Consider the following 115,329-nt stretch of genomic DNA (forward strand, 5'->3'; position numbering starts at 1 on the left):
TTTTAACCAAGTACCAAAATAATTCATTGGAAAAAGAATAGTCTACTCAACAAATGGTGTTGGGACAACTGAATATCTACATGCAAAAGAATGGAGTTGGGTCCCTACTTCATAGCATATACAAATATTTGCTCTATCAAATCCCAACACTTGGGGAGGTCCAGGGGGTTGGATCACTTGAGGTCAGGAGTTTGAGGCCAGACTGGGCAACATGGTGAAACTCCTTCTCTACTAAAAATACCAAAGAAAAAAAACTAGCTAGGCACAGTGGCCCAGGCCTGTAGTCCTAGTTACTTGGGAGGCTGAGGCAGGAGAATTGCTTGAATCCAGGAGGTAGAGACTACAGTGAGCTGAAATCACACCACTGCACTCCAGCCTGGGTGATGGAGTAAGACTCCATCTCAAAAAACAAACAAACAAACAAACAAATGCATGGATTAAACAAAGTGTGGATATCATACAATGGAATAATATTTAGCCTTAAAAGAGGAAGGAAGCACTGGTATACCCTATAGCATGGAGAAACCTTGAAAACATCACACTTAGTGAAAGAAGCCAGACACAAAATACCGCATATTGTACAATTCTATTTATATAATCCATCCAGAATGGGCAAATCTATAGAGACGGAAAGTGTACTAATAGTTGCTAGGTGTAGGGGGAAAGAGGGAAGGGAAGTAATGCTCATGGATATGGGTTTTGAAGGGAAGGTCATGATAACGTTCTGGAATTAGATAATGAAATGGTTTCATACCTTGCGAATATACTTTAAAAAAAATCACTGAATTGTCACGAGTGAATTTTATCATATGTGAATTATATCGCAATTTTTATAAAAGTAGCTTCTGGCTTTTCACGGGTGCTACACTAAGGAAAACGAATCACTAATTCAGGGTACCTAAGCTCATTATCAGAGACCCGAGTAAGGAAAGAACAATGCTCAGCAAATCATCAGGAACACCAGATTGGTTCTTGAAACTCCAGAAGCATTTTAATAGCATCCATGCCAATATCTGGGGCGTATGTTTCATACTTCACACAATGACTAGCCCCAAAGTGACACTGTAGCTGAAATCTAGCTTCAGGGCCAAGCTGCTCTCTTCCTCAGTTATCTTCCTACTTTAGTCTTTTTTTTTTTTTTTTTTTTTTTTTTGAGACGGAGTCTCTGTCGCCCAGGCTGGAGTGCAGTGGCGCAATCTCGGCTCACTGCAACCTCTGCTTCCCAGGTTCAAGCGACTCTCCTGCCTTAGACTCCTGAGTAGCTGGGACTACAGGCGCACGCCACCACACCCAGCTAATTTTTTGTATTTTTAGTAGAGACGGAGTTTCACTGTGTTAGCCAGATGGTCTCAATCTCCTGACCTCGTGATCCGCCTGCCTCAGCCTCCCAAAATGCTGGGATTACAGGCATGAACCACCACACCTGACCCTACTTCAGTCTTTCAGGCCTTTCCTCTGCAGCATCTAAAAGAAGGAAGGTCAAGTTTATGACTCATTCACAGATAAGTGAACTTAATTCTGCACATTTTACTGAGCACTTGGGAAGTGCTGGACATTTGCTAGACACTAGGGAATCACCTGTAATCAGGATGGCCATGCCTTTGCCTTCAAGGAGCTTATATTCTTATATGAAATACAGACAAAAACTATAGTACATTGGGCACAGTGGTCCAACGTACTACATGTACATTGTAATCCCAGCATTTTGGGAGGCTGAGGCAGGTGGATCATTCAAGTCCAGGAATTCAAGACCAGCCTAGTCAACATGGCAAAACCCAGTCTCTACAAAAAATATAAAAAATTAGCCAGGCATGTTGGCTTTGTGCCTGTAGTCTCAGTTAGTCAGGAGGCTGAGGTAGGAGGATCACCTGAACCTGGGAGGTGAAGGTTGCAGAAGGCCCAGACAGGTATTTGTTTTTCTAAGTCATTAAGTTTTAGGGTGGTCTCTTTCACAGCAATAGATAACTGAAACACGAGGTAATGGCATCACAAGTACCTCCACGTCCTTGATAATACCGTCAACCCTGTCCTTGCCTCCATAAATGGTTCCTTTCCTTCATTCTGTTCAATGAAACCCTTTTGAGTTCTGTTTTCTGCTGTGGCCCTGCCTAATGCAAGCAAATTAATAAATTAGTTAAATAATCACAGATATTTGTTGGTACCAGGATGAAAATGCGTAGGCTACTGTGACAGGGAATGACAGAGAAAACCAACCTCAGGTAGAGTAGCTAGGGAAGACCTTTCTGACTCACTCTTTCTGAGCCAGTTTATATCTATAGAAAAGAGGCAGATGGGGCTGGGCATGGTGGCTCAAGCCTGTAATCCCAACACTTTGGGAAGTTGAGGTGAGCAGATCACCTGAGGTCAGGAGTTCGAGACCAGCCTGGCCAACATGGAGAAACCCTGTCTCTATTGAAAAAAAAAAAAAATTAGCCAGGTGTTGTGATAGTCGCCTGTAATCCCATCTACTCAGGAAACTGAGGCAAGAGAATGGCTTAAACCCAGGAGTCAGAGGTTGCAGTGAGCTGAGATCATACCATTGTACTCCAGCCTGGGCAACAGAGCGGGACTTCGTCTCAAAAAAAAAAAATAGGCAGATGGAAACACAGTGTTAGAGTGAGCAAGGTGATGGCAATCTCACTGGAGGAACCCACTTCTGATGTAAGTCACTCTTTTTTTTTTTTTTTTTTTTTTTTGGTGTCTCTGCCATGGGCCACTGAGCTAGGGTCTGTGACTGCTTTTGGATCTCTGGGTACACCATTCATTTCATTCTTTTTATTAGGCAAAGTATCTGAAGCAGAAGAAAAACAAACAATGGCAATGACTCCTTCCCTGGATGCCTGACTTCCATTTCCCAATATGCCTATTTTCAGTTTCGACAGGGCTGAGCCATATTGACCAAGAAGAAATAGAACTGAAAAACAGCAGAGATGTTAAAAGGGATTTTTACAGAAGGTATGAAAACACAGGCTTGCCTCAACTATAAGCCCTTCGAAATGAAAGCAAATTATTTTTATCAATCCAATTGGCAAGAATTCCAAAGAGCAGTGGCATCCGGTGCTGGTGGGAATGTGAGAAGACAGGCTTGGTGCGAGTGGGAACGGCCCTGTAACTTCTTTGCTATGCAGTTTGCCAATATCCAATTAAATAAACACAAATCTTCCCCTGCACCCACTTTTGAGAATCTATTCTAAATACTATATGTAAAGATAAATATAGAAAGATCTGTTTTCTTTTTTCTTTTTTTTTTTTTGAGATGGAGTCTCATTCTAGTCGCCCAGGCTGGAGTATAGTGTTTCTATCTCAGTTCACTGCAACTTCTGCCTCCCGGGTTCAAGAGGTTCTCCTGCCTCAGCCTCCTGAGTAGCTGGGATAAGAGGCGTGCACCACCATGCCTGGGTAAGTTTTGTATATTTAGTAGAGATAGAGTTTCACCATGTTGCCCGAACTTCTCAAACTTCTGACCTCAGGTGATCCACCTGTCTTGGCATCCCAAAGTGCTGGGATGAGCCACTGCAACCAGCCAAGAAATATCTATTTTAGTGCAACATTGTTTATCATAGCAAAACCAAAAAATAGACATAATCTGCCTTGGCCAGACAAAGGGGCTCATACCTATAATCCCAGCACTTTGGGAGGCCCAGCACACCCTGGGCAGATGACTTGAGCCCAGGAATTCTAGATGAACATGGCAAGATTCCATCTTTTTTATTTATTTATTTATTTATTGAGACGGGGTTTTCACTCTTGTTTCCCCAGACTGGAGTGCAATGATGCGATGTTGGCTCACCGCAACCTCCACCTCCCAGGTTCAAGCGATTCTCCTGTCTCAGCCTCCCGAGTAGCTAGGACTACAGGTGCATGCCACCACGCCCAGCTAATTTTTTGTATTTTTAGTAGAGACAGGGTTTCGCCATGTTGGCCAGGCTGGTCTCAAACTCCTGACCTCAGGCGATCCGCCCGCCTCAGCCTCCAAAAGTGCTGGGATTACAGGCGTGAGCTACTGTGCCCAGCCTACTTTTAATTCTCTTGTTCTTACTGTTCCATCTACCTCAGCAAACATGGTTTTGTTCTAGAATCGTACATATTGAAACCATAACTTTTTGTGTCCAGCTTCTTTTGCTCACTTTTTTTTTTTTTTTTTTTTTTTTTTTTTGAGATGAAGTCTTGCTCTGTCAACCAGGCTGGAGTACAGTGGTGCAATCTTGGCTCAATGCAACCTCCGCCTCCCAGGTTCAAGCAATTCCTATGCCTCGGCCTCAGTAGGTGGGGTTACAGGTACTCGAGCCACCACACCCAGTTAATTTTTGTATTTTTGTAGAGATGGGGGTCTCACCATGTTGGCCAGGCTGGTCTTGAACTCCTGACCTCAAGTGATCCACCCACCTCAGCCACCCAAAGTGCTGGGATTACAGAGCCACCATGCCTGGCTTCTTTTGCTCACTTTTAACTGTGAGATTCATCCAAGTTGTTGCATATACCAGTCATTCATTCCTTTTTGTTGCTGAGTCATAGTCCATACTAATAATATTCCACAATTTATTTATCCATACCCTGTTCATGAACATGTGTGTCATTTCTGGTTTTTGGCTATTGTGAATAAAGCTCTTATGGAACATTCTGACATGGGAATTTTGACATAGTTTTTTATTTCTCTTGGATAAAAACCTAAGAGTTAACTTGCTGCATCAAAGGGTAGATAGAAGAGGACGATATTTTATTTTTGTAATTTAAGAAACTAATAAAAACATTACAAAGAAAAAAATTGAAGAAATTGAATAAACCTTTATTAAAAATGATTCTACTAGGCCGGGCGCGGTGGCTCAAGCCTGTAATCCCAGCACTTTGGGAGGCCAAGGTGGGTGGATCACGAGGTCAAGAGATCGAGACCATCCTGGTCAACATGGTGAAACCCCGTCTCTACTAAAAATACAAAAAATTAGCTGGGCGTAGTGGCACGTGCCTGTAATCCCAGCTACTCAGGAGGCTGAGGCAGGAGAATTGCCTGAACCCAGGAGGCGGAGGTTGCAGTGAGCCGAGATCGCGCCATTGCACTCCAGCCTGGGTAACAAGAGCAAAACTCCATCTCAAAAAAAAAAAAAAAATGATTCTACTACTACTTACTATCTTACTTTCCACTCCCTCTCCTCCCCATAGGTGTTTGATTCTGTTAGTTGTTAGATTTCTCAGGTTCAATCAGTGACCCACCACTTTTCAGGATGAATCATCAAAAATGGAGAAATTCTAATAAACCTTCCCAAGAGGAACTAGGTTTGAATACCACCCACCAGAGGCCACAAGATGCAAGTGATAATCCAGGAGAACTGCCATCACACAGGAAATTCAGTTTCCATAGGCGGACACCGCTTGCAAACAAAGCAAAACAAAATCCGTGACACTTGTATTCTTTATTAATAGGTGTTAGCAGAGTAGATATGCAGCATTAAAAGGAAGAAAAGAGTATGTTCTGAAATTAGTCAAATCAACACAGCACAGAATGAGAAAATCAAGAATTAACCTCACTGCAGGGAGGGTTTGTAAACAAATTGTGAACCAAACCTTGGTGACTTCCAAATCTAAACAGAAAGTCTAACGTGCTACAAAAATTCAATCAATACCATAAAGGCCGATTCTAAGGAAGGACTGGCTGGAATAGAAACATGATGTAAAAGAAGAAGGTGCAGTCTCCTCTTATCCACAGTTTTGTTTTTCACACTTTGAATACCCATGCTCAAACGCAGTCTGAAAATATGAAATAGGAAATTCGAGAAAGAAGCAATGCATAAGTTTTAAATTGCTCAGTGTTCTGAGCAGCTGTTCTGAGTGGCGTGATCAAATCTCATGCCACCCAGCTCTATCCCACCCGGAATGTGAATCGTTCCTTTGGCCACTGGATCCATGCTGTCTACCACTGCCCATTAGTCATGGACAGTGTCTGCTCCTGACATCCAACCATGGATATTGTCACGGTTGGATAATCCAGGATCATCTGAAACAGATGCTCCTCTTTCTGATGAATCATCAGAAGGTTGATACTACAGCACGAAACCTATGACATTCACCTCACTTCATTTCATCATGTAGGCATTGTATTATCTCACATCATCACAAGGAGGGTGAGTGTGGTACAACAGGTTCTTTTTCTTAATTTCTTTCTTTCTTTTTTTTTTTTTTTTTGAGACAGAGTTTCACTCTTGTTACCCAGGCTGGAGTGCAATGGCGCGATCTTGGCTCACCGCAACCTCCGCCTCCTGGGTTCAGGCAATTCTCGTGCCTCAGCCTCCTGAGTAGCTGGGATTACAGGCACGCGCCACCAGGCCCAGCTAATGCTTTGTATTTTTAGTAGAGACAGGGTTTCACCATGTTGACCAGGATGGTCTCGATCTCTTGACCTCGTGATCCACCCGCCTCAGCCTCCCAAAGTGCTGGAATTACAGGCTTGAGCCACCGTGTGCAGCACAATTTCTTTTTTTTTTTTTTTTTTTAGACACAAGGTGTCTCCATGTGTTGCCTGGGCTGGTCTCAACCTCCTGGTCTCAAGCAATCCTTGGGCCTTGTCCTCCCAAAGTGCTGGGATTATAGGCATGAGCCACCATACCCAGCCAACAATAGGATATTTTGAAAGAGAGAGAGAGAATAAGAGAGACTACATTTACTTTTATTACAGTATATTGTTATAATTGTTCTCTTTTATTATTTAAATTTTTGGGAACAAGGTCTCACTCTGTCACCCAGACTGAAGTGCAGTGGCACAGTCTTGGCTCACTGCAACCTCTGCCTCCCAGTCTCAATCTATCCTCCCACCTTAGCCTCCCAAATAGCTGGGACTACAGAAATGTGCCACGATGCTGGGATAATTTCTTGTGTTTTTTTGTAGAGATGGGGTTTCACCACACTGCCCAGGCTGGTCTCAAACTCCTGGGCTTAAGCCATCCTCCTGCCTCGACCTCCCAAAGTCCTGAGTTTACGGGCATGAGCTACCACACCCAGCCAATTGTTCTATTTATTATTATTGTTGTTGTTAATTTCTTTCTGTGTGTATTAGTCCATTTTTATACTATGAAGAAGTACTCGAGACTGAGTAATTTATAAAGGAAAAAAATGTGTTTTTTTGTTTTTGTTTTGAGACAGAGTCTTGCTCTGTCACCTAGGTTGGAGTAGAGTGGTGAGATTTTGGCTCGAGGCAACCTCCGTCTCCCAAGTTCAGGTGATTCTCATGCCTCAGCCTCCCAAGCAGCTGGGCTTACAGGTTCCCGCCATGACACCTGGCTATTTTTTGTATTTTTAGTATAGATGGGGGTTTTACCATGTTGGTCAGGCTGGTCCTGAACTCCCGACCTCAAATGATCTGCCCTCCTCGGCCTCCCAAAGTGTTGGGATCACAGGCGTGAGCCACTGTGCTGGACCTGAAAAAGAGGTTTAAGACCTCACAGTTACGGTGGAAGGCGAAGGAGGAGCAAAACCATGTCTTACACGGCAGCAGGTAAGGGAGTGTGTGCAGGGTAACTGCCTTTTATAAAACCATCAGACCTCGTGAGATGTATCCACTTTCACAAGAACAGCACGGGAAAAACCTGCCCCCTATGATTCAATTACCTCTTACGGAGTCCCTCCCACAACACGTGGGGATTATGGGACCTACAATTCAAGATGAGATTTGGGTAGGGACACAGCCAACCCATAACACTGTGTCTAATTTAGGAATTCAACTTTATCATAGGTATGCATGTATAGGAAAAAACACAGTATATAGAGGGTTTGGTACTATCTGCAGTTTCAGGCATCCCTTGGAATATATCCTCTCAGGACAAGTGGGAACTACTATACTGCCACATTGTCAATGACCAATTTTAGTGGTAAATTCTGAGCCTACAGCCACCACCACTCCCTTTTCTGGGAACTGGCCTTGAGTCCTAATTCAAAGGGGTCACAGTATTAGGTATAGACACCTTGTAGATCAAGTTTGGATTCCAAGTGCCATGGGAAGTAATGGAATTGTTTTGTATAGATAGTAACGTGATTGAATTCATGAATCAAAAGGCTTTTGGAGGCCAGATGCAGTGGCTCATGCTTGTAATCCCAGCACTTTGAGAGGCCGGTGCAGGCAGATCACTGGAGGTCAGGAGTTTGAGACTGGCTTGGCCAACATGGCAAAACCCTGTCTCTACTAAAAATATAAAAATTATCCAGGCATGGTGTTGGGTGGCTATAATCCCAACTACTCGGGAGGCTGAGGCAGTAGAATCGCTTGAACCCGGGAGGTGGAGGTTGCAGTGAGCCAATTTCACAGGTGCACTCCAGCCTGGCAAGAGTGAGACTCTGTCTAAAAAAAAAAAATAGTAACAATAAGGTTTTTGGAGGGACAAATAGAGGCATTTGCAATAGTTCAGATATCTGGAGAGATGACTGTGGTTGACATTGGCAGGAAAGAAGGAGAAAATGAAGCCATAGAGACCCCACCCTGCCAATATCTAGAAGCTGGGAGAGAAAAAAACGAAAGTTTTCCAAGGAGCCTGAAATACAAGAAGAACCAGAAGATTCTGGGGCTATGAAAGCTAAGACAGGGGTTTTGAGAAGAAAGAAGTGGTCAACTGTAGCTTAGGAAGTAATGAGGAGGAGGCTGTTTGTGAAGAGGGCAGCATTCTCTGACAGGGAGCAGAGAAATGTAGCTATAGTTGGGAGAAGATAAAGGGACACGGAAGTGACTATAGAACGGTTCTTGCTTCCTGTTGCACCTAAAATAATCCAAGAAGGCTGTGTTCTTAACCTGACATACAATTTCCTTCATTTTGTGACCCCTTATGTTAGTCAGCATCCTGGCAGGAAACACTGGCGTATGGAGTGTAGCCCAACACCCCGTGGTGAGGAGGCAGTTTACTGCAGTGCAGGCAGAGTGAGGAAACCAACAGCATCTGGGGAAGCATTCTGGGGTTAGCCTTAGGGCAAAGGCATTGCCACCCGAAGCCTGAAGTGGCAAGGGAAGGAACTTAGAAGGAGAGCTGCCCGACACCAGCAGTGGCCACAGAGGACCCAATGCCAAAAGTACGTGACAGAGCAGGCGTGCGGAGGAAGAAGTACCATGACCTCTCTTTCTTCCATCTCTGCCCAGCACCCCACCACAGACACACACTGCACTGTCGCCTTAAATATCTTACTATGGTTTGGGTTTGCTTATATGTCTATTTTCCATATTAGACTATGTGGGGACCCACTCAGCCCCCCATACTTGGTACAAAGATTATTTTAAGCCGAAGACATTTGAGATTCAACAGATGCAGAAAGAAGGCTTCTTGGAGCTTGCCTTGTCTGACTCAAGGCAGAAACTGCTTCTATGCACGTTGCACATATAAATGAATTCTTCCCTGCTAATTGGTTGTCTCTCTGAGTAATGAAGACTGCCGTAAATTCCTTTTCTGGGGCAGCTTCTACCTCCAGAAGAGAGACCAAGAGTAAACCCACAGAAAGCCCTTCTCTGAGGCCGGGTGCGGTGGCTCAAGCCTGCAATCCCAGCATTTTGGGAGGCCGAAGCGGGCGGATCACAAGGTCAAGAGATCGAGACCATCCTGGTCAACATGCTTAAACCCCGTCTCTACTAAAAATACAAAATATTAGCTGGGCATGGTGGCGCGTGCCTGTAATCCCAGCTACTCGGAGAGGCTGAGGTAGGAGAATTGCCTGAACCCAGGAGGCGGAGGTTGCAGTGAGCCGAGATCGCGCCATTGCACTCCAGCCTGGGTAACAAGAGCGAAACTCAGTCTCAAAAAAAAAAAAAAAGAAAGAAAAGAGAAAGCCCTTCTCTGGGAAGTTTTATGGCACTAAAGAGGACAGAAAGATTATTCCTATCTCTATAGAAAAGCATGACTGGATGTGGTGGCTCACATTTGTAATCCCAGCACTTTGAGAGACTGAGGCAGCCCAGGAGTTCAAGACCAGCCTGGGCAACATAGTGAGAGCTGAACATAGTGAGAACTCATCTCTACAAATGTATATATATATATTTTTTTTTCTTCTACATATATATTTTATCTATATATTTGTCTCTACTATATGTATATATATATATATATATATATACACACATATATTTAAAGGAAAACATGATCACGAACTTTCTTATCTCGCATTTGTTCTCCAAAAAAACCTACATGTCTTTCCTAGGGAAACCTACTTGTTCTTCCCATAGGAATCTTTTCTCCCTGCTCCTCTTCCCCTCCTAAATTAGGTATCTAAGCTTCAATTCTAACCACCTTTGAGTTACTCGAGTTACTCATCACTGAGCACTCCCTCTTGCATGCACATTGTACACATACATGGATCCTTTCCTGCTAATCTGTTGTTTGTCAGTTAAATTCACAGGCCCCAGATAGGATATAAACGTCAGAGGGCAGAGGAAAAGTTTTTCCTTTCCTACAACGATAAGTTCCTTGGGTAACAAATGTTAGTTATCTATTTAACCCCAAAACACACTGCAAGTGCCCAATTAATGTGAAGTATTGACTCTCCCACCAACAGAGTGTGGCTATGCCGACTGACCTGCTCACCCCACCCAAGTCTTTAGCCTCACACATTCTGCTTACTAAAGAGCAGTGGTCTGTGCCTCAGGCTCTTTTGAGCTCCAGTTTAGTAAACCCTTCCTCTAGAGCACAGTTCTTTCATTATTTATTTATTTATTTATTTATTTATTTTTAAATATTGTTTTTTAAAGAAATTGTTTTGTTTTTGTTTTTGTTTTTGAGACAGGATCTTACTCTGTTGCCCAGACTGGAGTGCAGTGGTGGGATCACAGCTCACTGCAGGCTCTATCTTCCCAGGCTCAAGCAATTCTCCCACCTCAGCCCGCTGTGTAGCTGGGCCTACAGGCATGAGCCCCCAGGCCCAGCTAATTTTTTCTTTTTTTTTTTTTTTTTTTTTTTTGGTAGAGATGGGGTTTCGCCATGTTGCACAGGCTAGTCTTGAACTCTTGGGCTCAAGTGATCCACCCACTCAACCTTCCAAAGTACTGGGATTACTGGTGTGATCCCTGCATCCAGCCTAGAGCACAATTCTTTTGATGAACTGATGGAGTGCAGGCTCTGTTGGAGCTTCAGTGTGAACTCTGGCCATGTAGGGGCTTTCTGACCTTGTCCAGAAAGACCCTGCCTCAAAAACCAGCTAGCCTATCCTTTCTGACGTCCACCCCGCCCAGCCCTGAATCTGACTTGACCATGCAAGATAGGTTCCCACAGCCGCAAACAGCCTAGTTGCTGCTTCACTGATGGCACTTTCCTGTGAGTGGCATTTTCAGAGCCTAGACTCTAGGAACAGCACATCCACTCTGCAAATTCTGTCTGCTGTTTCAGGAGACAGAAGACAGAGCATCCCAGGAGGCAGGGAAATGATTCTTAAGAGCATTTCGGCCTCTCTCTCTCCTCCAGCTGGAGCTTGCCCATTCTCACAGAAGAAATGCAAATGTTAAGCCCTTTAGAGCACCTACCAAGCTTTCCGAATAGGCCCACCTGAGCCCCGCTGACAGCCCCGAAAGGGGACTGAATGTCAGCCAGGAAGAACCCAACTAGGGGCAGAACAGGAAGGCAGGCATGCCCTGCTATCAGTTTACCTGCTGCAGAATGCCAGCAGCGCCACAGCAGCCTCAGAGCACTTAGCTCCTTCCTTTTTCGTTGCTTCCTTTTCTTTTTTTGCTGTTCCCTATGATAGTCTTTTTTCTTTTGTTCTTTCTTTCTTTTTTTTTTTTTTTTTAAGACAGAGTCTTGCTCTGTCACTTAGTCTGGAGTGCAGTGGCTCAATCTTGCCTCACTACCACCTCCACCTCCCAGGTTCAAGCTATTATCGCGCCTCAGTCTCCCGAATAGCCGGGAACTACAGGCGTGTACCACCAGCCCAGCTAATTTTTATAATTTTAGCAGAGATGGGGTTTCACCATGTTGACCAGGCTGGTCTTGAACTCCTGACCTCAAGTGATCCACCCACTTTGGCTTCCCAAGGTGTTAGATTATAGGTGCAAGCCACCACGCCCAGCCTCCCCTATGATCATCTTTTCTGTTTTGCTTTTCCCAACCCAGCCACTTTTGTGGAATTCCAAGAGCTAGGAAGGACCTGTGTCATCTAGCCCAGGGCATCACAAACCCTGGCAAAATCACTTAGGAGGTTTTTTCAAAATACAATTCCTAGACCCCACCTTACATTTAACAGTTGTAAACAGCTCTTGTTTTTGTCTGCCAGGGTATGACTCTCTTCAGCGTTCCTACAGAAGTCTTCTTTCCCCACTCCACGTAGTTCACTAGGGTTACCAACTCTGTAAGGCAGGAGTCTTTAGAGGTGATGGGCACCAAGATAGGCATATGGTCCAAACTGGGCCTATCAGAATTATCCTCTGAGATGTTAGAGTCAGTGGAGGAAAGACCAAAATGCTTCTTCTTTCTTGGATGCCTAATAGAAAATGTGGCTGTGGTCGGGTGCTGTGAATCATGCCTGTAATCCCAGCACTTTGGAAGGTTGAGTTGGGTGGATCATCTGAGGTCAGGAGTTCAAAACCAGCCTGGCCAACATGATAAAACCCCCATCTCTACTAAAAATACAAAAAAATTAGCCCTGTGTGGTGGCGTGTGCCTGTAGTTTCAGCTACTTGGGAGACTGAGGTAGGAGAATCGCTTGAACCCAGGAGGCGGAGGTTGCAGTGAGTCAAGATCACGTGACCGCACTCCAGCATAGGCAACAGAGTGAGACTTGGTATTGAAATGTGGTTTCTAGCCGGGCGCAGTGGCTCAAGCCTGTAATCCCAGCACTTTGGGAGGCCGAGGTGGGTGGATCACGAGGTCAAAAGATCGAGACCATCCTGGTCAACATGGTGAAACCCCATCTCTACTAAAAATACAAAAAAAATTAGCTGGGCATGGTGGCGCGTGCCTGTAATCCCAGCTACTCAGGAGGCTGAGGCAGGAGAATTGCCTGAACCCAGGAGGTGGAGGTTGCGGTGAGCCGAGATCGCGCCATTGCACTCCAGCCTGGGTAACAAGAGTGAAACTCCGTCTCAAAAAAAAAAAAAAAAAAAAATGTGGTTTCTATTCCCCACAAGGTGGTAGGCCTATTTCTTGCCAACTAGGAGAAACCTGTCTGTAATAGGGAAAAATGAGAAACAGAGAGAGTTCTGATAAATTTGCTAAGTTCCTGAGGCAAACTCTCCAGTCTCCTGTGTTCATAAATTCCCTTGCCTTCTTAAGCTAGTTTTTTGTTGTTGTTGTTGTTTCTTCTGTTTTTGAGACAGAATCTTGCTCTGTCGTTTAGGCTGGAGTGCAGGGGTTCGATCTTGGCTCACTACAACCTCTGCCTCCCAGGCCCAAGCAATTCTCACCCCTCGACCTCCCCGAGTTAGCTGGGACTACAAACATGTGCCACCACACCTGGCTAATTTTTTTGTATTTTCAGTAGAGACAGGGTTGTTGTCCAGGCTCATCTTGAACTCCTGACCTCAGGCGATCCACTCGTCACAGTGGATTACAGCCAGGAGCCACCATGCCCAGCTTCTTAAGCTAGTTTTAATCAAGTTTCTGTCACTTGCAACCAACAGTGTGAAGAATCAATGGATCAGGAATTCAAGGGGTAGGATAGGAGAATCTGAAAATTTTAAAGATGTCCATGAATTTTTGATGGATGGCTAGGTTTAGGATACCCTGATAAATTAACCTTTCAGTTTATTAAGAAAAAGCTGAGTTCTGCCGGACATGGTGGTTCATGCCTGCAATCTCAGTACCTTGGAGGCCATGGCAGGCAGATCACCTGAGGTCCAGAGTTGAAGATAAACCTGAGCAATATGGTGAAACCCTATCTCTTCTAAAAACACAAAATTAGCTGGGTGTGGTGGTGTGCACCTATAATCCCAGCTACTCTGTAGGCTGAGGCATGAAAATCAGTTGAATCTGGGAGGGGGAGGTTGCAGTGAGCTGAGATCCTGCCAGTACACTCCAGCCTGGGTGGCAAGAGTCAGACTCCGTCAAAAAAAAAAGAAAGAAAGAAAGAAAGAGAGAAAGGAAGGAAAGAAAGGAAAAAGAGAGAAAGAATTGAGTTCCACATAAGGGATTTTATATTAATGAGGTTGAATTTAGTGAGCAACTGCTACATATAGGACCCAATGTAAAGAGAGTTACATATATGATCCTCAGCATATCATCTGCATTTACTGTGCTTACTACATCTTTTTTCTTTCTTTCTTTCTTTCTTTCTTTCTTTCTTTCTTTTTTTAATTTTTTGAGATAGGGTCTCACTCTGTCACCCAGGCTCTGGAGAACAGTGGCATGATCTTAGCTCAGTACAGCCTCAACTTCCTGGGCTCCCACCTCAGCCTTCTGAGTGGCTAGGACTACAGATGTGTGCCACCATGCTTAGCTAATTTGTTTTGTAGTTTTTGTAGAGATGAGGTTTTGTGTGTTACCCAGGCTGGTCTCTAACTCTTGGACTCAAGAAATCCACTCACCTCAGTCTCCTAAAGTGCTGGGATTATAGGTGTGCGCCACCACGCCCAACCCACTGCATCTATTTACTCGTTCATTGTGTCTGTTTATCTACACTTGTATATGTACTACCTATCACAATGCCTGGAACATAGTAGAAACTAACTATATACTTGTTAAATATTGAATAAAATTTTCAGATTAATATAATTATCATTAGCAGTAGTAATAGAACAGTAGTGGTAACAGTATCACTAACGTTTATTGAGTGTTTATTTTGTGCTGGGTACTGTTGAAGTTCTTTTCAAATATTACCTCGTATGGCCGTGCATGGTGGCTCACTCCCGTAATCCCCAGCACACTGGGAGGCTGGGGTGGCAGATCCCCTGAGGTCAGGTGTTGAGACCAGCCTGGCCAACATGGCGAAACCCTGTCTCTACTAAAAATACAAAAAAATTAGCTGGGTGTGGTGGCACATGCCTGTAATCCCAGCTACTCAGGAGGCTGAGGCAGGAGAATTGCTTAAACCCAGGAGACAGAGGTTGCAGGTCACTGCACTGCAGCCTAGGCAACAGAGTGAGACTTTGTCTTAAAAAAATTATAACAATAAATAAATATTACCTCATTTATTGATTTAAAGATTCCTGAAAGGTAGGTTTCTATTATTTCTCATTATGATGAGAAAACTGGAACACAGAGATGTCCAATAATTTTCCCAAGGTCACACCACTAGTAAGTAGCAAAACAAAGATCCAAACTGAGGCAATCTGGCTCCAGAGTTCCAGTTACAAACGTTATTCTACACTGGTTTAATTAACTTTTTCAGAATGACCAAGCTGCTTAATAACAGATGCAGAATTTGAGCCTAGGTCTGTCTAACTTCAGAGCCTTTGCTCTTTAACCCCATACTTACTCTTTGTGGCTAATTGTCTGGTCATTCACAGTAGTCCACATAAATGATGCTCCTATGGTTGCACAATAATCTGCAGGGCTCTTTGTGGCAACCTTCATAATATAATTAGGAACCAAGTATTCTGACCTCTGGAGATGAGCAGTCACATGTGATCAAAAACAAGACTCATGGGTCCAAATACTGAAACCGGGCTGCAAATTGTTCACCTGCTGTGTCACTTTGGGTACTACAGGAAACAGAAGCCAAGATGGAATTAGAAGCGTAAGATTTATTAGAAGAAATGCCCATGAAAGAAAAAGGGAAGCAAGAGCAAGAGCAGGTGGGGAGGGTCTGAGACCACAAAGAAGTTCTGACACTTGTCAAGGAAGAGAAGGAAGGAAGGAGATTGGGTAGAAAGAGTAACCAGTTGCAGCAAGGCTCTGAGGAAATCTGGGCCAAGTCAATGGTTGCCCAGTGAAGGAGTTCAGCACTGGGCAGAAATGGCCTGGCTCTGGGATGCCTTTCTCAGTCATTGTTGGGAATAGCCCCACGGAGAGTGTGCCCTTGGCATAAATGATCACAGAGCTGTCAGCCAACCATACTCATTGCAACTGCTTCTCTTGAAAGGAGGTCTTGGCCGGGCACGGTGGCCTACACCTGTAATCCCAGCACTTTGGGAGGCCGAGGCCGGTGAATCACGAGGTCAGGAGATTAAGACCATCCTGGCTAACATGGTGAAACCCCATCTCTACTAAAAATACAAGAAATTAGCCGGTCGTGGTAGAACGCGCCTGTAGTCCCAGCTGCTTGGGAGGCTGAGGCAAGAGAATCACTTGAACCCAGGAGGCAGAGGCTGCAATGAGCCAAGATTGCGCCACTGTACTCCAGCCTGGGCAACAGAGGAAGACTCTATCTCAAAAAATAAAAAAAAATAAAAATAATAAAAAAGGAAATTTGGATGGTGCTTTTCCATGGCTGCCATACCCATGTACCATGAATTAAACTCCCCCAAGGAAACACTAGAGAGCTAACCACATGAGATAAGCAGTCAGTGTCCATTGTCTACACTGCTTCTCACAACACACATAGTTAACACAGCTGAGTATGTTTTTTTTCCTTCAAAACATGTTGGTTTGGCCTTACGAAAAGTGTCAGCTCATTTAAAGAAAAATGTATGTTTTCCTGAAGAGGAGTAGGTGGAGCATTTTCTCATTTATTTTTCTACCATGAACATATTTGAATTGCCACAAAGAAGTTACTATGGAAACTGCTCTCAAACTTGCAAGATAAAAGGTAAAAATGGAACACTTTGTTGACATGCAAATAGTTAGTCTCTGGAGACCGCTTTTTAACAAACTCTCCTGGTCTGATTTTTCTGAGTCCTTTAAAGGTTCCCTTGAATTAAAAGTGGACAGGCAGATTTTTTGGTGTTACATTCCAGATGGCTCTGGCTGACGGTGCAAATGTCACAGGTGACAACTCTAGGATGAGTCTAGATATATGCAAACTGGGTTTTGGTATGAGCAAAAAGGCTGATGGTGCCCTGCTGTGAACACCCAAACAGGCCCAGGGAAGGGAGTGTGGTTGTTTTTGGGCCAGGCTCATTCTGCAGGTGTACTCTGGACTGACTTGTTTGAAAGTTAACTTGCTGAGCAAAACAGTTTCTTTTTCTTTTTCTTTTTTCTTTTTTTTTTTTGAAACAGAGTTTCGCTCTTGTTACCCAGGCTGGAGTGCAATGGCGCGATCTCGGCTCACTGCAACCTACGCCTCCTGGGTTCAGGCAATTCTCCTGCCTCAGCCTCCTGAGTAGCTGGGATTACAGGCACGTGCCACCATGCCCAGCTAAGTTTTTGTATTTTTAGTAGAGACAGGGTTTCACCGTGTTGCCCAGGATGGTCTCGACCTCCTGACCTCGTGCTCCACCCCAAAGCGCTGGGATTACAGGCTTGAGCCACGGCACCCGGCGGCAGTTTCTCTTTCTTATCTCCCCTGGCCACATTCCTTCTTTGGGATCTTGAGCTGGATAGTCTTTCCAACACAAAACACAAACTTCTTATTTGAAAGCCTTGTTCCTCTTCCCATCTCTGCTCATCTTTACCTGCCCCTCCCCATTCACCACTCCAACTCACTTTGTGTCAGCCCAAGTACTCCTATCGTTACAAAGCTCTGTGATAACTTTGGATTTCTGCTTATTGTACTTTTCTGCCTGTCAGTTCCTTCAACCTTGCTTCTTTCTCTTGGGGCTTCAATCCCAAAGCCATGCTGAAACCTTTTTCAAAGCTGCTTTTGGTAATTAAGTGAATCCAACTTTAAGAAGGTTGCCTGTAGTTTCAGTTACTTGAGAGACTGAAGTGGGAGAATTGCTGGATCCCAGGACCAGCTGGGGCAACAGAGTGAAATGTCCAACTCAAAAAAAAAAAAAAAAAAGAGGTCATTTGACTTGAGGTACACAGATCAGAGGTTGTTTATTTGGGATTATTGTTACCTAGCTTCATGACTAGCAACCGTCAATTTCACTTCTTTGTGAATCAGAGTCTATCTGATCCTTTTGAAGGATCCTTCCACTTCAGCCTCCCAAGTAGCTGGCATCACGGGTGTGTGCTCCAACACCTGGCTAATTTTTTTTGGTGGGGGGATGGAATCTCCCACTGTTGCCCAGGCTGGAGTGCAATGGCGAGATCTTGGCTCACTGCAACCTCTGACTCCTGGGTTCATGCAGTCCTCCTGCCTCAGCCTCTCGAGTAGCTGGTATTACATGAGTACCACACCCATCTAATTTTTTTTTTTTTTTTTTTTTTTTTGAGACGGAGTTTCACTCGTTACCCAGGCTGGAGTGCAATGGCGCGATCTCGGCTCACCGCAACCTCCGCCTCCTGGGTTCAAGCAATTCTCCTGCCTCAGCCTCCTGAGTAGCTGGGATTACAGGCACGTGCCACCATGCCCAGCTAATTTTTTGTATTTTTAGTAGAGACGGGGTTTCACCATGTTGACCAGGATGGTCTCGATCTCTCGACCTCGTGATCCACCCGCCTCAGCCTCCCAAAGTGCTGGGATTGCAGGCTTGAGCCACCGCGCCCGGCTAATTTTTTGTATTTTTAGTAGGGATTGGGTTTCACCATGTTGGCCAGACTAGTCTTGAACTCCTGACCTTGTGATCTGCTCACCTCGGCCTCCCAAAGTGTTGGGATTACAGGCATGAACCACTGTACCTGGCCTTTTTTTTTTTTTTTTTTTTTTTTGTAAAGACATGAGGGTGGGTGTTGGGTGTCTCACTTTGTTGGCAGGCTGGTCTCAAACTCCTGGGCTCAAGTGATCCTCCTGCCTCGGCCTCTCAGCCTCCCAGTCTCCCAAAGTGCTGTCATAACAGGCGTGAGCCACTGTGCCTGGCCTGTAATGAACTATTGTAGAACCTAAGACTGGCCTTTTAAGATGACTTTTCAGGCTTTTGTATTTCTGGCAAATGGGTAGCCCTACCCAGACCAGCCACTTCTCTGCTGTCCCTCCACCCAGAAGCCAACTCAGCAAAGGAGGACCATTTTCCACACTCCTCTGATTGTATCCCCAACCAATCAGCAACACCAATACCCTAGCCCCCTGCCCACCAAACCATCTTTGAAAAATTCTATCTTCCAAATTTTCAGGAATATTGATTTGAGTAATAACTGTCTCTCAAGTGGCATGGCCAGCCTTGTGTCAAACTCTTTACTGCAATGATGCAGTCTCAGTGAATTGATTTATCTGTAAAGTGGGCAGAAAGAAGCTGCTGAGCAATTACACTATCTGCAATTATCTTGAATGTTTCCTTGTTATTATATGTTTCTTCCAACGATCTTTAAATTCCAAGAGAGCTGAACCCCTAACTGTATTTCCCACTTCTGGCACATACAAAATGCTCAATAAATATTTGTAAAATGAAAAGAACTGTTCAGTTTCAGCAGACGGATCAAATGAAACTTGAGGTTGCTTGAAGCTTTAATTTGAGCATTGATAAAAAAAATAAGTGGAAAAGGAAGTGATGACAACCATTGCAACAAAGCAATGGAAGCAGTGTGCATATTTATGTTTAAAAAACACAAACCTGTCGAGCCCTTGAATGTCTGATTTATGAAATACATATATGTGTATGTGTGAGTGTATACATAATGTTGGCTTTTTAGTTTCACATGGAGTGTGAACTCAGTTTCGGAGGATACTAATAAAGTATTTAACAAGGATTTCAGGTGTTGTCTAAATATAAAACATTGTATCATAGGTGGAAAAGGATTTAGAATACAAGTTCTTCAGTTTACAGGGGTGGAAACTAAGGCCTAGAGATCTAAGTATATTTTGGCATTGGGAAATAAACAGGGTGATGTGTCTGCTGATGAGAAATACATATGCCAATCATACTTCTGCATAATCATTACTAACAACATAGCAATACCGCCTTACATTTGAAAAGAGTATTTGAGTGTGACTAGATCCTGCACCAGTGGTTCTGAAACTTCAGCGTGATCAGAATCACCTGGAGGATTTGCTAAAGCGCAGATCGCTGGGCCCCACCTCCAATATTTCTGGCTCGGTAGGTCTGGAGCAAGGGACGGGGAGAGCTTAAGAGAAACCATCCCGACTCCGTTCAGCTCTCGCAGCTGAAGCGTCTCCGCTCGGTGCGCCGGGAAACTACAAGTCCCGGCAAGTCCCGCGCGCAGCTGCGGAAAGTCGGGTACTTCCGCTCCACGCAGCGCCTCTGCTGCCGCGTCGCGACGTGTCACCGGCGGCGCCGCTGCTGTGGCAAAGGAAGGTGCTGACTGGGGGAGTTAGAGGCGGCGGGCGGCGGTGACCCCGGCCTGGAACTGCCCCGGCACGGAAGTGTTCCGGGATCCGTGGGGAGCAGGAGAGGGAGGCGGCGGCCAGTCCCACGCGGGGCACGATGTTGAACATGTGGAAGGTGCGCGAGCTGGTGGACAAAGCGTGAGTATCGGGGGGCAGTTGGGCCGAGGCCCACTCAGGGGAGGGGTTACTGGGAGAGAGAGCTGGCCTTGGGCGAGGGGTTGCCCGCGTCACGCCCCCCGGCTCTGCCAGCCCCATCATGGCGGCGACCCGTTCCCTCCCGGCCCCGGGCCTCATCCCCGCTTGCAAGTCTGGGGAGGGTCCGTCCCTCAGTTTAAAAAACGTCCTCTTAGCCACCCTTCTCTCCTTTCCAGGCCTTCCTGTCCCTTCCCCTTTTCCAACTCCTGGGTGCCGACGCTTTGGTCAGAGGGGACGGGTTGTCTGCAGCTGGGTCACTGCCCTGGCTGGAGGACTGTCTTAGCCTCAGGCTGTGTGGGCTTTGCCTACTGGGCAGCAGGGAAGGCTTGGGAGTAGGGGGTACAATGCACTCTGTGTCTCTCGGGGTGTAGTACGGAGAGACCTTAGACCTGGTTGGGGTGTGTCTTTTACCTTCCTGGCCTCCTAATTCCTAATGAACCTCAAGTGTTGGAGTGGGTGGTAAGTGTAACAAGTGGCTATTGTGGTAAGGCTGAAGTTATTCAAGAAGAGACTCATCCTTTGCTTTTCTAACACTAGTGAAAGTAGATCACTATGTAACTTCTTGTCATTTTGTTCTGTTTTCTTTTTCCACTACACATCATTTTTGGTGTGCTACCCGTTCCATTCGATTAAATTAAGAGGTCTTTAAGAAATTTCCCCTTAAGAGGAAAACAACCCAGGTTTATATCCTGTTGATCTGCTTTTAAAAGCAGATAAAAAGACCAGTACGTAGTTGATTTCCTTTAAGACTGAAATAACTTAGTCTCTTACTTGCACAAGGAAAACCTTAACATTTAAAATGAGTATATCAGATATAGAGTGGTTAGGTAAGGTCTTCTAGGCCAGCAGGAAATAAAGTTTAAGAATTTAACCAGTCCTCTTCCTTTTAGGTTTTAGTGATTATGCAATAAGTGTGGTGAGAAAAACAGTTCATTTGTGCCACCTACCTAACCTAAAATCAGGAAGTATAGATAGCAAACTGTTTTGTTAACGCCAGAAAACAAAATAATTTCCAGTGCCTTGTCTGATGCATCAGTTAGAACTTAGAACGTGACCATATTTTTATATTTTCTATGCTACCAAGAAGGCAATAGTGCCTAAGGAGCATGGGTTTCAGAACCTGCAGAGCTTGGGGAAGTTGCTCAACCTCACAGTGCCCTAGTTTTCTCTGGTGCAAAATGAAAATGCAGTGTTACCTACCTTAGAATGTTGTAGGGAGGCTTAAGGGTTAAGGGATTATATTGCACATAAAGCCCCTAACATAATATGTTAAGATCCATGTACTTTTGGAACTAGCAGATGTTTTGGATTTAGAGTGAGATAAGATAAACCTCTTTGAGAAGCTCCAAGTTCGAGAAGTTATTTGCTTTAATGATTTTTCTTTACAACTACTCATTTGGCTATTGAGACCTCTGCTATTTATTTCTTACTATTTAGCTGTTTATATATTCTTTGCTTTTGCTTACCAAAGATGAAATAAACGAATGGTTCTTTTCCAGATCCAGGATCATTGGCATCTTTTTAGTATATTGTGTAAAGATTAGGATAACAACTTAAATAGTTTTTTAAAGGAGTTTTCAAAAGAAGACTTCAAAGCTACTTTTTTTTTTTTTTTTGATGGAGTCTCAGTTTTTTGTGTGATGATAACTCACTGCATCCTCCAACTCCTGGGCTCAAGTGATCATCCCGCCTGCAGTACTACAGGCAGGCACCACTGTGCCTGGCACTGCCTCCTTATTTCTGAGTCAGAGGTCAGCAGAATAAAACCACTAAGAAACACCTTGTTCTCTTTCTTAGAGGACTAAATCTGTGGTACTCAAAAATTTGAAGAGGCTTTACATTGTTCATAAGACAGAAATGAAGGCAGTATTCCTGCTATTGTTGTACCTTTCATACTTGCTTATCACACTTGTTATGTGCTTTAGGTTAAATTTGCCATGCAAGTAGTTACCATTCTAATGGAAAAACTATTGTTGAAAAACAGTATCTGTTTTTTTACTACCCAATTTAGGATATAGACTTGAACCAAATTATTCGAGAACATAGAAGAATGTTGCTACCAAGGACTTTTTAAGGCTTTTGTGGGTGTCTGACACATATTAAGGTTAGAACATGAGGTTAATTTACTGATGAGTACTCGGGATTTTAATTTTCATCTTTCACTGACAAGAAGAGAAAACGTTCTTCCCCCCAAATGAAAGCATCTTACAGAACTGTGGATCTGTTAGACTGTGCACCTAATACCGTAATAGAGGTGCAGCAGATCCATAGAATGACTGCTCTGATTATCAGAGGGATAAAATGATGAAGGAACTTGCAAATGAAGAAACAATGAAGTGATTAAGGACTGTTCAGATAGCTGGATCAATAAAATGAGGGCTTATATGAGAGAAAGGTTAGGGGTTTGGCTGTCTGGTGCATATTCTGGCATTGCCTTTTTAGTTAGCTGTGTGTATGATTTGAGGCAGAATCATACGAATTTCCAGACTTTGGGTTCCTTATCTGTAAAATGAGGGGACCTGACTAGAGTAAGACTTTTTCCACCTTTGATGGCTATTGAAGAAATGCATTTCCATCAAGGAAAAATAGTTGGAACTAATTTTTACAATAGCAGACAAATTTTGGAGTCATTATCCTCTGTAGACAATTTAGGCTAAAAAGGGAAATTTTCTTAAAAAGTGGTAATCAGTAAATGTTATATTTAAATATTTTATGCAATAAATACAGACCATGATTCAGGAAGACTAGGACTTTTAGTGTATGTTGATACCCAGTGAGGTTCTTCAGAAAAAAAATGTACTCTTGAAAAATGTGTTTCCTGGAGCCACTCTTAGATTCAGTATGGTAGCAGTTCTTGAGTTTATTTATTTATTTATTTTTATTTTTATTTTTTTTTAAGATAGAGTTTCACCCTTGTCACCCAGGCTGGAGTGCAGTAGCGCAATCGGCTCACTGCAATCTCTACGTCCAGGGTTAAAGTGATTCTTCTGCCTCAGCCTCCCTAGTAGCTGGAATTACAGGCACCTACCACCACACCCAGCTAATTTGTATATTTCTGGTAGAGACGAGGCTTTGCCCTGTTGGCCAAGCTGGTCTCAAACTCCTGACCTCAGGTGATCCACCCACCTCGGCCACCCAAAATGATAATGATGTATTTCAGACATTGGCTTTTGAGACACTGAAGACTTTTTCTGGAAGTGGGGTATATTTTCCACAATTGCTGCGTCTCCTGGTGGTAGTAGGGGGATTTGTTTTGCAGAACATTGTGGAACTGAGGGGAAGCAGATAAAGCCATAGGCCTGCCAGAGCTTGGAGTGCCAGTATCTTCCCACTTGTTGTCAAGTTGCATAAAAGGCGATGTGGCAGGAAAGAATAAATGGCACTATTCCCATCAACTAGGAACACTAGCTTAACCGTTGTCATCCTGTGACCTGTCTCCCGCTACCTGTGGCTGTAATAAAATTGGACATGTTTATATTTTGTCATCCTATGTATGCATGGTAAAATTGAAAGTTGCTGCAGTTCTATTTTCTCTCCAGATTTCAGTAATGTAATGAAGGTGACACAGTAGTGGTAGATCAAAACTGCTACTTACTTGTTCAAGCTCAGTGAATCCTTCTCTTTCCTTGCAAGGATTAATATTAGTGGTCAATCTATCTGATCAATACCTCTTTTTTTTTTTTTTTTTTTCTGAGACAGAGCCTCACTCTATCCCCCAGGCTGCAGTGCAGTCGCTGGATCTCAGCTCACTGCAATCTCTACCTCTCAGTTGCAAGTGATTCTCCTGCCTCAGCCTTCCAAGTAGCTGAGATTATAGGCACCTGCTTCCATGCCTGGCTAATTTTGTATTTTTAGTAGAGATGTGGTTTTGCCTTGTTGGCCAGGCCTGTCTCAAACTTGTGACCTCAGGTGATCCACTTTCCTTGGCCTCCCAAAGTGCTGGGATTACAGATGTGAGCCACTGCACCCAGCCTCCATGGCCCTTTTTATGATAATGATTCAAACAGCTGTGGCTGAGGTCCTGAGGCAACAGCTATGGATATCCATTTTAAGTTATTCTCCTAAGGGTAGCTTGCATTTTCCCTCATAAGTTGATTTTTATTGATGTATATTTGCTTGGTTTTAGATCCTAAATGTTTAGATAATGTAGAGCTGTAGAAACTATTGCTCTAGATTCCTGACTCCAGAGGAAGAAACTTTTGCATTTATAAAGAATAGTACATTCCTTTATTTCAACACATAATACATTTTTTATTTATTGGATTCATACTCTAGTTTCTTTTTATTTTTTATTTTTGAGACAGGGTCACACTCAATTTTCCAGGCTGGAGCACAGTGACACAAACATGCATACTGCAGGGGGGACCACAACCGTGCCACCATGCTTGGCTAATTTTTTTTTTTTTTTTTTGAGACGGAGTTTCGCTCTTGTTACCCAGGCTGGAGTGCAATGGCTCGATTTCGGCTCACCGCAACCTCCGCCTCCTGGGTTCAGGCAATTCTCCTGCCTCAGCCTCCTGAGTAGCTGGGATTACAGGCACGTGCTACCATGCCCAGCTAATTTTTTGTATTTTTAATAGAGATGGGGTTTCACCACGCTGACCAGGATGGTCTCGATCTCTCGACCTCGTGATCCACCCGCCTCGGCCTCCCAAAGTGCTGGGATTACAGGCGTGAGCCACTGCGCCCGGCTAATTTTTAAAAAATTTTTTGTAGAGAAGAGTTCTTGCAGTGTTGCACAGGCTGGTCTTGAACTCCTGGGCTCAGGCAGTCCACCTGCCTCAGCATCCCAAAGTGCAGGCAGGAGCCATTGCGTCTGGTCTAGTACTCTATTTTCTGAACTTGAAGCATAAAATACCTGCCTTCAAGAACTTTACCTCTACAAATACACTACAACTTGAACAGATTATTTCTTTTTCTTTTCTTTTAGTCTTCAGCTGTCATCCCCTTTATTTTCCTTATCAGTAAATCTCTATTCAGTTTGCTTCTTGGAATTTGAAAGCAGAGATAGTAAGATAATTGTCAGCTTACTAGACTTTCCAACGTCAACTTTTCCTTGAACCAATTGTAAGTAATTGTTATTGCTGAAACGAATTAATTATCCTCCTCCTTTTCTAGTAACTGGACACAAGTAAATATTAAGAATTTAATTCCAAAGAAAGATGAGTTTGGTTTATCTTCTGCTAGCATTTCTTAGAGGTAATTTTCTGTAGTTTAATCTATTTAGTACTACTGTCAAGGTGCTTTTAAAAAGCACTTAACTGCCTCTTATGTTTTCTTGCACGCTTTAGTATTAGTTTACAAGCAGTTTCTTATCTACTTACTGATACGTCCATTGAAAGTACTTAGCCTTTTTTATTTTGAGTGCCATTTGCTAGTACTCCAAGGTTTCACAGTATGGCTCCACAGTTGAATCTTTTTTTGTATTTTTTTTTTTTTTCTTGAGATGAAGACTTGCTCTGTCATCCAGTCTGGAGTACAGTGGTGCTATCTCAACTTACTGCAATCTCCGTCTCTCAGGTTCCAGCGATTCTCCTGCCTCAGCCTCCTGAGTAGATGGGATTACAGGTGCCTGCTTCCATGCCTGGCTAACTGACATACAATAAACTCTTGAAACATCTATTAGTAGTATTACTGTTATACACAAAATAGTATAACACTAGAAAAATTGAAGGAATAGAGTGTTTGAGAAAATAAAGATACAGACTATGTTATTTATAAGTATGTAGGAACTGTATCTTCATGAAATCATTATTTTCAGTGAGTACTCTCTCCTAAGATTAAGTTTAGTCTACTTATAGGACAGCACAATTAAATACCTCTGTTGTTTGTGCTTTTTTTTTTTTTTTAACCAAATCATAAATGGCTTCTACTTTAATATTGCAAAGCATATTGCAGAAATACTCTTTCAAAAGACATGTTAAGGAATAAAGTCTTTGGAAAGACTTAATGCAATTTCCATCTGCCAATTCTTAATATTTTGTTCAGCTTGTTTTGTGTGTTCTCAAGATTTTAAAGTTAACTGCTAATGTAAAACATTTCTAAAACATAAAAAGATTTCTTTCATAAATGCAAATTTAAGAAGACAATTCTTAAGAGACTGAACAATATCAAGAAAAAGAATCCTCTAAAACATGTGATACCAAATTTGTGGTATTTCACAATGGACAAACAAGGAAATACATGCAAGAAAAGCACATTGGAGAAAGGACTTTCCAGTTATTCAGCCCCTCTTCCAAGTTGGCATGAAATTCTTTTGGCTTACCAGGGCTATTTTGCCTGAAAATTAAGTACAGGTAAAGGAACATAATATATTCCCATGTTAGAGCCAGTTTATAGCTATGTATTACTTGTGGACAGATTTAGCTAATGAATTATTAAATGTGAGTGATTTTGTTAATGTGCAACAGTGCACGTGAATGGTTTGTACTTCATTTAAGAAAAGTCTATTTAACCAGTTATTTTAGAGTATTTCATTTCTGGTTTTTTTGTTTGTTTGTTTGTTTGGCAGGGTCTTGCTCTGTCACCCAGGCTAGAGTACAGTGGTGCCATCTCGGCTTACTGCAGCCTCAACCTCCCAGATTTAAGCAATCCTCCCAGGTAGCTGGGACAACAGATGCACGTCACAACACGTAGCTAATTTTTGTTTTTTTGGTAGAAATGGAGTTTTTCCACATTGCCCAGTCTGGTCTTAAACTTCTGAGCTCAAGCATTCTACCCATTTGGGCTCCCAAAATGCTGGAATTGCAGGTGTGAGCCACTGTGGCTGGCCTAGAATATTTGTTTTGACATGAATTTTATTTGGTTTCTCAATTCTTAGGACAGTATTTAAGTTCTGGATTTATATTAAGTGCTGGATAACTTTAATATAAATAATCTGTTATAATTTTGCACACACTCACCATTATGTAGTAAATGTGCATTCATGCTTTTTGAACAATTCTTGAACATTTCATTCAAGAATTCTCATCCAAATAGCCTTTTTTTTTTTTTTTTTTTTTTTTTTTTTTTTAAGATGGAGTCTTACTCTGTCACCAGGCTGGAGTGCAGTGATGTGATCTCAGCTCACTGCTCACTGCAACCTCCCCCTCCCAGGTTCAAGTGATTCTCTTGCCTCAGGCTCCCCAGTACCTGGGACTACAGGCACGCGCCACCAAGCCCAGCTAATTTTTATATTTTTAGTACAGATGGGGTTTTACCATGTTGGTCAGGGTGGTCTTGATCTCTTGACCTCATGATCTTCCTGCCTCAGGCTCCCAAAGTGCTGGGATAACAGGCATGAGCCACTTCACCCAGCTTAAATAGCCTATATTTTTATAATAGAAAAAAAGACATCCATTGAAAATTCAATTTTAGGTTTTTTGTTTGTTTGCCATTTGTTTTCATGCCTTTTTAGTAAATCATTAAAGAACAGTGCAAGACCAGGTACTATGGCTCATGCCTATAACTCCAGCACTTTGGGAAGCTGAGAAAGGAAGATCTCTTGAGCCCAGGAGTTCAAGACTAGCCTGGGCAACACAGACCCTGCCTCTACAAAAAATTAAAAAATTAGCCGGACATGGTGGTGCATGCCTATAGTCCCAGCTACATGAGAGGCTGAAAGGGGAAGATCAATTGATCCAGGAATTGGAAGGCTGCAGTTAGCTATGATCATGCCACTGCACTCTAATCTGGGCAACAGAATGAAACTTTGTCTCTAAAAAAATATATTTTAATATTTAAAAAAAAGAACAATGCAAATAAGCATACTGAGCCTTTTTCTATTAATTTTTCTCATACTCATTTCTCATTTGTCACTTTTTAAAGAGACTTATGTTTGTACAGATGAAACTACATGTCTTAATTTATAGTTAAACCCCCATGATTAAATAATATCTTTTTTTTCTTTTCTTTTTTTTTTTTTCTTTTGAGACAGGGTCTCACTTTGTCACCTAGGCTGGTATGCGGTGGCATGATCTTGGCTCACTGCAGCCTTGACCTCCTGGGCTCAATCCATCCTCCCACCTTAGTCCCCCAAGTAACTTGGACTACAGTTGCGTACCCCCATGCCCGGCTAATTTTTTGTGGAGGTGGGGTTTTACTGTGCTTTCCAGGCTGATCTCAAACTCCTGAGCTCAAGCAATCCACCAGCCTGAAGCTGAGGCTTCCCAAAGTGCTAGGATTATAGGTGTGAGTCACTGCACCCAGCCAGTAATAGCCTTAGTTTGATATGTTTGGCTTATAAGTTTGATACTGAATGGGCTTTGATGGATGGCCTATTTCTCACGAAGCCACGTAAAATGTTTAGCCCTATAATCTGCTCTCTACACAGCAGCAAGAGGGAATCTTTAAAAATACAAAGTCAAATGGATTCAGAACTCTTCAGTGGCTTCTCATCTCATTGCTTACTGGCCTATACACATCTGGCTCTTTGCTGCCCCCCTCTGATCTCTTCTCCCATCACTGTCCCTCACTTTCTGTGTTCTGTTCAGTGGACCTCCTGTATTACATAGTATGTACTCACCCTTGTCACTATTTTTCCCTGTGCTTGCCTTTCCCCGTTACCTGTATTCATCTGCTGTCTCTGATATTGCAAGTTCCTTGAGGGCAGGAACTTTTGTTTTGTTTCCTGCTGTATTACTAAATCTTAGAACAATTATGACACATAGTAGGTGCTCAGATATTTTTGGATGAATACATTACATTTCGCAAGTTGATATTTATTACAGAGGATATCCTTCAAATCCAGATATATATATGTGTGTGTGTATATATATATGTGTGTATACATATATATATATATATATATATATATATGTGAGATGTCTCATTCTGTCACCAGGTTGGAGTGCAATGGCGCGATCTTGGCTCACTGCAACCTCCACCTCCTGGGTTCAAGTGAGTCTCCTGCCTCAGCCTCCCTAGTAGCTGGGACTGTAGGTGCACGCCACCACGCCCAGCTAAATTTTTTGGTAGAGATGGGGTTTCAACATGTTGGCCAGGATGGTCTCAATCTCTTAACCTTGTTATCTGCCCACCTCAGCCTCCCAAAGTGCTGGGATTACAGGTATGAGCCACCACACTCGGACCTAAATCCAAATATTTCTAATAGTAAAAGCTAATAGTTATTGAGCATTTACCATGTGCTAAGAACAAAGGTGAAAATATTGTTATGTTCAATTTTCTTTTTTTTTTTTTTTGAGACAGAGTTTCGCTCTTGTTACCCAGGCTGGAGTGCAATGGCGCGATCTCGGCTCACCACAACCTCCGCCTCCTGGGTTCAGGCAATTCTCCTGCCTCAGCCTCCTGAGTAACTGGGATTACAGGCACGCGCCACCATGCCCAGCTAATATGTTCAATTTTCTAATGAGGAAATTGGGCACAGAATGCCAAGAGTACGTCACAGATAACACATTGAGAAGATAGTCTAGATTTTAATTCTAGGTGATATACTTTCAGAATATATATTTAACAGTTTATGCTAATCTTTTACAAGACATCATATAAACAAAAAAATTGTTGTACAGGCATACCTGAGAGATATTACGGGTTTAGTTCCAGACCACTGCAATAAAGTGAATATTGGCATAAAGCAATTTGTACAAATTTTTAGTTTCCCAGTTCATATAAAAGATACGTTTCCACTATACTGTAGTCTGTTAAATGCACAATGGTGTTATGTTAAAAAAAAAAAAAAAAGTACATACCTTAATTTAAAAATATTTTGTTGCTAAAAAGTACAGTCATCTGAGCTTTCGGCAGATAGTTATTATTCTGCTGGTGGAAAATCTTGCCTCCATGTTGATGGCTGCTGACTTATCAGGGTGGTGATTGCTAAAGTTTGGGGTGGCTGTGACAGTTTCTTAAAATAACAATGAAGTTTTCTGCATCAGGGATTCTTCCTTTCACAGATGATTTCTCTAGCATGCAATGCTGCTTAATAACATTTTACCTAAAGTAGAACTTCTTTTATAATTGGAGTCAGGCTGGGCATTGGTGGCTCACGCCTGTAATCCCAGCACTTTGGGAGGCCAAGGTGGGCAGATCACTTGAGGTGAGGAGTTCAAGACCAGCCTGGCCAGCATGGCAAAACCCTGTCTACTAAAATACAAAAATTAGGCCAACACCGTAGCTCGTGCCTGTAATCCCAGCACTTTGGGAGGCTGAGGCGGGGGATCACTTGAGATTAGGAGTTCGAGACCAACCTGGCCAACATGGTGAAACCCCATCTCTACTAAAAATACAAAAATTAGCTGGGCATGGTGGTGGGCTCTTGTAATCTTAACTACTCAGGAGGATGAGGCAGGAGAATCACTTGAACCTAGGAGGCAGATGTTGCAGTGAGCCAAGATCATGCCACTGCACTCCAGCCTGGGCAGCAGAGCAGTACTGCATCTCAAAAACGTAACAAAAATTAGCCAGACGTTCTGGCGTGTGCCTTGTAGTTTCAGCTACTTGGGAATATGAGGCATGACAATCGCTTGAACCTGGGAGGCGAAGGTTGCAGTGAGCTGAAAATAGCTCCACTACACTCCAGCCTGGGTGACAGAGCAAGACTCCACCTCAACAACAAAAAAAATTGGAGTCAGTCCTCTAAAACTCTGCTACTGCTCTATCAGCTAAGTTGCCCACTCCAGCCTGGGCAACAGAGTGAGACTGTGTCTCAATTAAAAAAAAATTCTTAGGCCGGGTGCACTGACTCTTCATGCCTGTAATCTCAGCACTTTGTGAGGCAGAGGCAGGTGGATTGCTTGAGTCCAGGAGTTCAAGACCAGCCTGGCCAACATGATGAAACCCCATCTCTACTAAAAATATAAAAACTAGCCAAGGGTAGTGGTGGGCCCCTGTAGTCCCAGCTACTTGGGAGGCTGAGGCAGAATTGCTTGAATCTGGGAGATGGAGGTTGCTGTGAGCCAAGATTGTGCCACTGCATTCCAGCCTGGGGGTCGAGAGTGAGTCTCTATCTCAAAAAAAAAAAAAAAAAATTTTTTTTTTTTTTTTTTGGCCAGGTGCGGTGGCTCACACCTGTAATCCCAGTACTTTGGGAGTTCAGGGCATGTGGATCACTTGAGTCCAAGAGCTCGAGATCAACCTGGGCAACCTGCTGAAACCCCATCTCTGCTAAAAATACAAAAATTAGCCAGGTGTGGTGGCATGTACCTATAGTCTCAGCTACTCAAGAGGATTACTTGAGCCCAGGAAGTCAAAGCAGCGAACAATGATGGTGCCACAGTTCTTCGTTGTCATTTTAACAGTGTTCACAGCATCTTCACTGGGAGTAGGGTCCATCTCAAGAAATCACTTATTTTGCTCCAGAAGAAGCAACTCATCATTCAGGTTTTATCATGAGATTGCAGCAGTAAGTCACATCTTCAGGCTCTACTTCTAATTCTGGTTTTCTTGATGTTTCCACCACATCTGCAGCGACTTCCTTCACTGAAGCTTTCCCTTGCCTCTAAGTCATCCGTGAGGTTTGGAATCAACTTCCAGACTCCTGCAAATGTTGATATTTTGACCATGAATCACATTTTTTGTCTTTTGAGACGTCTCGCTCTGTCGCTGCTCTGTCATTCAGGCTCAGGGTAGAGTGCAGTGACATGGTCACCCCACTGCAGGCAACTCCACCTCCTGGACTCAAGTGATCCTCTGGCCTCAGCCTCTTGAGTAGCTGGGATGAGAGGCATGTATGCTACCACACCCAGCTAATTTTTTAATTTTTTTATAGAGACAAGGTCTCACTATGTTGCCTAGGCTGGTCTCGAACACCTGAGCTTAAGCAGTCCTTCCACCTTGACCTCCCAAAGTGCTAGGATTACAGGTGTGAGCTATTGTGCCCAACCATGAATATTCTTAAATGGCAAAACTAACATAGTGAATTCTGTCTGGAAGGTTTTCAATTTACTTTTTCCAGATACATCAAAGGAATCACTAGCTTGGCAGTTACAGCCTTACAGAATATATTTTCTTAAATTAAGACGAAAGTCAAAATGACTTCTTGTTCCATGGGCTACATTGAACATTGTGTTAGCAGACAGGAAAACAACATTTATCTCTTTGTACATCTTCATCAGATCTCCTTGGTGACTCCGTGTCCATGCGAAATATTTTGAAAGGAATCTTTTTTTCTGAGCAGATCTCAACAATGGGCTTAAAATAATCAGTAAACTGTGCTGTAAACAGACTTGCCATCATTCAGGGCTTGTTGTCCCATTTCTATAGCACAGGCAGAGTAGATTTAGCATAATTCTTAAGGGCCCCAGGATTTTCATAATGTGCAGTGAGCACTGGCTCACGTCTGCATTAGCCCATCACAAGAGAGTTAGTCTGTCCTTTGAAGCTTTGAAGCCAGGCACTGACCTCTCTAGCTATGAAAGTCCTAGATGGCATCTTCCACTGTAAGGCTGTTTCATCTCCGTTAAAAATATGTTTAATGTAGCCACCTTCATTAGATGATCTTAGCTAGATCTTCTGGATAACCTGCCGTAGCTTCTGCATCAGCACTTCCTGTTTCACCTTACATTTTTCTCTTACAGAGGTGACTTCTTTTCTTAAACCTCATAAACAAACCTCTGCTAGCTTCAGCTTTTCTTCTGCAGCTTCCTCAACTCTCTCAGCCTTCAGATAGAACTGAAGAGAGTTAGGGCCTTTCTCTGAATTAGGCTTTGGCTTAAGGGAATGTTGTGGCTAGTTGGATATTCTGTTTTTCAAAGCACTCAAACTTTCTCCATATCAGTAATAAGGCTCTGTTTCACTTAGCATTCTTGTGTTCATAGAATAGCACTTTAAATTCCCTTCAAGAACATTTCCTTGGCATTAACAACCTAACATTTTGGCACAAGAGGCATAGCTTTTAGCCTGTCTCAGCTTTTGACATAACTTCCTAAGCTTAATCATTTCTAGCTTTTGATTAAAAGTAAATGTGCAACTCTACCTTTCACTTGAACACTTAGAGGTCATTGTAGGGTTATTAATTGACCTCATTTCAATATTGTGGCTAAGGGAATAGAGATGCCTGAGGAGAGGGGCACATTCCGCATATTATCAATTAACAGCACGGTTCATGCTGTTCCCAAACAATTACAATTAGTAACATCAAAGATTACTGATCATAGACTGCTATAACAGAAAGAATAATGAAAAAGTTGGAAATACTGTAAGAATTAAAATGCTTAATCCAAGGTTGCCACAAACCTTAAATTTGTTTTTTTGTTTTTTGTTTTTTGTTTTTTTTTGAGACGGAGTTTCGCCCTTGTTACCCAGGCTGGAGTGCAATGGCGCGATCTCAGCTCACCGCAACCTCCGCCTCCTGGGTTCAGGCAATTCTCCTGCCTCAGCCTCCTGAGTAGCTGGGATTACAGGCACGTGCCACCATGCCCAGCTAATTTTTTTGCACTTTTAGTAGAGACAGGGTTTCACCATGTTGACCAGGATGGTCTCCACCTCTCGACCTCTTGATCCACCCGCCTCGGCCTCCCAAAGTGCTGGGATTACAGGCTTGAGCCACCGTGCCCGGCTGTTTTTTTTTTTTAAGGTAGTATCTGTGAAACACATTAAAGCAAAGCACAATAAAATTAGGTGTGTCTGTATTTCGCTGTCAAAAAGGTGAATTACTATTGTATATACCTCACGCAAATTAAAAATTATTTGGGAAAATTTGTAGCACTTTATTTCTATTTTATTTTATTATTATTATTTAGAGCCTCACTCTGCTAGCTAGACTGGAGTGCAGTGGCATGATATTGGTTTACTGCATCCTCTGCCTCCCAGGTTCAAACAATTCTCCTGCCTCAGCCTCCCAAAAAGCTGAGATTACAGGTGTATGCCACCACAGCCGGCTAATTTTTGTGTTTTTAGTAGAAACAGGGTTTTACCACGTTGGGCAGGCTGGTCTCAAACTCCTGACCTCAAGTTATCTGCCCACCTTGGCCTCCCAAAATTCTGGGATTACAGGTGTGAGCCACCACACCTGGCCTATAGTGCTTAAGATTCTGAACCAAATTCAATTAGAGTGTGTTCTGTTTTCCACATATGCAACTATCATAGAAGGACATTTTTCTGGCCTCTTGCAGTATTCTGAATAATGTCTGTGAGGTCAGTGACCCTTAATGAGAGGGAAGCAAATAGATGTTTCTGTAGGTGAAAAAGAAAATCTTCACTAATGTTACAAAGGTGTTCTCTATAAGCAACTGTAAAGTGTTTTAACATTTGTTGAGCTATATTAAGTGCTTCAGAACCAGTGACCAACTTTTAAAAGTTTTATAATCCTGTGATCTTATTTTATTTATTTATTTTATTTTTATTTTTTTGAGATGGAGTCTCACTCTGTAGCCCAGGCTGGAGTGCAGTGGTGTGATCTTGGTTCATTGCAACCTCTGCCTCCGGGGTTCTAGTTCAAGCAGTTCTCCTACCTCAGCCTCCCAAGTAGCTGGTATTACAGGCACAAGCCACCATGCCCAGCTAAGTTTTATATTTTTTAGTAGAGACAGGGTTTCACCATGTTAGCCAGTCTGGTCTTGAACTCCTGACCTCGTGATCCACCCGCCTCAGCCTCCCAAAGTGCTGGGATTACAGGTGTGAGCCACCACGCCAGGTCTAATCCTGTGATCTTTATGTTGTGGTCAGTTTGACATGCTTCTGTGTGAACCTGTGATTTATGCACAACTTTTTCTAATTTTTCTTATGTTCAAAATGGATAATTTGGAATAATGTTCTTTACTCACTTATGTACCATCTAAGTACTGTATTTTTGGCATAGGGTATAAACGTTTAAACGTTCTACAATATCTCAAAATACGTTATTGCTATACGCACTAATCTTGGCTGACCTTTTAAGGGTCCTTCACTGAGTACTTATTAAATAGCAACAATCATGAGCCCTCTAAGACATGCGACAGATGGTAGGGTTCCAGTAGGCAGCTTACTGTTCTGCATAAAGCATATATGCACATGAAAACCACATGAAAAAGAAATAGAGATGACACAAGTTGGTTTATCAGTGAGTACTTTCTTAGAAGCTAGTTCTGTCATAAAAGAAAGGAGGTCTATATTATACCATAATCAAATTGTCCAAATTAAATAATTTGAAATATAAATGTTTCAATTTTGCGAACTTGAGGGGAAAATACAAAGGTCTTCAAAATTTCGGTAGACAGGATCTAGAACAGTTCCTTTGTGTCAGAAAGTTGAGTCTAGTTTTGGGGATTGGATAATACGTCTAAGTTTAATTACTGGTGAAAAAAATCTATAGCCTACTTAAACAGAATATCAAGTATTTGAGTTCACAAAGAGATGGTATCACTCTTACCACTGTTGAGATGTAGGATTTTTCATTTTATTCTGTTGATAAGATTCTTTTTAGAGTTACATACTTTTGATTAGCATCTGATATTTGGCAATACATATGAATTTAATTAAGCAGAAGCAAAATCTATAGATGATATCATCACACTGTACAATATCAAGTCTGTGTCTGCAAAGATGTAATTTTCACATATTGTGCTAGTGCAGGATGTCTCATTTTCTCTTTCTCTTAGAAGGATTTTATTCCTTTTTTGAAGGTTAACTGATTTGAATACTTGTTTTAGATGTTGTCCTGAGAAGCAAGATAATACAGTTCATAAAATTACCTTAATAGAGTGTTTTAAATGGAACACCACCTGTTTAAAAAGATAACTGGTTGTGAGTTTGCCACAGTTGATAACATTTCTTTGGGTTTCAGTTTTGTTTTTAAATGAAAAGTGGGAAAGGTAAGTGGGGAAGGGACATGAGTCAAGATACTTTCTCTACTTCTGCTGTATAAAATGAGGATAAGGTCTACTGCTAAGAGAATTAAATAAGCTAATATGCTGTGAAAACATTGTTCTTTTGTTGTATTGCCTTAGTTTTGTCATTGAGGCAATTTCTGAAGTTGTTAAAAAGTTTCAAATTTAGATGAACAAAGGCCATTTTTAGATTAGTTCTAAAGTTGGGAAATATATTTTTATAAAATTTAAACCCCTTTAGCAGTAAAATTTTTACTCTTAAAATTATTTTAGCCGGGCGCGGTGGCTCAAGCCTGTAATCCCAGCACTTTGGGAGGCTGAGGCGGGTGGATCACGAGGTCGAGAGATCGAGACCATCCTGGTCAACATGGTGAAACCCCGTCTCTACTAAAAATACAAAAAAAACACTAGCTGGGCGTGGTGGCGCGTGCCTGTAATCCCAGCTACTTAGGAGGCTGAGGCAGGAGAATTGCCTGAGCCCAGGAGGCGGAGGTTGCGGTGAGCCGAGATCGCGCCATTGCACTCCAGCCTGGGTAACAAGAGCGAAACTCTGTCTCAAAAAAAAAAAAGAAAAAAAATTATTTTAGTGGCTATCTTATCATACCTGTAAAAACCAGAATTGGGATCCAAAATACAAATAAAACTCATAGGCTGTACTTATTTTTAAATACCTTGGATATTTGATCTTCTTGTGAAACCAGTCTAACATATGATACTTCTTAGCAAGAGAAACACCTCACTGTTCTTTTTTTAAAACAAAATTGATTAACTTTAAAGAGCAAATAACTTAGGCAAGTGTCTTAAGCAACTACCAGCAACAGGAAAGAATATTTCACAGCTAAACTCACACACAAAACAACATGAGTATGAAGTTGCTCAAAGTACAGAGTAGGGGTGTTTTGTTTGTTAAATAGAAATAATATTTCTGTACTTTCTTTTGTAAATGGACCATGGGGGGTTAAACTTTTAAAATTTATTGCACATTGCATTTGAGGAACTTGTACTGGAATAGATAATGTATATCACAAGATATGCAGTTGAATTTGTAATGGCTAGTATTTGCAAAGCAACTTTCAAATAAATATTTTATGGTAAATATTTAACAGTTTTTCTAGCAAATGGGGATGGATATTCTAGTTATTTAGAGTTATAAATAGTCTGTTACCATCATATCCAAATATAACATTTTGCTAGTGTTTATTAATTTGTCATTAACTAGAACAATTATAAGAGCTTTTTTTTTTTTTTTTTGAGACGGAGTCTCACTCTGCAGCCAGGCTGGAGTACAGTGGAGTGATCTCCACTCACTGCAACCTCCACCTCCCTGGTTCAAGTGATTCTCCTGCCTCAGCCTCCCAAGTAGCTGGGATTACAGGCACGTGCCACCATGCTCAGCTAATTTTTGTATTTTTAATAGAGACGGGATTTTACCATGTTGGACAGATGGTCTCGATATCCTCACCCCATGGTCTGCCCACCTCAGCCTTAAAGTGCTGGGATTACAGGCATGAGCCACTGTACCTGTACCTGGCCTCTTTTCTTTTCTTTTTCTTTTTTCTTCTCTTTCTTTTTCTTTTTCTTTTTCTTTTTTTTTTTTGAGGCTGAGTCTCGCTCTGTCGCCCAGGCTGGAGTGCAATGGCACGATCTTGGCTCACTGCAACCTCTGCCTCCCAGGTTCAAGCAGTTCTCCTACCTCAGTCTCCCGAGTAGCTGGGATTACAGGCATGTGCTGCCACGCCCAGCTAATTTTTGTGTTTTTAGTAGGGACCAGGTTTCGCCATGTTGGCCAGGCTGGTCTCCAACTCCTGACCTCAGATGATCCGCACACCTCGGCTTCCCGAAGTGCTGGGATCACAGGTGTGAGCCAGTGCGCCCAGCCTTTTTCTTTTCTTTTTTAAAGACAGGTTTGATTTGTCACCCAGGCTGGATTATAATGGTACCATCATGGCTTACTGCTGCCTCAACCTCCCGGCATCAAGCAATCCTCCCACCCCAGACTCCTGTATAGTTGGAACTACTGGCATATGCCACCATGCTGGCTAATTATTTTTTGTATTTTTTGTAGAGGCAGGGTTTTACCATGCCACCCAGGCTGGTCTTGAACTCCTGAGCTTAAGCAATCTGCCTGCCTTGGCTTTCCAAAGTGCTGAGATTACATGTACGAACCAATGTGCCTGGCTACAACCAGTCCTTTTCATGAAGTTTGACTTTGTTCCAAGTTACATATGTTACTTATTGAGGCACATTAAAAACAAACAACACTCTCTCTCTCTCTCTCTCTCTCTCTCTCTCTCTCTCTCTCTCTCTCTCAGACACTTATTAAGAGATGAAGTCTTGCTGTGTTGCCCAGGCTGTTCTCAAGCTCCTGGGCTCAAGCTTAGCTTGGCCTCTCAAAGTGCTGGGATTACAGGCGTGTGCCACTATGCTGGCCAAAAATATGTTTTTTATTGACATAAGACACACATAAAATTGGCAATGAGTAGTAAAGAGAATACATGTATACTTTTTTTTTTTTTTTTTTTTTTGAGATTGAGTCTTGCTCTGTTGCCCAGGCTGGAGTGCCGTCATACGATCTCGGCTCACTGCAACCTCCTCCCAGGTTCAAGCAATTCTTCTTCCACAGCCTCCCTAGTATCTGAGACTACAGGTGCATGCCACAACACCCAGATAATTCTTTTTGTATTTTTAGTAGAGACAGGGTTTCACTGTATTGGCCAGGCTGGTCTTGAATTCCTGACCTTGTGATCCACCTGCCTTAGCCTCCCAAACTGCTGGGATTATATGTGTGAGCCACTGTGCCTGGCACATGTATACATTTTTTGTTTTTTATTGAGACAGAGTTTTGCTCTGTCACCCAGGCCGTAGTGCACTGCACAATCTCGGCTCACTGCAACCTCTGCCTCTGAGGTTCCTGTGATTCTCCTGCCTAAGCCTCCCAAGTAGCTGGGATTACAGGCGCCCACCACCACGCCCAGCTACTTTTTGTATTTTTAGTAGAGATGGGGTTTCACCATGTTGGCCTGGCTGGTCTTGAACTCCTGACCTCAAGTGACCCACCAGCCTCGGCCTCCCATAGTGCTGGGGATTACAGGCGTGAGCTACCGCACCTGGCCTGGGACAAAGTTCTTTGGAAGTGTGGTAATGATACTTTTCTTCTGAATAAAGCTTAAGGTTTTGTTTTCATTTTTTGACTGTTTTGTTTTGAGGCAGGGTCTCCCTCTGTCACCCAGGCTAGAGTGTAATAGCACAATTATGGCCCACTGCAGCCTTGACCTCCTGGGTTCAGGTGATCCTCCCACCTCACCTCAGCCACCCTAGTAGCTGGGACTCCAGGCATATACCATCATCTCTGGCCAAATTTTGTAGTTTTTATGGATATGGAATTTTTGCCATGTTGCCCAGGATTAATTTCAAACTCCTGGGCTCTAGCAATCCGCCCACCTCCAAAAGTGCTGAGATTACAAGCATGATCCAGCACACCTGGTCTTTTTTCATATTCTAATTCTAAAGAGAATAAGATTCATGAAGAGCACTACATTTCTGTTCCATTTTCACTACTTCTAACAATGTTCTTTGCTTTTTTAAAATTAGGTAAGTATGAACAGCAAAAATCAAAGCATATGCTACACAGTGTATGTATTGTAGATAATGATTGTGATTATGGCAATAACATGCTCATAGAATGTATTCTTCCTAACGGTATTTTTTGTTACAACCTTCCACCTGTAATTCATCGTTCTGTTATATTGAAACTGCTTTTGGCTTTTGAATTGTTTATACCAGCAGCTGATTACTGAGTAAGAGTCTCACTTAATTATGGCAGCACTATTCTAATTAGAATGCTAGATGTTGGCACTTTATTTTGCAAATAGAAGTGTAAAATATTCATGTTTGCAAAATTCTTTGCAATTTTAGGATGTATATATTAAGCATGGACTTAGGCTGGTTTTACTCACAGAGTAAATATATAATTCATTTGAAATACGAAATTCTTGACTTGGGCTGGGCACAGTGGCTCACACCTGTAATCCCAGCACTATGGGAGGTCAAGGCAGGTGGATCACTTGATGTCAGGAGTTTGAGACCAGCCTGGCCAACGTGGCAAAACCTTGTCTCTACTAAAAATAAAAAATAAGCTGGGTGTGTGGCGGATGCATGTAATCCCAGCTATTCAGGAGGCTGAGGCAAGAGAATTGCTTGAACCTGGGAGGCAGAGGTTGCAGTGAGCCGAGATCGTGCCACTGCACTTCAGCCCCTGGGCAATAGAGCTAAGACTTATTTCAAAAAGAAAAGAAAATCCTTAACTTAAGTTGGATTAAATTGGCCATTTGTTAAAAGTGGCATTTTTCTAGCAATTAAGAAAAAATTATATAAAGCTTAAAAATTACATAATTTTAAGTAGAACAAATATAAGCTCTTAATCTGAACATTAAAAGAGCTTGAGAAATATGCCGGTGAGACAACACTGATTTTGAATTTAATGTAAGTATTATCCATGTAGCCTTCTTGGGATTTTGTAAGGAGTAATTTGAAAATAAGAACACATAATTGACATTTCTTTTAGACAGATTGCATTTCTCAAGTCTGAGTTTTTAGAATACATGATGATAAACATCTTTTAGTTAATTATAGTGTGTGTGTATATATGTATGTATGTGTATATGTGTTCCTTCCTTCCTTGCCTTCCTTCCCTTCCTTCTTTGGACAGTAGATTCTTAATGCTTACATAATCTCTGCAAATTATAGGTATGCATCTCATGTCAGGCACTCATATTCTAAAGGTAATAAAGTGTTGTAACCAGAAGTAACAGGAAGCCACAGGATAACCTGGCTTTTTAGTATAATGAGTATTTATTGATTATCTGCAACTCTTGTAGGTACTTGAAAATGCAACTGTAAACAGATTTTGGTAGAGAGAGGTAAATAAAAAGAACAAGCAAACAAAATAATTATACCTTTTGAATAAAGCTTAAGGTTTTGTTTTCATTTTTTGACTGTTTTGTTTTGAGGCAGGGTCTCCCTCTGTCACCCAGGCTAGAGTGTAATAGCACAATTATGGCCCACTGCAGGTTCTGATTACCTGTTCAATTAGGACTTTTTTTTTTTTATAGTCCTAAAGAAGCAATTTAAGAATTTTTGTCATTTTGTTCTATTAATAAATATTGAACATCTGCTGTCACCAAGACTGATCCAAGAACTAGAGATCTTTCTTTTTTTCTTTCCCTTTCTTTTTCTTTTGCTTTCTTTCTCTCTCTCTCTTTCTCTCTTTCTTTCTTTTTCCCTCCCTTCCTTCCTCCCTTCCTTCCTTCCTTCCCACTGCAACCTCTGCCTTCTGGGTTCAAGCAATTCTCCTGGGACTACAGGCACACACCACCACAGCTGGCTAATTTTTTTTTATACTTTAGTAGAGATGGGCTTTCACCGTGTTGCCCAGGCTGGTCTCAAACTCCCGAGCTCAGGCAGTCTGCCTGCCTTGGCCTCCCAAAATGTGCCCGGCTGGAACTGGAGATCTTTAAGAGAAGACAATTATTTTGTGTCCCCTAGGTGTATGCAGTCCAGAGGGGGAGAGAGGCAAATAAACAAACACAACTGATATAATATACCATGTTTTTGTTTTTGTTTTTGAGGCAGGGTCTCTCCCTGTCACTCAGGCTGAAGTGCGTGGCATGAACACAGCTTACTGCAGCCTCGACCTCCCTGTGTTCAAGTGATCCTCCAGCCTCAGCCTCCTGAGTAGCTGGGACTGCAGGTACATACCACCATGCCTGGCTAATTCTTGTATTTTTTGTGTGAAGACAGGGTTTTGCCATGTTGCCTAGGCTTGTCTCAGAACTCCTAAGGCTCAGGTGATCCACCTCAGCTAGTGCAGGGATTGCAAGCATAAGCTGCCACACAAGCCCAATACACTGGTTTTAGTTAAAATTGTAGATAGTGGAAAGCAAAGGGTGCTATGAGGAGCGTGTACACAGACTTCCAACTGTTGTGGGGGATAAGGAAGATTTCTGGGAGGAAGTGGCGTTCAAGCTAAGACCTGATGATCAGGTGGAGTTAGCTGGAGAGCAGGGACAGAGAACATCCTGGGCAAAAAAGGCCTATTCTTCAGGTGAGAATGACACACAAATGGGACCAAAGAAGTAAAGTGGTATTTCACACGAAGGATCTTTTATATCTTGTTAAGGATTTTGGAATTCCTCCTTTTTTTTTTTTTTTTTTTTTTTGAGGCAGAGTCTCTCTTGTCACCCAAGCTTGAGTGCAGTGGCATGATCTCGGCTCACTGCAACCTCCGCTTCCCAGGTTCAAGCGATTCTTCTGCCTCAACTTCCTGAGTAGCTGGGATTTACAGGCATGCGCCACCACACCCAGCTAATTTTTGTATTTTTAGTAGAGTCAGGGTTTCAACACGCTGGTCAGGCTGCTCTCAATTTCCTGACCTCAAGTGATCTGTCCGCTTTGGTCTGCCAAAGTGCAGGAATTACAGGAGTGAGCCACCACACCTGGCCTGGACTTCGGTTTAAAGGCAGTAAGGAAGCCTTTACTGGATTTAAATAGGAGCTCAATTAGATAGGATTAGTATTTCATCAAGAGCTCCCTTTGGCCCTAGTCTGGTGGAAGATGAGTCAAAGCAGAGAGACTAGTTACAAAGCTGTTTCTAATAATCCAGTGAAAAATAGTGGTGACCTTGGGTTAAGGTAGTGTTGGTGTGGGTAGGGAGAAGTAGACAGTCATATTTAAGAGGTACCTGGGGAATAGAATTATGAAGACCTGGGAGTAGATTGGATATTCAGTAGGAGGTAGGGAGAGAAGTAATCTCTCAAGTGATGTTCAAGCCATAACCTTGGATGGTACTGTCCACTGACACCGTAGGAGGAAAATGTTTCAGGGAAAGTGGTGATGAATTTGTAGTGGACTAACAAGGCCAACAGTAAATATTAGAAAGATTAATGTAGTCATGGTTTAAAAGGGAATGAAAAGAAGATACACCAGAAATGGAGAGATAATTAAATGGTTTTGTAGGAATCTCGGCTAGAAGTGCCTGTATTCTTAGTGCAGAACTAATAGGTTTGGGAAAGTAATGAGAAATAGACACCAAGCAAATAGTACCCCAAAGATGGCGTCAAATATCCCAGTGACATCTTGCAGCCTGCTCAGCTTTATGCTGTGCCCCTTAGATCATTTTTCAGGATGAAAAGTAGTGAAAGTACCTTCATGTTACTTCTCAAATATGCATAGAAAGTAATATTGTTGAAAAGGCAGCTCTGGCTGGGCGCAGTAGCTGAAGCCTATAATCTCAGCACTTTGGGAGGCTGAGGCAGGCAGATCATTTGAGGTCAAGAGTTAAAGACCAGCTTGGCCAGCATGGCAAAACACCATCTCTACTAAAAATATAAAAATTACCTGGGTGTGGTGGCGCATGCCTGTAATCCCAGCTACTTGGAAAGTTGAGGCAGGAGAATGGCTTGAACCTGAGAGGCGGAGGTTGCAGTGAGCCAAGATCGCGCTACTGTGCTCCAGCCTGGGAGACAGTGTGAGACTCTGTCTTTTAAAAAAAGGGTATTTTTACTCTTGGGACTTGATAAAGCTAGTTCCTTTTGAGTGTCTCCTATATATATTTAATTGGCCCCTATGACCAATGTTTCTTCTTTATGAGGGGACCCAAAGAAGTAGCTAGCTGCTGGTGTGATAGTGAGAGACCACCTTCTTTATTGAGCTTTTTGCCCTGTTTCCTTGTTCTGCTATGTGTTGTAAGTAAGGCCAGGCACGGTTGCTCACACCTGTAATCCCAGCACTTTGGGAGGCTGAGGTGGGCGGATCACCCGAGGTCAAGAGTTGGAGACTAGGCTGGCCAACATGGTGAAACCTCACCTCTACTAAAAATATTTTTTAAATTAGCTGGGCGTGGTGGTGTATGTCTGCAGCCCCAGCTACTCGAGGAGGCTAAGGCAGGAGAACCGCTTGAACCCAGGAAGCAGAGGTTGTAGTGAGCCAAGATCACACCACTGCACTCAAGCATTTGTCACACTCTCCACCCTCACCTCCAGTAGCTAGGACTACAGGTGTGTCCTACCATGCCTGGCTCATTTTTAAAAATATTTTGTAAAGATGGAAGTCTCATTCTGTTGCCCTGTTTTCCAGGTTTAAATGTTTACACACACACACACACACACACACACACACACACACAGAGAGAGAGAGAGAGAGAGAGAGAGAGAGAGAATGAGAATGAATAGAGACTAGTCTCTCTAGGTTGCCCAGGCTAGTCTTGAACTCATGGGCTCAAGCAGTTGTCCCACCTTGGCCTCCCAAAGTGCTGGGATTACAGCCATGAGCCAGCAGCTACTTTTTTGGGTCCCCTCATAAAGAGGTAACCTTGTTCATAGGGGCCAATTAAGTATGTATAGGAGATACTCAAACTAGTTGTATCACGTGTAGCTTGGTTTCTCAAAAAAAAAAATATGTAAAACATGAAGAAAAAAGAAAGCTGTTTAACATAAGGCTATTAAATGAGTATTATTAAGAAATTAAAACTTTAAGAACAGGTGAGAATTTTGAAATGATTGGAACTTAAAACTTAAAAACTTAAGATAAAGTTTATTTTATTTTATTTTTTGAGACAGGGTCTTGCTCTGTCATCTGGTCTGGAGTGTAGTCGCATTATCATGTCTCACTGCATCCTCAACCTCCCAGGCGCAAGCAGTCTTTCCACCTCAGCCCCCCATCCTCTACCCTCACCTCCAGTAGCTGAGACTACTGGTGGGTCCTACCACACCTGGCTAATTTTTAAAAATTGTTTGTAGAGATGGAAGTCTCACTTTGTTGCCCAGGCTTAAATGCGTGTGTGTGTGCAGACACAGCCTATAGAGACAGGGTCTCTCTGTGTTGCCTAAGCTATGCACGTGCGCGTGCGTGCACACACACACACACAGAGAGAGAGAGAGAGAGAGAGAGAGAGAGAGAGAGAGACTACAGAGACTTGTGTTGCTCAAGCTGGTCTTGAACGCCTGGGTTCAAACAGTCGTCCTACCTTGGCCTCCCAAAGTGCTGGGATTACGGCTGTGAACCATCTTGCCAGCTCTTAGGTATTTGTTTAAACCTGACAAAAACCCGTGTTTTTGAGGTGCAGTAGTTTTAAAAAGCAATGTAAAGCATTTACTCTTATGAAAAGAATAAAGCAGATGACGTTGAAAGCAAGCAAGACTGGGAATGACAGCCCCAACTCGAAATTATTTCTATTTCCAGCTGATTTCTCTTTTATCATGTTTCTTTAAAACTTCCAAGATTTTCATTTTTTATTTTTTTTTAAACAGTAGTCTAAATGGTGTTTTGTGAAAAATACTTTGCCTGAAAGAGATTACACTTTTTTTTTTTTTTTTTTTTTTTTTTTAATGAGACAAGTCTCATTCCGATTACCCAGGTTAAAGTGCAGTGGTGCAGTTTTCAGCTCACTGCAGCCTCAACCTCCTTGGTCTCAAGAGATTCTGCCACTTCAGCCTCCCAAGTAGCTGGGACTATCCGTGCGCACCACCACACTCAGCTAATTTTTTTGTATTTTTAGAAGAGATAGGATTTTGTCATGTTGCCTAGGCTGGTCTCAAACTTCTGGACTCAAGCGATCTGCCTGCCTCAGCCTTCCAAAGTGCTGGAATTACAGGCATGAGCCACTGTGCTCCGCCAATATTAAAGATTTCTAAAACTTGTGTGACAACTTATCTTTTTCCTGGAACATCTTGTAAGTATCCCAAGAAACTCGTTTTGGTATACGCTATTCTAAAAATTCGCTCTTTTCTTCTTTCTTTACAGATAGGGTCTTGCTCTGTCACCCAGGCTGGCTCTTTTTAGTTTTTATGGTGGAATACAGACTGCTGAGCCAGGGAAGTTAGGGGTGATCCCCAGCAAAATTAAATCAGCCCAGCCATGCGATACTTCCTTAGCAATTTGAGAGAAGTTTACTACAAGTACTGCTTTAATCTTCTTTTAAAAAGTCAGTTTTCAAAATTATATAAATAAAAAATATTTTTAAATTTTTAAGCAGATACCCCTTTCACCGCACTCTAGTATTATCACTTTAACACAGCTGTTTTCATGTGCTTTTTTGGTTCTTACAGGCTTTGCTCACATGTACATGTGTTTTTATATAGTTGTTGGTGTTCATATACTTCTGTGCTATGAGGCCTCTTTCTATGGCCATGGAAGGAAAGGAATTTTCTAGTGGTGACTGCCTCTGCCTGCTCTGTTGCTTACATTGTTTCAAGTACCATTGCTGCCATATTTTGGAAGTTGTTTTTCATCCTTCTTGCCTTAAAGTCACAGTTTGTTCTTCACTTTTGCTGGCCACAAAACAGAGCCCCACCCGCTCCCCTGCAGTCTTAACTGCTGCCAGAGTGCCTCTCTGGAAAATAAAAACGCCTTAGCATCGTGGAACTAGCCTGCGTTGAGAAAACTTCTGTAAGCCTGTCATCTGCTGCCCAGGTCATAATAGTGGCAGCACCTGTGCTAGAGAGGGAGTAGAAGGGCTTCCATATACAAAGTAATAAATAATAACAGAAAACTCAATGCTTTACAAATGTGATTTCATTTAATTTCCATAATAATAATATTTCACAGGGATTTTTCAGATCATGAAGCTGAGGCACACAGTGGTTGATGTGTCCAGGGATCAGGTAGTATATGCCAGAGACAATAATCTCTAAAAATTTACCGATCAACTAATATATAATATTACTTTGCATTTACCACAAAATAGCCATAAAAGATGAAGTAATTTATGAAATACATAAATGTGGACTATTTTCCTTTATGGCCTTGTCTTTTGGAACAGTTCCTGAGGTCTAGGTCATATCTGAAAATGGACAAAATCTAAAAATTTGGTATTGCTAACCATTGAAGTTATAAGGAAGGGGAAATAGTTTTATAGTTTCTTCCTCCCACAGGTCATAATTTAGTTGTGGACATCAGGATGTTTTTCTTGGCTTATTTCATTCATGTAGTTTTCTTTGCACATCTGTTACATAAATTATGAAACGATTTCCTTGAAAAGTTGCCAGTTTAATTCATGTTTAATAGCAATCAAGAGTTGGTACTTTTGGGGAAGAAGAATTAAATGACAGACCTTAAGAGGCAGAAATCCCACCACTATCCTGGTTTAAATATTTGTTTTGGATCAATCCCTATATCTTTTGAGGCATTAAAATAATTATTATGTGGTTTGGGGTATTTTGCATAAGACTTTTTTTTATGTTGGAGTATAAACATTTAATGACCTTTTATATAAAATGAATTATTTTAGTCCTTGTTTCTGTAAGTTCCTATCTTTTCAGTTATGCACTTACACATACATTTTAGTCTGACAAATTGTCATTTGAAACTAAACTTGGAGTGTTGACTTCTTCAGTGATTATTCATATTAGGTAATCTTTTCTGACCTTGAATTTTTCATAAGATAATTATTTTCTATGGCTTGCTTTTGGAAAAAAAAATTTAAGATTTATTCTGCTATTTATATTTTAGGATGGTTATACTTATGACAAACATATTGGTTGTTAGAAATCTCAGAAACTTTATATGTGACTCTGGTTAATTTTGCCCCATACAAACTGATAATTGAATCAATACTGGAAATTTTCCTGGAATGTTAGGTAAACTCTTCTGTTAGCAAGGTACCATGTATTTCTTAAATGTACAGTTTGGAGTCGTAAGGATTTAGAAACTTGAAATTTTTAGATAAAGATTGTAATATTGATAATTTATACTGGGTATTTTTAGAGATTAGAAAAGAAAGTGTGGTATAAATAGGTTAATGTCAGCTACTCATCAGCTTGCTCAGATTAAATTTCTTGTTACATTTCCTGCTGTGAAACCATTCTTTGTAAAATGCAATAAGTTCTTGATAGATTTTTATGTACAACATTTTGACTTTTTAAAACATCTGGAAGGTTTGTCACAGGAAATTTGTAATTTTGTTACGATCTGATATGCATGTATGGAAGTATGTCACTTAGCTAAACCAGCCCCTGACATCCACCTCATTACTCAGCTTTGTTCTCCAGCTTTGAGGCTGTGGTAACAACTGATTTCTGTATTTAAAAAAAAAAAAAAAAAAAACTCAATGAAAGCCAGCCTCTTGTGCTGGCAGTGAATGTGATAAGGTCTAAGAAAGTGATAATTTATTGACAAAAAATAAATACACATATTTAGAAAAGGAATACATCAAGTGTGACAATAGCTTGGATTGATGACACAGTCAAATCTATGTGGAATGAGTAAATTTACGAAAAGTGTTGTGCTTGTGCAAAAGTTTCTTACCTGAGAAATAAGACTTCGGGGATGATATGTATTCATTATCCAGTAGTGAGGATAAGCACAGGATCTTTAACTTATGGACGAACTTGGGAGATTGTCAACAGTCTGTACAGACATTTCCATTTTCATAATTTTGAAGATATACGCAAGGTGATTAATCTTCCAAGAACGTTAGGGAGTTCTTAAAGCTTTTCAAATTTTCCAATTTGCAGAGTATTGTTTGGTGTTTCACTTGCTCCCCCTTCCTCCTTTCCCTTCTTCCTCAAACTGAAAAACACTTATATATAAAACAGTTCTTTAATATTTATTTTTTTCTGTAAGTAGTACAAATACAGTCTAAAAATTTAAGGTTACAAGAATATTGAGCCATATCAATCAGCAGTAGGAAAACACTAAGAGGGATTAAAATTCTGTGGTTCATTTCTCTGCCTTCATGAGAATACTGGACTCAAGGATTACTGAAACTGAAGGCCAGTGTTAGTCAGAATGAAACAAAGATTTTGGTGGTACAACTGATCTGAGAATGGGACTTGGTTTAAAAAAGAATACAGTCCTTAATTTTCTGAAAACTTAATTATAATTTTTTAAATAGTTACACAAGTTTCTATGGTTTTACATCATGTCGGGAGGAAACAATTGGAACTAGTGTTTTTGAACATTAAGACAGCATTTTCTGTAGTTTTAATCTCATGCGGACAGGCAGCTGGAGTTTGGACTTAGGCAGTTTGCCATGTTTTAAAGATTTTTTAGGTACTCAGTTATAGTAACTAATTTGGTATTTGAGTATCCAGAATTATTTTAAATAGTTTAAAAAGTATTATGGGGTTCCCCTCCTCCTTCAAAGCCTGGTAGTTAGCTGTTATTTTACTTATTTGATCCTTTTTTATTATTATTATTACTGAGATAGCTAAAAGATGGGTTATAATATTTTTGTGCAAATTCCTGATGGTTATTTTTAAAAGGAGAGAGTTTTGTATTTCAGTATTTAGGAATTTAATGTTCCCTCTTGAAAAGTAAAGAGGAAAAAAGAAGATGCATAATCCAACATAGTCTTTTGTGTACGTAGTTGAAGCTATAAATAATATGCATCCCATATATATATGATATCATTGGATTGAATAGGTTATATGTTTTAAGTATTAATAACTAGGTTACTCTCTGCTGAAATCTTGTTATTGCAGAATGGGTAAGAGAGCTTCAGAGTTTCAACGTCTCTGATTTCAGTTTTTCCCTAATCAAACTGGTATTTTCTTTAATTTTAAGAGTACATGTATAAGAGGAGAGACATTGGTTTTCTCCCTTTCAAAATTAGATGGTTTATATTTAATATTTACTAAAACCAAAGAAAATGTAATTTCCATGACTGAGAGTATATCTTTTTAAATTTTTTTATTATTATTTTCTTTTTTTCCTCTTCTTTCTAGAGAGTATATCTTTTTTAATATTAATTCAGCATTTAGCTCTTTTGTAGCATAATTTGTGATTTTGCATTTGATGTCACCTTAGACATTGATAGGCCTTTTCATTTAGATCAGATTATATTCTATGATTTTAGGACAGTGTGACATAATAGAAAATGTGCTTTGGAATTAAAAGACCTAATAAAGTTTTAAAATCTGTCATTTACTAGTTGTGAGATTTGGAGTGAGTTTATTTAGAGGAAACATCCAGGGTTGTCGTATTTGTTTCTTCTGTACTTTTCCAAAATTTATTTTACTGGATTTCTTCTCATGGAGGGAGTGCTATGGTTTCTTATTACTTTAGTAGTATGGCTATTTTATAACATAACTTACTATAGCAAAATTATCTCTTCTGTCTGACCATGTTGTCACTTGTGTTGAGACTTTTTCATTGCATTGTATTTCATTTTCATTTTCAGATCAGTAAGAGACTTTTTTTGGTGAGTGGTGAATATCCAACCATATGGACTAATCAGCTTTTCCACCTCCCCATGTCATTTCTGTAGAGCCCCAGATATTCTGTTAACAATGAAAGTAATCTGTTGAATTTAGGAATAGTAGACTTCTTGGCTGTTGTCAGTACATTTGATACTGTTCACAGGACTGAAATGAGATGTAACTTGGTATTAAAATATGAGTATTGAACCTATAAAATGTTCAACTTTCAAATAAAGGTAATGTGGTGGAGACTATCCCCTGATTAAAAAATGAATATCACAAGGTTAATTGTCTAACTTTTATTCTTTAAACTATTTCTCTAATGTTATAGATGGAAACATTAAAAAAAAGAGCAAAGGTTTCTGGCTTAAGTGAACTTGTTAACCAAGGAAACTGTCTACTACAGCAGTGGTCTCTAACCTTTTTGGCACTAGCGGCAGATTTTGTAGAGGATACTTTTTCCACAGAATGGGGTTTGGGGAGGATGGTTTGGGGATGAAACTGTTCCATCTCAGATCATCAGGCATCAGATTCTTATAAGGAACACACAACCTAGGTCCCTCGCATGCCCAGTTCACAATTAGGGTTTGCACTTCTGTGACAATCTAATGCCACTACTGATGTGACAGGAGGCAGAGCTCAGGCGATAATGCTCGCTCACCTCCTGCTGTGTGGCCCCATTCCCAACAGGCCAGTCCCCAGCCCCAGGCATGGGGCCCGTATTCTACAGTGTTCATTTTATGGGTGTTTTATGGTTAAAAAAAAAATTAACAAGATTGATACTAATGGTATAGCACATACTTTTGCCATAATATGGCATAACTGTTCTACAACACTTAATTTATAAAAATATCTTTTCTGAAACCTTTGTGGCATTGAAGTTAAAAGGTGACTTGTAAGTATAGATTTTGATGTCAAGAATTATTCATCCCCAGTACAGCTTTTTTTAAAATAATCATATTAATTCCAAAATTGGGAACTTAAATTGTTGTGATTTAGCATTTTTTTGGTGTACATATTTTAGTCTATATACATATATTTTAGTTACTAGTTTGCTGTACTTATTATCCTCATAAAACAAGATGTTGGAAGTACAAATAATATTCATGTGGTCTACCATGATGTTACTTGCCTATAAATAGTGAAAATGTAGCTAATCATGATATAGTCCTTGCCTTGTATTTTTAATGGCCTTTAGTAATTTTCCCTTGGTTACAATATAATACTTGGGAAAAACTTTGGAAAATACAGGACAGTGTTAATATAAAGAAAAAAATACCATTATTTGAAACAGTTGCTTGGAACTAAGTTATGTTTATTTCTGTGTCTAGCTGTTTGTTTATCTCTTAGTGTGGGTGTCTGTATGCATGCATATGTCAAAACACATTTAGAGGTCTCAAAGAAAAGATTTCCTGATCTCAGGGTGAGTGAAATCTTGACAACCTTTAAAGAAGAAACCATACAAAAATTACAGATTCTTTTGACTTCAGTTTTTTAAAAAGGAATAAAATTTAAAAGGCAGTCTGGGAAAAATACTTCTCAATCTGTTTCAGTTTCCTCCTTATTCCTTTGTTAGCAGTTACTACCACATTATACCTGTACTTTGCCTTTTCTCTTCCTGTATAGTTTTGTTTTAGCAAAGCATATTCTTGAACTTTTAAGAGGAAAAATATCAGTAATAAGGACTGCTCTAGTTTTTTCTTGTTAATTATTTTACTGATGATTCTTAATGTTAGGTAAGAAGTATTGACTATCTGTAAGTAGAAGCCTTGTTTTAGCTTTTAACCAATTTTACCTCTAAAAACTGTACCAAAACTTACCAAGTAAAATGATTTGGTATTATATGAGTATCAAGTGGTCAAATAAGCAGAAAATGGGGAATAAAGAGGAGGGCTACAATGAACACTAATAATTTACAAACTAAATAATTGACCCTTGACTAACTGAATATTAGCTGTGTTTACATAGCTATAGAAGCATTTATTAGTTCATTTTCATGCTGCTGAGAAAGTCATACCCAAGAGTGGGAAGAAAAAGAGGTTTAATTGGACTTACAGTTCCACATGGCTGGGGAGGCGTCAGAATCATGGCGGGAGGTGAAAGGCATGTCTTATATGGCAGTGGCAAGAGAAAATGAGAAGAGGCAAAACAGAAACCCCTGATAAGACCATCAGATCTCGCGAGACTTCTTCACTACCACGAGAACAGTATGGGGGAAACCACCCCATGATTCAGATTATCTCCCAGTAGGTCCCTCCCACAACATGTGGAAATTATGGAAGTACAATTGAAGATGAGATTTGGGTGGGGCCACAGAGCCAAACCATATCAAAGCGTGTGTTCGAAACTTGAGGATGGTAACTTCTCACAGTTGGCACTAAAGATTTTTTGAGTCAGCGGTGCTGAGTTGTGCAGAGTTAAGTTGCTGGTGATCTGAGAAGCAAATGTGAAAATGGGTAAAAGCACCGTGGAAACAATGAACAGTTTTATAGATAGTAATGATTGTGTTTATGGATTTTATTCTTGTATTCGTCATTCTTTGGTGATTTCTTCCGGCTTTCATTCCCTCTCTTACCTTTCGTTTTGGCCTAATATTAGAGTCCCTTAAGATTTGTGATTGTTAACCAGTTATACTGCTAAACTACCTAGTAGTTGTAACTGTTAAATTTAAACCAATGAATAATTACCAGTCTTTATCAGGACAGAGAAACCTACTGTTCAGGTCACTCATTTCAAGACTCTTGTTTTGTCTTAAAGAGAAAGTTAATATATTGAGTAAACCTAGATAGAACACATGTGTAGCAAAGCGTAAGATCTGTCAAAAAAAAAAAATGCATGTTAAAAGGGTTCATTTTGTACTTTCTGGTGACTATTAGATTGTTCTCAAAATTACAGACACTTTTTAATGCTAGTGAGGAAATGTAAAAATTACAGCAACATTTTTTTTTCCTGATTTATGTTCTCATGAAATAGCCTCATTTCTTAAAGTTTTTTTCTTTTACTTTCCCTCCATTATTACATTATCATATCTGTTTATGCTTTTAGAAATTAAATACAGATAAAAATCTGAAGATAAAAGGTAGTTATTGCTGATGACAGCAGAAATGTTAAAAATCATTAGATATTTTGTGGATCAAGTTCTCTTTTGATATCACTGTCAAACTGGTTTAAAATAATATACAGAAAAATTTTTTGGTGTTATCAAAGTATTCTTCATTACTTTCTTAAGTGTTATGATAATTACATGAAAGGAAATGTTAGAAAAGCCTATATCCAAAGACTTTTAGCCTTCAATAAAAAGTTACAATAATGGTTTGCCTGTACCTTAAAAAAACAAGTGAATGTAAAGAGATAATTTTTAAAAATTTCAAGTTAGGAATCTCAATTTAAGATTGGTGAAAGTCCACAAGTCACTTGTTTGACTGTAGTGTTAGTTTAAATGGTATGAAATTTACTGGGGAGGAGAAGTGTCTCTTTCTGTAATTTCGTTTGCAGATCAAGTTCGACCTTTGTCTGGGTCGTGTGTGTTTAAGAAACAGTTGAGAGTGCTCCCTCTAGCGTCTGAGATATATTCTTAAAACATTTGCGTCAGTCAGAAGATTTCAGAATTAACCTAGCCATTTTCCTTTCAAATCTGAACATAAATTTTTATTTTTATTTTTGGCGGGGAGGGATTGTTTTTCTTTTTTAAACAGGTCACTGGAATTATGGGTAGGGCATAGATTGAGGGCAGTAGAAAACATGAGAAAGGAAGGATCAAAATACCATGTCCACCTTTTTAGAAATAGTTATTTTTAAATGACCTGGAATTAGGCCAAACCATACAGTCTTGTTTTAGTTTACATTTGTTTCTGAAATAAGCAAATCTTAAAATACTTTGTTTTGGAATTCTTTATGCTATCAGATTTCATCTTGAGAGAGTTCTTTCCAGTTTTCCAGCAACAGCTTCATTGGAAAATAGATTTTTTGTGGGGAGGGAAAGGGAGGGGAAACAGGGTCTTGTTCTCTGTAGCCTCAACTTCCCGAGCTCCTACAGTCGTCCTGAGTAGCTAGGACCACAGATATGTGCTACCATGCCCAGCAAATTTTTGGATTTTTTTGTGGTGACGGGGTTTTGCCATGTTGACCAGGCTGGTATCGAACTTCTGGGCTCAAGTGATCCACCTGCCTTGTCCTCCCAAAGTACTGGGGATTACAGGTAGGAGCTACTGCACCTGGCCTGGAAAATATCTTTAAAATAGATCTGGATTCTTTGTGGAAGCACTCTGTTATTTTTTTGTTTTATAGTTTCATATCCTTCTGTGGATGTATGTTGTAATTATATTGTGAGTATATTCTGATGACTCTCATTGTTTTTCAACCAAAGAAATGAGATTCTTACATTATTGGCTCTCTGCCACCTCTCCCTCTAAACATAGCACTCACACAGGCCTTCAGCTAAGAATCTTGTAAAGGGTTACGGAAACAGAACCTTTCTTATTTGACCCATGGGCCTTTGTCACTTGAACAAGGAAAGTAGTGTTCTGAAAGCTATAGCATTTACGAAGGCTCTGGTAAAAATATTTCATGTACGTGGACTGGAGATTAACTTCTTTCATCTTGTTCTCCAACAAATTAAACAATGCAAAGAGATTTCAAGTGCATTCTTGGTAATGAAATGCTTGGGTGAATTATAATCCTAATTGCTATTGTTCATTTTCACAGCTGCATTTTGACACTTTTAACTGCCTAAGCCCCACATTCTTCAGCCACCAGGATAAACAAAAGCATCCTGAAATTTATCATTTTGTGGCATCTTAAATTGTGAATCTGTTATTGGCTGCCTTAGTTTTATTTTGGTTCCATGGTTGATAAAATTAGTAGGAAAATTACTCTTCTACATTCATACATAAAAGTATTGTAATAGAACCATTACTGGATTTTAACGAACATATATTCTTTAGTGGCCTTAACATTTTTAAAGGAGGTGGGCAGTGGAGATTATGGATTTATTTTAGTCCTGGGGAAGGAATTCGTATTTATTTTATCGCATTAATTGATATCTTAGGAGGCAGCTTTCTCCAAGATTTGAAAGAAAATAATAGGATTTTGCATTTCTTCCAGAGTAGAACAGTGTTCTGAATTTAAATCTGAAAGCCAGATTGATTTAGCTTTTTGGCAAGTCACATTTATATGCATAATGGTTCCTTTAAAATTTGACCGAAACTTGTTTGTTGGTCCCTTCTTTAAAGAAATTAAAGTGTTTGCAATAAATTTGAAATTTTTTTTCTTTTTTTTTTGTTTCTTTCTTTCTTTTTTTTTTTAAATTTGAAATTTAAGAGATTTGATTACCAGTTTCAACCAAACCTTCCTTATTTTAAAAATAGAACTTTTTGATGACTAAAAAACCGTATGGCAAGAGTAGGTTATTTGTATGTAATAGTTACCAAATTCTGGTTTTTCACTGTTTCTAAGACTGAATTCTAGGTAGAAGAATTGAATTACCATATTCACAGATACCTGTTATAACAATTGTTTGGTAAGAATTGGAGTTTTTGGTGTCAAATGAATATTACTATAGTATGTCACATTTATGCAGTGTTTTTTCTCAAAATGTCTTTGAATTCTTAAATTCATACAAGCATGACAAATTCCATTTTAATAACTTTTGCCATCTCATGTCTTAATCTTTTTTCCAAAGTGAATTCTTTCTGATAAAAATATTATTTAATGTTTTGAAAGTCTTCTAATAGATGGTTATTTTATATATATTTCTTTATTTTTTTTTTTTTTTGAGACAGAGTCTTGCTCTGTTGCCCAAGGCTGGAGTATAGTCGTGCGGTCATGGTTCCCCTTGACCTCCTGGAATCAAGTAGTCTTCCCACCTCAGCCTCCCTAGTATCTGGGACTATAGGTGCATGCCAACACATCTGGCTAATTAAAAAAAATTTTTTTAGACACCAGCTCTCACATTATGTGGCCCAAGCTGGTGTTGGTTATTATATTAAATACTAATATAGGTAACATTTATTAAGTACTTCCTATATGTCAGACACTGTACTAAATAAACACCATTTGCTGTGCTAGCCTTTGAGGTGATATTCTTATTTATTTCCATTTTATGATTGTGGAAACTGAGATTAAAATAATTAAAATAATTTTGCCAATGATCACATAGTAAGTGATTGGAATCAGATCTTTTTGACTCCTGAGACCCATGTTCTTAATCATTGCTGAAGTCATAAGGGAAAGTTAAGTGTGCATCATACAATCTTCTGATGGAATATTATGCAGGCAGTAAAAGTAAGGGTTACAGCGAATATATAATGACATAGAAGTACATATGATAGAATAAATGAAAAAAGACTAAGGGATTACAGTTCAACATTCATAGTGGTTCTAAACATCTGTAGATATCTTTGATTTATTATTTTTAAAAAATGTGATATAGATACTATCTAGCTGTTACATAATATTGCCTAATTTATAGAATTTCTGTAAACAGGAAACATAAGCCTAAATTGCATGTAAACCCAGATCTGGTCAAGAAACTGACAACTTAGTTTTATAATAGACTCTAGCATGTTCAATTTTTTAAAAAAATTTTTGACCCTCAGCCATTTTTTTTACTGGACTTATGCCAGCTCTGATGTAATCTCTCATCTGTATTCTTGAAGGCTAATGGAATAGTAAAATCTGCTTAAAGATAACTTAAGTGTGTTACATAGTGTCCGTAGGGTAGCTTGTGCACAAAAGATGTTTTCTTTCCCACCCTGTGGAGGTAGCTCATTAGGACTCCCAGTAGTGTCATTATTAAGTTTTCATGTGTTTCTCAGTTTTGATGCTAATCTTTGTGCCTATGTGCGTGCATTTTTTTCCTCTGCAGCACCAATGTGGTTATGAATTATTCAGAGATTGAGTCTAAGGTTCGAGAGGCAACAAACGATGATCCTTGGGGACCTTCTGGGCAACTCATGGGAGAGATTGCCAAGTAAGTGATAATTTGACTCAGCAGTGCAGAAAAAAATCAAAGTATCTTGACACAGAAATGTGAAATTTGCTTTCATATTTAAACAATTCGGGTGCCAAAATATAAATTTTGCATAATCATTCAGATAGTAATGTAGAAAGTTTTACTCAGTCCATTCCCCTTAAAAATTTGGCTCAAAAAAGAAACCCACAATTTTTTTTCAATGAAGTTTTGAGACATGCTATAGCTCACTATGTAAAATTTCGACAAATGCATGTAAAATAACTTGGAAATGTAAGTTACAAAAATTTGTTTCTATGAACATCTGGGCCACTGTACCAGTGAATGAAGAACTTGTAAAGTATCTTAATTAGTGGGACTTACATATGTGCCAGGTAGTGTATAAAATATAGGGAAAACATTTTCTAGGAAGTACAAATCTTCTAAATTTTTTGAATTAAGCTTATTAATGTTTAAAAACTCTTTGGGGAAACACAGTAAATTAGGACAAGTCTGCCATCTACTGTCAAAATTAATATATTGCAGACTTTTAAAGGAAAGGATTCTTTTTTCAGGGCTACATTTATGTATGAACAATTTCCAGAACTTATGAACATGCTTTGGTCACGAATGTTAAAAGACAATAAGAAGAATTGGAGAAGAGTTTATAAGGTATGGACACAAGTCTATTTTAATTACTTGCCATGTTGAAAACAAATGCTTGAAATTTCAGGTATATATATGTAGGTGATTTTGAAGTATGTTAAATCTTAAAATAGAATAATCGAAAACACATGAAAGAAGTAGATTGATTATTTGTGTTCTGTTTTCTAGTCATCATGAACAACCGTGAATGGAAAATGTTTAAAATTAATATTAATAATACTTCTAAATGTTGATTACTTCTTAAAATTTTTCCTACTAAAATGTTTGTGCATGTCAAAAACAATTGGATCTATAGTAATATGCATGTTTAGTGTATGAGCAGTTAAGATGAATACCACAATCTAATATGGTTTGTCATCTCTACATAGAAATTTACCTAATTTATGATAGTATTCTCATAGTATTCTATATCAAAAATGCAGTTCAAAATGTAATTTTAATTTTGAATTTGTGAATACGAACTCTATCAGATTCCTTTTGTTTAGTTCTGATCTCATATAAAGTAGAATCCTATAACAATATAGTTATGCTTCTACACTTACCATATTTTCTTGCTTCTTCAGAATGTTTTTCTGTGCTATCCAAAAATGATATAATTTGGCTTTCAGAATTGAAAATCTATGTGTTAGTTTGATGTTTTTTATGTTTCTCCTTTCTGAAAACATTCAGTGTCATTCCCTCAGGTTGTATGGTAGGTGTGATGAAATAATTGAAATTTCTGTAAATTGAATTTGCTTTTAGTTTTTTTGTTTTGTTTTGTTTTGTTTTGTTTTGTTTTGTTTTGTTTTGTTTTGTTTTGTTTTGTTTTTTCTTTCCCCTTGGGTAAGCTCCTTTTTAAAAGAATTCAGTCATATATACCACATAAGGACATTTTAGTGATGGACCACCTATATGACAGTGGTCCTACTGGATTATAATACCCTATTTTTTCTGCACCTTTTCTATTTTTAGATACAAAAACACTCAGCATTGTGTTACAGTTGTCTGTAGTAGTTAGTACAGTAACATGCCGCACAGGTTTGTAGTCTAGGAGCAGTAGGTGGTCCCACACGTCGTCAGTGTGTAGCAGACTATACCATCTAGGTTTGTGTAAGTACACTATGATACTGGTACAATAACAAAAATTGCCTAATGGCACATTACTCAGAACATATCCCCATCACTAAGTGACACATGGCTGTAAATTACTGGTAGGAAGACGTTTTATGTCCCTCAGTTTTACCAGACTAACTGGATTTTTTTGTTTGTTTTTGCTGCCCCCTCTTCTCTGCCTAACTAGATTTTCATGTCCCTAATCGAGTGAGGTTTGTTCCAAGCAATGTTAGGTTCAAAATGTAAAATTTATTGTTTTCAGTATATTTCACAAAGTTGTGTAGGAGTAACTGTTATCTAATTCCAGAACATTTGTATCACCCCATAAAAAAACCCGACGCCCATTAGTAGTCATTCTAAATTTACATTTTAACAAAATTTAGTTTGGGGGTGAGGGTTAGTGGTGGTTGGTTGTTTTTGAGACAGTCTGGCTTTGTCACCCAGGCTGGAATGCAGTGGCTCGATCTTGACCTCCTGGGCTTAAGGGATCCTCCTGCCTCAACCTCCTAAGTAGCTGAACTACAGGCATGCACCACAATACCCGGCAATTTTTTTTTTTTTTTTTTTTCATAAAACGTCTCACTATTTTGCAAAATTTTCTTAAACATTCAGGTTTTTGTTTTGTTTTGTTTTGTTTTTTTTTGAGACAGAGTCTCCCTGTTGCCCATGCTGAGTGCAGTGACACAGGCTCAGCTCACTGCAACCTCTGCCTTCTGGGTTCCAGTGGTTCTTGTGCTTCAGCCTCCTGAGTAGCTGGGATTACAGGGGTGGGCCACAATACCCAGCTAATTTTTGTATTTTTAGTAGAGACGAAGTTTCACCATGTTGCCCGGTCTGGTCTCAAACTCCTGACTTCAAGTGATCCTCTCGCCTCGGCCTCCCAAAGTGCTGGGGTTACAGGCATGAGTCACTGAGCATGACCCCAACCTTTTAAAACAAAAGCCACATAATTAACCTCAAAATTAAATTTTATCTGGGGAAAATACTATAGGATTGTTTAATTACCAAATAATTCTTCTGAGGTTCTTGGCAATTCACAGTTCCATAATGCTCAGATAAAAAGTAAAAACAGAGTCAGCTTTCTAAAACCTTATTGTCTATTTATGTCATGCATTCAAATACTTTGAACATCAGAGTTGTTCTTTTAAGTCTTTAACACATAGTATCCAGTGGACAATTTGTAATTATTTACTATGCTTAATATAAGAGGAACTTCAGATTGATTATATAAGTTTTCTAGCTTCTGTATTTAAAGTCTGATGTAAAGAAACCTCACCACCACCATGAAGATTCTTTCTTTGCTAATGTTAGAGTTAATTTTTTTAACCATTTACTGAAGCTCTACTGGAATTTATTTCATTAAATCATTTAGTGCTTTGTATTTTTACAGTCGTTGCTGCTCCTAGCTTACCTCATAAGGAATGGATCAGAGCGTGTTGTTACAAGTGCCAGAGAACACATTTATGATTTACGATCCCTGGAAAATTACCACTTTGTAGGTGAGCAATAGAAAAACCTTATAAGCAAATTAAAACAGTAGTTGGAGTTGTCAGTCACCTGAACTAGCTTAGAAGCTTCTCTGCTCTAATTAGAATGTGACTGTTGCTGGTTGTGTGACGAGTGCAGAATCCAAGACGTCGGGCCCTAGAGTATTAATTAGTGAAGACAAGAACTTGCAGAAAAGACTGGCTAATAACAACAGAACCAACACAACATGAGTGTTCGGGTTTATATTAAAATATGCACTGGAGACTGGTCCCCTGTGGTGTCCATAAAGGAATAGCTTTAATCATATGGGAAGAAAAGGTTAGAGCTCCAAAACACACACATCTGTTTGAAGCTGGTTTTTTTTTCCCTCCCACCAAATAATATTTACTGTGCAAAGGCAGCAAGGCCACAGTGTGTTTTGAATGTGAAAGAGGCTAGGGAATGAAGCACGTTTCATTTTGTAGTGTACCCTAGTTGTAAGCACTTTAAATATTCAGTTGTGAGCTACACTAAAACCTGGTAATTAGTGTTCCAGACTTGTACTGGAGAAACCAAGACATTGTATGTTTTTCAGTTATTAAAATGCTAAAGTAGTTCTTTTCATTTGTTTTCTTAAAATACGATAGAAAAACACAACAGCACTTACAGATACGTCTATTTTGTATGATCATCAGTAATCCCTTTTAGTGAATCTTTAATTGACCTTGCATAGTACCATTATCTGTGGTCCTTTTTAGTTCATCTTTATATACTCTTATATGCCAAAATTCCATTTTAAAACTTAGAACTTGCTGAAGAGAAAATGACAAAGTTTAATAGCACAGTTTGCCTCTTTTATAGTTTTTTAAATATTGAAGTTGCTTTCTTATGAAGTTTTTATATCTTTTTTTTTTTATCTTAAAGAGTTTGATACATATTAAGTGAATTCTTAAGTTTTGTTTGTCTCTTACCATCCTCATAGATGAGCATGGCAAGGATCAAGGTATAAATATTCGACAGAAGGTGAAGGAATTGGTTGAATTTGCCCAGGATGACGACAGGCTTCGTGAGGAGCGAAAGAAAGCAAAGAAGAACAAAGACAAGTATGTTGGGGTTTCCTCAGACAGTGTTGGCGGATTCAGATACAGTAAGTATCAAAGACAAGCTGACACCTAAGCATCAGCTTATCTTCTTGAGTATATTTTAAGAATCAGTGAAATACCAAAGACCAAAATGCTAATTTTCTTTTCTTGGAATACATAGAAGACTAAAATACATGCCGTACTAATTTTGGCTTCTGTCTCATGAATCTTGGGAATCTTCCTATTTTTAACTTGGGGGTTCAGCAGTAGGATTTTAACCATTAATGGCTGATTAAATGACTACATACTCTGAGGTGACATACAGAGAATAAAACAGATGTATACCCTTCCCTCTTGGAGTTACTATTCTTCTAAAAAGAAGCGGGGGAAAAGTTTCTATAACTCACATTTGAGAGCATAAAAATACAAAGTTTGATCAGGAGATTAACCTAATTTGAAACCAATTTAGCTGTATTTTTGGCCCAAACCAGATAATCTTCCTGTCAGTCATTCCAGCCTCAGTCTCTCTTTCTTTATTTATGCACTGCGTAACTTGACGTATCAAAGGTGACTGACGATACTGTCAGTTTTTCATCTAGGCCTATTGCTTTGTTTATTGTTCTCAATACGTTTAAGAGCAACTAGAACGTTCATCTTTTGTGTTTATTTTTAATGTAATAATATAGTTTCTGTAAAATAAGGCATAGGTGCTTGAAGCAGATATACAAAATAAGAACTATCTTTCACAGCATGTCCCTTTGCACTTGTTCTGTCTTCTATGAGCTCTGACAATCTCCTGGTCATTTTGTGTATATGCAGACAGGCCAGTGCTGCATCTTAGCAGCTGTTTTCACTGAGGCTTTCCAGCTGCCCCCACCCATATATGTTTATATTTGGATTATATTGAGCTCTCATATCTCCTTCAATGGAACCATGTAAAACTCTTACATATAAAATTTCCTTGCTCATTTGCTCCTCTGCTTTCTTGCCCTCAAAGAAAAAATACTGCATTTAGTCAACTGTTTAAGGATGTTTCTAACAGCAGAAAAATTCCATTTTTTATATTGAAGCATCATATACAAGTCAGTTTTTTTTCCCCCCAGTGCTAACTCATAGGCAGTGCAACCAGAGTCAGCCACAAGTCAGTTTCTGAATTGGGCAAAAAATATTTCTCCTAAAGCATATAAATAATGTTTTGGAGTTTCTGGAGTTTCTGTTTGTTTGGGAAGTACAAAGTTTTTGGATTATTTACCCAAGTAGTTGTTTTATTCTTTAGCTTTTTCAAAGTAGTTATAGCAACTTAATGTGTTTTTAATAGAAATTGGTATTTGAAACTTATTTCCACGCTATTCTTGCTTGTATCTTTCTTTTTGCCAGCATAATGTATAATTATATCAGCTAAACTTAGAAAATTGAATACGTTTTCAAACTTAGGCAGAATGTACTAACTGCAGCATCTGTAATAAAGGTAGAGTTGGACATCCTGTGTGTTTGCATCACATTCTTTTGCTAAGTTATTGTTCATGTTTTGTGTTATTCAGACAACTGTTCATTATTGGCATTTTTGTGGGTTTTTTTGTTTTGTTTTATTTTGTTTTTTTATTTGAGACAAAGTCTCATTCTGTTGTCCAGGCCGGAGTGTAGTGGTGTGATCTCTGCTCACTGCAACCTCTGCCTCCCAAGTGCAAGTGATTTTCCTGCCTAACCCTCCTGAGAAGCTGGGGCCACAGGCATGAGCCACCACACCTGGCTAATTTTTGTTATTTTTGGTAGAGACAGGGTTTCCCCATTTTGACCGTTCTGGTCTCAAACTCCTGACCTCAAATGATCTGCCCACCTTGGCTTCCCAAAGTGCTGGGATTATAGGCGTGAGGCACTGCAACCAGCCGGTTTTGTGTTTTCTCATTCTTTTTTGTTTGTTTGTTTTAATTTTAGAAACAGGGTCTCACTATGTCGCCCAGGCTGGCGTGCAATGGCTTTTCACAGGCATGATCCCACTACTGATCAGCATGGGAGTTCTGACCTGTTCCTTTTCCGACCTTGGCCGGTTCACCCCTCATTAGGCAACCTGGTGGTCCCCTGCTCCCGGGAGGTCACCATATTGATGCCAAACTTAGTGCAGACACCCGATCGGCGTAGCACACTACAGCCCAGAACTCCTGGGCTCAAGCGATCCTCCCACCTCAGCCTCCCGAGTAGCTGGGACTACAGGCACATGCCACCATACCCGGCATGTTTTTTCATTTGGACATTAGATAATGTCTTGCCAATATCCAGTATCTTTAGCACTAATTTACTATGATGTTCACAGTGCTAATCAGTTTGGTTTCATCCACTTCCTGTCCTGTAAATTTGTTGTTTTCCAAAGTCTAGTTCATGACACTGTCATTGAAATGTACTTACACATTGTTGGAAAATCACTTATTTTTTATAAGCCATCTTGCTTTAAATTTTGTCTAAAAAATTTCATTTTGTCATGTTTTCTCTAAGTTGGTGATCACTTCCAGATTCAGTAAATAGGTTAAAATCCTTAAACACTTACAGAAAATTTTAGCAGGCAATTCAGCAGAATGGTTTTGTTCAAGCTCCAGAGGATATGTATCCTTTTAGATCCTGTTAACAAAAGTTCAAAACAAAAGATCCATTAGCCACTTTTCAGTTATTTTGTTGTTTCTCATTGTCCTTTTCCTTTTCTTCCAACCTGCCTTAATTTTTAATGTTTTTTGTTTTGTTGTGCTGTGATCTCTCTATACCTTCTATTCTTGCTTCTTAAGTTGAATTTGGACATGTAAATAGAAGGATTTCATTTTGTGTCTGTAATTCCTGTCTCCCCAGGCCCCTAAGGGCAAGGACTTAAACAAATCTTGACATTTTGGGTTTTTTGTTTATTGCCACGATCTATTCTCTGCGTTTCCAAATTCACACAGAGGCTCTAGGTTTTGCCAGTCTTGGCATATGTTTGGAATGGGTGTTTGAATTGATTGACACTATTCTGAGCTACTGTTTGAGCATACTTCATGATTCCAGTGTGTGTAGTTTTTGGTAGTTAGAGTAATCCTTTCTTTGTACAATAATTACAGAATGCTTTCCCATCCCTGAAAATTCATTGAGTTGTTTTTTTAGTGTGATACTGAGGAGTGACAGTTACTGAGATATTTTAGCTTATTGGGATGTGTAACATTCAGAGTGGAGTTCCTTCAGTTTGTATTTTTTAAGACACTGTTGCTATCCAGTACTTTTCTGAAAATTCAAAAACCATTAAGGGACAGGAATAAAATATATTAACTGGCTTTTGTAAAAACAAAAAGATTTTCATTTCTCTTTTGCTTGTATAGCTTGTGTTGGTTTTGTGTTTTCCTCTATTCCTTTCAGTGGCCTTTAAGAACTTCCTGATATGCTGTGCTGTGCATTAAGGTTGTGTAAGTATTCATAAACAAAAGCTTTTGAATCTGCATTCCTGCCATTTAATGACTGGCATTACATGCTGTGCCTTGCTGTAATTGTGTTGATTCAGCACTGTGGGAGCTTTCTGTTTTCCTTTGAAAATGATTTTATTATGAGGAAAAGCCTGAGAAATAAGGACTTGTAGATACTTTTGAATTTATTGTCCTTAAAGTTCTTCTTTTTTTAATGCTTTATATAGGTGAAAGATACGATCCTGAGCCCAAATCAAAATGGGATGAGGAGTGGGATAAAAACAAGAGTGCTTTTCCATTCAGTGATAAATTAGGTGAGCTGAGTGATAAAATTGGAAGCACAATTGATGACACCATCAGCAAGTTCCGGAGGAAAGATAGAGAAGACTCTCCAGAAAGATGCAGGTATTTTAACACTTTATCTCCTGGGTCTCTTGGAAAGAGTCATAAATTTATGCCACTGGAATTTTGGTTTTTTGTTGGTTTTGTTTGGGGTGTTAACATTATCTGAAATCGGGCCTTTTTTTTAAATAGACTTCATTTTTTTTTTAGAGCAGTTTATGCTTACAGAAAAATTGTGCATAAAGTACAGAGAGTTAGCAAATACCCATTTCCCCTTCATAATAGGTTCTGTGAACATCTTGCATTACTATGGTGCATTTGTTTAACAATCGAAAAGCCTATATTGATATACTTATTAAAGTCTGTAGTTTACATTGGGGTTTCTCATATTGTACACTTCTGTGGGTTTCAACAAATGCATAATATTCCCCATTACAGTATCATATGGAGTAGTTTCACAACTCTAAATATACCCTGTGCAGAAATGTGGAACAAGTCTTAAATGTGCAACTCATCCTTGCACAGAGGGCATACTAATCTTCCCTGTATTGTTCTGATTTTAGCATGAGTGCTCCCGAGGCAAGCACTGTGCAACTATTTGTAAGATGCTAGGTTAGATACTACTTGCAATTAGTATTGACATACTTTCCATGTTGCCTGTGTCTACTTATTTTTGAAGTTGATCCCGTGTATTTTTATTCAGGCTAGTAGTCTTTCCTTGGATTTTTTTCCTTAGTAAAAACTTATATAGATTATTTTGCATTTGGACCTTAGATGATCCAGGGACCTAAGATGTTGCGGGATAATGAAGTTTATGTATTAAGTTTAATTAAACATAAGTTAAAGGATTTGAAATTTAATGCTTCCTTGACATTTCATTATGATTCCTGGTGTGTACCAGAAAAACAATCCAAGTGGATTTTGAACCAGTTTTTGAGAATAGACCTGTAGTTGATTTTTATAAACTACATTCTATGATGGTAGGGCATTAGTATTTAGTTTTACATAGAACAATACTTTGAGCTTTGCAGCAGTCACTTTTGTTCTTACCTGCCAATATAGTTATAAACCAATTTTTCTGACAACATAAAGGATAATGTATATTGCACTTAATGTACAGAGCAAATTTTACTTCGTAAGTTTGATATATATCATTTGTGCCTCACAATATCTCTACTAAATAGAGTAGAACAAGAATTTTGCCTTTATTGTTTATAAGTGGACTTGCCTAAGTAACACAGTTAGTGATGGAACCAAGCCTTCAAGTGATTTCTTGTAACTAAATACCATCTCCTTTTTTTCTTACCCCACACCAAAAATCCTAACAGTTCAGAATTAGGGATTATTAAAAAGAGGCACAAACAAAAATACAATCTAATTAGTGTAGTTTTAGGATGTTTTCATATTTTTTAAATCCCTGGAATGCCTCTTCAGGAAATATCAAAAGAATAATGGCCATAATTTCAATAATGTTTTACAAACCAGAGCAAAACTTACTATACAGGCCACAAAAACATTAATGAGGGGAAAATAGCTTCATATATTTGAAATGGGCACCATTTCCCTCCCAGTGTGTAGTATTTATAATTATCATATGTATCCTTTTTCATTATAAAAAAGCTAGATACTTGTAAAATACACATATTCTGAGTGCTAAAAATAAGTTCTGGCTCTTCAAAGATCAAATTCCAGTTTTTCACGGTCTTGAAAAAGAGGCATTCCAGGGAAGACTTAGTTCCACACTAACTGTATTACTTTAGGCAGGTCCACGGAGTCTGATTGGGTCTTAGGTTTTACTTATAAACAACAAGGTTATGTAGGCTGGTTAGAAATCTGTATGTGTTCTTCATTGTTACTTTCTCTCCTTTGACCTTCTATCCTTAGTTTTTCTTTTCTTTCTTTGTCTCTCTACTCTTTTTTCTATTTCTGTTTCTCCCATGATTTTTATTTTTTATGTTGCCTCTAAGGATCTCCTAGAGTTTCTAAGTCTTTAAAGAGTATTTAGGTTTAAAAAAGTGAAAATGCAGTGAACATGATTTATCGTGGTAATGATAGAACACACCAGGAGCTTTTGATCTGAAAATATTTGTGAGAGAAGAGTAGATTTTTTGACAAAGTGGCATGTGACCTCAATGGCATGTTACCTGAATTTCATAGTTACTAGTTCACTATTAGATTCAGGAATTCTTGAACATTGACCAGATATGGAGCTTCCATTTCATTGTGTGCCAGTCAGATTTATATTTTCAACTTACAAATAAATTACTTTGTGCTGAAATAAAATTGGGCACCAAAAAAGTAAGAAATTTCAGTTTTACTTAGAGGACTGATGGGAATTTTCAGATTATTTGTTGTTGAGAAATTAGCAAGAGCTTTTGAATCCATGTCAGAACTTGTAGGTTCCTTAAAATGTTTATATTTAAACATATATTTAACCCCTTTGCTCTATGTGGGAAGTCATTCTTTTTGATCTTTGATGTATACAAGTTCCACGTTGATTTATGTTTAAGTAGAAGTGGCTATAGTTCAGTCTGAGGTAAATTGCATCAGCAGTAGTCGTAGTTTAAAGGAGAATTTTAAGCATTATATTCCAGAATATTTATAAATTAAAGCACCCACTCTAAAATTAGGTAATATAAGTAATGGAACGTGTTTCAAGTAATTTTTCTCTGTCTCCTACCTGAACAGGAAAAAAACCCAATGACTTGTTACTGGAGAACAGACTAAGGCTGGTATTTTCATTCCTAGCATATGAAAAATCCAGGTTTTTAACTCCTTGGTTTTCAAAATCTTTTAAACTATTAAAAGGGAAATAAAATGTTTAAATGTGCCTGAAGGAGCATTATCTTTAAAATATTTTAAACATAGTTAAGTTTTCTATAAAGCATTTTCTATAGTTATATAAAAGTTTGATCTCCTGATACTATAGTAAAATAGCACTGTTGTAAAATGCCTCCCCTTATATTTTCATGCATTTACAGAGGACAGTTCAATTATTTGAATTAGGATATATAAAAATTTTTTAATACCCATTGAAATTTAAATATTTTATTATGTACATACGTTAATCTTTGAGAGTTAATGACAGAATTGTGTTACTAAAGTGGAACTATAGCTGTTTGCTCACAATCCATATCAAGAAAATGATCATCAAATGCAAGTGTTTGAACTCTCAGGGTCTTATCAGTGGAATCTGATATCAAATCCTGCTATTTTATGTTTAAATTAAGCTTTAAATCTGTAATAAACAAAAACTTGAGTTATTTTGATTTTTTTATTTATATACATTTATGTAAATTTTTTATAGCATTGTTATAGACTTATGTGGGATATTCTCTGTGTTCCCACTTCCCCTCCCCAGCACACACATATCATTATTCAGACAGCTTAGATAACATTCTGTTGATCCCTGTCAAATAGTCAAAGTACGGAATTTTGGAGTTACTGCATTTGAAATTCTTTAGCTCAAATCACCGAGGGACCCATTTTAAAATAATCCCAAGTCTTATTATTTTGCTTCATTTTTAATATCTTTTAGCGACAGCGATGAGGAAAAAAAAGCGAGAAGAGGCAGATCTCCCAAAGGTGAATTCAAAGATGAGGAGGAGACTGTGACGACAAAGCATATTCATATCACACAGGCCACAGAGACCACCACAACCAGACATAAGCGCACAGCAAATCCTTCCAAAACCATTGATCTTGGAGCAGCAGCACATTACACAGGGGACAAAACAAGTCCAGATCAGAATGCTTCAACCCACACACCTCAGTCTTCAGTTAAGGTGAGAATGGCAGTAGTTTACACTTTATACGTGGTTTTATTTTTATAAACTACTCTTAAAATTCCTACTTTAGTAGGCTTGGGCATTTCTAGGCAATCATATTAATTATAGATCATCTGGCATGTATTACCTAGAGACATTTAATAATAAGAAATCTCTTTGGGGGGAGAAACCTGTCCAATTGCGAGTGATTGTCTGTGTACTTTCTGTAAAAGTAGAAATAATGCTCTTGGTTCATTTAGGGAAGGTTGTGAATCAGAATGTAGTACATCTGTTTCCTTCTAGACACCACTGGTTACCAAGCACACGTAGATTCTCTAAAGAAAACATTGCGAGTATTTGCAAGTTTTAAGAAATGACAAATGAGGGTGTAAGAAGAACTATATAGGGGCAATTTATCTCATTTAATGTAGAAACATTGCCTGTAAAGGGCAGCGTGTTTGCTTCACAGTCATTACTGATCATCAGAAGAAGCACTGCCTCTTGTACCATCTTCGTTTGTTTCTATTCACCACAGACATGAAATCCACCTACTAGGTACCTGGCCAAACCCTAGTCTTTTCAACAAAAATCTGCCGAAGAGGGAGATTTGCCTCGAAAGACTAAATTATAGTTTTTGTCACTTTCCCCCCAGTACTGTTTCCCCAGCTTGTGCCTTTGTAAGAGAAATAGCTAAAAGCTGGGAAAAACAGTTTTCTACTATATCCAGCAAATTGTAGGTGATTCTAAAAATAACACCAGGCCTACTTAGTTGCCATAACAAGTACCGTGTCAGCTTTTGCCAAATATCTGTATAATTTTTAACAATAGAGACTTTATCATGTATCTTAAAGGATTTTAAGTATTAGTTTGTAGTATAGCCTGTCTCTGCAATAAATATTTTATATTTGTAGAACAAGCTTTTTCTTCTTTATTTACCACCCCTCACCCCAAAAAAATGTCTAGAAGGTTGAAGTTCTTAAAGAGTTACTCAAGTCATTTGGATCTTTTTTTAAAGCTGTTTTGGAATCACAGTATAGTGTTTTAATCTTCAAAGTTCAAATCAACATGTCTAGGATTTTAGTGTTTACACATTGCCTAACAATTGACTTCTAATTTAGCATGTATGGATTGAACATATAGGACATAGGTATTTAGGTATCAAGGTGCTTAGCTCTATGGAGAAGACAAAAATAGTATTACAGGTATAGGCCTCACAGTTTAGTTTGGGAACTAAATATAAAACAGATGTCAGAATATATCAAATAACATGGAATTACACTAACTTGTGTGATATACAAACAATAAGTATTGGTAAGGTTGATAGAAATTTAGAGCTCTGTAGGATCTCGGCCTCTATTCCAGTAGATCTCAAGCCTTGGAATCATCTAGGGAGCTTTCTTTTAAGAACTGGCCAAGGTCTTGCCCTGGGCAACTGTGACTCAATATATTGTATGGGACTGGTACATACGCTAGGACTTTATTTATTTATTTATTTATTTTTTAAATGAACTGTTACACAGCATTAAGATTTGAGTGGCATCTGGCAGTTAGGTTTTCCAGAGTAAAATGCAGTCAGAAAAGTAATTTAGGGAAAAAAAAGTTTAGATGTTAAGAGACTTTTACACTGCTGGGAATGGAATTATTTAAAAATGCTTACTGCCTCTCCATAAGGATTTAAGGTCAGTACTCTTTTTTTTTTTTCCCCCAGAAAACCCTATTCATACTAAGCTAATTACAGGTATTTATGTCTAAATTGAGAATTAGAGATGGATAGAGCTGATTTTTAGAAAAACAAACTTTTCTAAGTTCCTGAGTTATGTGTGTGTTTTCAGACTTCAGTGCCTAGCAGCAAGTCATCTGGTGACCTTGTTGATTTGTTTGATGGCACCAGCCAGTCAGCAGGTAAGCTTCTACATTGGCCTTTTCTTCATGGTAACCTTGGTTTGAAGGTCATTTTTAAAAATACCAAATAAAAGATAGATTGAAAAATAAAGTTATTTCTTTGCATTGAGTTCATTTTTTATGTGAAATTAGTGAGTCTTGAGCATTATTTGGAATCACTGTGTTGTTATTTTTACTTACCTTTTTATATGGACACCCACTTCTCTAGGTTATCCTTATTTTATACCTTTTTCTGACCAATCTTCAAACCTAACAAAACTTGATTTGTGGTCAGTACTTACTGGTGATTAAGAATAGTATCCTCAAATCATTATCATACTTATTTATCATATTTACATTTTAATGACTCCTTATACCTGATGTAGTGCTTCTTCCCTAATTAATAATAAATAGTATTTCAAGGCAGCATGTACTTTCTGAAATTTTTCATCACAGATTTTGGAATTTATAGTTTCCATTTTTTAATTTTTTAGAATTAACTTGGAGAAACAAAAAAAAATTGCATTTAAAATGTCGCCTTTACTTTCTTTATAAGCAAAATGTACTGCTGTGCCCATTTTGCCGTCTTTCCCTAAAAATTAATTGCTGCTGTCACTTCGGGCATGCCTAGAAATCATTTAACTTTTTATTCATTTAATTCAACAAATATTTGTTGAACCAGACACTGATCTGGGTGCTTGTAAAAAACAGATTTCTTGTCCTCATGCAAAGGTCAAGTGGAGGAAATAATCATTAATCAGAGTCACAGATATTTAAACAATGGCAAGTGCTTCAGGCAGAGGAATGACATTCTCTGAAAGTGTGTAACTACCAAACATATTTAAAGAGAGCAGCTGGGCACAGTGGCTCACACCTGTAATCCCAGCACTTCGGGAGGCCAAGGTGGGTGGATCACCTGAGGTCAGGAGTTCAAAACCAGCCTGGTCAACATGGTGAAACCCCATTTCTACTAAAAATACAAAAATTAGCTGGGCGTGGTGGCAGGAGCCTGTAATCCCAGTTACTCAGAAAGCTGAGGAAGGAGAATCGCTTGGACCTGGGAGACGGAGGTTGCAGTGAGCTGAGATCCCACCATTACACTCTAGCCTGGGAGATGAGTGAAATTCCATCTCAAGAAAAAAAAAAAGAGGGCTACAGCAAAAGAATTGCATACCTTGAATTTCTCATAGGTGGGATTGATGATCTCTTCAGTTTGCTTACCAGTATGTACTAGATTTTGAGTGATTTCTGATCAATTATTTTAAAGAAAATTGATATTTTTAAGGTTACATTTGATGATTATGGAATTTTAATAAACCATCATGTGACATGTCGAAACAGCTTAACAAATACAACTTCTGTTTAAAACAGTCTTTCCAAGCCTGTTTAAGTTCATTTCGCATTAAAATGTAGACAGTAAGATGGGGACATGACTAATGTGCAAAGTAAATTTGTTATTCCCAGTTGTGTATAATGATTTTTCAAAGGTGAATTGTGGCTGGGCACAGTGACTCACACCTGTAAACCCAGCACTTTGGGAAGCTGAGATGGGTGGATCACCTGAGGTCAGGAGTTCAAGACCAACATGGCCAGCATGGTGATCCCGTCTCTACTAAAACTACAAAAATTAGCGGAGCGTGGTGATGGGCATCTGTAATCCCAGCTACTCAGGAGACTAAGTCAGGAGAATGACTTGAACATGGGAGATGGAGGTTGCAGTGAGCTAAGTTCATGCCACTGCACTCCAGCCAAGGTGATGGAGCAAGACTCGCTCTCAAAAAAAAACAACAAACTTCTAAATTAACATTTAAGTGTAAGTCTATGATGGAAATTACTTTTCACTGATAGTTTAGTATAATTAATATAATATAAAGTCCCCTGTTATTTCCTCTTCCTTACCTGCTATCTTAAAATTCTTGAATTAGTCATGAACAGTTCTGTCTCAGCCTCTCAAGTAGCTGGGATTACAGGCAACTGCCACCAGATGTCTGGCTAATTTTTGTATATTTAGTAAAGACAAGGTATCGCCATGTTGGCCCGGCTGGTCTCAAACTCCTGACCTCAGGTGATCTGCCCTCCTCGGCCTCCTGAAGTGCTGGGATTACAGGTGTGAGTCCCTGTACCCAGCCCGGACATCTGGTTTGACGTACTTTTTCCTTTTTTTGAGATGGAGTTTTACTCTTGTTGCCTAGGCTGGAGTGCAGTGGCACAGTCTTGGCTCACTGCAACCTCTGCCTCCTGGGTTCAGCAATTCTCCTGCCTCAGCCTCCCAAGTAGCTGGGATGACAAGCATGTGTCACCACGTCTGGCTAATTTTTGTATTTTTAGTAGAGACAGGATTTCTCCATGTTTGCCAGCCTGGTCTTGAACTCCAGACCTCAGGTGATCCACAGACTCAGCCTCCCAAAGTGCCGGGTTTACAAGCATGATCCACCATGCCCAGCCAGCCTACTTTCTGAAATTCTTCAGTTCCCTTTTCCTTTTTTCTGTAACTGCAAAGTGTTTCTAAAATTATTATTTAAACTTGATTGGACTGTAATGCCCAAGGTTGCAGACAGCTACGTTAGTCATTTAACAATTTATGTGATATATTTTTGTATGTTTAAGATTTGAACTATAGAATTAACTGGTAGTTACCATGTAGTCATATAGTACAGACATAGTGTCACAGAATATCAACTATTTTGGGCTTCCTGGCGTGAAATATTTAAAGGACCCCTTTCATGCATCTTTGGAAAGTTTTAATGGAGCAATCAGAGAAGAATTAACTAGGAAGGTCAGATGAGTGGATGTAACTTTTCCTTGGTGACATCAAGATTGCTTGGAACAGAGAGAATTATTAAATACCAACATGCTTCCTTTACTTGGCAAGGAATCTTTGAGTGGTTTTTCTTCTTTAGTGCAAACAGTAGTTTGACTAATTAAATAGAAGTAGCAATTAATATTAATATAGTAACTGAGACAAAGTTTGAATGAGATCTAGAAGATTTCTTGCCTTAAAGTTTATTTTAACTTAATAAAAAGCAACTAATAGAGATCGACATTAGAAGGATTTTGTTTAAGTTATCTCCTATTTGAAACCGTATTTTTAACCAGTTTGTGCAACTTCCTCTTCAATCAGTACATAAATCTAGTTACTCCCAATCTGTATTTAAATATTTTAATAATACATTTTAGATTGAATTCAGCAGTGAAAGAAAATTGGACATTAAATCTTTAGCACTTACACATGAGAAGGTATAAGAACCTACCATATTAACATTGCTATTTGGTATGTCCTTTGGGTGTCATTTACCAGATGTGCCCATATTTATAATAGTACCATCATGCAAGTAATGTGGGCACAAACTGTAAAGCTAAGCAGATAGGGCATCTGTACCACTCACCAGATAAATATATCCTCTGAGAAAATGCTCAGATTTTCATGTGTGTATATGATTAACATGTTCTTGTTAGCATTCTCAAAAGTATATACAGTAAAAGCGTTGTAGAATATTTTACTAAGTTTAAAAATATATATTTAAAACCTACTTATCAAGATTTACTTCAGACTATCTTATATCTTTTTTTTTTTTTTTTTTTTTTTTTGAGACGGAGTTTCGCTCTTGTTACCCAGGCTGGAGTGCAATGGCGCGATCTCGGCTCACCGCAACCTCCGCCTCCTGGGTTCAGGCAATTCTCCTGCCTCAGCCTCCTGAGTAGCTGGGATTACAGGCACGTGCCACCATGCCCAGCTAATTTTTTGTATTTTTAGTAGAGACGGGGTTTCACCATGTTGACCAGGTTGTTCTCGATCTCTCGACCTTGTGATCCACCCGCCTCGGCCTCCCAAAGTGCTGGGATTACAGGCTTGAGCCACCGCGCCCGGCCCAGACTATCTTATATCTTAAATGCCCCATTGGGGTGATAGTCTTTTTAAATCTGTACTCACATGGTGTTTCGGTGGCTTTTACATAAAGTACATTTCTAAGTAAACATTTTAAGAAATGGAAAGTAGTTTAAAGTACAGTCATGGAGTGCAAAGTATAGTGACCATGGTCCCATAAAATTACAATATTATATTTCTACTATATGTTTTTAATCTACTATATCTTTCTTATGTTTAGATATACAAACACTTTCTATTGTGTTGCAGTACAGTATCCAGTATAGTGACATGATGTACAGATTTGAAGTCAAGTAGTAATAGGCTATAGCCTAGGTGTGTACTAGGCTGGCTAACTAGGTTCGTGTAAGTATATTCTATGATGTTCGCACAGTGACGAAATCTCCTAACTCCCCAATGCATTCTGTCATTAAGAATTGTGTGACTCTATATAGAAAATAAGCCACTTTTAAATAGAATGCCAAAAACTGTGCCATTTCTTTTTTTAGTTTGTCTCACCTCTTTAAAAAGAAGACCAGCTTGTCTTCTTTGTCCTTTTGTAATTAGGAAATTTAGGTCTTGATTAACATACTGTTACACAAGATATTTCTAGTACAATAAATGAGGTTAAAGAGAAAGTACAGCATAATCAATCCAGATGGAATTTAAATGACCTGCAATATATTTTGAAGTTTTTTAAGTTAAAAAGAAACATTTAAAAGGATTAAGATATATCAAATCCAAAATGTTTATTACATTTGAACCTGCTGCTTTGTACCCAGTAATCACTAGTTACTTGAAGACATTTACATGAACATATAAATACCCACTTTGTTCCATCCTCAGTACACCAACTTAACTTTTGGGTAGAGATTGTCTCTAGTTTTAAACTAAGTTTACTGAAAATAAAGTTTTTTCAGTACGTTCTTTTTTTCACTGATTATTAAAAGTAATGTACGCTCAGTTTGGCAGAAAACAAGTGGATTTACCATAATTTAGACATATAAAGTACTAATAATCTGGTGAATATCTTTTTAAAATACATTTTCTACATACTCCATTGATAAGTTTGCATTTAGTATGTGGCAAATCCTTTTCAGGCTTTTAGATATGACTTTTCGTTTGTTTGGATTTTTCTGGGGTTTATTTATTTATTTATTTATTTATTTTTATAAACTGCTTTTCATCTAAGATCTCATGACCATTTTCTTATGATAGTTGGTATTATTTTATAATAGTTTTATTGCTTTATAATCTTACATTGGATGGCTATATTATAATTTACCAGTTAATCCCTTACTTTCTAGACATTATTTTGTTGTTGTTTTTTCCAAAGTGTTGTAGCACAATAGCACCTTTTAAAGCTTTTTCAGTTTGGTAAAGAGAAAATATTTCATTTTATTTTGCATTAACTGATTTTGAACACTTCATATTTTTATAGGCCAATTGTTACTATCTGTTCATGTTCTTTGTGCATCCTATTAGGAGCATTCATCTATATTGATATTCTAAAACTTGTGTATTATAGATAATAATTCTGTGTCATGTATTTACATATTTTTGGCAATTTGCCATTGCTTTAATGTTGTATAAGAATTCTTCATGCAAAAGTTTGTCTTAATGTAATCTAAATTAATTTTCTTTTGTCAAAGAAAATTTCCATTTGTGATTTAAGTACTATCTAGTTTAGCTATATTTTCTTGTTCACAATATTGCTTTGGGAAATACATGTTCCCAGCTGGTGACTCTAAATAACTTCCTTGCTGCCCTGAAAAGGCAGATGGAAATGGTTCATTTATAATGACAGCTCTCATGTGGGAATCTTGAAGGATAGCACTTATTGTGAAATTAGCAGTCTTCCACATGCAGCAGTTTTTTGGTAGACTCTTTTATTTACATTCCTTTAGATAGATGTTACTGGGAAAATGCTTAAGTATAGAAAAGGAATGTGGAATTTGGTATGAATATCATACGTATAGGTATGGATAGTCCTTCCTAGGAGAGAGAAACATTTTCTAAATAAAAAGAGTTTTGAGACAGTTTTCAAAGTTGAAAATTACATTTCTTAAAGTACCATTGAAAGCATAGTATGTGGCACTTTGAAAGACAGAAAGAAAAAACGTTTTCACAGAAAGGCAGCTTCTATTTATAAAGTAGTTACATGCGTCTTTCCATTCTTTGCTCCCAGTATTATTAAATTACTCATGTTGAAATCAAAATCCCTGTAATATAGGTGGAGAGGAATACTATTTGCTGTAGATAAGTTATGAATATCATATAATTTCCGTTTTGGTGATAGAAGGTAGGTAATTATCTGAGATACTAAATTTGAGATTGTCAAAAACAAAATTTCTTAACCAGTTTGAAGTTGCAATCTACAGCTTTTATCCTCAATGTGAATTTTCTTTGTAGCCTAGACTGAATAAGATTTGAAAATCCCTAACTCTGCATGGCAAGGTGGCTCACGCCTGTAATCCCAGCATTTTGGTAGGTCAAGGCCAGCGGGTCACCTGAGGTTGGGAGTTCAAGACCAGCCTGGCCAACATGACAAAACCCCATCTCTAGTAAAAATTTAAAAAAATAGCTTGGCGTGGTGGCGGGTGCCTGTAATCCTGCTACTCAGGAAGCTGAGGCGGGAGAATTCACTTGAACCTGGGAGGTGGAGGTTGCAGTGAGCCAAATCACGCCATTGTACTCCAACCTGGGCGACAAGAGCAGAACTCCGTCTCAAAAAAAAAAGAAAAAAGAAAGAAAATCCCTAACTCCTGACTTGTTTGGTAGAATAAATTGTATATTGATATTTATTCACTGTTTAAATAAAGCAAATTAAAATAACCTTTAATTTTTAAATTCCTTAGTGCTATAGTAATTGATTGTCATTCTGTTACCCAACAGTACACTGAACCAATATTTTTAATATGAAGGAGATTTACGGAAAACAAACTTATGAATATTAAGCAGCAATTGTTAGAAACATTCATTTACCTGCTAGATTTTGTTAATATGTTTGCTTGTTTAAATGGTTTAAGCATATACCTCATTGAATTTTTGTGTTCTTTGTCACATTTTGTCATGATATATGTACCTTTAAGGAAGATCACTGTGATATTCTTTTAGATGAAGTAAAAATTAGACTAAGCTGTAGTGTTGATAGAATTGAAGCATCTTCACTTTGGTTGGCATTAATCATCTGGTGAGTGAGGGTGTGTGTGTGCGTGTGTATTAGCATGTACATCTGTGGTGAAGAAATGAGGAATTAGTTATGCCTGCTGATAGTTGACTACAGTAAATTGCATTAAAAAGAAATACCAAGTACACACGTATCAGAAACTGATTTGTTCCTTTTATTACTGTTGGCCATATATTAAGAAGGGGAGATGGTTCTAGTTTAATTAACCCAGTTGAGTGTAGCAGATGGGGCAGAATGTCTTGCAGCGATAAGACAATTCAGAAATGGCACCAGATGTTGGAAGCTGTCCCTGGTGGTGTTTGAGTGCAGCCCAGATGTTCCAGTCCCACCTGGCTAGTTTCTAAGCACTGCAGGCTAAGCAGCTGTGATGTAACCTATATAATGTTCACATAACACTGAAAGCACCATAATTGAACTGCTGTAGGCTTCTAAGGTTGTGACTATTAAGAGGTGAAATCTTTAAGGACGGACAAAAATAAGGACAACTATTTAAAGTTTCAGATATTGCACTGTTTCACTACTTAAATTAAGAAAGGAATATTAAAACTTGAAATAATGTTATAATTGAAATTATAGATAAAAGTAAATATTCTTCATGTAGTGTTTACAAATAAAGTTTTATGTCAGAAGGTAATGTTATGCACACAGAGATTTGATTTCCAGACTTATAATTTAGGTCTTGTCCTTTAGAAACATCTATCTAGAAGTAGCAAAAAGCTGTTTTTTTCCCCATGCTTTAACAATACAAAATACAAATATTTACTCTTTTATAGAGTAAACACTATGGGGGGAAAAAGTCACCAAAACTATTGTATTGATATTTCTCCCACTCGCTGCCTAAAATAATTTTTTGTTTTGTTTTGTTATTTGTATTTTTGAGACAGTGTCTCACTGTCACCCAGGCTGGAGTACAGCAGTCTCGGTTCACTGCAACCTCTGTGTCCTGGGCTCAAACTAAAGTTTTGCAGAGACGAGATCTCACACTATTGCCCAGGCTGATCTCCCAACTCCTGGGCTCAAGCAGTCCTTTCACTTCGTCCACCCAAAGTGCTGGGATTTACAGGCATAAGCCACCACACCAGACCCTAAAATGATTTTTATACAAGTCGACTTTGTCTTTTCCCTAACTTTGTATTTTTTTTTAATTACAAAGATACAGAAAATTTGCTCCATTTTCTTTGTATCTCTGGTTCTTTTTTATTTGTTTATTGTATACTGTTTGTTCATCTGTATTCATTTGAGAGAAAGTTGCAATCATGACATTTTGCCCCTAAAATACTTCAGCATATATCTCTTTACAAGGGCATTCTCCTTTACGATCATAATATAATCCTACTTGGGATTTAACATTAAAACAATATTAATGTTAATATACAGACCATATTCAGATTTTCCCAATGTCTCAGTTCTGTCATTTTATGATAGCACTTTAAAAAAAAAAAAGCTCAGGGTCCAATAGAGTATCCTGCATTTTATTTACTTGTCTTGTAAATATCTTTTTTTTTTTTTTTTTTTTTGAGGTGGAGTCTCACTCTTGCCAGGCTGAGTGCAATAGCACAATCTCAGCTCACTGCAACCTCTGCCTTCCAGATTCAAGTGATTATCCTGCCTCAGCATCCCAAGTAGCTGGACTACAGGCGCACACCACTACGCCCAGCTAATTTTTGTATTTTTAGTAGAGACAGGGTTTCACCATGTTGGCCAGTATGGTGTCATCTCTTGACCTCATGATCCGCCTGCCTCGGCCTCCCAGAGTGCTGGGATTACAGGTGTGAGGCACCATGCCTGGCCTTGTCTTGTGAATATCTTATTTCCCAGCAGCATTTTACTCAGACTTTAGAATCCATTGAAGGCTCATAAGGAGTATAATTGGTTGTATTCTTCCCACATTATGCTTGTGAAATATTAGATAATTTTAACCACAGGTACAGTCATTTATCTTACTAGGTATAGGACTGAGGAATGGAAAAGGGCCTATGGTAACTCACAGGGAGCATAGTGACATGAAAATCTAGGTCAACAGACTAGTTTTTATGAGGCATATCAGCCTTTAATATTATTAGGTACTTTTTGTGTGGCACTAAAATGGCCTCCAGAAATTATTTACAATTGTTCTATAGTTCTAACAGTTTTAACTTTTTCTTAACTTCTAGGTGGATCAGCTGATTTATTCGGAGGATTTGCTGACTTTGGCTCAGCTGCTGCATCAGGCAGTTTCCCTTCCCAAGGTATGATTTGATTTGATTGGCCAGAAGTCTGGGGTGGTAAAAGGTTCTTAAAAACAACTTCATTCCCCGCAAGTCAGCTGCTTTCTGTCGCTTTTCTACCTGTAGTATTCATAATTTATAATTCCTAAAGAACTTATTTACAAAGCATTTTTTTGGGCAGATGCCTTAAATGTGCCAAATGAAGTGCTTTGGTTGCAGACTACTCAGGTACATCTAAAGAAAATTGCCCTTATTCATAGGTGACTCTTGTTTAATGTTTTTAAAAGGGAAAGGAGGATGTGAGTATGTTTAAATAATCTCATTTTATGTAATAGCAAGAATATTATGGTCTATATTTAGTTTTGCTTATGATTTTCATGAATGAAAGTTAGGAACATTGGGATCAGGCCAACTATCTTATTAAAATGTATTCCTTTCTTAATTTAGATATTTCAAAAGCATTTGTGTGAAAAATAACTGAACTTCAATTTGACATATCCTAAAATAATGAGCAGTTGAACCTCAGGCAAAACTTTCACATTCTTTGTTAGAATAGAATTTAAAAAAAAAAAAAAAACAGTGTTCAAACAGAATATGGGCTTAAACATCAAGGGTTGAGGTAAAAGGCTTGTTTCTTTTTTTATTAATTTTTTTTTCTTAGTACCCCTGCCAATATACTATGATAGCTGCTAACTTTGTGAAAGCCTCTGAGCCTTCAACTTTCTAAAACTGGGAACATGTTACTTGTCATGGTTCTTTTTGAGGGTAGTGTCTATAGAGGTATGTGTTAGGTTGGTGTAATTACCGCAGTTACTTTTGCACCAACCTAATAGAATAGGGGCTAAGTTCATTGTTAAATGTCTTTTTTTTCTTTTAGGATTGTGAAGAGGTTGTGATATTTCTTTTATAAAATCTGGTCAGTCTGAAGTTTGAGGAAGAATATTTTTAAAGTTTAGCTATGAGAATATCTGCCGGGCGCGGTGGCTCACGCCTGTAATCCCAGCACTTTGGGAGGCCGAGGCGGGTGGATCACGAGGTCAAGAGATCAAGACCATCCTGGTCAACATGGTGAAACCCCGTCTCTACTAAAAATACAAAAAATTAGCTGGGCATGGTGGCACGTGCCTGTAATCCCAGCTATTCAGGAGGCTGAGGCAGGAGAATTGCCTGAACCCAGGAGGCTGAGGTTGCAGTGAGCCGAGATCACGCCATTGCACTCCAGCCTGGGTAACAAGAGCGAAACTCCGTCTTAAAAAAAAAAAAGAAAGAGAATATCTAACATGAGAGGTGAGGCAAGGAGAAAAGATGTAATTTAACTGAGTTAGTGTTATTCATCATAAGTAAAATAATATATTGCTGTTATATTAAACTGGATTAAAATTTGTATTTAGTAATATCTGGTTAGGTTTGTGAGGAGTTAAGAAAAAAGATGCATAGATTGTAAAATGGTTTAGGGTTATTTTGACAACTTATTTTTGTAGATTCCAAGTATTTTCCAGAAACCAGAATTGTTGGGTAATTATCTGCTTTATTTTAAAAGTGTGATTATGCCCTCTAAGGGTTGATACCTTACTTTAGGCAATCAAAGTGGAAGGTAAACATTACCTTAATTTAAGAGCTTCCCTGTGTAAGTCTCAAAGTTTTTATGTATATAAAGTTGCCTACTATGCAAATAATTTGAATATGTTAATGTTGCCTAAGTGATACATCTCTGAATCTGTATGCATGTGATTAATATAACCTGACCACCATTACGCAGGGAGCTGAAACTGTTGCAACAATGATTAATGATTTCTGAACAATATGTGCCCCACTAGAAATCTTTTCCACCCGTGATTAATCATTTCAGATACGAAGTTTTCAGGTGGGGCAACACATTTTGCCCCAGTTTCCATTCATATTCTGCTTTATAGATCAAGCAAATAGAAAATCAGCATAAAAGTTTACATTGCTCCGGCATACTTACTTAAATTGGTTTAAATTGTTTAATATCTAGAACTAATTGTAAAACTCTTAATGCTGTCTCTTGTGTAAAAAAAAAAAAAAAAAAAAAAAAAAAAGATCAAAGACATGTATTGGTTTTAAAACCCTGAGGTAAAGAATATTAGCCCAGTTTTTATATTAAATTGTTAGTAGAACTTGGGGTTTCTAAGTGAATTATTTTCTTTCGAGGATGCTTACATTTTAATACGGTGATAGAAGAATGCAATTTTAAGGACTTCGGGTTATTCTCTTTTGATATTTAGCATAATGAGACATGATATTGTAGTAGTTGGTTACTTTTTAGGCTAGACAAAATGTATTTCCAAGTTGTACGTGAACATGGAGTGCAAAGAGATGGTGTTAATTAACTTGGAAGGTACATAGTTACTATTTGCTTTCAGATGACAGTTTTTATGTAGCTCTTTCTTCACCTTTTTGCCTTTTCAACTTCCATTTATTCATATTTATTTGTTTCTTTCAATATAAAAATCGATGAGGTTAATTGATAAGACTGGTGATTTAGAGTATGGATATCATGCATTCAACGTTCAACTTGCAAAGTACAGTGATAGGGTTTTGCTTGTTTCTAGCTTTGTTGTGTTTTTTAATATTACATGAGTTTTCCTCCTTTCTTTTATTGTAAATAAATTAAACAGTCCCAGTTGAAGCAGGCAATGTGCTAAGGTTATATCATATGGTTATAGCCCCTGTGTTATTAGTAGAAGCATGGCCAAATAGGTGAGAACTTTTTTTTTGAAACAGAGTCTTGCTCCGTCACCTAGGCTGGAGTGCAGTGGTACAATCTTGGTGCAGTGGTACGATCTCGGCTCAGTGCAACTTGTGCCTCCCAGGTTCAGGCGATTCTCCCGCCTGAACCTTCTGAGTAGCTGGGACTATAAGCATGTGCCACCACACCCAGCTACTTTTTAGTATTTTTAGCAGAGATGAGATGGGGTTTCACCATATTGGCCAGGCTGGTCTTGAACTCCTGACCTCAAGTGTTCCACCTGCCTTGGCCTCCCAAAGTGCTAGGATTACAGACGTGAGCCACCACACCCATCCCTCAGTGAGAACTTCTTATAGAAATTTACTACCCCTATTCATAATTTTATTAGTTTTTTTTCTCCCTGTTTTTCTGTTTTGGGGTTTTTTTAAAAAAATTAATCTTATGAATTTGGGATTTTAAAAATTACATGAGACAGTATAAATTGTAGTTTGGTTTCTATTTGAACTTTCAAATAACAAACTAAATGAGTTTTCTCTGATTCTACTGAGTATCTTCTCACATGAGGATTCTAGAGCTCCCAACAAAAAAGTTAAACTAGTTTAGAGTTTTCTCTTTGCTTTTCAGACTCCCAGACTAGATCATATTTGTTTAGCTGGAAGTATATTTGATGTTGCATACTTGATTGAAGGGGACTTTTTATGATAATTTCAGTGTGTCACCTACAGAGCTTTTAAGCGATGGATTTCACTTTATGTTTGGGAGGTTTTTTGTTTTGTTTTTGCCACCTTGTTAACTCTTGTATAATATTCATGAGAAAGAATACTGTCCAGATGGACATAGTACCTGGAGATGTTAATCTGGATGGACTCAGATCAGCTCTAATTTGTTTCAGTTCATAGGTTGTTATATTTGTTCTGTGCATTTTATGAAGTTTCTTATCCTTAGAGTTATTTCTGTCTTAGTAACAGCAACAAGTGGGAATGGAGACTTTGGTGACTGGAGTGCCTTCAACCAAGCCCCATCAGGTCCTGTTGCTTCCAGTGGCGAGTTCTTTGGCAGTGCCTCCCAGCCATCAGTAGAACTTGTTAGTGGCTCACAGCCAGCTCTAGGCCCACCTCCCGCTGCCTCAAATTCTTCAGATCTGTTTGATCTTATGGGCTCGTCCCAGGCAACTATGACATCTTCCCAGAGTATGAATTTCTCAATGATGAGCACTAATACTGTGGGACTTGGTTTGCCCATGTCAAGGTCACAGGTAAGTTGTCTGGTTCCCTTGGAAGTTGTTACTTATAATCTTTGAGATGCTTTAACTCATCTAATGATAGATTAGTATGAAACAGAAAAGCAAGCCCTTTGTGTGAGTGTGAGTGTGTGTGTGTGTGTGTGTGCGCGCGCGCACACGCGCATCTGCACGTTTCATTTACCTTATGCTCCTTCCCCTAGCATAGTCATTTACATTCTGGAAGGTAAGGCATTCTCCCCCATCTTGTAGTTACTATAAAGCCAAACATGGTTCCTTTGTACAGAAGAGGAACATGCCAAAAATGTATTGTTATGGCAAATTGGTATTTGACAGTGTTTTTAAATTGTCTTTAAGAAAAAGAAATTGAGATACTGTTTCACTCATGCCAAGTATTCACTTAGTAAAATTTTTGGTCACGTCCCTAAAGAAATACCACTCATTGGTTGTAAATAATCATTGCTAATATAGAAAATCATTCCCTCAAATGGTGAATGTTCTTCCCAATTCTGGACCTGCTCTACATTATATAAATGTTTTATAGGCTCATCTTTCAACTTTCATTTTCATAAAGAAAAACTAAAATGAGAGCTTCTTCATTCACTATTTTATAGTTAAATCCAAATTATCTAGTACTAGCTTAGAATTCAAAACAAGTGCGGGCTTGGAAAATATGTGTCTGAATTGTACCAGGAACTTGCTATTTTTGACTCAAACTACTGAGAATATGTGTTTATGATGCTATTTACTCATTTTAATGTGTAGATTCTCCTCTTTAGGGTATTAGGATGAAGGAAAAGAAGAAAGAAGCAGAAAGGTGACTGCTCTGTAAAACAGAAATAAGACCTAATGTATGAGTTAAGCATAAAGCCAGTCTATTTTATTTGCAGTCTTAATTGTAACTGTCATAATTCTTTGCATTGGTACTTTTTAAATTATAAATTATTCTCCTGTTTCTGTTCCTTTTTTCTGTCGTTTTCATAGTTATCTTCAGTAACCACTAGGAACCTCTGCATTTTTTTTTTTTTTTGAGACAGAGTCTCGCTCTCGTTGCCCAGGCTGAAGTACCTCTGCTTCTTTCCTCTGAATTTCTTCTTTCTCCTACATTGGTCTGTGTACATCAGGTTCACTTAGTGTTGCTCAGTTTAGGTAGTAGAAGTATACACAGAGCAGGGAAGTATCCGTCAGATATATGAAATATGAATTGCTTTTTCACAGTTTTGCCTTATATTCCTGTATAATGTGAGACATCATACCTGTTTTGTTTTGTTGTTTTGAGAGGGAGCCTCACTCTGTCGCCCAGGCTGGAGTGCAGTAGCACGATCTCTGCTCACTGCAACCCCCACCTCCCTCATTGAGCCACCTCACCTGGCTCAAGCTGTTCTCTTGCCTTAGCCTCCCAAGTAGCTAGGACTACAGGCACGTACCACCATGCCTGGCTAATTTTGTATTTTTAGTAGAGACAGGGTTTCATCATGTTGCCCAGGCTGGTCTTTGAACTTCTGACCTCAGGTGATCCGTCCACCTCAGCCTCCCATAGTGCTGGGATTACAGGCATAAGTCATCCTACCCGGCCTCTCAATTCTGTTTTGAAAGAATAAATTTCCACTTGTGTATCTCCTTAAAGCAATACTAACCTAAAATTGGTAGTTCCCCTGGGCATTTGCCAGGGATGGTGACTTTTAGACTTTGAGTGATAGGAGAATAATTGTTAGTGTAAGTAAGTTGTGGATTTTATCCACCTCAAACCTGATTGGGACTTCAGAGGAACCTGTTTGGGAAACTAATGATTTGGGGTATTGAAGACATTAGCATAGAAATTTATGGTTCTTTTCGTTTCAGAAGTTCATTGTTGTGATTAAATTGCCATCTGATAATTTCAGTAGAACAGATGCTTAATTTTTAGAGCATTTTTCTATTTTCCAGCCTTTGCAAAATGTTAGCACAGTGCTGCAGAAGCCTAATCCTCTCTATAATCAGAATACAGATATGGTCCAGAAATCAGTCAGCAAAACCTTGCCGTCTACTTGGTCTGACCCCAGTGTAAACATCAGCCTAGACAACTTACTACCTGGTATGCAGCCTTCCAAACCCCAACAGCCATCACTCAATACAATGATTCAACAACAGAGTAAGTTACCTTAAGACGTCCCACTTCTTTATGTACTTGCAGGCTTTTGCCCTAATGCCAGGACTACTTCAAACTGTGAAAAAAAAATACATAATATAAACTGTAACTAACAGTTAACCAAATGCCTGTTCACTTAAGATATTTTCACAAAATATTTACTGGATATTCCCCCTGGCACACTGAATTAATTTATATTTTGTTCTTGCCATGGTAACATTTATTGTATTGTGGAGAGTTTTGAGGACCTGATCACTAAAATAAAAATTTGCTGTACAGATTTTTTTTTAAATATAGGCAATATGATGGACAAACAAAAATCATCTGATTCTGCAGTTGAGGGGTAATTGCCATTAATACATATTTCTTTCTGTCTTTTCTTTTCTTTTTTTTTTTTTTTTGAGATGGAGTTTCGCTGTCGTTACCCAGGCTGGAGTGCAATGGCGCGATCTCGGCTCACCGCAACCTCCGCCTCCTGGGTTCAGGCAATTCTCCTGCCTCAGCCTCCTGAGTAGCTGGGATTACAGGCACGCGCCACCACGCCCAGCTAATTTTTTGTATTTTTTTTTTTTTTTTTTTTTTTTGAGACAGAGTTTAGCTCTTGTTACCCAGGCTGGAGTGCAATGGCGCGATCTCGGCTCACCGCAACCTCCGCCTCCTGGGTTCAGGCAATTCTCCTGCCTCAGCCTCCTGAGTAGCTGGGATTACAGGCACGTGCCACCATGCCCAGCTAATTTTTTGTATTTTTAGTAGAGACGGGGTTTCACTATGTTGACCGGGATGGTCTCGATCTCTTGACCTCGTGATCCACCCGCCTCGGCCTCCCAAAGTGCTGGGATTACAGGCTTGAGCCACCGCGCCCGGCCAATTTTTTGTATTTTTAGTAGAGACGGGGTTTCACCGTGTTGACCAGGATGGTCTCGATCTCTTGACCTCGTGATCCACCCGTCTCGGCCTCCCAAAGTGCTGGGATTACAGGCTTGAGCCACCGCGCCCGGCTCTTTTCTTTTCATTTTTGAGACGGAGTCTCACTCTGTCACCCAGGCTGGAGTGCAGGGATGCGATCTCAGTTCACTGCAGCCTCTACCTCCCAGGTCCAAGCGATTCCTTGCCTCAGCCTCCCGAGTAGCCGGGATTACAGGCATGTACCACCACACCTGACTAATTTTTGTATTTTTAGTAGAGATGGGGGTTTCACCATGTTGGCCAGGCTGGTCTTGAACTCCTGACCTCAGGTAATCCCTGCCTCGGCCTCCCAAAGTGCTGGGATTACAGGCGTGAACCCCCGTGCCCAGCCGCTTTCCATATTTTCTAAGCATATTTTTAATACTTGAAATCATTCTCTTTATATTGATTTGTTTCTTGCTGTTCGTATTCAACATTATGATTATTTTCCCTGTGTTGAATAATATTCTTAGGAAAAAATGATTGTTACCTTTTAATAGTTATCATATTAGTGTATGACTTCCCTTGGTAATTATATCAATTTCCAGCTTTTTGTTATTACAAATCAAGATTTTATATAAATCTTCATACTTTTGATTTTTTTCTTAGTAAAATGTTCTAAACGAAGTTGATGTAAACTTTTTAAAGATTTTTGTTATAAATCAGGATTTTGTATAAATCTTCATACTGATTTTTTAAATAGAATGTTCTAAGAATAAGTCAAAGGATACAAACTTTCTTAAGATTTTTGATACATGCTAGCTCTTGACAATTTGTTAAGTAAGATTTAACAATAGGTTTTGTAGGAATATTTTTTAATTTGGCTGTTTTTCCCCAGTCTACTCTTACTGTTTCTACATCTCTGGGGAACCAGAACCAATAGTCACTGAATGTATTTCTCAAGAGGAATCAACGCAGATTAATTGACTTCTATATAAAATTACTGTAAAGGAATTTTAGGGGCTAACAAAGTATGGATGATCAAGAAGATACTAGTTCTCTGCTCTGTGAATCTAAGAATTTATTGTGGTAAAGTTCTTCTGTCTGTTTTCTTCTGGTAGATATGCAGCAGCCTATGAATATGATGACTCAAAGTTTTGGAGCCGTGAACCTCAGTTCTCCATCGAACATGCTTCCTGTCCGGCCCCAAACTAATGCTTTGATAGGGGGACCCATGCCTATGACCATGCCCAATGTGATGACTGGCACCATGGGAATGGCCCCTCTTGGAAATACTCCGATGATGAACCAGAGCATGATGGGCATGAACATGAACATAGGGATGTCTGCTGCTGGGATGGGCTTGACAGGCACAATGGGAATGGGCATGCCCAACATAGCCATGACTTCTGGAACTGTGCAACCCAAGCAAGATGCCTTTGCAAATTTCGCCAATTTTAGCAAATAAGAGATTGTAAAAGAAGCAGATTGAATGAAGAATTTTTAGCTTTGCAGATAGGTGATGTTGGGATGGAAATGCTTATCAGCTACCCTTTCTTTTATCAATTAATTAAAATAAATCTACATAAAGAACCAAAAAAGCTGTTTTATAAAAGTGAAACGTCTATTATTTCAGAGGGCCAGGCAAGAGCACTTCAGATGAGGCAGGCAGAATCATTTTTTTGCAGGTGAGGATAAACCAGAAATGAGTGATGAGACCATTGAAAGCCTTTATCAACTGAAGAGCGCGTTTAACAGCATAATTTGTGGGAAGACTGGAATAGGGCTGAATAAACGTGTTTGAATCTCTAATTTTATACTTTCTTTTCCTGAGGAACTTGATTTTTCTGTCCCTGAATCGCCTTGTCATAATTGAGTCTGTTCCTTTTACTACCACTCTTGAGTCCATATATGAAATCATTAAAGTTGGATGATCAGTTTTTTATAAAAATATATATTTTTGTCCAAAAAAAGGCATACATATGTGATTATGGCTAAATCAAATGAACTGGAATGTATATACTTTTGCTAATGTTCCAGCAACACTGCTATTATACTATCCAAATTTTTATTGTAACAAAACTTATTTAAGCAATTAGTGATAGCTATGGGACTTTTCCCATGTCTTCTGCTGTAATTATCCTGTGCAGAACTAGGGGAAACAATTTTTTCACGACTGCTCTGTGGTTTCCTTTAAAAGAAAAAAATATTCTGTTTGTTTTTAGCAGTCATAATTTACAATTTGCAGTGATCAACTTGGCAAGGTTTCCTTCCGTGTTTATCCCTGTAGCCATTATTTAAGTCAGGAACAGTCAAAAGAGAAAAATATTTATTTTAATTTTTTGGGGGGTGTCTGAAAAGGTAAAAAATCCGTTAAAACCTTAAGTTAAATATAAATGTTAGAACTCAATGTTTGCCTTTAGATTTTATACACATTTGTTTTGTTTTGGTTTGAGTGTATATAATACAGCATTAGCAATATGGTTCCAATAGAGGAGTTAAATATGTATTATTAAAGGAGACCTGTAGCAGTCAAAGATTTTATTGATTTAATGATACATAACGGAAATTAATTAATTGTTTTTGTTTTTCTGCTATAATTCTGCATTAAGCTCACATGAAAATCATGATTCTAGAGTTTGGAATGCAAAATTAATTGTTTTACCCTCAAGCTGGGAATATTTTTCAAAATAAATACTATAATATAGATATCAAATTATCTCCCCATGTTATGTTGAAAATTTTTTTATTAAATTGATAAAACTTTATTTCCATTGTATTCATAATGTTCTGTTATACATAACATTAAAATGTTCATTAAAATCAATGTTTAACTGCTTTTTCTTTCATTCTGTTAGACATTTGAGACCATTTGGGGAAAAAATAATTATAATTTGGGCAAAGTAATTTTTATAAATAATTTAAAATTATTTAATGACTTCTCTATTCTTTCCTATCAGACTCTACTGTTAGGAATTAAAAATGAAGCAGCAAAGATATTCTGACCTGCTCAGTTCTTGCTAATGTTCCATCTACAACATTTCTAATTAGGCAGAAATTCATGTACTTCCGCTAAGTGGTAATGAAAAGTGATTCATTTGCTGAATAAGAGATGAGAGAGAGTATAATTAGCTGACTGCGGTTTTTAATCTTTCAGCAATTCAATGTGTTTAACTTAGTTTCAAAGAATAGGAGCTTTCAAGTGTTATTACTTTAGAGCAATCACCAACCTCTGGTGCCAGCATAGTAGAATATCATCTCTGATATTTAAAACCTATAATCTTAAGTAAATTTTTTCTTTAAGAAGTATATCTTCTCTTTCTCAAATACATATGGTTCTTAGAGGAAGTAAATATCTTAGCCTTTGTGTTTTAATTCTTTTTTTAGATTGACCTCTAATTCAGATTGACCTCTTAAAGCATTTTCTGTATCATGCCCTCCTACATTACATCTTTTTTATTGAACCTCAACCTACAGTTTCTTTTCAGTATTGTTATTTCAGAGCCCATGAAAGAGAAAAACAACAGTTGTCTCATTGAGAGTCTGTCCAGCTGAATGATTTGTCTCTGAGGAGTTACTAAATTATGCTTGAAGAAAGGCACAAATACCCCCAAATCATTTGGAGTTGGGAAAAAAATACTCTTCCTTTCTTTCATTGTTAGGTTTCCTTCTTCAACCAAAGCTTTTCTGCTTGTATCTATGTTTTATTCTGCCTAATGTGAGGGGAAAGTTACTAGTGTTCCAGCAGTATCTGTATGGTGAGTCTACATGACCACTCCAGATTTAGTGTTGTTTCCCTCTAGGTTTTTTGTTGTGTATTGTTTGTTTTTCCACTCTGATGTCTTCAAGAACCATATACACTGTTTTTAAACAGTACTTTGGTTAGATGTTTCCTTTTTAGTTTGAATTGCCTGCATGATAACCATAATACTGTTGGTTTGAGGGTAATCACAAGCGAGCTGAGGCCTATAGTTGTATTTGGAGGGAAGGGTTAGTACTTTTTTTCCTCAAATATTTATGAAACAGTTTTTCTGTTTGGCAGATGTATTAAAGAATTTACCGTCTTTCTGAACTTTGTACTGTCTCATTTTGAAGATCAAATTTGGTGGTATAGCTTCCTAGCTGAGATATTAGAAAATACAGCTAAAAAAAGCATGGAGCACACCTTACATTAAATGGATTTCTGAAGTAAACACTGTGTTTTAGCCCTCCTGGAAGACAGCAATGACTGCACTGTGGAAAGATCATGTGCTTGGAAGCCCATTTTAGTCACCCACCATCTGCGTGACCTTGATAATTTACCTGACCTCTGGGCCCTAATTTTTTCCAAAATGAACTTAAGTCTTGAAATGTTGGATAATTAAATAAAATGATGAGTGAGATCCACCAGCACTGACGTGTGCAGTACATTTTTCTGCCTCCTGTTCTTTGTTTACATAAATGCTTACGTATCAACAACTTTCTTTGTGCCAGCCACTGTGCTAAACACTTCACACGAGTGTCAGTTTACACAGCAAATTCTAAAGTTCATATTCCTGTTTTATTCCTAAAAGCAGAGTATAGTAAAGAAAGCCTGAGAGACTTGTAAGTTGGTTTCTAATTAAGGGGTTTTACTATCTGCATGAATTTAACTCCACTTTTTTTTTAAACTGTCAAGGAAATTGTAAATGAATTGTTCTGTGGATATATTGAGTCATTTCTTACCACATTAGTGTAGATGTGAGGCAGAGAGCTATTAAAGTGAGCTGTTGGTATGGATTTGCCACACAGCTCTCATTAGAATGTTCTCCACTTTTACAAGCTATAGAGATCAGTTTTTTAATTGATTGACTTGCAGTTTTGTTGACTATGATCTTGCTATTCTTCTAATACCCAGATGAGCAATCAGATGTAAAGACTAAATGAAATCCATGAAAGGATTTTTTCTTTAACTCACTATGACCTTAATTTCTTTTTTGTTGTTGTTGAAACAGGGTCTTGCTCTGTCACCCAGGCTGGAGTGCAGTGGCACAATCACAATTCATTGCAGCCCCAACCTCTGGGGCGCAAGCAATTCTCATGCTTGAGCTTCCTAAGCAGCTGGGACTACAGGTGTGCCACACACCTGGCTATTTTTTTTTTTTTTTTTTTTTTTTTTTTTTTTTAGTTTTAGTTTTAGTAGAGACAGGGTCTCCCTATTTTGCCCAGGCTTGTCTTGAACTTATGGGCTGAAGCAATCACCTCAGCCTCCTGAAGTGCTGGTATTATAGGTGTGAGCCATCCTGCCCAGCCCATGACCTTAATTCTCGTGTGTCTTCCTTGTGTATTCAACGGCAGCCATGCGTCATACATTGTTCCCGTGCAGCCGTGAGTACTTACTGCACCCCTTCCCTGAGCCTGCTCACCCCAGTGGACGACAAATAGCACATGGCCAATTCAAGGCTTACCTTCCCAGGGATTTGAAGTCCTGAAGGGCAAAAGTGGGTTTTGTTTCCTGCTCTTTAAATGTCATCATTTTAAATAACTGAATTGGGAACTGTGAAATCCTACTTTTCCCTTCCATTTGATTTTTCTTTCTTTTTCTTTTTCTTTTTTCTTTTTTCTTTTTTTTTTTTTTGAGACAGAGTCCCACTCCGTAAGGTGCCACGCGCTAGGGGGCAGTGGCACGACCTCGGCTCACTGCAACCTCCGCCTCCCGGGTTCAAGCAATTCTCCTGCCTCAGCCTCCCAAGTAGCTGGGACTACAGGGGCGTGCCACAATGCCCAGCTAATTTTTTTGTATTTTTAGTAGAGACGGGGTTTCACCATGTTGGCCAGGATGGTCTCGATCTCTTGGCCTTATGATCTGCCTGCCTCGGCCTTCCAAAGTGTTAGGATTACAGGCATGAGCCACCACACCTGGCCTGATTTTTCTCAACTGTACATCTTGCAGTTGTGTTCTTGAAATGCTCCAAGCACACTTTTTTCTACTTAATGCGGTAAGAGTGGTTACAGTTGGTATACGGAGCATTCTGGTCTCAGACCCCTCTTTACACCCTTAAAAACTGAGGACTCTGGCCGAGCACGGTGGCTCAAGCCTATAATCCCAGCACTTTGGGAGGCCGAGGCGGGTGGATCACGAGGTCAAGAGATCGAGACCATCCTGGTCAACATGGTGAAACCCCGTCTCTACTAAAAACACACACACAAAAAAATTAGCTGGGCATGGTGGCACGTGCCTGTAGTCCCAGCTTCTCAGGAGGCTGAGGCAGGAGAATTACTTGAACCCAGGAGGTGGAGGTTGCGGTGAGCCGAGATTGCGCCATTGCACTCCAGCCTGGGTAACAAGAGCGAAACTCCGTCTAAAAAACAAAACAAAACAAAACAAAACAAAAAACTGAGGACTCCAAGGAGCTGTTATTTATGTGGGTTACATCTATCAGTATTTACATTATTTGAAATATAAACTGTAAAGCTTTAAAAGTATTAATTAGTTTCACAATAACGAAACCATTACATGTTAACAAACTGTAACTTTATAAGCTACATTTTTCAAAATAAAAATTTCTGAGAACACTGGCATTGTTTTATATTATTGCAAATCTCTTTCATACCTGACATACTACTACATTGGTGCAAAAGTAATTGCGGTTTTTGGCATTTCAATGGCAAAACTGCAGTTATTTTTTGCACCAACATAATAGAATGTAGCTGGGCTATTTTACCTGTTTCTGCATTCAGTCTGCTATATATGTTGTTTTGGAGGAAGCTTATGAAACAAGTCTGGTCTTAGGGGGTAGGTGGTTGGAAAAGGTAGTCCCCAGCCTGGGCTTGGCAACTGCAGCTATGGAGAATTATCAGGTAAGATGATTGCCTAGTATACCATGTATCTATTTCTGTGATGTTTTCTGGTTATAAGATGACTTGCTTGAGGTACAAAGAATTTAGCTTTGCCTTTCAGCAGTCATTAGCAAAATGCTTGTCACATGAGATTTGCTCCCTGGATTCTGAATATGAAAAATTGGTGACATTATAGCATTTGCTCAGTTTTTGAGATTATTTCTTCTGGTACACAGTGCATGTCTACTGGTTTTATAGTTTTACAGTTGTGTTATGTATTATGCTAACTGGAACAGAAACTCATCTTAAGATCACATGAAGTGTGGAACTAGTCATGGTGCTGTTAGAACAGGAGCAGAGGCCTAATTTAGGTGGGGTCACTCCAGAAGCCCCCTCTGAGAAGGGAGCTTTTACACAGAGATCTGAAAGAATGACAAGGGGACAGCCATGCTAAGCCAGAGGGAGTGTCATTCGGCCACAGAGAACTACACATGTGAGGACTCCTCGTGGAGAAAGAGCTCCCAGAAGCTCATAGGTGTAGCTGGAGCGCCACGTAAGAGGAGTGGAATCAGGGAGACAGGCGAGGACCGTGTTAATGACTGGGTTTCACGTGCTGAGGTAAGTAAGTACTTTATTCTCAAAAGTTCCCCAGAGGGGGCTAGCACCACCAGAAATGGAGTATTCTGAAGGCCTCTTCTGCTTTCCTTGCCATATTTGTCATATAGAATAGAGCTCACTTTACTTGGACTTTAAGAAACTTGAGTGGAAAATTGGTAATACTGATTTGATACATTCACTATTGAACCGAAATGCATGAATAGTTCATTTATATGTGAAAGATATGAGTTGTTTGTATCTACAGGACCGTTTTTATATGCAAATTGAGTATTTCAAATAGTGATAACTTGCATTTGCATATTACAGCTTGCAGAGGGGATTCACACTCTTGTCTGATTTTCACAATAACTCTAAAAAGCTAAGACACTTATCTCCTTGTTACAGATAAGGAAACAGACTCTGACTGAGAGATCAAAAGCCACATTAGTTACGAAAGCCACATTTCCTAGGACAGGTCCCTGGAATACAAGTTCAGTGTCATTGCACTGTCCCCCATTCCCCTCAATTAATATTTCAGGTCTTTGAATTTAGAGATTGTATGAGCCACACAGATAAATTGACAGTTTTTTCTTACATATCCCTGTGTTCTGACCACGTTGTCCCCAGATGCCATGTAATGTTCCACACACAGTAGACAGCTAGTAAATGGTTGTTAACTAATATGTTTTTAAAATAAGCCCTGAAATGTTTACGTAATTTATTTTTGTTTTCTAAAGGTCAACAGCAGGAGATGAGCCACAGAGCAAATAAAAACTGATCTCTTCGGAAGGGTAAACCTTTTGTTTTGTAGAAATGGTGATATAACTTAGCATAAGACATTAGCCAAATCAGAGAGCAGAAAAATCCAGCAGATTTGGGGTAGTATAATATAACACAAAGGCACCTCAAGGGATCAAAAGATACGTTAAGAGTAAGCCGCAGGCTAAAGGTGCATGGCTCGGAATTGCTCAGCTGAGGAATCCATTTCAAAAAATGAACTCAAGAATTGGAAACGTTGTGTGCTCTCAGCCATTTTTCATCTGCTGCACTTGAAAAATAGAATTGAGATGTCCAGCTACCAAATAAAAGTAGAAATGGAATTTCTAGATTTAAGTTGTTCTTAAGGGAATATTTGAATTGACATCTTTAGAGTTTTAAAGAGCATTTAGAAATACCTGGCAATTTGAAAACTGTACTTGGATTGCCAATAGCTGAACTACCTTATTTTTGATGGGAGGAAAAATACTGTTTAATGGAAAATATAAAATGAGGTTTGAGGCATGGGTTACATAAAGAACCATTTTTCAAGTCCTCTTTTACAGGAAAGTAATAAAGTTGGATAAGAGAAATATTATTAAAGTACTTTAATCTGAACTAATTTCCTAGGTGTATCAGTGCTATCCCTTAGACCCAATTCCTGTGATGAGCCAAGGAAAAGAATTTGTCAGTTGTTAAGAACTTTTCACATACCTTTGTCTACCCATACAGTATCTATCTCTATATAAAATATATAATAAAGGTTGGCTCTTAAATACTGTCTCTTCACCAAAATTTTTAGATGTCCCAAGAGTTCTCAGATTTGAATGATAAAAAGGGTGGCATAAGGTACCGCTTTAGTAATTAACTGGTTCTTTAATAAGGCCTCAATTACTTTGTTTCACGATAAGAAAAAAAAATATGTTCCAAGACAGAGTTACATTCGACATCTGGGAACCTCCTAACAGCTGGCTACCTAATGAATATGCATCTGCTTAAGAGGCTGTAGAACATTAATAAACCAATAGATGTAAAGCAGAAACAATCTTTGTCAGCTTCAAATGAGATTGGATGCAATGTGCTGTGAAGTGTCACTGTCACATTGAATTGAGTCTGGGAGGTTAACAATCAACTCTTAGCTCCTCCTGTCTTTGTATCTCTACGCTCGTGCTGATACCGTTCCCAAACCGGTGGCCGTGTTTCAGACGTACCACTGATTTTTCCTGAGAGCCTGGTTTGAGGCTTACGTACAGTATCTGTGTCTCAAAAATGTCTTCCATTTTGTTCCACTAAATCACGTGTTCATCAGGACTTCTTAAAACAAAGGAGTCGGCCGGGCGCGGTGGCTCAAGCCTGTAATCCCAGCACTTTGGGAGGCCGAGGCGGGTGGATCACGAGGTCAAGAGATCGAGACCATCCTGGTCAACATGGTGAAACCCCGTCTCTACTAAAAATACGAAAAATTAGCTGGACATGGTGGCGTGTGCCTGTAATCCCAGCTACTCAGGAGACTGAGGCAGGAGAAGTGCCTGAACCCAGGAGGCGGAGGTTGCGGTGAGCCGAGATCGCGCCATTGCACTCCAGCCTGGGCAACAAGAGCGAAACTCCGTCTCAAAAAAAAAACAAACAAACAAAGGAGTCATCTCCAGATGGGAAAGGCAGGAAATGTCAGCATCAGCTTGGTGCAAGACGGACTTCCGGTGAATCTGAAAATCATTAGGATGAAATCTGTAGTTAACTTGGAAACATCATTTGTTGGGTCTTTCGGAAGAAATTCCTTATTGTGCGTGCAGGCAGTGATTGTGGTGTTGATTAACTGTTCTAAATAGGCCCCCAGAGTGGTGCAACCCTAACTGTGGTGTGGTGAGGGGCACACTTCCCCCGTTTCTTCGTAGAGATGTACTGAGGAGCATTATATCCACATTATATCTCAAGCCTTGTTTGAGATTCTATCCTGTGGGAGGGGAAAGGAGACCTCTGCGAGCCTACACTTTCACAGCAAACCATGTACTACTCATCACTGTTCTCATCCAAGTGCTCACAGATATGTTTTAAGGAGAATATTATGGTTAAGGAAGAAAACCGGAAATTCAAGCCTTGGGGAGTTCTAATCACTTCTGCATGCCCTTTGGCTTATCTTCTGAAATTGGGATAAAATATACATACTGTATGTGTAGAATGTGTTAAGTGTAGAATGTGGTAAATATGTATGGGTATAAATGAGGTAAAACTCACTAAAGTTTTACCATTTTAATCATTTCTAAGTACAGTTCAGTGGCACACATTCACATTATTGTGCAACCATCACCCGCTCCATCCCCAGAACGTCTCATTTCCTCAAAGTGAAACTCTGTACCCATTAAACACTAACTCCACGGCCCTTTCTCCTCCATCTCCTGGCAAGCGCCGTTCTACTCGCCGTCTCTATGAATTTGACTACCCTAAGCAGCTACATAAGTAGAATCATGCTGTATTTGTCCTTTTGTGACTGACTTATTCCACTTAGCATGTCCTCAAGGTTCATCCATGCTGTATCATGTTCTAGAATTTAACTTCTCTTTCCTTTTTTTTTTTTTGGTTTTTTGGTTTTTGGGGGGTTTTTTTGTTTTGTTTTTCTGAGACAGAGTGTCACTCTGTTGCCCAGGCTGGAGCATAATGGCGCAAGTTTGGCTCACTGCAACCTCTGCCTCCTGGGTTCAAGCAATTCTCCTGCCTCAGCCTCCCAAGTAGCTGGGATTACAGGCACCTGCCACCACACTCGGTTAATTTTTTGTATTTATTTTGCTAGAGACGGGGTTTCACTAAGTTGCCCAGGCTGTGGACTCAAACTCCTGACCTCAGGCGATGCACCAGCCTCGGCCTCTCAAAGTGCTGGGATTACAGGCATGAGCCACCACACCTGGCCTAGAATTTCATTCTTTTTCAAGTCTGTGTAATAGTCCATTGAATGAATACACCACATGTTGTTTATCCATTCATCCATCAACGGATATTTGAGTTGCTGCCACTTTCTGGCTTTGTGAGTATAAAGTTTATTCTCTGTAGGTTTATTGCTGAGTTTAAAAACGAGGGAACTGAGGCCAGCACAAGAAAATTAGATGCCAATTTATTCAGCTCTCAGGCAAGGTTCTGTGGTCTCGGGGAGATGGGTCAGTGTAGCCGCACCTGACTCCTCTCACGAGTGGGGTTTTATAGGGAGTAAAGGTGTTCCCCTGGATATGGAGAAACAGGATGTGGACGGGGCGAGCTGCTATTGGTAGGTAGGTGGGATTTCCGGTGAGCCGGCTAAGTGCTGAGTGCAGAGGGCATTTCCAAGGGCGGGGCTAGGTGCCGAGTGCAGAGGGGATTTCCAAGGGCGGGGCTAGGTGCCCAGTGCAGAGGGGATTTCCAAGGCGGGCTAAGTGCCGAGTGCAGAGGGGATTTCCAGGGTGGGCTAAGTGCCTAGTGCAGAGGGGATTTCCAAGGGCGGGATTAGGTGCCTAGTGCAGAGGGGATTTCCAAGGGCGGGGCTAGGTGCCGAGTGCAGAGGGGATTTCCAGGGTGGGCTAGGTGCCGAGTGCAGAGGGGATTTCCAAGGGCGGGGCTAGGTGCCGAGTGCAGAGGGGATTTCCAGGGTGGGCTAAGTGCCGAGTGCAGAGGGGATTTCCAAGGGCGGGGCTAGGTGCCGAGTGCAGAGGGGATTTCCAAGGGCGGGGCTAGGTGCCGAGTGCAGAGGGGATTTCCAGGGTGGGCTAAGTGCCGAGTGCAGAGGGGATTTCCAAGGGCGGGGCTAAGTGCCGAGTGCAGAGGGGATTTCCAAGGGCGGGGCTAGGTGCCGAGTGCAGAGGGGATTTCCAAGGGTGGGGCTAGGTGCCCAGTGCAGAGGGGATTTCCAAGGGCGGGGCTAGGTGCCGAGTGCAGAGGGGATTTCCAGGGTGGGCTAAGTGCCGAGTGCAGAGGGGATTTCCAAGGGCGGGGCTAAGTGCCGAGTGCAGAGGGGATTTCCAGGGTGGGCTAAGTGCTGAGTGCAGAGGGGATTTCCAAGGGCGGGGATAAGTGCCGAGTGCAGAGGGGATTTCCAAGGGTGGGCTAAGTGCCGAGTGCAGAGGGGATTTCCAAGGCGGGCTAGATGATGGGCATATTCTGATAAGGTGATTTTCAAGTGGGGAGGGAGATGGGCATGTTCGAACTCCCGGCGAGGCAACCAGCCTTACAGTGAGTAATGCCGCTATAATACGAGTGTACAAATATCTCTTGAAGTCCCCACTTTCCATTGTTTTGGGCATACATCAGAAAGTGGCATTGCTGGACCATATGTAACTTCTATGTTTAGTTGTGAAGAACTGTCATTTGGCTCATTTTTTATTTCTGCTCTCCTTACCTTGACACAGGGTCCTTGATGGGATTCCGTTTTCTCCCCTTGGCCTTTTCAAGGCGACAGCTCAGTAAGTCCTTAGACTTCATTATTTTTGATTTTTTTTTTTTCCCATTTCATGACTAGAAAATAAAGGAAATGCACACCATGGGAGTAAGTTAAGAAAATGGGAATTTAGGCCCACTTACTACCTGCAAAAGAAAGCAATTTATAACAAATGTGGTGTGCTATCAGAAACTGAGAATTACAGTTGTCTCTCAAAGAACTCAGGGCATCAAACACGTGTAAAAGCATAAGTGTGCTCAGTTGTGTGTGACTCCATTGTTAAATAAAAGAAAACGTCACCTTACATTCTAGACAGAGATTATTACTGTATTCGCGAGATGTAAGGTCACATTTCCCCCCCAAAACTATATAAAAATTACCACCATGACTACCTCATCTAATATGCTCATATTACAGATGGAAGGCCAAACACCAGGAACTGAAAGTGACAGCTCCCTACTGGAAGGAAAATGATAATAGTAACATTATTCCTGTGCTTATAGTAACCTTTAGTGTTAGCTTTGTGCCAGGCACTGTGCTCAGAGGCTTATACCGTTTTCCCATCAAATTCTCATGGTAACTCATGAGCTGGTATTAGAATGAAGTTGCAGTTTCTGTGTGGGTTTGATTGTAGAAGTAAGAATATGGCAGATAGCGGGTGGGAATAGAGTTGCCCTTGAAAATTCCCTAAACTGAACGTGGTTTTGTATTCATAACTCCACATAGCAATATATATGTATAAACATATGCAGCTATGTACAATATATACTAAAGTGACTCTGAGTGGAGTACGATTTTATGGCACTAGGTCTGAAATTGTTTTTCTGTTTTTTGGTTTTTGGGTTTTTTTTTTTTTTTTTTGAGAAACGGTCTTAGCCACCTAGCATGGAATGCAAAGGTGCAATATCGGCTCAGTGCAACCTCCACCTCCCAGGCTCAAGAGATCCTTCCACCTTAGCCTCCTGAGTAGCTGGGACTACAGGTGTGCACCACCACGCCAGGCTAATTTTTGTATATATATTTTTTGTTTGATAGAGACAGAGTCTCACCATATTGCCCAGGCTGGTCTTGAATTTCTGGGCTCAAGTGATCTGCTTGCTTCAGCTTTCCAAAGTGCTGGCTTCACAGGCATGAGCCACTGTGCCATACAGCATATATTTATCCTTCTAAAAAAATTAAAAAAAAAAAGAGAATGGACTCTTCTGCCCACCGTGTTTCAGTTGCACTAGACTAACTAGTAAGTGTGCTGGCCTCCTTTATCAGAAGAAGAAACTGAGGTTTTATAACCTGGTTGATAGACTGAGGAGAAAAACGTGGGCTATTTCCAGACAATATAAAAGTAAATTTTCGAGTATTTAGCACCACTAACACCACAGGAGATCATCTTTCTTAACACAAAACAGAGATTTGTGGTATGGGAAGAGGCTCCTGGGCTACGTCTGATTCAGATCAGTGGATGGGTGGAGGAAGCAAGGCCCGGACCCGTACACCACGTCAGAGCCCGAGAACCCAGGCAGAGTGCCGAGCCCTGTCAGTCTTACTGCCTCCAGATGGAAAAGGAAAGCACGGGATGGAGCTGAGGATACAGTCTGTGGCTTGACTGCAGGTGTCACCAGGACAGCCTGCCAAACCCACTCCAGGAGGACCTTGCAGATACAGTGCTGGTTTTTCAGGAGCTGAAGGTAATAGTGCCCAGTGAATGGGACTTTAGGTTTTTTGGTTGGTTTTGTTTGTTTGATGGATGATTTTTGGTAGATGAGTATTCTTAAATTTAATAATTACACACTTAACTTTCTTTCTTTCTTCCTTCTTTCTTTCTCTTTCTTCTTTCTTTCTTTCTTTCTGACAGGGTCTGGCTCTGTCACTCAGGCTGGAGTGCAGTGGCACCATTATAGCTTCCTCTAGCCTCAACCCTCTGGGCTCAAGTGATCCTCCTGCCCTAGCCTCCCAAGAAGCTGGTACCACAGCACATGCCACCACACCCAGCTAATTTCTCTTTTATTTTTTGTAGATACTGGGTCCCACTATGTTGTCCAGCCTGGTCTCAACCTCCTGGACTCAAGCAATCCTCCTGTCTTGGCCTCCTGAGTAGCTGGGATTACAGGCATGAGCCACCACACCTGGCCTCACACCTAACTTTTTTATTACTCTTGTTTTTTGAAATGGAGTCTCACTCTGTCACCCAGGTTGGAGTGCAGTGGTGAGATCTCGGCTCACTGCAACCTCCGCCTCCCAGGTTCAAGCGATTCTCCTACCTTAGTTTCCCAAGTAGCTGAGACAACAGGCATGGACCACCATGCCTGGCTAAAATTTGTAATTTCAGTAGAGATGGGGTTTCACCATGCGGGCCAGGCCAGTCTCGAACTCCTGACTTGGTGACCCACCAGCCTCAGCCTTCCAAAGTGCTGGGATTACAGGCATGAGCCACTGCGCCCGACCCAAAATAAACTATTCTTATTTTACTTTTGTTTCATTTGATCACTGGATCACTGGCATCATAACAGCATTATAATCTACAAATTGACACTGCAAATGTCTGTGTCTGCACTTTGAATATTATTAAGTAGGTCTTGTCTAAGAAAATGAACTACTGTAAACATTTTTTTAAAAAACAGAGAGACAAGGTCTTGCTTGTTGCCCAGACTGGAGTGCCGGGGCACAGCTCACTGCAGCCGCGACCTTCCAGGGCTCCAGCAATCCTCCCAGCTCAGCCTCCCAAGTAGCCAGTACTGCAGGCCTACACCACCACGCCTGCATAATGTTTTTGTATTTTTTTGTAGACATGAGGTCTCACTTTATTGCCTAGGCTGGTCTTGAACTTCTGGGCTCGAGCAATCCTCCTGCTTCGATCCTTCTCACTTCTGATCCTCTCACTTCTGATCCTCTCACTTTGGGCTTCCAAAATGCTGGGATTACAGGCGTGAGCCACTGTGCCTGGCCTTGTAAACCATTTTTTTAGAAAAATAAATTCTGAATTATAAGTAACTACTAAGAAAAACTTGGGATCACACTCCATCTGTGGTCTTCTTTCCTTTTTAAAATTTAGAACTGGATCAAGATGGTTGGGTTTTGAGGATATCCAAATGACTGTAAAAAAACAGCCTGCATGCACCACCACGCCCAGTTAATTTTTGTATTTTTAGTAGAGATCGGATTTCACCATGTTGGCCAGGCTAGTCTGGAACTCCCGACCTCAAGTGATCCACCTGCTTCGGCCTCCCAAAAGTGCTGGGATTACAGGTATGAGCCACCATGCCCGGACTATTATTTATTATTTATTTATTTCTTTTCCTCAGAGATTCCTGTTCTGAAACTCCCAAATACTTTACATCATTTCTAGATTATTTATAATATCTAATATAATGTAAATGCTATGTAAATAATTGTTATACTGCATTTTTATTTGTATTATTTTTGTTTTTGTAATGCTTTTATTTTTATTTTATTCCTGAATATTTTCCATCAGCTCTTGGTTGAATCTGAGGCTCCGGAATCCGCAGATACAGAGGACTAACTGTATTTATTTGAATGTGATAGGAACTTTATTCACCAGAGTAGTTCATTTACTCATATATGGGTCTGCTTATATTTAACCTTTTCTTGTCTCATTTATGTTCTTAGTCCACCTCTGAGACATAATTCGGCTTGTGCTCAGAATTGCATATATATTGGTTCCTAAGGGTGAAAAAGAAAAAAAGTGCCAGTAAGTCCATCAGATAAGGGACCCAGGAAGAGGGGGGTCGAATGTCCCTGGAATGCTGTTTAGTTCCCAATTAAGAGATTAAGGGGGCCTTTTCTGATGTTTTCCCTTTGAGACCCAAGAGAAATGATATTTTTCTACATATTCGAGCAGCACCCATGGGTCAGATCTATCATCTGGGCTAGGCTGCTCTTTCAAAGAACTTAGCATCCATGGGGCAATGTAGAAAAGTATGAATAGTTTAAAATCCCATCAACACATCACAAAGGTGCTAAAACAGATTGAGAATACATAAAACATAGCTGTTACCACTTGCAGAGCACGACAGTGGCAGGAAAGAAGAGAATGAGAAGTCGCTCTCTTTGCAGTTTTTCACCTACCCGACACACACTAACAGCAAAACACACACACACTCATTTTGTAGGGTGATTCCAAGCAACTAACAATAACGAAAATGATGGTGACATTATAATGCCATCTACCATTTCTCTTCAGTCTCTCTCTTACCTGCCACCCTCACCACACCCAGCATCCCTGTGTCTCTCCCCTCACTGCCTTCTGCCTTCACCCACTCGAGAAGGACACAAGGCGGAAAACAACTGGTAAAGCTGGGAAGAAGAGCTTTCCATCGTTGGAGACCCTGCTGCCCATTTGCGAATGTCACTTTCTTTGGAGAGACCTTCCCTGATGACTTACAAAGAGCTGCCCCCGGCACTCTCTGTCACATTCTCCTGCATCCATCTATCTATCTATCTATCTATCTTTCTTTCTTTCTTTCTCTTTCTTTCTTTCCATGGCACTTTGCATTATCTAAAGTTCTTATTTATGTTTTGTTTCTACATTGATGGCCTGTCTCCCCCGGTCGATTGTAAACGCCATGAGAGTGGGAACGTGTCTGTTGCCTTCACCCCGTGTCTCCAGTGCAGAACACTGCCTGGTCCTAGGAGGAGCTTAGCAAATCAATGTTGATGGGACAAATACTGTGGAATATGCAAAACACAGGGGAAATAAGAGCAAAAAAAAAATACAAAATGTAGAATTGGAAGGAACCCTAAAAGAGCTGTTTGGTAGATTTAGATGTTTGCAAGGATATTCAGGGAGACACTACAGGTAATCGACAACAGTGTCTGTCAAGTAAATAATAAGAGCTCAACAAATGATGGCTATTCTTTTATTTTACTTATTTGTTTATTTTTGAGATGGAGTCTTGCTCTGTCGCCCAGGCTGAAGTGCAGTGGCACGATCTTGGCTCACTGCAACCTTTGCCTCCTGGGTTCAGGCAATTCTCCTGCCTCAGCTTCCTGAGCAGCTGGGATTACAGGCAAGTGCTGCCATCCTGGCTAATTTTTTTGTATTTTTAGTAGAGACAGGATTTCACCATGTTAGTCAGACTGGTCTCAACACCTGATCTCATGATCCACCCGCCTCGGCCTCCCAAAGTGCTGGGATTACAGTGGTAAGCCACCGCCCTCAACTATTTTATTTATTTTATTTATTTATTTATTTGAGACGGAGTCTCACTCTTGTTGCCCAGGCTGGAATGCAATGGCGGTATCTCAGCTCACCACAACCTCCGCCTCCCGGGTTCAAGCGATTTTCCTGCCTCAGCCTCCCAAGTAGCTGCTATTACGGGCATGCGCTACCACGTTCAGCTAATTTTTTGTATTTTTAGTAGAGACGGGGTTTCACCATGTTGGTCAGATTGGTCTCAAACTCCCGACCTCAGGTAATCCACCCGCCTCTGCCTCCCGAAGTGCTGGGATTACAGGCATGAGCCACCGCGCCTGGCTATTTTATTTTTTGAGTTAAGAATCTTGCTGTGTTGCCCAGGCTGGAGTGCAAGCAATCTTCACGCCTCAGCCTCCCAAATAGCGGGGACCACATGTGCGCACCACAGTGCTCAGATGATTTTTTTACTTTTTGTAGAAATGAGGATCTCACTATGTTGCCCAGATTAGTCTTGAACTCCTGACCTCAAGTGATCCTCCCACCTCAACCTCCCAAAGCACTGGAATTACAGGCATGAGCCACCAGGCTCAGCTGGCTATTATGTTTTTAAAATTTTATTATTTTACCGGGCATGGTGGCTCACACCTGTATTCCCAACACTTTGGGAGGCCAAAGCAGGCGGATCACCTGAGATCAGGGTCAAGACAAGCCTGGCCAACATGGTGAAACTCCGTCGCTATTAAAAATACAAAAATTAGGGCCGGGCACGGTGGCTCAAGCCTGTAATCCCAGCACTTTGGGAGGCCGAGGCAGGTGGATCACAAGGTCGAGAGATCGAGACCATCCTGGTCAACATGGTGAAACCCCGTCTCTACTAAAGATACAAAAAAATTAGCTGGGCATGGTGGCGTGTGCCTGTAATCCCAGCTACTCAGGAGGCTGAGGCAGGAGACTTGCCTGAACCCAGGAGGCGGAGGTTGCAGTGAGCCGAGATCGTGCCATTGCACTCCAGCCTAGGTAACAAGGGCGAAACTCCGTCTCAAAAAAAAAAAAAAAAAAAACAACAAACAAACAAACAAAAAAAAAAACAAAAAACAAAAAAATTAGCCAGGCGTGGTGGCACACACCAGTAATTCCAGCTACTTGGAAGCCTGAGGCAGGAGAATCACTTGAACCCAGGAGATGGAGGTTGGAGGTTGTGCCGGTGCCCTCCAGCCTGGGTGACAAGAGTGAGATTCTGTCTCAAAAAAAAATAATAATAATAATAATAATAATAAGTGCTGCGATCCAGTCTCCTTCGAGAATCCTGGGTGAAAGATCCCTGCAGGGTTAGCCCCAGCTTTCTTTGTTCACACTGTTTGCTTTGAAGACCTTAACACAGTGCTGAGAAATCAATAAACAGGGATGCTGCTGCTGTGGTATGTGTCTCCTTCTGAGACTCCAGTGGGAGGCTCGCTTCACTCTAACGCACTGATAAGTAGTGAAATGCCCAACTCTGTCTGCAAATTAAGACTCTTGTAAGTAATGAAGGAAAACCAAGTTTCGCTTGCTGTGGATTTTCCATCCAGAGTGTCATTAGATAAAACGAAAGTACACATTACAGGTTTGTGTAATGAACGAGCCTCAATTTAGATTTGCCGTGATAGGGTTATCAGTCATTGCAAAATTAATTATTTAGGAAAGCACTTTTTACAGGGGGTTTCCATTTAAGTTTTGCCCCTTGATATACGTATATAAAAATGACTAATCCATCGGACATTGCTATTGTACTTGTACATCTATCACTATTGGGCCTTTTTTTTGGTAATTGGTTTATTAATTATAGCATCTTAATGATCTGTTTAAAATAAATAAACCATTTGCACCATTTCAAAGGTATTTTGTGAGGCTCAGCTGATATTAAAATAGCACCAGCCTTATGTGCTTTTTCAGCAAGTGACCTAATTAGTTAATAAAGTAATTGAATATTAAAAAGGATGTTGCAAGTGATTAAAATTTAAGAGCCTTCAGAATGTTATTAAAGCTATAAATCATACATCACTGTTTTAATTTGCATAGCTACAGAATTACTAATGGTCCCACGTGCACGCGGGGCTTGGCAATTAGTCCTTTGACAAAATGTTGGTGATGTCGAGGTACCAAATTCTTTCAACCTCTTTTGATAGCTAAATAGAAACCTGCTTTTGCCAAATTAAATATCTAACCGTTGAAATTGCTTCTTGCTCTCTTCGACAGGTATGTACATTCATTCATCCAACAAATATTTGTGAAAACCTTTTGTACTCAACTACTATGCTGGGTATCGGGTGTAACAGTAAGAAATACAGACACAGTCCTCATGGAGGTTGCATTTTGGAGTTGGTTGACTGGAGACACTAATCGTGTAGTTCCCAAATTCATACAAAAAGGTGATGAGGGGCTATGAAGGAAAAGTGTCAGATTGTTCAAGAGGATTTTGCTACGAAAATCTGACCTAGTCTGATAGATTAGGAACCGAACACTTAATTTCAGGTGAGGGGATTGGGACTTTACCCATTAGAGGAAATGCTTAATGAATCTGCCAAGGGGGTGCAGGAAGGACTGGCTGGAATTGTTAGTTGTTTACCCAACAGCCCGGCTACAGGATTCCCAAATTTGTTTGGGTATAAGGCCAGTGTGATGCCTAGGGAATGTAGGCTCAGGCCCAGGGTGAATGATGAATGCTCTAACCAGGTATTGTAATCCCATTCCTCTTTGCCTGTGATTGCTTTAAGGTGGATGTGTTCTGAAATCTAAGAGGCTTTGTGGAAGAATTTCCCTCCCCGGTAAAAAGAAATACACAGGGAGGACACTCCTTTCCTTCACGCGTTCAGATGTCATCATGAGTGAAGGTGACGGCTGGGGCTATGCCAGTCTTATTGAGACCATGAAGGGTAAGGCAAAACAAACAAACAAAATGCCACACACAGCTGGGTGGGTTGGTTCACACCTGTAATCCCAGCACTTTGGGAGGCTGAAGCAGGAAGATTGCTTGAGTCCAGGAGTTTGAGGCCAGCCTGGGCAACATGACGAGACCCCTGTCTCTACAAAAAATACAAAAATTAGCCAGGTATGGTGGCATATGCTTATAGTAGCAGCTACTTGGGAGGCTGATGCAGGAGGATCACTGACGCCTGGGAGAGAGGCTGCAGTGAGCCGTGACTGCACCACTGCAATCCAGCCTGGGTGACAGAGCGAGACTCCGTCTGAACAAAACAAAACAAAACACCCCCTCTACACACACACACACACACACACACATTTCCTAAACCTGAGCCCAGATATTATTTGGTTGCTGAACCAACTATAACCACTTTGAATGTCTTAATGTATCAAACAATAGGTTTTAGTTGGGTACTCTGCTACTTGAAGCCTAAAGCATCTCCACTGAACCAGATGGGTCAAAAATGAAGAACTCTAACTTCTTCACGTCACTTAAAAAATACTCTAGAAGCTAAAAGACAAATGAAGAGGCTCACATAATTGTCCAGGTGAGCAGTAGTAAAACAATCAATCATGGTAGAGGAATGGAAAGTAAAGCCAAGAGCAGAGATAAGGCACCATGGACACAGAATCAACAGAGTTTGCCATTGCTTTGGCTATCAGGATACCAGTTAACAGCAACTCTCCTTCACTGAGTATTTCCTATGTGCCAGCATCATTCTGAGTGCTTTTCATTCAATATCTCATGGAATGATTTCAACGGCTCTGTGAAGTACTATTCATTGTCATCACGATTGAATTCTGTTTTTGTCATGGCTTGATTTCCCAAGTCAAACCCCAAAAGCGTCCCTCCACTAGTGGGCAAAAACAGATGAGCTTCTTTGTACTCTTCAGACTCCCCGAGACAGCTGCTGGCTAGCATACAGCTGTCAACATTTTTTGCTTCAAGTGAAAAATAGTAAAATTTTAAGCCACACACTGAGATAAATTGAAGACAAGTTGGGGTATCTATATGGGACTTGGGAAAAGCCTGCATTATATAAGAAAATAAAGCTCAGAATTTAAGGAAAACATTAAGTAATAAAGTTTTACAAAAATTCTCCAAAAATAACCTCTTCCATTTTTAAGAAGAAATTTGCTTTTTTTTTTTTTTTTTTGAGACGGAGTCTCACTCTATCACCCAGGCTGGAGTGCAATGGCATGATCTCGGCTCAATGCAACCTCCACCTCCCGGGTTCAAGTGATTCTCCTGCCTCAGCCTCCCGAGTAGCTGGGACTACAGGCACGCGTACCACCATGCCCAGCTAATTTTTGTATTTTTAGTAGAGATGAGGTTTCACCACATTGGCCAGCTGGTCTCAAACTCCTGACCTCAAGTGAATCCATCCTCCTTGGCCTCCCAAAGTGCTGGGATTACAGGCGTGAGCCACCACCCCTGGCCCAGAACATAGCTTTTTTTTTTTTTTTTTTAATTTTTTTCAGATGCCTAAACACCCTTTATTTCACATAGCTGTGCAAATTGTGAGGCCAAGATATGACTGAAAACAATTAAGGTTTAATTTACATCAACGGCCGGGCGTGGTGATATTGAGGTACCAAATTCTTTCAACCTCTTTTGATAGCTAAATAGAAACCTGCTTTTGCCAAATTAAGCATCTAACTGTTGAAATTGCTTCTTGCTCCCTTCAGCAGGTATGTAAATTCATTCATCCAACAAATATTTGTGAAAACCTTTTGTACTCAAGTACTATGTACTCAATTCTCCTGAGACAGGAGAATGGCTTGAACCCAGGAGGCGGAGGTTGCAGTGAGCCGAGATCACACCATTGCACTCCAGCCTGGGCGACAGAGTGAGACTCCGTTTCCACAGGGGGGGAAAAATTACATGAGTAAGTTTTCTTCCCTATGAAAATAATGTGTCACTTGACACTTGGTCTAAGACACACAAAATCCCTACCCTATCTGGCACAGATGCACTTAACATGCAATATTAAGTACAATTTCCATTTTATTTTTCTCCAGAGAATAGTCTGTCTGCAGTCTTTAAGGACTCAGCTCCTTACATGGGCTTTGGTGGGGGTTGTGGGGCAGCACCCACAGGTCTACATCGGGGTGGGGGCGTTCCTTGTGGGCTTCACGAGATCGATTCCTGCCTACTTTGCTGTGAATCGCACCACTCACACAGCAATGTAGCTTCACAAACAGCTTGGGAGGCACATAGGCCGTCGAAGACACTCGCTTCAGAAATGTCCCTGACTGCTGCAGACTCCGCTATGTTTCAAACGACAATTTTTTTTTTTTTTTTTTTTAGATGGAGTTTCGGTCTTGTTACCCAGGCTGGAGTGCAATGGCACGATCTCGGCTCACTGCAACCTCCGCCTCCTGGGCTCAGGTAATTCTCCTGCCTCAGCCTCCTGAGTAGCTGGGATTACAGGCACGCGCCACCCAGTTAATTTTTTGTATTTTTAGTAGAGACAGGGTTTCACCATCTTGGCCAGGATGGTCTCGATCTCTTGACCACGTGATCCACCCGCCTCGGCCTCCCAAAGTGCTGGGATTACAGGCTTGAGCCACCACGCCCGGCCAAACGACGAATTTCTTAATGGCCTTGTCCTTGGGCATGCATCAGGCACAGTTCGTGCAGCGAATAGGCTGCATGTGACCGCTGTCCTTTAGCACAAACATTGTTCCTTCTTTTCTTTGTCATCTTGGAGGCACAGACTAGAGAGAAAAACATAGCTTTTTAATATCTGATTTTATGCTTTAAACAGCAATTCCTAATCAGACTTTTTAAATCCCATCAAGACTTTTAAACAATGGTCTCTCAGGCTCTTGGTAGTCGTCACTAAGATAAACTTTGTTCACACAAGTAAGTCACGTAAAAAAAGGAAACATTTGGCCGGGTGTGGTGGCTCACGCCTGTAATCCAAGCACTTTGGAGGCCAAGGCGGGCAGATCACCTGAGATTGGGAGTTCAAGACCAGCCTGACCAACATGGTGAAACCCATCTTAGTGGGAAGAAAAAAAAAAAAGGAAACATTTTTTGAAATCATTCCAAATTTTACAGCATCTGAGTCATATTTTAAGAAACAAATAGCTTTTCCTTTTCTTTCATTGAAAACTGCAGTGTTGAAATTCCTGCAATCGCGTGAATGACTTTCAAATCGAATGAAACTTAAAGTATTTCAAAATCGTGACAATGCTTTATTGTGTAGACCACTCACGCATAGTTAGTTACTAAGCACAGCCAGTTTGGACACCACAGAAAGGGCACGTCAGTCATAACAGCTGAAAAAATCCCATATATGTGAAGACAGCTTCAATGCTGTGCCTGCCAAGAACCATCCACATCCCTGGCACCGTTGAACTCCCAACTGGTTCCACATTGACCTAGCACTGTGCTTCTTGCAGGGCCACCTTCACAGACTTGCAATCTGCACAGTTGCACAGGACCCTGCACTTGGAAGGATTATGTTTAGTTTAATGCTCTGATGCCGCCATCTTGAAATTCTTTTTATTTTTTATTTATTTCTTTATTTTTTTAAGACTAGTCAAGTGCAGTAGTGAGAAGCGGAGGAAGAGTAGAACAAGGAGTTTGATCTGTGACTGTGAACAATCAATTGAGATAACTCACTACCTTCGGACCAGCCTTGAAATTCTTAATAATTTTTGAGCAAGGGGTCCTGCATTTTCCTTTTCACAGGGCTCTGCAGTTTATGTAGCTGATCCTAGCATCTTGGGCAACTGGAATACCAACTCCTTGAGTAGCACTCTGCACCCTTGGTCATGATGGGCAGTGGCATGTGCTACCACAGGTGAAGCAACTTCTTAGCCACTGCATTCAACTCACTGATATGGAGCATAACAATATGGATGTCATCTGGCTCAGCAGGGTCCATGTTCCCAGGACCTTGGGCCACACCTTTGTACGTTTCTCCATTTGGCCACCCTCAAGGGATCTGATGAAGTTATTGGTGCTTGTGGCTGGAAATAACTGACCCAGAGGTTCCATCTGCCCCAGGAGGTGAGGCATCAATATCATACCTCACGGTGCATCCACTTGCCATGTGGGCAGTCCTGTGTAGGATGCTTCCCCAAGAATGTCACTTCACGGTAAGATCTCTGTGACCTAAGAAAGATCTACTGAGTCCTTGCCATAATGTGTTTTAAAATGAAGACTAGGTATTGAATTTTGAACACCTATTCCATCCAAGAGAGGTTGGATAGAGACATGATCCCTGCCTGAGGGGTCTAGCTGAGGACTGAGATGAAAAGTACTGCTGGAAGGAAATGTTTAGAATCCTTCTGGGTTTTTCATCTGGCATGTGAGGGTTTAAAACAGTTTCTTCTAAACATTTTTTGAGTTAGACTTTCTTATATTATTCATAGTTTGGTGTCATAACTTCACTTTGGTCTCTATTATATACAGACATACGTATTTTTTTAACCTACATTATTTAAATATAAGCGAAAACAGTTCCAAGCCAGTGAAGACAAATGACTCCCAGCACAGGGGAGGGCAGCTTCTGCCAAAATACTTTTCATGGAGCAACAGATGTGCTCAGATTGGCTCTGGGGACAGGCAAGGAGATGGGGCGAGAGGCCTTGGCTGAGGCATAATTGGACCTGACAACAGTGGGTAAGAGGCTGCAGCGCTGAACCTCAGATTCTTCACCCAGAATACCAGATTAGCTCATCACTTTCTGCGGCAAAGATCACAAGTATGCATCAGTCTTAGCACAAAGCCGTATCAACAGAACCCTCATAGGTTATTTTTAAGTAAACATTATTTTTATACTATTTTACATAAATTCATACCCAACACTCCCCGATCACACAATATTACTGTTCCAGCAGGTACTGTGCAAGAGAACTTTGTAGATGTTAAAGTTGTGGAGCCCTTTGCCTGGTCTTCGCTGTGTGTGTGTGTGTGTGTGTGTGTGTGTGTGTGCGTGCATATGTGTTCATGCACATCTGCATTCATGTGTGCAATCCTTTACGGAAACTATTCTGATCAAAGTAGTCATCAGGTTGACGAGCAAAGGAAGAAAAGCTATGACTATTTTCCCACTTCTTAACATTCTCATTTTCTAGCCTAAGTCTTCTGGCACTTATAAAATAGCACGGCCCTCTTGCTACCAATTAATGGCTTTTCAAGGATGATGAGAAAGCTATAAAAGTGGGATAATAACAGGGGTGGCTGCGGTGGGAATCACAAGATAGGGGAGACGCAAGAAGGAAAGTGGAGCTGTTCACCTTCTGGCCTTTTTACTCCCCAGACCACTTTGTGTTTCTTGCCAAATGTTCTGTCTTACGGAATATTTGAGCCCAGATCTATATAGAAGGCAAAGCTCCTGGCAGGGTTCATCTCTGGGTCTGAGGCAGGGAGGGGAGAACCCTTGGGACCTCACGTTCACCGAGACCTCACATGCAGACTGTGGCTCAGCTCCAAATGAGGCTACACACCCAGTCACAGATACACCGAGACGACTGAACGGTGTCCATTGTTCCAGTTGGATTTTAAAAATATAACAGAACTGGCCGGGCGCGGTGGCTCAAGCCTGTAATCCCAGCACTTTGGGAGGCTGAGGCAGGTGGATCACGAGGTCAAGAGATCGAGACCATCCTGGTCAACATGGTGAAACCCCGTCTCTACTAAAAATACAAAAAATTAGCTGGGCATGGTGGCATGTGCCTGTAATCCCAGCTACTCAGGAGGCTGAGGCAGGAGAATTGCCTGAACCCAGGAGGCGGAGGTTGCAGTGAGCCGAGATCGTGCCATTGCACTCCAGCCTGGGTAACAAGAGGGAAACTCCGTCTCAAAAAAAAAAAAAAAAAAATATATATATATATATATATATATATGTATATAAAACAGAACTTTTACAACTCTGCTTTGACATGTCTTTTTTTAACGTATTGGAAATCTGAAATAATGGGAGTGGCTAGGCTCTCTCTCAACCTCGTGTCTGTGTTTTCATGCTTATTCATCTTCCAGGGCACACTTTCATAACAGGATTGGATTTAACATGCCCAGTTAATTAGGGAATACATTTTTATTACCAACACCACTCTTGGTTATATCTTGATCTCCATAAGAAACTGGCTGACCAGGGAGATGACTGTGAACTGGCTTATGACTGAAGGAGAACAAAGATGTTGTGCAGCCAATACCTCTGCTTTGCATGTTTGTGCTTTGTTTATCACAAAATGGGTGATAATGATAAGGATGTGTAAGCAGTGCCGTGTTAATGATAGTGCTGGTGGAGAGTGTGAACAAAAGCCACGACTGTTGAGCAAAAGCTAGAGGTAAATTAAACCCTGGATTTGTTCAGTTTAGTTTTTATAGCCACACATTTACGGCTAGTAGAAAGGTTCTTGGTATTGAAATTGCTTTAATAATAATAATTTCATTGCTTCAAGTGTGAAACTCCCCTGTCACTGATCCCGACTCTTCCTACTAAAGCAGCTGTTCTGTAATTTTGCTTTTGTGAATGGGACCTTTTTGTTGCCAAACAGTGTGTATAGTAGGTAACATATGCAGGTTATATGCCTGCAACATTTATTAATACGAGTGCATTGATCACTGTGGCACAGATACTTTGCAGATGGCACAAAGACACTTTAATTTCAATAGTTGTATGTTGATTTTCACGCTGACCTTCATTTGGGGTGAGTTTCCCCGTTTTCCATCGGTGGTAGTGATGTGCAGCTTCCTTCTAAGCGAGGCAGCAGCCTTACGTGTGTGGCGCTGGCCACTTTTAAAAATGAGTTACTTTTAAAATTGGTTATTTTTAAACATGAGTCCATTTATAGAATTTATTGAACAATATTGGATAAATAAAAATGCACTGGTCTGCTTAGGATAAGGCAAAAATCATGAAGGTGCTCTGTCAATGACCCAAGTTTTGGAAACAATGGGCTATGTAATAAGAAGATGTAGGCTTTGTGTTGGGTTTGTGACAGTGATAATAGCTACACTGAGCCATCCTAGTGACCAGTGCCACATGTGTAAGGCTGCTGCCTGCTGCCCCAGGAGTGTGCCTTCCACGTGACACTAATTGGCCCACACAGGAGAGAAACCATGACCTTGTCCTCATTAGCCACATGCTCAGACCAGCTGAGCTAGCTCACTCTGGGTCACTGGGGTCCCATGTAGGAAATTACCATTCCAGTGCCCTGTGGCCCCTTGTAACCCCAACTAATGAATGTCCTGTGGAGCCTAATGTCATTCCTAGGGGAGCACACAGCAATCCCAGCAGTGGTGAAGTTGATAGCATTCTGAAGTTTTAACCCAGGGAGAGCCAATTGAGGAAGCATGGAGAACTCAGGAAGCCTAGAAACAATCTTTCAAACACCTGCGTGCTGGGAAAAAAGGAGGCAGACATCCTACTGTGTCCGTCTGTGCTTCAGGACAGGGAATGGAAGCACAGGAAAGTTAAGAAAGCCGTCGAGCACTGCACAGCATCTTCCTCAAGCATCAACAGTATTAGGTGATTGCTGT

At 39.9% G+C, this 115,329-nt stretch overlaps 1 protein-coding gene and 1 non-coding gene across 3 annotated transcripts; one reads left to right on the forward strand and one right to left on the reverse strand.

Moving 5' to 3' along the window:
• The first annotated feature begins 20,055 nt into the window (after positions 1-20,055).
• CLINT1 (clathrin interactor 1) lies at positions 20,056-89,992 on the forward strand. 2 transcript variants are annotated; one of them, XM_003934766.3, is made up of 12 exons: positions 20,056-20,286; positions 57,144-57,248; positions 57,803-57,899; positions 60,376-60,484; positions 61,435-61,599; positions 65,178-65,355; positions 68,831-69,077; positions 70,892-70,961; positions 80,149-80,223; positions 83,875-84,167; positions 86,079-86,283; positions 88,287-89,992. In XM_003934766.3, the coding sequence occupies exons 1-12, from the start codon at positions 20,246-20,248 to the stop codon at positions 88,631-88,633; spliced, it is 1,932 nt and encodes a 643-aa protein (XP_003934815.1). In that variant the 5' UTR covers positions 20,056-20,245; the 3' UTR covers positions 88,634-89,992. The 2 variants fall into 2 exon arrangements, with proteins under 2 accessions (XP_003934815.1, XP_003934814.1); XM_003934765.4 differs by having other exon boundaries at positions 86,133-86,283.
• Positions 65,773-65,879, reverse strand: LOC120360488 (U6 spliceosomal RNA). Its single transcript, XR_005576976.1, has one exon. It is a non-coding gene; the product is annotated as a U6 spliceosomal RNA (small nuclear RNA).
• Positions 89,993-115,329: the final 25,337 nt, after the last annotated feature.

This window comes from Saimiri boliviensis, chromosome 20, assembly GCF_048565385.1.
Source record: "Saimiri boliviensis isolate mSaiBol1 chromosome 20, mSaiBol1.pri, whole genome shotgun sequence".
In the NCBI taxonomy this organism is placed as follows: domain Eukaryota; kingdom Metazoa; phylum Chordata; class Mammalia; order Primates; family Cebidae; genus Saimiri; species Saimiri boliviensis.

What these genes read in the sequence shown, in the direction of transcription:
- CLINT1 (XM_003934766.3), top strand. Translation starts at nt 20,246, where the DNA reads ATGTTGAACATGTGGAAGGTGCGCGAGCTGGTGGACAAAGC. An exon ending in ATTGGAGAAGAGTTTATAAG is followed by an intron (nt 57,900 to 60,375) that starts GTATGGACACAA and finishes GTATTTTTACAG; the next exon opens with TCGTTGCTGCTCCTAGCTTA. An exon ending in TGGCACCAGCCAGTCAGCAG is followed by an intron (nt 70,962 to 80,148) that starts GTAAGCTTCTAC and finishes CTTAACTTCTAG; the next exon opens with GTGGATCAGCTGATTTATTC.